Source organism: Mya arenaria, chromosome 5, assembly GCF_026914265.1.
Source record: "Mya arenaria isolate MELC-2E11 chromosome 5, ASM2691426v1".
In the NCBI taxonomy this organism is placed as follows: domain Eukaryota; kingdom Metazoa; phylum Mollusca; class Bivalvia; order Myida; family Myidae; genus Mya; species Mya arenaria.
Window position 1 is genome coordinate 35,823,183 of NC_069126.1, and position 132,930 is coordinate 35,956,112.

The 132,930-nt window shown below is 36.5% G+C and overlaps 5 protein-coding genes and 1 long non-coding RNA gene across 7 annotated transcripts; 3 read left to right on the forward strand and 3 right to left on the reverse strand.

The window, feature by feature from the left end:
* Positions 1–423: 423 nt before the first annotated feature.
* On the forward strand, positions 424–9,439 carry LOC128235649 (kelch-like protein 6). Its single transcript, XM_052950454.1, has 3 exons — positions 424–509; positions 3,651–3,906; positions 7,694–9,439. Exons 1-3 carry the CDS (start codon positions 424–426, stop codon positions 9,437–9,439), a joined length of 2,088 nt encoding a protein of 695 aa, XP_052806414.1.
* A 237-nt stretch (positions 9,440–9,676) lies between these two features.
* LOC128236058 (ankyrin repeat and MYND domain-containing protein 2-like) lies at positions 9,677–26,601 on the reverse strand. The gene is made up of 12 exons (XM_052950877.1): positions 26,377–26,601; positions 22,394–22,458; positions 20,472–20,610; positions 19,205–19,303; positions 18,892–18,966; positions 18,215–18,300; positions 17,173–17,366; positions 14,441–14,576; positions 13,807–13,938; positions 13,071–13,143; positions 11,361–11,456; positions 9,677–11,241 (listed from the first exon to the last, which is right to left on the reverse strand). Exons 1-12 carry the CDS (start codon positions 26,453–26,455, stop codon positions 11,063–11,065), a joined length of 1,353 nt encoding a protein of 450 aa, XP_052806837.1. The 5' UTR covers positions 26,456–26,601; the 3' UTR covers positions 9,677–11,062.
* A 236-nt stretch (positions 26,602–26,837) lies between these two features.
* Positions 26,838–79,922, forward strand: LOC128235155 (peptidyl-prolyl cis-trans isomerase 1-like). 2 transcript variants are annotated; one of them, XM_052949898.1, is made up of 25 exons: positions 26,838–27,006; positions 52,608–52,674; positions 55,107–55,181; positions 56,117–56,224; positions 56,552–56,596; positions 57,074–57,161; positions 58,600–58,629; positions 58,895–59,040; positions 59,807–59,987; positions 61,812–61,937; positions 62,620–62,710; positions 63,147–63,634; positions 64,805–64,855; positions 65,507–66,258; positions 66,605–66,737; positions 67,220–67,342; positions 69,048–69,143; positions 69,451–69,563; positions 71,753–72,015; positions 72,608–72,682; positions 73,461–73,558; positions 74,117–74,833; positions 75,563–75,727; positions 76,382–76,435; positions 77,159–79,922. In XM_052949898.1, the coding sequence occupies exons 2-25, from the start codon at positions 52,611–52,613 to the stop codon at positions 77,316–77,318; spliced, it is 4,242 nt and encodes a 1,413-aa protein (XP_052805858.1). In that variant the 5' UTR covers positions 26,838–27,006; positions 52,608–52,610; the 3' UTR covers positions 77,319–79,922. The 2 variants fall into 2 exon arrangements, with proteins under 2 accessions (XP_052805858.1, XP_052805857.1); XM_052949897.1 differs by having other exon boundaries at positions 26,839–27,006; positions 76,379–76,435.
* On the reverse strand, positions 34,161–48,846 carry LOC128235156 (uncharacterized). The gene is made up of 4 exons (XR_008261147.1): positions 48,591–48,846; positions 41,582–41,655; positions 36,224–36,345; positions 34,161–35,813 (listed from the first exon to the last, which is right to left on the reverse strand). It is a non-coding gene; the product is annotated as an uncharacterized LOC128235156 (long non-coding RNA).
* Positions 79,923–92,593: 12,671 nt separating the features above from the next.
* LOC128234719 (uncharacterized) lies at positions 92,594–99,498 on the forward strand. Its single transcript, XM_052949148.1, has 4 exons — positions 92,594–92,607; positions 95,508–95,719; positions 97,124–97,273; positions 98,764–99,498. The coding sequence occupies exons 3-4, from the start codon at positions 97,165–97,167 to the stop codon at positions 99,114–99,116; spliced, it is 462 nt and encodes a 153-aa protein (XP_052805108.1). The 5' UTR covers positions 92,594–92,607; positions 95,508–95,719; positions 97,124–97,164; the 3' UTR covers positions 99,117–99,498.
* Positions 99,499–99,770: 272 nt separating this feature from the next.
* Positions 99,771–131,760, reverse strand: LOC128234718 (uncharacterized). The gene is made up of 8 exons (XM_052949147.1): positions 131,339–131,760; positions 123,332–123,508; positions 118,570–118,650; positions 117,586–117,750; positions 116,773–116,871; positions 113,716–115,830; positions 112,799–112,886; positions 99,771–100,938 (listed from the first exon to the last, which is right to left on the reverse strand). Exons 1-8 carry the CDS (start codon positions 131,421–131,423, stop codon positions 100,743–100,745), a joined length of 3,006 nt encoding a protein of 1,001 aa, XP_052805107.1. The 5' UTR covers positions 131,424–131,760; the 3' UTR covers positions 99,771–100,742.
* Between the last annotated feature and the right edge of the window lie 1,170 nt (positions 131,761–132,930).

Below are 132,930 nucleotides of genomic sequence, written 5' to 3' on the forward strand. Positions count from 1 at the left end.
CTACGTGACAAAACTGGATACTTGCATCCTGAATTTTAAAAGAAATTGTGGTTTTTACTCACATATCTGTCGAGTCCCGTACTGAATATATAGTTTACATTTGAAAATGACAATAGAATGTTCCACTACCCGGAAGTCAAGTGAGTTAATAAATACTTTTACCAGTGAAAAAAAATCATGCAATTGTAAATTTCTTCCTTTTTATGGACGATATCCTGAAATTCTGTGATAAATATCGCACCGTCCGTGTACAAATGATAGAAAACTGCAGTTATCTAAAAACTCAAATTGAAAACAACGATGATGAAATAACAAAAGAATGTAACTTTGAACAGTTTCTTAATAAGTAACAAACAACGGGTATTTCTACTCACATATCTGTTGAAAATGTACTTGTACTTGTATCTCTTCGGCTTGGTTACCATGGTAATACGACGGTCGAACGTCCGCACAACGAGCCCGGGTTCGGACCTGGTGACCACTTGTGATATTGCCAAATGGCAGTCTCTGTATGGTTAAAACGAATGGAATTTTCCACCACTGGCCTTTTTTATTTGTCAAGTCCTTACACAATAAGTTACTGTGTGTTTCCCCTGTTTCTGTCACAAATGCACATAAACCCAAAGTCTTGCGAGTGAGTCTCTAATGGACATGGTATCCACTTTGGCATCGAGACCATGACAACACAATGTGCATACGTCCGTACAACGATCCCGGGTGCGAACCTGGTGCTGACTGGTTAAAGCAAATAAAATGTCCCACCACTTCAACATCGAAAACTAAAGTGAGTATATCACAGTACCTACACTAGTACAAAACACATACATATGTGAATATATGTCTTCCTGAAATGTGTATTATGTGTATTATTGAATAAATAGTCGTATTCGTCTTTCTGAAAAAAATCCTGCATTTCTCATATAAGATCAACATCCATGTAGAAATGATAAAACAAAACTGCAGGTACTTCAAAAACAAAATCGGCACAAGAAAATAAAATAAATATAAAAGTTGACTACAATTTCTGAATCGCAATCAATTACAATAGGCAGTTTTACTCGCATATCTGTTGAAAACTGTATATCTCACGCAAGAAAATTTCACTGGACGCCAGACTTCACTGTGTTTACACTGCTACCGTCAACGTGCCCCCCTTGCGCAGACTTCTGAAAAAGATAAAGAATGACAAAACGACTTAGTAATTTAAAACAGACATTCAACATTACAATATATCACATATTATACTCACGAACACGTATGGTTAATTGCTAGAAAAAAAAAATATATATATATATATATATTAACTTTATACAATGAATAAAAGGATAATTTACACACCAGTTTATAGAGCTATGTTGCTCCCTGCTCGAACATCTCTCGTCCTTTGCTTTCCCACTTGCGCCTTGCAGTACCTATGTTAGACAATAAAACCCAGTTATTGAAGAAAACACTGCTATTTCATCACCACAAATATGAAAAATACACTAAAATCCGCTAAATGCACATCAGATTCACATCAATGCGATTAGAAATAATGGCATAAATTATTAAAAAACAAACACTGACTTTCCGAAAATTGAATATTTAAGCAAGTAAGATATTCTTCAATCTGAACACTTGACTTTAAATTTCCCCTCTAAAAATGACCAAACACCTTCAAACACGTGACTGATTTAACGCTCGCGAAAGTAATTATTAGATTACCAGGTTAACTTTGCCAGAAGAAACCAATTAGACAGGAAAATTTAACTCCTCCTACACAAAAATATACACAAATCCCTCGCCAGCGTTTAAATGCAATGTATGACCATTTGATTGACCTAGTTTAATAGTGAATATAACACAATATAACGCGTTCCACATAAATAAATATAGAATTGCCGTTACAAAATTTCGAGTTTCCTCACATGACCTATTAATCGAAATAGGAAGACATCATAACATCACAAGAACAGATTGAATATGTACCTTTTGTTATATGAATGCCATCGAAAATGAATATCATTTCCTTTTAGTATGTCCAAAAATCATAATCTACGAAAACAATTCTTTAAACCATACTTTTGCCATTGGCCAACCAAACAAAATGTATAACCCTTTTGTCTTCAGATTGGGGAAAAACTATGCACACTGTTGTAAATATTTAAATCATGCATCTTTGTTACGATCGAGAACCTAATTATGTTAAGAATTTGATACTACAGTCGAACCCCGCTGGCTCGAATTCCTCGTTGGCTCGAACTAGATGTAAAGGACCGATTTCTTTATACTGATGGTCAACAATGCCGCTGATCGAACTTTTCGCGGCTCGAGGTAAGTTCGCCCGTCCCTGGGAGTTCGAGCCAACAGGGTTTGACTGCAATTGATATATAGTAAACTTTAGTGTTGGGAATCGGACAGAAAAAATACTATCAATAATCGGTTTATGAAACCGATCAATGATCGATTATTAATCGATTTAATAATTATTTAATTATCTTTGGTCATCTTTTATAAGGCATACAGATACAGGACGTGCACTAGTTTTACAATATTGTTTGTAATTTGTTTGTATAAATTACATAATTTATTCAGAACGCAACTATCCTTTAGTGTTTACAAGTTACTATTACAGAACATTGGACCACCAACTCTAAAGTTTGTCTTACATTTAGTAGTGTATACAAGTGTAAAATAAACACAAAGAAAGATATTAATTTATTTTTAGTAATCAGTCAGTGACAATCATAACTAGCAGTTGAATATGATATGTTTTACAAGAAAAATTTCTTTTAAAAAACTGAGAAAACTGAATTCTTACATGGTAAGAAGTAAACGGTAACATGTTTTAAAAATCACCTTTAAACCACAAACGTAAGTAGTAGTTGAGAACCAATCCTTTAGCATTTCAATTACAAAGGCAATTTGTAATAAGGTACTGTAGCGACTAACTGACTTGATAATAATATGACTAGATAACTTAACACAGTAACACCATAACATTTCAACATTAACTTGAAACAAAACATATTTTCATGACAAAATTTTACTGGTAATCGGTAGCGGTTACGTCCCTTGTTTGTATAATCGATTATTCGAATTTCACTATCGATTGTCGCCGACGTAGGCCTTTCCGATCAATTGCCGATTATAATCGATGATCGGCACAACTCTAGTATACTTCTCTATTGACTATGTCTTTTCTCTTCACGATGATTTGTTTCATATGATTTATTTCATACGTTTTGCATTTTGTTGTATCATATAATGCTGAATAAATGTTTTTTTATGTTATAACCCTTGATCAACTTTCAACGAGAGTCATTTTTTCACGCAACAAAGGGACATTGATTCACGTTAAATACTGATCCGTCAACACGTTGAACAGAAAAAATGACTTATGTCAATGTGTAGCCACATTTACATGCTGTTAGAAAACAGTTTTACACCTATATAGGAGAGCATGACGCGGCATATGAATGAGTATTCTTTATTAAAAAAAATGTTTTGTATTTAATAGTATAGTATCATTCTATAATTAAGCAATTATCTACCAGTCCGTGACAAGCTTAGCCGTTTTATTAAAGGTAACCAAAATATTGCAATTACAAGTATTTTAAATTCAAATACAAATAGATATACCTTTTAAAGGCATATATGTATTTATACAGGTGCACCACACATGCATCCGATAAGCAGTTTCTGGGCCCGAAATGCATGCAGGAGTTCACCACACAGACGGACCTGAACAGGCATTGGCGAGAAGAAGATGGCACGACACGTTACACGTGCGACATGTGTGGAATTTTAATAAAGGAGAAAATAGACCTGAAGGCTCATATGGACGGCCACACTGGCGAGAAATCATACCAGTGCGCTGAATGTGGAAACTGTTATCGGCATAGAAGTAGCTTGTGCAAGCACAAGGCATTAAACGCACCAAACAAAACATCGCATTTTAGATTATAAGTATCTTCCATGATCGAGAGTGAGAGGTTCATCCCAACCCGAGCGTAGGGTGTTTTGCGGAAACGAGGTTTACTGATCTTACACAAGCAGCTATGGTAGATGCTTTTTCTCCCACCTCAGTTAAACAAAAAAAAAATCGCAGGAACTCTTTTGTGCGTAGGGCAAATAATGTGCGTATGGATATGTAATAATTCGTGGTTGTCATGGATATGCGCGCAGTGATTCAGATTATTTAAATAATCGAATCGTTTTTTAAATAGTTCTGAAAAGAGGACATTTTTTAATGGAGCGCGAAAACTTTTCTATGGTGCCATTTGAAGCGAGAAATAATTAATTTTGATTTTTAAAAATGCCACGAGACAAGGTTTCCATGATGCTATCATATACGACAGTCGTCAACAAGGGACGTAATTGTGTGATGACAATAAAATGAATTCCATACGGTTCCTTGTTCTATCTTTGCCCGTGGGCAAGGGAAGAATTTTAGCACGGCAAAATTTTAAGGTCTACTTATCTGAGGTGGGAGAAAGTATTATCTCAGGCAGATCATTACAAAAGTATTGTTTAATAATTATTCGTTATGTTATTTGATTACTTATCTGTGATTTTATATGATTATCTGGGATCGTTTTTATTGTCAATCATTTTATTTAATGTCAGATGTATAGCTGCAACAAGCAGAAATATGACTTGTCTCCTAGTTATTATGACGTCACGACATATTTGTACAGTTCCTATTATTTGATGTTTCTTGAAACTTATTTGTATGCATGTATATGGCCTTTTGTGCACTTGCCTTTTTGTATAAAACTAATCTACAGTTATTGAAAAAATGAAGAACATTTCCACCACTTCTGTGGTCAATTTTCGACGGTGTCAAAAATGAATGCTACACCGGCGTTGATTGCGTAGTGTGGTTGGTGCTTCTCTTTCTGTTGACGTTTTGACAACATGATTTAATAAGAGTTGCACTAATCATAAATGAAAACTTTGAATCGTTTCAATAATCTCATATGTCATGGGTTGTTATAGTTCACACACACGCACACGCACACACACACGAACGTACGTTTACGCTCAAACATACGTTCGCATACACGCACCACACGCACGAACGTACGTTTACGCTCAAACATACGTTCGCACACACGCACCACACGCACGAACGTACGTTTACGCTCAAACATACGTTCGCATACACGCACCACACGCACACACACACGCACACACACACACGCACCACACGCACGAACGTACGTTTACGCTCAAACATGCGTTCGCATACACGCACCACACGCACGAACGTACGTTTACGCTCAAACATACGTTCGCATACACGCACCACACGCACGAACGTACGTTTACGCTCAAACATACGTTCGCATACACGCACCACACGCACGAACGTACGTTTACGCTCAAACATACGTACGCACACACGCACCACACGCACAAGCACGCATTCACATTAAGATAAATATATTTTTCAAATGGTTAAAATGATGATATAAAAGTTTATGTTATTAGTGCAGTAAAATGCTGTTTAATTTTGTTTATCAATGTATTGTTTGTTACCACTCTAACCTTGTTATTCGGTTTTCCAGACCTTACCATGTACTCAAAGTCTCTGCTGCGTGTAAATGTCGCACTTAACGTTATATGTCGCAATGCTTACGCTCAATGTCACAACCAACGCTAAATGTCGCAACCAACGCTAAATGTCGCAAAAATTATACATGTACTACCGCTTATGTGTATGTTGAGGGTATGATGATGTGTTTTGTTGAGGGTATGCTTATGTATAGTGTTGAGGGTATGCTTATGTGAATTGTTGAGGGTATGCTTATGTATAGTGTTGAGGGAATGCTTATGTGTATTGTTGAGGGTATGATGAAGTATATTGTTGAGGATATGCTTATGTATATTGTTGAGGGAATTCTTATGTATATTGTTGAGGGTATGCTTATGTATATTGTAGATGGAATGCTTATGTGTATTGTTGAGGTGTATTGTTGAAGGTATGATGATGTGTATTGAGTGACACGTCCGAGTATTCAGGCTCGGTGTACGTTGCTACACTTTCCAGCGCGAAATTTGGTTCGATTTACAGCCATTACAACAAAACGTCGGCCCGCATTATGCGCTGTGTACATATGCAGACGACATTTACGTTTACGATGGTCAGTATTGTAGAGAAACTTTCCACATGTTTCAAGCATCTTCTTGTGCCTGGGTAGCTCTTCCAAAACTACCGTCAGGAAGGTTTGACCACGATATGGCATCCATGACAGACGCCGTTTTCGTTGGGAGTCGTATTGTGACCTTGTGGAACGCGTTAACCACGCAAAAGCTGCGGTGTTAGGGAACAACATTTTAATCCTTGGCGGAAATAATAGTGGCAGTCTATTTTCCGACACAATTCAGCTGTTCAATCCTTTCAGAAAACAGGTCACAGTTATGACGTCAGATACACTTCCGGGGGTCAGTTCACAAATGAACATTATGTTTGACACTAGTGCATACACGGTTGAGCCCAGTGGGTCTGTTGAAGAGATAAATAGGGAGCTTGAAAGCAAACAAATAGGTAAAACATGTAACTTTAGCAGTGTTCAAGGTTCAGTGTCGTTTGTTTCGATTTTTGAGTAGTTCTTACTTTTTTTCTCCCCAAATTCCAAAGTTTTATTATTTCTTTTGAAATGGGGTATATTTCAATCAGTGAACAGAAATCTACTTAATCAATATCGGTTGTTAATTTTGTTCGGAGTTTCATTGAAAAGTTCTCTCTTTTCTCTTATCTGTCAACGTGTGTTAATGGCACTTGTTTATTGTTTACGACCTAATCAAGTCGGAATAAGTATAAACTGCTTTCAATAAAGATATTGAGTTGGCTTTTGTTTCTTCTACATGTATTTGAGATAGGATCAAAAGATTAGTGAAGCGGCTGTGAAAGTTGCTTGATATTTAATAACTTGTTGTAAGGAACCGCAACATGATCTGAGGCCAAGGGATGTTTTTATTAGTGTAAGCCTATCTGTGAAACAAAATATCACAGCGTTATATCAATCACTCTCGTTGGGGCGATGTTTCCTGTATTGTGGAGAAACCAAACCCACTTGGTGACAACATACCAAATTCTCATACGCCCAGATTGAGAACCTACCCGGAGACTCGCGGCCTTGGTGTGAAGCGAATGCGCGCTAACCACTAGCCGGACTGAACCCTGTACGTGTCTCTCCGTGTCCTTAATTGGTCGTGTGTAAGCCTTTATATTTCAAACCGAAACGATGTAAATGTTTGCTCCTTTACGAAGGAAAGTCAGAACTAACTCACTTTATAAAATGCTTTTGTTAAACGACATCATAAATATCAGGGCCGGACAGAAGTGCAGAAAACAATATTTAAATTCAGCTTTATATCATTGCATGAGAAAATCGTAGGGAAATTATTTATTATTTGGCCGAACACAGCCTAGAAGATCCAATCAATCTTGCAAAGATCATGTTCAAGGCGATCGAAAGTGAAAATCAGCTAAAAATATATTACTTCATATTGTCACATATTGGATTACATCTAAAGATGCCGGTAGGAGTCATCTTAAGACTTTGTCTTTTTATTCAAATTCTTAGCATTAGCATTTACTATTTGTTGCATTATTATTAAATGCATATTGCCTAGCTATTGCATACTTCGCTTTTAACGTTTCGGACACAGCATTCAAGTATGTTTTTTTTCTAATTGTTTACAGATTGAGCGTGGAGTGGAACGTTGGCGCGTGCGGTTCCTCTCAAGTCTCGCTTCCGGTCTCAGGTCTCAGCAGCGCAGTGGACAATACTGTGACGTCACAATAAAAGTGGAGGGCGTGGCTTTTAATTGTCACAAAGCGGTGCTATGCGCAGTGTCGCCATATTTTACGGCCATGTTTGCGCATGACATGAAAGAAGCACGTGACTCTGTTGTGGATCTCCACGAGACAAAACCGGAAATGTTCGATCTTCTGCTGAGCTGTATTTATGACGGCGAGGACATCATTACACCTGAAAATATTCAAGATGTACTGGAAATTGCTAGCTTGATGCAAATAGACATGTTACTGGAGCAAATTGAAAGCTACTTCCATGAAAGTATTTCCGTAGACAATTTCGTTGATATTTGGTACATGGCGAAGAAGTATCACTGTCAAAGACTGGAAAAGTTCATCTGGACATTCATGATGGACAACTTTGTGGCCTTGAACGACAGCGGTGACCTTTCTCTGCTGCCTATCGACACGTTTGAAGCATTCATGGGTGACGAAACGCTCTTTGCACAGAGTGAAGATTTGATTTGTGACGCAGCGCTGCAGTGGATCGCGGCAGACAAGGAATCAAGGCTAAGCTTAGCGCCAAGGCTGATATCCAAGATGCGTCTACCGCTGTGCTCCGCAGAATACATAATGCAGAAGTTTAACAATGAGCCGATTGTTCACGACCTTCCCGAGGCCAAGCTTGCTATCAATCAAGCATTACAGTTCAAAATGTACCCAGCAAGAAAACAAGATTACACTGCTAAGCAAACGACATACCGGAAGTCGAGTCGCATGGATGACGTCATGGTCGTTATCGGCGGAACCGACACGTCCGAGTATTCAGGCTCAGGTGTACGTTGCTACAGTTTCCAGCGCGAAATTTGGTTCGATTTACCGCCATTACCACAAAACGTCGGCCCGCATTATGCACTGTGTACATATGCAGACGACATTTACGTTTCCGGTGGTCAGTATTGCAGAGAAGCTTTCCACAAGTTTCAAGCATCTTCTTGTGCCTGGGTAGCTCTTCCAAAACTACCATCAGGAAGGTTTGACCACGCTATGGCATCCGTGACAGACGTCGTTTTCGTAATTGGCGGAGATGGAAGCGTTGCTACAACGACAATTTACGGTTTCCAAACACAAACTGGAAGTTGGGAGTCGTATTGTGACCTAGTGGAACGCGTTAACCACGCAAAAGCTGCCGTGCTAGGCAACAACATTTTAATCCTTGGCGGGAATAATAGTGGCAGTTTATTTTCCGACACAATTCAGCTGTTTGATCCTTTCAGAAAACAGGTCTCAGTTATGACGTCAGAAACACTTCCGGGGGTCAGTTCACAAGTCGTTATGTTTGACACCAGTGCATATACGGTTGAGCCCAGTGGGTCTGTTGTAGAGATAAATGAGGAGTTAAAAAGCAAACAAATCGGTAAAATATGTAATTTTTGCCCAAAACGCTTTAGCGCAGTACAATACAGAGGAGACTTATTTATAACAACTGGGTCACAGTCTACCGACAACACTTCACCAACCGAAGCGAAAGTCTTTCAGATAGACCCAGCTAATGATATGAAGCTATTGAAAACCATTCGCATTCCTAAATCCAAACCATCCAATGAGCCATGGTTGGCAACCGGCACTAGACTTCGCTGTGCAAAGATTTCTATAGGGAAGCTCTACCTTAAACATTTAGATGAAGGCTAATTTCTTTTCGAGTCTGCTTCTATGAAAATTACAAATTCGCAAATTTAAGTAAAAGACTATGGACCAATTATTACAGGGCACAGCACAATTTCTTTGAAATATGTCTCACCATAAGGCCAAGCTAAATTGATTATATGTTGGCCATGATATGGCTAGGTGATGTTGGGGCTTCAAAACCAAAATAAAAAAAGTTGGTTTGGCCTGATTTGATAAACAGATGACACAAATTATGCCAGATCAATGTAATGTGTAACATGTACACACAATTTATTTATATATATATATGTCACAAAACTATGAGCTACAACATGATTTAACAGTAACATTCCACATATATGTACTTTATAGACAATCAATATACCAAAAGAATGCAAACACTCCACTCTTAAAGCTGCACTCTCAGAGATTGACTGTTTTGACAGCTGTTTTATTTTTGTCTATGAATGAGCCAATCTGTGTGTAAATGTCTGGAAACAAGTGATATAAGAATGCTGATTAAAGATCAGATAACAGTTTTCATATTTACATTCGAAAATTAATCTTATGGCTACAAGCGTTACTAATGTTTAAAGAAAAATGAGACATTAAGAAACTTTAAAACAACAAAAATCATGCCCTCTTTAACATTAATTTATCTTAAAAGAACATAAATCACACATATGAAATCTTCATTGAAACAAAACAAACAGCACCATAAAAAATGAACACAACACTTTCTCTTTAAATTCTGAAACAAGTTTACCATAACACACATATATGCATTCCTCAATTTAAATATAAGTCAACAAAACGTAACAAACATAATGCATTTGTCCTAGACCATTCTGCATAATGTTGATTTATACCTTATGTAAATCCAGGACCTACCATATGAACATGTATGTCAAAAATTGGAAATAAAATGGTTAAACATGTTTCTTGAATTACTCATCACTCCCCCCCCCCCAAAAAAAAACCACGCACAAAATACCCACAACTGATCATGACCAGGTTCTCTTGGGTGAGAGTCAGACACCTATAACCCTCTCGGAGTTGAATTTGACAGCTTCTTGAAAATCTTAAAAGAACATGCACATGTATATCTTAAATACATCTTTAAAAAAACAAACTAGCGACTATAACTTTTACAAACTTCATTAACTAGGAATAACAACATCATAAAACATTGATGAACTACAAACATCTTTTATAAATTAACTTTTCTGTATTAGAAAAACAATAATGAAGGTACCAGAGTTCCAACATTTCTCTGTTAAAGTCGACTTCCATTTCTAGAGGCAATAATAATGCTGAGATAAATTTCCTCAACTGTCAAATATATCTTTAAAAACAAAAAAAACAAATAGCAACTATAACTTTTATAACCTTCATTAACTAGGAAAGAACAACATATTCAAACATCTATGAACTTTCTTTTTGCTTTTACAAATGCAAAAATAAAAGAAATGAAATTATGGCAACAAAATGACATTTGTATTTTCATGAGAACTCCATAACTTCAATACTGAGAGTGAGATACCGTACATTAAACTTTCAAAACTGAAAGTATGGAAAAATATTTGTTAAAAATTGAAATAATTGCTATAAAATTTCACTTAAATGTTCACAAGAAATGCATTAGTCCTATGATGCACTTGCTTTAACTGAGGAACTGGCATCTCCGCTGCTGTCTATAGTTTCAGAACTCCCATTAGAATCCTGTGACTTTACCAAAGTTTCAGGACTAGTTTCACTAATTTCAGGTTTACTTTCAACTTTTGTAGTTTCCTGGTTCCCTGTCTCCTCCTGTTGGTCTTTTATATCTTAAAATTAAAATGAAAGTACAATGTAAACTGTATAAATTCTCCATGTCAAGATATTAATTAAAAATACTGCATCTGAAAGTATTGCCTATTTTAACATAAATCATGAATTAGCCTACCAGTGTTGGCGGTATGTTCCTCGATTGCCTTCAGTTGCTCGGCAACCGCCTCCTGGGCAGCCTTCTCTTGGGCTGCACACATTATCTTAAACTCCTCTGAAATATAATAAGAAAGGACATTTATAATAGGCAGACTCAGTTAAGAAGGTTCTTAACTTTCAACTGATTACTTCTTCAGAGTTTCTATAGACACATTTGTGATCTGCAGAATTTCTAACAAGATTTGAGCCTACTGTTTCAGCTGTACTTATTTTGTTCAAATATATGAGCAAGTTATAAAATAGTTTCCATTTTTAAAATAATCAAGCAGTTAATCATGTTGTTAACTTGAACAAAGTTCAGTACATTGGCCCAATAATTGCATGTATTTTACAAGCACTACGAGATGTTTAAAAATTTAGCTTTGAAGTTAACATCAAACTTTTAACGGAATAAAATTTCCATGAAAAAATGGAACTACTGCTCATAACAGACTATGCACCTCAACTGTAAAAATTAGTACAAGAGCTTATAACAAGACAGTAGTTTCTCCACATATAACAGTATGAGTTAAGTCAGTCTTGTGCTAATCCCTTAAACATGATGGGCAAAATGTGTATACAAATTATAAGCCCTATCACCTCAAATAAGGCCATCATTAAAAAAATGTTGGTTTGTGGTGCTCCTACCCAATTTTTGGGGTGGGTAGGTAGGTAGGGTTTTTTTTTTTTTTTACAGACGACAAAGGCAAATCTATATAACCCTCAGTCTGATGTAAGGGGCATGCATATTTTAGATAACAGCACTGAGAATTCAACGACAGATCCATTTTATTATTTTTCAGATACATGGATACACTTTAATTCATTCTAGGAAGTCTTTTAATAATGGGTCTCCCAGAATCCTTGCAGGGTTTGCAGATTGACATTACAACATGGTTGGTCTGTAGAGCATCAAAGGACCAAACGCGAAATTGGCCCAAATAAACGAAATGGGACCCAAAACACAATAAAAAAAACAACGGCAGCGGTAGCGATTAAAAAGATTGGGTCGGGGCTAATTTCGGTGAGTCGGTCGGAGCATCGCAAACCAACATTTTTTTAATGATGGCCTAAGGCTAATTGCAAATTGAGATCATGGCACAAGATTGATGTAACTCCACATAAAGGAGACAGTGTAACATCGTCTGCTATGCAAAGTGGTATACATAATTATAAACCTTATTGCTCCATATTAGGCTGATTGTCAATTGCTTATGATTCATAAGAACATACACCATACCAGGGGTTCCATTAAGAATTTGAAACTGGAAGTATGAACTTCCTGACATTCAATTTTGGAAGTTTATCACTGAAATGTGGAAGTTTAAGTCTCCAGAATACAAAATCTTTTTCAACTATTTTTCAACTAGTATATTAAAAATTAAATAATTTGCAACTTTAACTTGCCAAATTCATAGACTTACTTATTATAAAAATTTGTTTTACTTAAAACATTTAAACTGATTGAAATTGTGACCACAAAAGTAATATTGACAAAAGGTTTTGATATTTTGAACTTCCAAGCTTTCAGCCTTGGAAGTTTTCTTCAAAATTATGGAAGTTTTTGTACTTCCAACGGTTCAATTTTGGAAGTTTTAACCTATTTCTAGGGAGTAATATACTTTCAAACTTCCTTTAACGGAAGCCCTGCACCATACATGTATGTCTGCTAAAACTTATAGAGCCTCACCTGCGAGTTGTTTACAAAACTTCTTGTGTGTAAACCAGTGGAGCTTTTGACACGTCTGGTTGCAGTAGTGCACCTGCAAACAGTTAAAATAATAAAGATTGAATGTCATCATCGCAGCATAGCTTATTTTGTATTAGGGGTTCTTACAGCTTATATTTGTCAGTCCTAAAAAATAGCGGGGGTTTGTTTGAGTATGAGGGATTCATGACCAAAGCAGGGTGAAGGGGCTTTGAGTGAAACTGACCCCTTTTGAAATTGTTTCCAAAGTAAGCTATATTAATTTCAAGATACTTCCTACTGTTTTTGAGGCAGATGTCCGAGGAAAACCTAGTCTTCACAGCTGTACAATAATCTCTCAATGCAAAATGTTTTGTTTTTTTAAAGAAGGGCCATTAATAAATTCAGAGATATGGGCGTTGCTATGTTTGTGCATATAATATGTGTCTGGCAACATTTATACCAAGTTTCATTTGAACATTTCTTGAGTTATGGCCAAGGTTTAGGTTTTAGCAGACGTTGACAACAACATCGGCCCTTAGTATCACAATACCTTGACTATTTCTTCCAGCTAAGTATAACAACTACCAGTTAATAGACAATTGTGCCAAGTTTAGCCAAATGACAACATGATGGAAATGAGTTCATCATTTTTATTTATTTTTTCACAGACAAACGGGCAAAAATAGGGAAACAGTGAGATTATAGTTTGATACAGCATGAAATACAATTTGCTCACCATTTTACAAGCTGAGCATTTCCTTTCAGCTCCAAAACTTCCACATGTATTACAGTCGTCAACTTTGTCAAAGCCAAACTTCTGGCCATTGATTCCCTGGTTCAAGATGTTGAGGGAGGTTGGGTCATCTCCCTTGGAATAAAAAACAATGTCTAATGAAACATTCCATCTCAAAAATAACTCTACATAATGCAATCAAAGTTAATTGATCCATGTTTGAGAGCGTAACCTTGTTTTCATCTCACCATTAACCCCCAAAATGGAACAGTAACAAGTAGGCGGAACTTAACCATTCAACTGCTATTCATTATACTGCACTCTAGTTATAGAACGTTGTCCTTGACAATGAAAGTTGTCCTTGACCTCATGGTAAAAAACACACGCAAAATACTACTAAGTAGTAAGTAATCATGAGCAGTGAGAACTTCTTTTTTCTTTTCTATGGGCACTTAACAAACATTGTCCCTAGCAACATGTATATCAAGTTTCATTTGAACAGTTTTGAAGTTATGGCCAAGGTAAAAGGATTTGCATAACAATGCAGCCAACCACAAAATTCAGAAAAAAGAATCTCCCATGATCACAATTTTTTTAAACATCACTTAAAGTTTGTTCAATTATAGCCTAGACTTACAATCTTGGTCTGTGAGAGCTGTCGGACCATGTTCTGCAGTAATATTGACTCAACAAATGGAAATTCCTTTAACGTTTGGCGTATCAATCGGTCTTGAAACTCTGGGTACCCGTCAATGTCACGACCTTTCAATAATCTGAAATGACAAATTCATGTTAGTACTAGACATTGATAAAAACAATTATCATGAAAGAATCGACACCATCAGGGCTTTAACATGGTGCTGAAATATGCAGGGTGTTAAGGGAGAAAAAAGCATGTTGTAACTGGCTGTGAAGAATTTAAAAATTATGGATTTGATAAAAAACAACACGAGCTGTCACAGTATGAGACGAATGCCCCTGAATGTGACATTGACCTTTGAACAAGGTCAGTACATGAAAAGTTAAAGATCAAACACTGACCTTTGATTGCATGTGGATCTTGCATACGACACACAATCTTTATCTGTCCATACAAGAAAAAGTTACAGCCCGGACAAGACAACCTATACTCTATGTCCTTATATGCAGCATTTCATTGTGAATAAACACTAAGTGTGACCTTGACCTTAGAGATAGGGAAACGGGTCTTGCATGTAACACGTCATCTTGGTATGTCGAACACATGTGGCAAGTCATTTTAAAATCTGTCCATACAAGGAAAAATTACAGCCTGGACACAACAGCCTATACTTTATGTCCTTAAATGCAGCATTCCATTGTGAATAAACACCTAAGTGTTACCTTGACCTTAGAGGTAGGGACACGGGTCTTGCACATGACACGTTGTCTTGGTATGTCAAACACATGTGGCAAGTTATTTAAAAATCTGTCCATACAAGAGAAAGTGACAGCCTGGACACAAGTTATTGAGCCAGACTCACAAACAGACAGGTGGACGGACAATGTGATTTTAATATGCCCACCTTTGGGGGCATAAAAATAGGCATTGTGATTAAGTGGAGTAATATTAGGCTTCAACTACCAAATTTGTAAAGATTGGATGCATTTATGATCATACTGTAAGTTTTAGTCATAACAAAACAAATATTTAACAGTCTAATGCATTTTATTCTATGAAGGCAACATGCACGTGACCATGCTTCTTGAGGGCAGACAAATGCCTGCCCCGAAACAACATGGTGAAGCACCCTTCTTTAACTCTTTAGGTAAAACCCTAGCTCCAAAAATCGAAATTCCTTCAAAGTTTGCCATTGATCCTGAAACTCTGTTAACCATATCAAGTTAATAATAAACTAGAGCTGTCACAGGAGTGACGAATACCCCCAAATGCCGCCTGGACAAGGAATGGCAAACCATTCCTTTGAAAAGAGGCCATAACTCCAAGGTTACTGCACACTGCATCTTCTTTTATCATGAAGACATGCATGTATTGTTTATCCGGAAACCGTTTTTCTATTTTCGTAACAGTGCACAAAAACCTTTACTCCACTGGCCCCATTTTCAATCACAAGCATTGTCTTCACAGAGGCTGCCTATACAGCAAGTTTCATCACAATATCTCATGCCCAATTAAAGTTATGAAGCAGAAACCATTTTTCTATTTTTAGTAACAGTGACCTTGACCTTGGCACCACCAGCCCCAATATCGAACTTGACCTGTATCTTCTGAAATGTACACCTGTGTACCAAAAAATGTTCAAATCTGTCAAGCCTTTCATGAGTTATCGTCCGGAAACCATTTTTCTATTTTTAGTAACAGTGACCTTGACCCCACCATCCCCAATATCGTACTTGATCTGTATCTTCTGATGTTACACCTGTGTACCAAAAATTGTTCAAATCCGTTTAGCCTTTCATGAGTTATCGTCCAGAAACCGTTTTTCTATTTTTAGTAACAGTGACCTTGACCTTGGCCCCACCAGCCCCAATATCGAACTTGACCTGTATCTTCTGATGTTACACCAGTGTACCAAAAATTGTTCAAATCTGTCAAGCCTTTCATGAGTTATCGTCCGGAAACCGTTTTTCTATTTTTAGTAACAGTGACCTTGACCTTGGCCCCACCAGCCCCAATATCGAACTTGACCTGTATCTTCTGATGTTACACCTGTGTACCCAAAATTTTTCAAATCTGTCAAGCCTTTCATGAGTTATCGTCCGTAAACCATTTTTCTATTTTTAGTAACAGTGACCTTGACCTTGGCCCCACCAGCCCCAATATCGAACTTGACCTGTATCTTCTGATGTTACACCTGTGTACCAAAAAAATTTCAAATCTGTCTAGCCTTTCATGAGTTATCGTCCGGAAACCATGAAAACCGACCGACCGACCGACAGACCGACCGACCGACAAGCTCACTCCTATATACCCCCTCAAACTTCGTTTGTGGGGGTATAAAAAAATCTGAGAAATGTCCAGTCTTGACCCTTTAACATTATCTAAAAATTAATTGAACCTGGAAGGACATGTACTTCCATGGGCATCAGAAAAGCACCTTCCTTAAAGGCCAGCTTGATTTACAACAGTAAAATGTTTGTGCAATTCATTTTTAGTTCTTTAAAAAAGGGTATCAGTTTTCTAAATATAACATCGACAAATAATATTAACATTTTAAGACACCATTTTAAAGCCTTGTAGCTGTTTGCGCAACTGATTATATCATAAGATAGTTCAAACAATGCCTAAGATTATGGGATTAAAACCTTTGAATATTTACTGATACCTATTCAAATTTGATCCTACATCAGCTGAGAATAGCTGTGCAGATTGCCATCAAGGTAACATACATTTTAATCCAAGTATCCAGGTCCTTGCAATCCTTGGCCTTCCTGATGATCGTGGCAAAGTAGTGAGCCTTCATCGCCATAACATCGTCAGGTTCCCGCGCCTTCATGGATTTCTCAACAATGAGGTCGAGCACTTTACACACCTTGTAGCTCTCGTTCATCATCTCAGGATAGGCTTGCAAGTGCAGTGAAATCTAAAATTTACACGCAACTTTTTGTTCATAAATGTACCATCATTCGATGATAGCGGGGAAAATGTTTCAAGTTCTAATTGGTTCAATGTTTTTATTCAGATAAGTAAACATGGAATAACTGTAAGCAAATTTAAACTTATAGGCTCACAGCTACTAACCTTTGGATTCATAATTATTGTAGTCACCTCATAGTCAGAAATGGCCAGGGAGAATTTGCAAACAAGAGTGGGGCACAGCTAAGGCTTACCACCTTGGTGTGTGTGTTTTTGCCTTCAAACAAGGTGAATAGTTGACCATTATAACATTTTTGAATTGGGACAAAGGTGTAAGATTTTGCAAAACAACAAGAACAGGACCAACGCCATTACGAAGCCTCGACTCTATTCTTGGAGAAAAAGAGCTAATTAAAATGAAAGATTGCCATACCTGCATGTTATATACATACAAAATCGAAAATGAAACAAGAGCTGTCTCAGGAATGTGATAAATGCCCCAGAAACCCTCACAGAACTGATAGGCATTAGTATTCTGCAGCCAATTCTATGAACATGGTTAAGTTGTCCACAGGTAATCTTTCAGTTAGGTTGCACATTTAAATGATCTGATTGGTAAATAGTAATGAATGGATGAATATAGACCAATCAATTAACTTCTCGGCTTACTTTGACCAAACCAAACACTTACCCACTAAATTAGCTGCTGGCCTTTACATACAGAAAGCCTTTTATTTATAACATTTTGTCATGACCAACCTGCCTACCAAGTTTGAGGTCCCTGAGATAAGCATTCAAAAGTTACCATCTACTTGTATAATACACATATCTAGCTAAAATATTACATAAGCTTACCTTGACAGGGTGCATGTTGGCTGTGTTTAACAAATGTAGGAGGGACGGCACGAGGACAGGGGGCAACTTGGGCTCCTTCTCCTGACCTGTAATGGAAACACATTCAATCTTAATCATGTGAGATGATTCAACTACCAGACATTAACAAAAGGGTGTCAATATGAGGAGTCATTATTTTGAGTCAGTCAGCATACATTGTATATCATTTTGCTGCAATTCTTATCAAACTTACAAACTTCTCATCTTGTTTCATGCCTACCTGTCAGAACTTCAATCAATTGTTCTGGTAGGCAGCTCTACATTGGTGTAAAGTTTAAGAACTAGGGCCCCATTTCAATAAAGATCATAAGGTTTCAGACCTCAACTTTCCAGGTGTAACTTCGTTTTGAGGGTAAGGTGCGTTTCAATAAAAATATTGTAAGGACATTTTTCGTAACATTCAACTGAATCCGAGCACTCTCCAGCAGCGTTAGGTTTACAACTAAAATATCTTATTGAAATGGGGCCCATAGTAGCTACAACCAGGGTAACATCCTGTCTGTGCACTATGGCCCACAACCTAACAAGTATAATACTCTCATTGGGTCTGATGCCAATGGGTGAACTTCCCACTGGCATCGTAAACTAAACATACATCTCTCAACATTCTAAGTAATGTAACAGGTGTTTATTATTACCTCTGGGCACTGTGTAGTATTCTAGGTCAGATTTGTCATAGTAGTTGTTGATGACCGCCACACACTGGTGTTGTCCTGAAACACATTTATTAAATTCATTTAGGCATACAGATTTACCTTCGGGTGCTCTGTAGTTTAAAATGGCGGACGTAGCCAGAAAATTGTGTCAGGAACTCAAGTTTTATGCGTCAGAGAATCCCTGTTAACAGCAGACATCTTAAACAAACAGTGTCTACAGATCATCATTTGTTATGTCACAGAATAATTACTGACAACACTACAATGAAATGGCAACATATTATTGTCCACCTACCGACAAATGCGGCCATCTGTGAAGCATTTCGTCCCACAGAGTTGATGACATCTTTCTTGGCTCCGTGCTCTAGCACAAGGCGGGTGACGTCAACATTGCCTATAAATACAAACAGGTTTGTGGGTATGCAGTGATCTAAATATTCACTAGTTCAAAGGATAAAACTTTCTAGAACTGTTTTCATGCTACAAGAATGTTTCAAACTTCCATTAATCTATAACACGACAGGCTTACATATTTCTGTTATTTTACAGGGCTGTCTTTCTTTGGGGAATGGGGCCGCCGTCCTAAGGAAGGGGAATTAAGCATTAATTTTGCCAAAAAGAGGGAATTTTGTAATCTCACCGAAACCAAATAAAGATTAATTTAAAGCTGAACTCCAACAGATTGACTGTTTTGGCTACTTTTCTTGTCTTGAGCCAATTTTAGGGTAAATGTCTTAAAGCAGTGATACAAGACTGCTGTCAAAATCCGACCGCAGTTTTTCATATTTATGTTTGAAAATTGATGTTTTACGGCGGCTTAAAGCTTTACTGACGGGGTTCTGTTGTGAGTATCTTATGACTGAATTGAAGGCATTGATACCAAGATCAGCTGATCCTCAGACAAACTGTAAAAACATAACTATCAATCTGTGAGAGTGGAGCTTTAATGCTTATTGATGTAATATACATGTATCAAAACACAACCATACAATGTGGTGTCAATAATAAGTACGCTTTTTTAATAACCATTATTTTGACCAGCAATCGTTTTTCAAATGTTCAATTCATTAAGAGGGGCATTTATTGAGAAGAGAATTTTAACCAAAATTGGGGTAAAAAGTATACTCCTTGGCTCAGGAATAGAACCTAATATTGGCCCCAAAATTTATCGAAAGATAGCCCGGTTTTACATAAGAGTATAGAAATGAGAGCTGTTTAAAATCTGAATTTTATCACTGAATAAGTATATGATAATTATGTAATTAAAAGACATGGAACTATGCTTCCCTTGAAATTAATTAAATATTGCAGCACTGCCGTAAAAACAATATCTTCTTTTATAATTTTCAGTAAAATATCATATATTTGACACAAGTCACCACATTGCTAACAAAATGCAGCATGGCATAAACTATGCCCGGTTGATTATTTTTAAATGAAGTCACACAAATTATATTTCTTAACCATTGTCCAACTAGGCCAGATGAATGATTAAATTTTGTTTTTACAATAATTTTAATAAATATCCTTTATATCTTCACGAAAAAAACATAGATATTTACCTGATAGGGACGCAAACATGAGTGTAGAGTAGCCGTTCTCATGGTTATTGGAGTTGACTTCGGCCCCGAACCTCAGCAGGTACTCTGCGATGTCCGTCTTTCCTCGGAATACTGCATGCTGCAGCGGGGTCATACCCGTCTACAATACATGGGATTGAGCAAAATTATACAGGTTTTATTTTCAGAAGGAAGAAAGAATAATAATTTAATACAAATGCAACATAAAAAATTTGTCTTTGAAGATTTGGAACTGACTAAAAATACAACTTGCTGTTGTTGTGAAAACCACTTTCCTATAATCTTCTTGTTAAATTACATCAGATAAATCAGAGATGTGATCGTCCTGGTAGCTGAAGGACTGAAACCATTTCAGCAATGGATTTGGGGGTCAAAGGGGGTGAAGCACCCTGCATAAGCAACTTTAAAGAAGCCCCTTTGACTTCAAATTTGAAGCCAAATGGAGATTTAATACTTACAACAAATAAAATAACAACTAAAAGCCACCAGATAACTATTTTTTAATTATTATTTCATTTTTTTGGTCCAATGCAATAATGTGATAATTCTGTCATATATTATTGAATATGCAAAATAAACTCTTGGTTACATATGGATGTTTACATGACAATTTTTACTCACGTAAAAGCAAAATAAATATAATACTAGTATTTCAAATGTTTAATTAGTTTCATGATTTGTACATTTTTTAAGAAGTGTGTTAAACAAAGTATAAATTGGTTTAAAACCAGGTGTTTTTAAGTATTTTAGAAAAAATAATTGCACTTTATTTAAGAACAATTTTTGCTAAAAACATTGAATTAGGAATAAATTTCCAGGAATATTTTTTTTAAATGGGGAATTCAGCATGATTTTCAAGAATATGTCATTGGGAATGGTAAAAATATCTGACATGTGAAATGCCAAATAAAAAGCCTGCCAATGATCAATAGGTGATCAATAGGAGCCTACTGGTAAATGCACATTATCACTTGCATCATCACCAAATATCTGGTGAGAAAACTGCTTATATCAATAATACCAGGTACATGTATCTAGCAATATAAAATAAGGCTATTTACCATTTATTGGGAAAAACAGCTTTTTTTCACAATACTATTTCAAACAATTTGGACCATTTAGTGGAGTAAAATATGAGTAAGGCCATGCCAAATTGATTTTATATTTAGCCTCAGGGTCATGATCTATAAAAGGAATTTTTGGGTAGAAAAAACACAGGCAGTAAATTGATTTTTCACTTTCCTTATTTTTTTTTCCAACTGAAAAACTTGTATGCAAATCAAAAAAAAAATTACGACACTTCAATATTTTCAACTTAAGCCTTAAATCATTAATGAAACAGGGCCCAACCTACTTACCTGCAGGGAAAAAAGTGCCATCAAAATGAAAACTTTATATAATTGTATAGGTACACAGGAACATACAAGAAATTGAACTTGAATACGTTTGTATACATGACACATGAATATTTCTTGGCTCCTATTATTTGTGTTTTATTTATTATGCTCTAAAAAAGCATTTGTCTGCGTTGAAAACCTTTCTATGATGTTAAACATAGAATCACCTTAGCATGGCCTTAAGCGATATTTTGGAAAATACAAAAATAGCTTATATAACAGCAAATATACATGTTTTAGTTTTTTATGCATATACTGTATTGTATAAGAGCTGGCCTTGTCAGGTTCTTTTTGTTTTTCAAGAAATACATTATTAAAGGTTTCTGTTTTCAATAATCGGAAAATATTATAATTTTGGGGGAAAATGGACACTTTTTTGCAAGGGGAAATAGCTTTTAGAAGGCAGTAAAATTGCACCTAGAAAAATCACTGCCTTAAGTAAGGTTTTGGTACCTTCCGATATCTACCACACAAAAAATGTTCCATTGCAATTTGTTGTATACTCACATCATCCAGACAATTAACTTTCACATCTTTCTCCTGAAGCAGAGTCTGCACTTCTGGCAAGTTCCCTGTACAGTGTAAAATATTAGCAATCAGGCAATCTGGCATTATAGCTCTAATAACAATACAGAAAAAGCTCTGATTTCAATACAAAACTTTGTATGTGTTGCCTTCTTTCTCATGCTTTGGAGCTCTAATAAAATAAAATTTACCTCCAAAATTTGCCTCAACATTGTCATGTGTTGAAGATAAAAAAATAGGCCAAAATAGGCCAAAATCGTTGCAAAAGTAAACAAATAGGTGTGTCTCAATATTCTTTAACTACAAAACAGAGTATAAATAAGTGAAATCAGCTGTTCAGCTGTATTTTTATGTCTTGACAACAATACATGTATACATGAACAAATCTTAGTGAATGTAGTTCAGTGTTCATTCAAAATCTTTTTTTCTGACAGTATTCTCCTATGGAAGGACCTGAATCCCCTCTAGCTGAGAGACAGCAATACAAATACAAGCTCTTCCAAAATCCTGTTTACAATGTGGTGGTGAGAAGCATATCCAGGATTTGACATGAGAGGGGAAACTGGTGCAATTTTTTTTAATGTGTGCCCTGTGCTAAGAATAAAAAATATAAGTTCTATTTTATGAGGGGAATATAGTTAAAATTTTGTAATCTGGCAACTTTAATGCATTTTTTTTTCGACAATGTGTCCTTGTGCAATAACCAATTCAATAATTGAAATAAACAAGGCAAAAGAAATGAAAAGAGAGAGAAAGAAACAGATAGTCTAAAAATGCAAGAGAAATACCTAGTAATAAAATAATGAAGCCAATAAGCATATTGGGCAAATTGAATATACATGAGGATAATTGTTTATTAATCGATCATCAATTCAATGTTATCAATCTCCAAAATTTGGTGATTAAAATTTGGTCTGATTCCAAACACTAGACAGTTCACACGAAATATAAATAGATCAGAACAGGGCTTCAAAAAGTTTGGAACCTAAATCAGTCCGAGTCTGGTAACAACCACCCCCCAACCCCATAAAAAAAGACCCCCCCCCCAAAAAAAAGTCTGATATTGACAACGATTTTTTCATTACATCTGCTAGAAGTCCGTCGTCGTCGTCCGTCGTCAACAATTCGACTGTTAACACTCTAGAGGTCACAATTTGGGCACTATCTTAATGAAACTTGGTCAGAATGTTACCCTCAATAAAATCTTGGGTGAGTTCGATATTGGGTCATCTGGGGTTAATACCTAGGTCACCAGGTCAAATTAAAGGAAAAGCTTGTTAACACTATAGAGGTCACATTTATGACTGTATCTTCGGAAACTTGGGTCAGAATGTTAATATTAATACTCTCTAAGTCAAGTTCGATTCTTGGTCATGTGCGGTTAAAAACTAGGTCACCTGGTCAAATTGAAGGAAAATCTTGTTAGGACTCTAGAGGTCTCATTTATGACTGTATCTTCATGAAAGTTGGTCAGAATGTTTATATTAATAATCTTTAAGTCAAGTTTAAATCTGGGTCATGTGTGGTCAAAAACTAGGTCACCAGGTCAAATCATAGAAAAAGCTTGTTAGTACTCTAGAGGTCACATTTTACATCTTATTAAAATGACGTAAGTGGCTTTCAGACTCTGAGGTTAATCAAGCATGTCGCTGTTGATATCCTATATATATTAGGGCAGGACTAGGTTAATTTATTCGGAATTTTAATGCTTTCTCAATGACAATTATATTTATCTTTACAAACCGTTTTAACCAGCAATGGTACTTAATTCCAATTCCAGTTTGGTAATCAGCAAATGGATATATCAGGTAATGATCGATGACATTAGCAGTTTGCTATGTGATCGATGACATTAGCAGTTTGCTATGTGAAAATATGGACCGATTTTGACACTTTAATGGATAGCTGCAAGCACATATTTAACACATAATCTGTTTAATTGTGTCTTCTGCGACCTACCACCACACATGATAGGGACGAATTGCAAGTGTCTGCTAATTAACCGATTTGAGTGATCAGCGTAGCGGAAAAAGCAGCTGGTCGCGTTGATCTGATGGTAACTAGGACACTTTTATTGGGGTAATTTTGAATGTGTGAATGACCCAAGAAGGTTTGTGTATTACAATTCTACAAATTTTACTGACTTAGTTGTTTTGGACCGAAATTATAAAAAAATGAAAAAAATTCGGACCAATTCTTTGAACACTTTTTGGAAATGAAATCGGTCTGGCTTGGTCAAAATCGGTCCAGACCTGCAAATTGCCGTTTTTAGAAGCCCTGGATCAGATATCATTTAACTTTCCATTACAAGATAAAGTCTCTTTTATCATTAAGTGCCATTTGTAACAGAACAGGGTTTGAATTTAACTTTGAAGAGGACTTGCAAAATTTTGCGAGTGCTTTATGAGGCAACTCGCAAATTGAATAATCAACTCGCAATTTTATCATTTGCTTTTTCCCCATATAACATTGTCTAATTAAAGTAGATATTGACACCTTGCACATATTATGAATATTAAAAAGTATCAATCTTGAGTGACTCAACTACTAGAACTTGTTGATGGCTTATTCGTTTTGGGGGGTCGGATGACTCATCGGATGCTGGCCACTTTTGATAACAAAGCTGTCCATTGACATTGTTCACTCTGACAGTTGGGCGTAAATAATAAGAGGTTCATAAGGTTTACATATACTGCCTGAAAGCACTAAATTTAGCCAATGATTGAGCTAGGCGATTACGTGTTTGTTCTATTTTTGAAATCATTATCAGAGCGTGACTCCGTACTGCCTACTCTATACTGGTAGTGTAAACATGCCATTTATAGGCTGTTTACACTCGACTACGTAGCGGAGTTAAGTTCATGTTTGTTCTACTTTCGTTAAAACATTTTGTTGTCTAGAAAAAGCCACTCGCAGAATTTTGCGAGCTTCAATAAAAGTCACTCGCAATTTGCAATTGTCGCTCGCATTTTGCGAGTATGCGAAAATCTAAATTCGAACCCTGCAGAAGCGCTTTTGGCGGAATAGAACCTACGACCTTATGCAATGACACTCTACCCTCTTACTAGCCACAATAATGTGCGTTTAGGGAACTTTTTTAACATTTGGATATTCATTTTGTTCCCTAAACGCCACAAGTCAACTGAGCCGTACCAATGTAAAATATATTCTTCAACTGTTACTCCACAATACTGAACACTTCACTGTTAAATTTAAACACAAAAGTTACACTTTTATTATTTTAGCCAATACCTTTTACTTAATACACTTAAGTGTGTTATGAAACACACATAATTAGTTTAATTTAGATCGACTTCTGTCAATAAAGCATCGCCATTTTGAAACCATCTAGCAGGTGCCCGTTATCTTTCCGCTCAATATACTTAGCGCTAGGATCTGTCATTCTTGGCTAGGAAAACAACAAGTACGGACGCGTAGAGTCGCCAAATTAAAAAAAATCATCAAAGACTCTGAAGCGGCTGTTTATATGGACTACCCTCTTACTGTACACTGTACCATGATATGCCCATACTGCAGTTCTTGTATTGCTAAATTGTTATCTAGCATTTGTTTCTTGGGTAGAAGGTTGCATTCAATGAATTTCAATCCCAAGTTGAGTCAAAAAGATGTTTAAAATAATAGTAACTTTCAGTTTTCATGACAATCATTTTTAATCATGTTGCCTGCTCAGATATGCTCATCATGGTAAAAAACGGGTGATGCTGTATCTGAAAGACATGCAACAATTGGTAGATCATTTGATAGCCATAGCAATAAATAAAACTTGAGACTATTTTCCTGCAAATAAGGAGTAAGTACACTAAAATCTGCAGCAACCCTTCGAGATTACGCTGTCAAGTACATGTACATAATACATTTATGTCAGCTCATACAAGCTTGATAATGTTATGAAGTAACAACAGAATATAACATTGCATTGGAAAGAATAAGATGCTATTGCTTACCTTTTGTGATTGCTTCCAGAAGTTTCTTTTCATTTTCACTAAGTTCTGGGAATGTAGATTTCTTCTTTTCGACACCCATATTTGAAAGACGATACGTTTTCAATGTATTCTATTGAAAAGAAGAGTTACCTTATGTCTAAATGGAAATTAAACCCTGAATAAATGAGGGAAGACTTTGTTTGTCACAAATAGTAAATAGGACTATTTGTAACAGAAACATTTGCACAAATCACCGGTTACTTAATCTCTATAAAAAAGGTCAAATTGAATATTAAAGAAAGCACAACTTCGGTCGTTGAAAAGTAAAACGAAATATAAAATATTTGATTTTTTTCTTGAGGTGTTGTATAATAATGCTTTTGATTTGATTGTCATATATGTGTGATCTGGTTAGAGATTTTATTGGGAAAGTCTAATCTAATAGGGGTGAATTTTTATGTTTTATTTAAATTTCCACCCTTTCTGAAAGGACTCAGTTAGTTATAAATTATATTATATGAAAACTATATTTCCTTAATTTAATGCATTGATACTCGGTTTTATCTGTTGGAAATACTGTATTTGGACAAATATATAATTCACTCACCCCTCCATAAAGGTGTTGGACCATCCTCGACCGGTAAACGTTTGGTAAATAGTTATTTCGATATATTTACGTTAATTGCAGTTAATATCGACTTTAATTGGTTTGTATCTTAAGCAGAACTATTTATCATTTTTTAAATTAGCAAACTGCTTCCGAAAAAGTATCATTATATTTTATTTTGCTCTGTATATCACATTTGTAATGTATTTTCGCGATGTGTTTGTATAACGCGTTATAGATAGATATAATTATTTCAGTAAGGAATGCACGTACATGGACATTTAAAATAACAACATGTATAAACAGCATCCGGATTAAGTTTGCAAATCCGGAATTTTTGCAAACTTATTTTTTTTATTTTTCACCCAATGTTTTTTATTTTTGTATTTTTAAAATGTGTTAGGTAATACTAATAAGAGATATTTTTTGTTTCCTGAAATTTAATTTAGAAATATGTTTTTTTGGCATTTAAAGTCAACTTTTCCAATGGGAGTCCCATTGGAAAATGGCCTTCCCATTGGAAAATGGCTTTTTCAAGCTTTTCCAATTGGAAAACTGGCTCTATTAAAATTGTGGGAGAATTTGGAACATAATTTTTAAAATTGAAATTGACTGTTTAATTAAGAATATTTTACACTCATTACATGAAAAATAATATATTCATTAAAAATGAAGAACCGATAGATTCATTTAAGGCATTTGTTTGCGAATCCTTCCCATGAGTGAATCTTTCCAATTGGAGGATTCCCACATTCAAAGTGGGAAAGTATGAACATTGGAAAATTCCAATTGGAATATTTGGTTAATGGGAAAATTCCAATTGGAGAATAAAGTTCAGTTTTAAAATGGGAAATTTCCAATTGGAAGGACAGGTAAGATTTTGTAATGGGAACATGTAGGAAATGGGAATAAAGAAAAATATTGCCATATTTAAAGCAAAAATTAGCAAAATGACACTTCTTACAATGTCCTTACCTGTCAACTGTCGACTTATCCATATTCCTCATCGCTGTTATACTATACAATGGTTAGCATGACGTCTAACCATCGTATTGCTTCATTAACCCTGTATCAGATACTAGTACAATTTTTTATCCGATTGAAAAAAAGACAAACAAAAAAATCCATCTTTCATCAATGTCACAAAAACGCTGTCGTTAAGCTTGATTACAAACATCTTGCCATTTAACCGATTATTTTCAAGGTTAAAGGCAACTAAAATTTGGTCAAGAATTAGCATTAATGAAGTTCTTTGAAGTCGAAGATATAAACTTTTTTACACTTCTATCTTTGTTAAAGACCACATGATTATGTTCATATATTTACACAAATTATAAAGGAGTCGGAGAGGTGATGGAGATCTATTGTATGAAAAGGCTTAATTTATGGTATTTATGGGTAAAAATAGTGAAGGAACGACTCGCCATACTGTCATTATTTCATGTACATTGTGCTATATGAAATTATTCTCGTTCACCAGAGTGATGGTGCCATGCGTTACACATTTGATTTATCACTATCAAACCTCTTGTAAATGAGAATGTGTGAATATGGTGTTGATAAATCAATGAATGGGTTAGAAAATAAACATTTTGAATTTTGAAAAAAAGAAGCCTGAACTTGAAGAATACTGCCATGACTAATGAGATGCAATGTGCCAGGCCGCAAAAGTTTTATCAGTGAACATATTAACAGACAATTAAGATATTACATTCAAACAGGGAAAAAGTAATATGAAAACCTATCGCTGTCGCTAAAGTAATGCACCAGTCAATGGTAAGCATCCCCCACCCCAGGTCCGGGGGGACAGTCGATGGTTTTGTGTTCGCGCCAAAATAGCGGGGAATTGGCCTTGGACCGACTGTGTAGCTCAAGGAATTTGGTCGAAGCGCTAGCGGTTTAAGCGCCCGGCGTGCGCCACCTCTAAAATAATCGAAGTTTACTGTTTTCATCAATATCGGAGAAACAAAGGTAATAAAATAAGCTCATAATGCACCATTTCCGACTACATACATGAGGGAGTAACCCCAAATTCCCGTAAAACAGTTTATGCCATATACTTTCGGTTCTGAGGGAGGAGCACATGTCAAAAGTTGCGCCCCTAAGTTACTACCCCTCTAACATCAATTCCTGGATCCGCACCTGCGATGTGCCATGTTTCCGCAACCTGGGAGATTTAACAAAAACGCTTCTGTTTCTGGGGCTGTGATTACGAAGTTCGTAATCACTGCTTCTGCTGTAATAAACCAAGATGATACTTGACTTCTACTACTACAAGTTACCTAGATTCACGTGCATTATTTAGCACGTTATTGCTATGTGTTTCACAAGATTTATACCATGTGTACTGCTAATATTTAGCATTCTCAAACATTTATTGTTGAATAAGATTTTAGCTGATAGCTATTTTCTATTTGTCTGAAGATGATGAAAAACATAATCTTATATATTCAACCTCAAGTCAGTTTCCTAGTCTGAATTTTGAGAGGATACAAAAAGTATTCCTGGTGGGTACAACCTTTAAGGTAAAAGACAGACACAAATACATGCTACCATACTTTTGAGAGGCTTTGCAGTGGATTTTAGTCTGAATTCCAGGGAATATTGGTCTAAAGTCCAGCGGATTTTGGTCTTAACAATATCAACATTTATTATTTAAGACTACATACAGAAATTTGAATGCATATTTACTTATATTTATTTAATGATCTAGAATACATACAATAAAAGAATAAATAATATATTATGATATTATAATCAATTGTCAATGCATATGATAAATAAATAATACATAAAACAAGAGGGCCATGATGGCCCTAAATCGCTCACCTGAGTAAAAGAGTTTAACCTTTGTTATTAATATAGCTTGTTTCTCAAAGAATATTGAACAAGAGCTGTCAAAGTATGTGACAAATGCCCCCCAATGTGACATTGATCTATGAACAACTACATAACAAAAGCACCGCGAAACGGAGCATTATACGCCCGAAGAAGATTCGGCTTGAGGTCCTTTTAATGTAGTGATGATTTGTATAAAGTTAATTGAAAATCGCTTTATTAGTTACCAAGTTATGGCCCGGACACGGAATTGCTAACGGACGAGTAACAAAGATGTGGCCCGGACACAGAATTGCTAATGCCCCCCATGGTGATTCTAGTCTTTGAGGTATGGACCTGGAAATTGCGCGCAACACATCCTTTTAATGTAGTGATGATTTGTATAAAGTTATTTGAAAATCGCTTTATTAGTTACCAAGTTATGGCCCGGACACGGAATTGCTAACGGACGAGTTACAAAGATGTGGCCCGGACACAGAATTGCTAACGCCCCCCCCCATGGTGATTCTAGTCTTTGAGTTATGGCCTGGACATGGAATTGCTAACGTCCCCCCATGGTGATTCTAGACTTTGAGGTATGGACCTGGAAATTGCATGTGACATCCTTTTAATGTAGTGATGATTTGTATAAAGTTATTTGAAAATCACTTTATTAGTAACAAAGATGTGGCCCAGACACAGAATTGCTAACGCCCCCCCCCCATGGTGATTCTAGTCTTTGAGGTATGGACCTGGAAATTGCGCGCGACACATCCTTTTAATGTAGTGATGATTTGTATAAAGCTATTTGAAAATCGCTTTATTAGTTACCAAGTTATGGCCCGGACACGGAATTGCTAACGGACGAGTAACAAAGATGTGGCCCGGAAACAGAATTGCTAACGCCCCCCCCCCATGGTGATTCTAGTCTTTGAGGTATGGACCTGGAAATTGCGCGTGACACATCCTTTTGGACACGGAATTGCTAACAGACGAGTAACAAAGATGTGGCCAGGACACAGAATTGCTAACGCCCCCCATTGGTGATTCTAGTCTTTGATTTATGGCCTGGACATGGAATTGCTAACGTCCCCCCCATTGCTAACGGACGAGTAACAAAGATGTGGCCAGGACACAGAATTGCTAACGCCCCCCATTGGTGATTCTAGTCTTTGAGTTATGGCCTGGACATGGAATTGCTAACGTCCCCCCATGGTGATTCTAGACTTTGAGGTATGGACCTGGAAATTGCATGTGACATCCTTTTAATGTAGTGATGATTTGTATAAAGTTATTTGAAAATCACTTTATTAGTAACAAAGATGTGGCCCAGACACAGAATTGCTAACGCCCCCCCCATGGTGATTCTAGTCTTTGAGGTATGGACCTGGAAATTGCGCGCGACACATCCTTTTAATGTAATGATGCTTTGTATAAAGTTATTTGAAAATGACTTTATTAGTGACCAAGTTGTGGCCCGGACACGGATTTGCTAACGCACCCCCATGGTGATTCTAGTCTTTGAGGTATGGACCTGGAAATTGCGCGCGACACATCCTTTTAATGTAGTGATGATTTGTATAAAGTTATTTGAAAATCGCTTTATTAGTAACCAAGTTATGGCCCGGAAACAGAATTGCTAATGCCCCCCCATGGTGATTCTAGTCTTTGAGGTATGGACCTGGAAATTGCGCGCGACACATCCTTTTAATGTAATGATGCTTTGTATAAAGTTATTTGAAAATGACTTTATTAGTGACAAAGTTGTAACCCCCCCCCCCATGGTGATTCTAGTCTTTGAGGTATGGACCTGGAAATTGCGCGCGACACATCCTTTTAATGTAATGATGCTTTGTATAAAGTTATTTGAAAATGACTTTATTAGAGACAAAGTTGTAACGCCCCCCCCCCCCCATGGTGATTCTAGTCTTTGAGGTGTGGACCTGGAAATTGCGCGCGACACATCCTTTTAAAGTAATGATGCTTTGAATAAAGTTATTTGAAAATGACTTTATTAGTTACAAAGTTGTGGCCCGGACACGGAATTGCTAACGCACCCCCATGGTGATTCTAGTCTTTAAGGTATGGACCTGGAAATTGCGCGCGACACATCCTTTTAATGTAGTGATGATTTGTATAAAGTTATTTGAAAATCGCTTTATTAGTTACCAAGTTATGGCCCGGACACGGAATTGCTAACGGACGGACAGACGGACAGACAGACGGACAGACGATGGAGGCCATAACATAATACGACCCTTCGGGCGTATAAAAAGTTTATCTTGCCTTTATGTGTCAAATACATATTGCAAGTTATATTAAATTGCCTCTGAGCAAAAAAAACAACAATCATACTAAATGACAGCCAACACTCTTTATGTCCTCATATTCAGCATTCCATTGTGAATAAACACTTTGTGTATCTTTCACCTTAGAGGTAGGGACATGGGTCTTGCACACGACACATTGTCTTGGTATGTTGAAAACATATGGCATTTTCATTTTAAAATCTGTCCATATAAGAGAAAGTCACAGCGCGGACACGACAGCCTATAATTTCCTTCAGGTTGCCATGGCAACCAGAGTTCTGCAAGGAATTAATTTTTTTTAACAATTTTGAAAAAGCACCAACCAAGGATCATTCTTGGTTTCATCAAAATTGCCCAAGCGGTTTAGGAGAAGATGATTGTAACCAATTGTTGACACTTTTCCTTTAGGTTGCCATGTCAACCAGAGTTCTAAATGGAATTAATTTCTTTGAACAATTTTGAAAAAGCACCAATCAAGGATCATTCCTATGAAGTTTCATCAAAATTGTCAAAGCGGTTTAGGAGAAGAAGATGATTATAACCAATTGTTGACATTTTCCTTTAGGTTGCCATGGCAACCGGGCCAAACAAAATTATGTGAACAAATTTAAGAGAGGTCCATGCAAGGACACTTCAAACCAAATTTGCTGAAGATCTATCAAGGGGTTCATGCGAAGAAAATGTTATGTTTTTTTACTAATTTTAGCTCTGGTGGCCCTTAAAAGGGGCCAAACAAAATTATTTGAAAAGACCTGACAGAGGCCCATGCTAGGATGCTTCAGACTTGAAGATCCATCAAGCAGTTAATAAGATCAAGTTGTTTAAAGGTTTTTCTATTTTTTGCTCTGGTGACCCCTAAAAGGGGCCAAACAAAACCATTTGAACAAAGTTGAGAAAGGACCATGTAAGGATGCTACATATCAAGTATGGAGTCATTCTGACCTTTACTTTCAGAGGAAAAGATGTTCAGTGACAAGACAATGTAAAAACAAATGACCCCTGAGCAAGGCCAATTTGACCCCGGGACAATAATTTGAATACCTTTGGTGTAGGTCCACTAGGTAACACTATATACCAAATATGAAAGCTCTAGGTCTTATATTTTGGAGAAGAGGATTTTTAAAGTTTTATTATATAAGACTATATAAAAACAAATAACTTTCAGGGCGGGGCCAATTTTGACCCTGTGGCAATAATTTGAACAACTTTGATAGAGGTCCACAAGATGATGTTGTATACCAAATATCTATTCTCCTGGCCTTACGGTTCTGGAGAAGAATATTTTTAAAGATTTACTATATAACACTACGTAAAAACAAGGACCCCCTAGGCGGGGTCAATTTTGACCCTGTGGCAATAATTTGAACAAATCTGGTAGAGGTCCACTAGATGATGCTGTATACCAAATATCTAAGCCCTGGGCCTTACAGTTTCGGAGAAGATTTTTAAAGATTTACTATATAACACTATGTAATGAAACTAGTGACCCCTGGGGCGGGGCCATTTTTGACCCCAGGAGAATTTTCAAGGTTCTAGGCCTTGTGGTTTTTGAGAAGAAGATTTTTAAAGTTTTCCCTATATAAGTCTATGTAAAACAAGTGACCCCCGGGGCAGGGCCATTTTTGACCCCAGGGGGATAGTTTTAACAATTTTGGTAGAGGACCACTAGATGATGCTATATACCAAATATTAAGGCTCTAGGCCTTGTGGTTTTGAAAAATAAGATTTTTAAAGTTTTTCCTTTCCGTTGCCATGGCAACCAGAGTTCTGCATGGAATTCCATTCTTTGAACAATTTTCAAAGGGGACCACCCAAGGAACATTCCTGTAAAGTTTGGAAGAAATTGGCTAAGCGGTTTATGAGGAGATGTCGTTTAAAGTAAAAGTTTACGGACGGACGGACGACAGACGGACGCCGGACAAATTGTGATCACAAAAACATTTACTTATTAATTATTATAGCACTGCGCATAGTAATATACTTTTCATTTTTTCATTCCCCCCCCCTTCCCCCCCCCCCCCTGGGAATATATGGCATACACAAACCAAACTTATACTCTCAATTGTTTCAAATGAACATTATTATTTATTAACTATTTTGATTCAATTAGCATTCACATTTAGTCAAGTCACCATGATTTGCATTTGAATTTTTGCTATTTGTAACATTAGACATACCTTATATACTTCATTTGTACCAAAATTAAACAAATAACGATCTGTATTATAAGATAGCACAATTTGAAAAAAAGAAAAAAAACAACTTTTATTACTTAATTAATTGCTTAAACAATAAACATACATTTTTCCATCCTTTTTTATGAAATTCAAAAGCCATTGCATTACTCTTCATATTGACAAACAAGAAATAAAAATAGTTCATGTATGTAATCATCTATTTTATTTAATTTAAACAATCATTTGATATCATTATAATTTAGTTCTTACAAATCATGTAAGTAATTTCACTTTCAATAAATTGAGAGTTAATAAACAGTCACATGACAAATTCCTTTTATTGGATCTTCAATGTCAGATGGAAAGCTATTATTAAGGACCCAAGTGATGTTTGTTCCTGCATCTGAACTGCCTAATTGCAGCCAATTTTGCATTGAATGTTACATATTTGGGTTAATTAAGGGCTATAATCCCTGTCCCGACAATTTTGAAGATAGAACTTAACAAAGTTATTGACTGGCTAAAAGAAAAATATAAATTGAGGAATATAGGCAATGTAATCTTTACAGATATACAAAAATGATTCGCAGATACATATTTAGACTTATCGACATTTTACTTAATATCAAAAGGTTCTTACAAATTATTTATAATATTATTCTTCATATACATACACATTATTTAGTAAACAGTACTGTTTCAACAATTCAAACAAATACATAGTTACAAATGAAATGTTGCTGTATTATGGCAAACACTTGGTGTTCTATCAGTACTTTAACTGAACTGGAACCTCAGATCAACCCATAAAGAAATGGAGTCTAGTAACTTCCCACTCGCCTGCCTCTTGGAACAACTGGGCCATGATTTTACCAGTTACCAGTAAGTGTTCTTTTAGACCATCATGTTGGTCAAAAATGTAATCAGACAAATCAAGACTGTCCGTAACTGGAAATCGGACCTGTTTCAATACATAGGCCACACTTTTTTTATCCAACTCCTTCCAAATGATGGGTAGTGACATGGACATTCCTCAATCTAACTTCTGCAGTGACTTCATTCATTCCTTTAGTCAAATACGGACAGTGTGAGCTGTTGAGATAGACAGCTCCTGTGACATTACATTTTATTGTGAAGAATGTCCAGCATAGATGGCTTGTCATCTAATGTAGCTAATATGTCCGCCCGGTCAGCTCAATCGGTAGAGCGTTGGACTCTGAATTGGACATCCCGGGTTCGATTCCCGGGCGGACCAGGTGACCTCTGTTGTGATTGGTTATGAAATCCTTTCTACGACCATTCGCACTGTACCACTGCACCTGGCATGTACAGAAGCTGTCAGTTCCTTGCAGAGGTGAAGGCACCTAGTACTGGTTCTGCCCAGGATAGGTGTGGGTGGTTGAACTGTCACTCTGGGACCCTTCAATGTGCTCACGCCGGGACCCGGAGTATAAACTACTAACACCACCACCTGGCAGCCTGCTCTGAAGCTTGTCCATAGCCCCATATGTGTGGCCAGTCATCCATTATCCCCATTTTAATGATAATCTGAAAATAATCCCAAGCACATTTATATGCATATTTATTATATCATATCCGCTTCTATACACTTATCTTCTCTAGGATGTTCAAACAGGCTTGATGTGACAATACAAAATGTGAAGACAAATCAACAGTGAGATACAACAAGTATATTGAATTTTCTGTCTGATTTAAAATGATTTGTAATATAAACAGGACAGGTGAAACTTCCTATTCGACAAATATCTTTTTTTTATTGTCATTTCCAAGCATTTTTTATGATAAGATTATTTAATATTTCACAACTTAAATACTATCAGGAAGTCATAAGATTAACCATCTATATATATATAATAAATCATATATATATATATATTTAATATATAAAAACAAGTCATTATACAATTGATATACACAAATTAAAAAGGTATTTATACTTCTGAAACACTGTTGCACAAGCCACTGGGCACAAAGAGGTTGATGAAGGTTTTCCTGATGCCCTTTGAGGTTTCCCACAATAATGAGAAAGATGACCTCTGAGAGAGATGGTGGTTATTTCCTGAAACATTAAATTTATACATGTTGTATATAATTTAAAAAAAGGACACTTGACAATATACAGAATGCTGTACATAAAATTCATAAGTCCTATAAATAAATGCTTTTGAAAAATTCCAGAACATATAAACAGCAAAACCCAAAACCTCTTGATTTTGTTCTCAATTGGCCAACAGAGGAAGTATTTTTTTTTTCAAGAATCCATGAAAACCAGTGATATAAAACTGCTGACAAAAAATTAGATCATGCATTTTTCTTTAACTGTTAGTAATAGTTTAACCCACAAAACATTGGCTTTCAAACGAAAATATGCAAATCTGCGATATGATCTATGTCAGCAGTCTTTTATCATTGGTTTGCAGATACTATTAAACCCAAAAATTTGCTCTTTCCAAGACAAAAAAAATAAAAAAGTTGTAAAAACGGTAAATTTGTGAGAGTGCATGCAGCTTTAATAATAATTAATATATTCTTGTAATGAAGCTGTTATGTGCTTAAAATAGAACCCAATGAAAAATAAGCATATCCTAATAAGCCTAGCTTTAATATTATGAAGTATTTACTGAATCAAATAGACATATATAGGCAAATGACTGAAAAGCTACCATAATTAAAGCTGCACTATCACAGATTAAACATTTCGACAACTTTTTAATTTTTGTCTTGGAACAAGCCAATTTTCGCTACAATCCATGGAAACCAGTTAATAAGACTGCTGACAAAAAATTAGATCGCGGATTTTTATATTTAAGTTCATAAATTGATGTTTTATGCATTTTTCTTAAACCGTTAGTAAGGTTTTAAGCTCTAAAACATTTTCGAAAATATGAAAATCTAAGATCTGTTTTTTTATCAACAATCTTACATCAATGGGTTGCAGATATTTACGCAAAAATTTGCTCTTTCCAAGACAAAAATAAAAAAGTTGTAAAAATGGTAAATCTGTGAGAATGCAGCGTTAAGAGTATTTTTTAAACTTATAATGAAAGTCATTTGCATTTATTTTACATAAGCACGAAAACTAATGTGTTATTTATTCTGAACTCCTTTATAAAAATGTAGGACAAAACATCCCATGTCATTTTTGACTAAGGGGACAAAACACGTCCAACCCATTTAGACAGGGTTGACAAAACAACCCAGATCATTTTGACATGGTGGACAAAATAACCAGGAAAATATTGGCAGTTCAAAAAGTTAAGACCCCCCTCCCATCCTACCAACACTTGAAAGATTAAAACTAATTGGCCATTATCAAGATGTGTTTTATTACCCCCAATAAACACCCTTTTTCACTTAATTTATTAGGTTTAGAAATGTTACTATGGAGATCTTTATCACAGCATAAGGAAGACACAGTGACTTTAATCATAAGGATTTGCTACAAAGCTACAGTACAATATTAAGTTCAGCATTATGATAATCCTTACTTCAAAACACTCTTCATAAAAAGGTGTTCAAGGCCAAAATCTAATATTCATATTCATTACAGGCTGCTTTGCATGACAATTATTAATTTCAGATATTTGCTTTAAGCAATTTATTTTTAATTATAAAAACACTTTCTCATAGTTTTCAGTTTTCATCTTCTTTTTGATATTGACATGTTAATATTAAAGCGGCCTCATGTGTTTTTAATATTTATGTTAGTCTTATATTAAAGCTGCAACCTCACAGATTGAACGTTTTGACAACTTTTTTTAAAAATTTTGTCTTCGAACAAGCGAATTTTTGCGTAAATATCTGCAAACCAGCGATAAAAGACTGCTGACAAAATATCAGATTGCAGCTTTTCATACTTCCATCCAAAATTGATGTTTTATGCATTTTTCTTAAACTGTTAGTAGCAGTTTAAGCTGTAAAACATTAAATTTGGAATGGAAATATCAAAATCTGAAATCTAATCTTTAGTCAGCAGTCTTTTATCACATAAGCAGGTATTTACGCAAAGAAATTCTAATACATAAAGTTTAAACAAAAAATAAAAAAGTTGGAAATCAATACATACACAAGTTGACTAACATATATTTTGAATAATAAACCTTAAATTACTTTCCAAAGAATGCATTTAAGGAAAAGTTACTTACTGAAAACAAGACTGTAACAATGCATGTATTTTAAAGTGAAAACGCATATATATTATGTATTTTAAAAATGTAATCCTTTATACTTTTTACTCTTTCTGTTTTTAAAAAGGATGTAACCCTAACCGAATCATTTTATTTTTGGCCCTACTATAACACAATCAAGAATTTAGCCCCACATTCCAGAATGCAGGGCTTAAATTGTGTTATCATTTTGATCACTGACATGACATCATTGACAAAATAAGGATTCAAAAATCTTTGTTTCCGCCCAACTGACCCTATTTTCATCCTTCTGATCCTTTTTTGTTTTTGGTGTTTTGATCAATATGTGCTTTTTTAGTAAAGACCTTAATAATTCCCTGATATAGGTCAGTTTGCCAAAGAAACATGGTCCTAAAAAAAACAACAGTTACCGTATGCCTACCTTTTTTGATATTTAAATGGAAACTATGAATACTTTTTTTTGGCCTAAGCAACAATTTTTGTTTGAAGCCAGATGTGCATACTGTGTATTTTTTTACTTAATTACATTGTATTGTCTGCGAATTACCAATATCAAATCCATTGTCCTATTTAACAGGATAATGGTTTTGATATTGGTCCCATGTATTATCATTATAAAAAGTGTAGGAATTTTATTCAAGACCATTTGCAAGATGTGTCATGTTTGGTGTCAATATTATGCTTGAATTATCATATTTTATATTTGTCATTGTTAGATATTTAATTTGTATAAAAAAATGAGCAATAATAAAACCTCTAAAGTTTTTTCCTCAGTTGGTAAAAATTACACCTGTTGTTGGGTTAATAAAAGTCTGCTTGCCTATGGCTCCATTATGGCTTGACCCTGTCACACCCCCTAGTGTGACTGATACATATTTGTGAGGCCAAAGGGGGATCTATCTTCATTGAATGTCAGTATTTATTTTAGCTCCACCCCTTTTACTTGACCTGGCATCGCCCCTTTCACTGAACCTGACATCTGATTGGCTGAATGAATATGCCTTTTAAAGGTTTCCTTATGACTGACAGCCCCCACCCCCCACAGAGAAAGACTGGTCATTTGAGACAATCACTATCATATTTTGAAAAGGCGGCTATATGCATGACTATGAATTGGCTTGTAATTGATTTAAGATAATGATCATTATCTGCAGTTATGCACTTAAATTCATAAAAAATTCATGTTCCTTATACTATGAAAATTTTGGAAGAAATACATGACTGTCAATTTAGAATTGAACTTAATTTCCATGTAAATATCCTTAAATTGTATAACATGTCGAAGGCAAAATGTAGATTTTCACAGACTGATACAAAAATTTTGCTAAAAGGCATGTTCATTTTTTCAAGATAATGACATTAATAGAAGGTTTCTACTTTGTGTAAGGTTTTCTGAATTTAAACATTTTTTTTTGTCTTCAAGTCTCTTAACATTACCAAATAAAAAGAACTGTCCTCCAGTTTGTATTATGTAGAATAAGATGTAATTTGGAAGTAACTGTAATTTGTTACAAAGATGGTTTAACCAAAACTTAATGAAAATCCCACATTGATTTCGTGCATTTATATATATATATATATATATATATATATATATATATATATATATATATATTAATACATATAGCCCGGAATAGTTGTAGCCCGGAATTATAGCTATTCTAGTTTTTCCGACCTAATCCTCCGGTACAAACAAAATTAAACCGTTGTAATATACACACATTACTTCGGAAACAATAGAGTCATTGGACTGTCAATAGCTCGAAATTCACCTTTTATTTGTTACTTCCGGGCTATATGTATTAACATAACAGGGTTTTCCCATGCTGGTACAAATAAAAGGCGAATTTCGAGCTATTGAAATTCGTGTAACAGTCCAATGACTCTATTGTTTCCTACGTATAATTCTGGGCTACAACTATTAAGAGCATATACTATCACACTCATCTGATATATTGGGGATTAAATTTATGTACCAGTACATTATCTTACAGAATGATAGTGATAGTCATTATCAAATTATTATCCTGATTAATAAGTAAGTTGTTGAGTGAAAACTATTTTTAAATTGAGACAATAAGGTGGATGACATGTTAAGTTATTGAAAGCTTTGAAGATTTTATACAAAAGTTATAAGTTGTCTCAATTTATGATTTCGAAAACCATTAAATTGGCAGGCCTAAGCATCATGAGCCACTCACAGACTTTGATGGAATTGGTAAAAGACAAAAAATAAATATTTACTTTCTTAGTGTTGCAATGCAAAAGATACTAGGCCTACTTTCTATCGAGTAAAACATTCTTAATATATAAAGCTTTTTTCCATTTGCCAAATAATGGAAAATTATTTGAACTTGATTTTGAAAAATAATTATTTTTTATCCTGACTATATAATCATTTAGTCTTTAAAACAGACTCTCTTCCTTTTAAACTCTAAAATATCTTTAAAAATAAAATAAAATACATTTAAACCCATTAAGATTTAATTAATTATTTAAACAGGCCAGTCTGCACTGCCTTTTCAGTAAGGATTTTAGTCAAAATCATATCTTCGTAAGAACAAGACAGTACACCATAGGTAATTATGACCCCCCCCCCCCCCAATAATTATGCATATTATGCATATTTGTATACATGTATTAGCTAGACATTATACAACGATAAGTGTATTGTATATATTAGTGAGCAAATAAATGCATTAATAAATAAATAAATACAGATTTATACTGGTAAATAGATTTATAAATATAAATATTTTAGGAAAGATAAACATTAGATAAAAAATATTATCAAAGCCTTTTTAGCCATATTGTATTGGCTGGTGGGGTTACTCAAAATTACCGTGCATGGTCCGCTTACAACCAATTAAATATTTTCAATAGCTCTGAGAATGATTCATACAATCTTTGATATGATGTCAGTTTTTTTTACATGGCATGGCTTGACTTGATCAATATAAATTTTATATTATATGACTTGCACAATTCACATGACTTTTCATATATATCCTTTAAGTTTTGTGTGATAATAGATCTTTGATCTAAATTTGTGATTCAAAACTTAAAGATACATATATATATATATATTTACTGCTTCGGAATCACACTTTACACACAAGACATGTTAAAATAGATTATTGTACTCACTGTTTTTTAATTTAAGTTTATTCATCAAACTCTGTCACTCTAGCTGTCTCTGTATTATCAGCATCACACATCAACTAAAAAATAATAATAATAAGAATTATAACAAGAAAGGTTCAAGTAGTTAAAAAATATATGGGCTGTCATTGGACATATAATATAACAATTTACCATGATTCCATGAAATATTTTTACAAACTAGCAAACCTGAACTCTTTAGTAATTTTTTACATCTTTGTGAGATTTTGCATAAAGCATCTATCTAATTCTTTGTTAATTTACCACATTAAAATTAAAATATATTGATTAACTGTACTTTTATTTATTTTATAAATATCTTATATGTTGTGCACCAGTCAATTGTAACCCTGGCGCCCCCAGGTCCAGGGAATAGCGGGGACTTTGACTTTCGGTCCAGCCAACCCTGGGTCTAATCCCCTCCCCTGCGGGAACGAACTGATGGTAAAACCCCGGCCAAATGCCCCTGCACACCAGAGACTCTATATAAGGCCCAATCTCGGCTAAATTTGGCTCAAAGACAAAACCACTGCGGTCACCCGGCCCTGCGTGGCCACATAGAAAGTAAAAACACGGCCAATTCCCGACTATTCCCAGTATACCCCCGGACCGGGGGGGGGGGGGGGCGTGGTTAGTAACCGTTACAATTGACTGGTGCATTGGTACAATTGACTGGTGCATTGGTTATAATAACTGAGAGGCCTCAAAGATGCTCACATGACTGTGACCTTTTAGCAGATTAGAACAAAGAAAGGATTTTTAAGAAATATACTCAATGAAACAGAGTAAAACTTTATTCAGGGGCTATACACCGTATGATGAAATAGCGAAAGAAGAGAAAATTGTCGAAAACTGACATGAATTTGGTATCAATGTGTACAATGCATTGAAACTAACTAACTGAAGTACCACATAGTTTACAATTAATTGATTTTTCACATTTTTTTTCCATAAAAAAGATTACTAGGTGGGTATACCTAGTATAATTAATTTTTATGTGTGATTGGCTAGTCGATGTTATCACTTAATGTTACCAAGCTAGGTATATATTAAATCAAATAAATAAATGTAAACTTTCATAGCAGTGGATACAACACTGGACTGCAATTTTGGCGACCACAGTTTGAACCCGGTCTCTGTTATTTTTTCTTTACATTTTGATATTTTTTTACCAATTATGATATCAAAAGGATAAACATTTTATTGAATAATTGTCCTGTATACTGGGACTGACCCTACTGTTTGTATAGTCCATTGGTTAAAGAAAATAGATTAAAAAAGAGAAAAAAATAATTGTAAAGTGTGTGTTTAAGGTAGCACTACCCTAATGAAAACCTCCACTTGAAATGCTTCATTTTAATGTTTTATCCTTTATTGTTAAGCACATACCTACACATCTTTTGTGGGTTCATGTGAGCAGTTCAACTTCAAAGCAACCCAGAAGCTGACATACATGCCATATCCCCCGGAGGGGGAAAAATCCCCCGGAATTTCGACCCATCCCCCGGTCTCCCGGAGGGGGATGAAAATCCCCCGAAATTAAAAAAAGTGTGTTTAAAATTACGCAAAATTATCACAGGGTTTAATTATATATGCCTGTTTGCAGTTATAATGCCCTTCTTGTCTTAATTGGATTATCAACTGATGGTGTGTTTTAACAACACCAATTGGGTGACACTTAATAAGTCAGCAGGGCACATTTCATGCATTGTTTTGATTGAAACTGTCAGAATTTGCATAAGAAATGTCAATTAGACTGGTCAGATAAAAGGACGATTTTCATTGGTTAAAACTATAGGTTTTATCCAATCAGAGAGGATGTAACAAATTAAAGTGTTTAAACATGTGTCATTGTCATCAAAATGATTTATGATTTAAAGGTGACAGTACATTATTTGGTAAAGAAAAGGATTAAAATAACTAATAGACAATGCTGTTCTTTGTTATGACCCACTAATATGTTTACATACATGACATGACCTTCATCTCAAATATCGGAAAATAACAGAACTTCCAGAAGAGAAACTGAAAGTAGACAATTCGGATGAAATGACTTTTATTTATTTTAATATTATGGTGGTGATGTTTTTTATTTTTTGATGAATGCCAAAAGATGATATGTTTATGAACTTAAACAATAAATTATGCATTTGCTTTTTATCAGAAGCAAACAAATCTGACTATTTGGGAATTGAAATGAAAAATATTGATAAATCATTCCATTCTCTCTATTAGTCTGAAAGTCATCATTTATGATCATAATGAGCAGATTTTGTATCCAATTTTAGAGGAAGGTAAGCCCATTAAATTGTCTCTGAAACATATTTTTCTGTGAAGTATTCTATTTTGCAAGTGAGTGCTTTTATTATGCAATATGGCTGTGTCTCATTAAAATATAGATGAAGTGCTGGAAAAAGGGGTAGACAAGGTAAATTGGCACGTGTGTCATGCCCGTAATGCTACATGGCGATGATGAAAATTCTCTGGTATGTGACCCAAATCCCCTTAAATTCTGGACATAATCCCCTCGGGAGTCTTTCAAAATTATGGCAATTTGTTTTTGTGTACTTGCGTCTTAAAATACTTTGAAATTTTGTCAAATTAGACCTGCTAAAAAAAAACCCTGAATACTACCAAAATCCCCCTGAATTTTCAGACTTTTGAACATTAATCCCCCTGAATGGTCTCAAGAAAATATGGCATGTTTGGAAGCATCTTTTTATTTTCCATTTCATTAGCTTACATTTTTCAACAGTAGTTTTATTAGAAAATAGTTATTTTCTTATACCGAAGGTAAAACATACTGTTGTTTTTTTTTTGCATAATGTTCCTAAAAGTTTAAAGATATTTCATATTGATAAGGAACAGGTCATGAGTATTTTTTTAACTTGTTGATTTCGCTGTAAAATGACATTCACAAGCTAAATCTTAGTAGACCAAAGCAGGGTTAGACACTAACATTTTTCACAAGGTAGTCCCTCGGACTACTGGATCCCAAATCTGGGTAGTCCAGCAAAAACTATGGTAGTCCATAAAAATGCAAGCCTGCAACGGATTCCTTCAGTGTTTTGTGAGACTTAGCCTTCTTAGAACATTGTCAGTATAACCCTTTGATTGGTCATGATTTTTATCTGTTTCAATCTTAAAATTTCCACATTCTTCAAAACAATTTTTGGCCATTAAATTTAATTTTAAAACCAAAAAAAATGCTAAAAACTATGCTAAAATACCTCAGATTAAAAATCTAAAAACCATGCTAAAATACCCCATAATCTGTCACTTTCAGGAAAATGTTGCAATAAATCACTTGACACTAAAACACCTCGACTGAGATCGTTGCTAAGTTATGGCACAAATGACAGACATCCTACTGATAAACAATATTTGATTATTGGCATCCTACTATTCAGTATTCTTTGTTAATCTAAACAACATATCATATAATACTTAAAAAAACATGATGAAATAAATTCCGAAAGTGTTATTAATTATTTTTTGTATGGGAGTAAGATAACAATTAACATGACGCTGCCTGTCACTCAAACTAGCGTCCAAATTAGGCAGGGCTTATCAGTTGCCGTTGCTATCCGCCATGACCTCCGACAATCCTCACATATCAACAGTAGTGTAATTACGCTGTTATATATATTTAACACAAATTATGTCTCATAATTGAGAGATAGTAAAGACAGTTTAAGAAATCCGAAATACTGACATTTTCCCTTTATGCCGCTAAAATTATAATTGATAACAAGGGACTGTTTAGTAGACTAATTCAATTCTCAAAATGTCTTAATGTAAACGTACATAATATACGTATATTTCCGTTTTAATAGCCTTAAAATAAGAAATATCATTATGAGAATTAGTGTACAATATTGATGATATATTGCGATTTAGTTTGATTTTGAAATTTGTCTCCTTATTGTGCGAAAAGTTTTAAAACCGAGGCATATACATTTGCATTTAAGTTTGTTTGACATATTAGTGAAAAAGACACCTCAATTTATGTGAGTTACATTTTTTTATTAAATTTAATTAAATATCTGATATATAGCTTAAGGTCACAAAAAGTATATACGTATAGATAAAACAAAATCATATTTTAAAATGACGCAAATCAAAGTAAAAACCTTTGCATGTATAATGACTATGGTCGTTTCAAAATTTCTATGCTTATTGTTAGAACAGTTTTGCATGTCATTTAAAACGGAAATTTATTCATTGAGAGAAACAATAAGGTAGTTATATAAATAATGATAATAATGCATTACACTTGTATAAAACAGGTGATTCTGAATCGAAAAAGGAAGAAAAACAGCGAAATCCATTGAGTTTTGACAATGGATCTATACAAACATCTTTTTTTGTTGATTTTCGGATAGGAAATTAATACATGTTTTGTTTCCCTTTATTTGAGTTTTAAAATAGAGACTGTTATTGTACTGTAACAAAATTCCGATGTTATTTAGAAATAAATTATTTTAAAGTCTAGACATTTTTCTACCTGAATTATACATTGCATACAATTAATAATAATGAACTTATTTAATGTTATACTTGGTTTTATTGCTACGTTTTACCATGTTCCATGCATTTTTTATCTGATTGTCATTTATAACTTTTGTATTATTATCGTCTGCTTCTGGGTATTTGTCGGAGGTCATGTGACACTGTAGGTGTAGCCTTATCGCTATCGGCGTGGTGTTAATTGTTATTGGCCCTAGCTTCAATGTATAAAATGTTACATTTTGGCGCGAAAATTAAAGCACACAACTCTGTCATCGTCTGCACTTACACTGCATTATACCTGTTTTGGCAGTATGATTAATTTATCAGCTGTTCTTCTAAAAGCCAGTTTAAAAGATTGCATAAGCCAGACATAATATTCCTTCTGTTTGCTTTAAATAAACACCGACATTTGACAATACCCTAAACCATAATAATCATGACGTATTTTCAGAAAATCTAAAAATAGTTACAACCGTCAAGTGTTTATCTGCATCGTATCTTTCATTGTTTTTGACTGAAAATGCAAGGGATTTAGAAAATCTGCCACTTGGACCCAAATCTACCTTGCTGACATTTAAGCAGAGGTGCACATGTCTGACGATTAAAACACACCATAGAGTGTGAAAATGTTTTTTTCCCTTTCTAAATAAAGACATTCTACTGACTGGTTTAAACATTAATCGAAAGGCTATACGAAATGCGCGCGAAATTCGGTTAACAGTCCATGTTGTCCGGAACTGCCCGGCCATCTTCGGCAAGCTTTACAATGAGTGTTTACCGGTGATAATCGGCTTCTTGACATCACGTTTTACGCAAGTTTAAGCGTAATAAAGATTTTATGCTCAATTAACTGATGTGATATTTACTTTCTTCTAGTAGTCCGACGGACTATTGACTTAAAATGTCTTGTAGTCCGACCATAAATCTGGTAGTCTCGGACTACCGGACTACTGTTAGTGTCGAACCCTGCCAAAGAATTGTACGTTTACGGATTTTTGTATCTTTTTTGATATGGCAAATCCTTCACATACAAATTGTTTAGTATCAAAAGTGGGTAGTTATTCCGATCGGGATTCTGGGTTAAAGCATTTAATATCTCAAAAATATCATAAAACAAGAAATATTACCAGATTATGTAATTTTATATCAGTTCCATACATAAAAATGTCATATCCTATGAATAATTATGAGTTTGACGTTTATTTTTCATTTCTTGCTGTCAAAACATAGCGATATATACATGAAGGGCACCTGCAAGGCTTCAGGGCACAATTTTTAAACAATTGGAACATTTCGGCCATGGCTGAGTTGTTACGATTGTATTTTCGAGGTCTATCTAGAAGCTTGTCAGTGGTGGCCGAGTTATTACGATTGGGTCGAGTTGTTCCGCTTGGCATAATTGTTGTCTGTGTCAGTCAACTTTTGTTTTATTGGAAAGGTAAATAATGTGTTTTAATGCAAAATAACTTTTCACTTACATGGTAAAGTATGAATATAAACCTTTATGATCAATTTAAACCATAAAATACTTCACTTAATACAATTTCAATATTTTTCAAAACACCCCCGGTTTTTGCACAAACCCGTTTAGACGTTACTGGCTAAGGTCACAAATCCGAACACTTTCTGATGTTTTTTACAATTATCTTGGAGAGTTTATGTTGTAGTAAGTTAAACTTTCGTATGAAACATCTTTGGTTCATGTGAAAACAGCTGTCAAAGTACAGATTCACGATCTCGTCAATATTATGTCGAAAATCGTTCAATTTTATGGATAGTAAATCACCCTTCAAAATACGCTATGGAGGGCACAAATACCGAACACTTGAAAAGCGAAAATACATGGTCATACAATTATAATTAAAAAGTATGCTATATTAAATAAATGGCATTTTTTAGAAAAATGCTTAACAAAACAAGATGAAACTTTGCAAGTGTGACCAAGGCAAGCCTCTGTATTTATCTAGATCATCGAATAATCGATCACGGTAAACAAACGCGTGTTTTAGCCGGTGTTCAGGATTTGTGCCCTGTTAGGAAATGTACCGTCAACCAGTAAGGATTGGAAGAATGTATTACACGTCTATAATTTTAGACTGGGGGGGGGGGGGGTAGCTACAATAATGAGCAATTAGGGATACTTTTTTTTATTATTTTGACATTTCATGTGTATCCCTGTAACTGCCATAGTCTTAAAATCGTCAAAAGACCCATTGACGGTCATTTAGGTGGACTATGGGGGGGGGGGGCATGGTAACAATTGACTGGTGCAACCACTGGGACACCATTTTTTATTATTTTGATATTTCTTAAAATACTCGTTGACGGCTATTTAGGCAGAGTAGCCCCACTCCTTGTCGAAGTGTGGATAAGAAGAGGACTGTTTCAAGTGAACGTTCTTAACGAGATGTCCTACTTATTGACTGTTTATATATTCAAAAATCAAGACAAAAAATTAAATGGAAAAAAATAAATGACTTACCAATGGGTGTTTGAGATATCCATTTGGCACCACTTTAGTGCCATTCATCGCTCTTCAAAGCTCCATAAAACAAAATCATTCGTCTAACACATTCCCGACATCTTAACACAGATGGTATTGATTACTGTGACATGTTGGTGTTAAACCGGTTTGAAGGTGCATTCACTCGAGTAATAAAGTCAAAGATGCACTCTTAAGTACTGCCAGATAAGGTTTACCACAATTAATAATGTTGTTTCAATATTCCTAAAAGAATGAATAAATGTCGAAAACAATGGTTCTTATGAAGGATATCGAGTTAAATTTGAAAGAAATGAGCATTACACACGGTATTTCTACCTTATGAGACTATAGTAGACCACAATAAATCTTTTAGCATTTACCAATCATTAAATATTTTTTGCGCTTTCTGCTATTAAAAACACGGTTACAATCTTGTTATCAGTAATAAATATTTTCAATAAATGCATTATTTAGTATGTAGTTAAAGGTTTATCAGTCACAATTGATGTTTGTTATATATGTGTATGTATTGATTTTGAATAACAGTGTCACTAAACAAAAAATAAACAAATTTACGCAATTTCACAACCTTTTTTCCAGTTCTTCTGGATTACCCTGTATCCCCTGCCTCGAAACGAAAAGTTAACTTGGACGACATCGGTACGTTGTGGTTGTGGGGGGGGGGGTCACCCCCCCCCCCTTCTGGCCACTAGTGCAATTGCAAAATTAATTTTGATGCGTGAGGGATATACTTAAGCGACGATGTTAACCATTGCTTCAATATTTATGCATGCATATATGTACTTGTTGGCAGTTTGGGTGCCTCATTTCTACATCAAAAATGCTCAACCAGGTATGAGTTTATTGTATAAGTTATAGCTCGTAGTTTGTAAAATGTGGTTCTTTAGCAAATTTGTTTTAAATACGAAATAAAAGGTGTTGCTTCCAAGGTATGCATGATCAAAATATCCATAAATTATGTATGAGTCCCTTTTGCTGAGTGGTTATGCTATTTATTTGTCCATGACGTAAAAAGCGTAGGTTCACCCCTGATTAAAACAAGACTTTATTTTCATACTTTCATTGTATTTTGTTCTGCAATTTCAGTATCAAAGAGTTAACTAATTATTTCAGACACATTACCTGGAAAATGATTATTTGGTGCCAATGAGGTACGAGTCCCTTTAAGAATGACAAAGTGTTTTTACAATCAGCTAGATAACAAGTTCATTTTTTCCACATATACAAGATGATCTACAAGTAATCATCATATGTGTATTTTTGCTTCACTACTATCTTGTAGGATGACTGGCTTATATACTACTACCGGGTATGTAGTAAAGTGACAACATGGCATTAATTACCAATTAATAGCGTTTATTTTGTAATGCAAAATTCACCAGCCTTACATGTTTGTACAGTTCGATATTTTTTTCTAAAACATATACTAGTAATACTGTTTGAGGAAGGCATTGGCACATGATGCATGTTAACATTCTAAAATGCCTTGCAGCATTTTTAATGGTGTTTAGCTTGGACCAGCTCAAAACCAAATAATAGGGGTTGGAAAGTCTTTGGTTTAGGAGTTAAAAAGTCTTTAATATGGTTATTAAAATAATTCAACTAGGGGTTGAAAAGTCTTTGTTATAGGAGTTAAAAAGTCCAAACAGGTAGGGGTTGAAAAGTCTTTGAAATAGGGGTTTAAAAGTCTAAGGGTTGAAAACTGAAAAGTGTTCTTTTTTAGAAGGGTTAAAAAGCCTCTTGGGGTTGAAAGGTCCTGCTCCCCTGCAGAACAGTGTGTATGAAATAAACTATTATCTTAGGTAAAACATTTCATATGGATTTCCATCAATTAATTACATCTTCATTAAAAATCAAGAAAATGGTACATTTTCTGTGTAAAGGTACTGACAACCGAAATAACATTTTCAAGCGTAAAAGTGAGTATAGCTTTGAAAAAATGAATAAGTTCTTAGTCGTTTGTAACCACAACTTAATCGATTAAAAATGGCGTCTGAGGAGATGAACTAGTGTAAAGATATTTAAAAAATGGAATTTGTGTCACTGGTTGAGTAAGAATACTTCAGGTAATTTTTGATATGATTTATTGCATTCAAATTCATTAAAAGATGCTTAAATCTTATCGCTAAGATATCAGCACAGAAGTATTAGCTTGGAATTGGATGGATACAATGTCAGGACACAGGTAAACAATAAAACAAAACTTCAAATATATTCCTAAATAAATAAATAGGTGTTCTTTTAAGAGATTTAGGAAAGTTGAAATATTTTCCCATTAAAATTTATTGCCAGAACCTCCAATTGGATTAAGCCCATTGCCAATGTTACCAATTGGAAGATTCCAATGGGACAATGTTCCAATTGGAGTTTTCCAATTTCCTGACTTTTCCCATATTGAATTGTGGGAAATATCCAATTGGAAAAAATGGTCGACGGGATTTTTTTTTACAAAAAATGATAAAAAGTACTATAAACGCACTTTTTCTAGATAACATTATAACCATTAATGATAATGATTGTTATTAATCACTAATTCCTTTTTTGAAAATGTGGGAGAATTTTCCAACAAAAAATGTTGGGCTGATTTTCCAATTGGAAAAACCATTTTTCCAATGGGAAGGCCATTTTCCAATGGGACTCCCATTGGAAAAGTTGACTTTAAATGCCAAAAAAACATATTTCTAAATTAAATTTCAGGAAACAAAAAATATCTCTTATTAGTATTACCTAACACATTTTAAAAATACAAAAATAAAAAACATTGGGTGAAAAATAAAAAAAATAAGTTTGCAAAAATTCCGGATTTGCAAACTTAATCCGGATGCTGTTTATAGTAAATAACATTGTACATACATGATATTATCAATAGCCATGACAGGCACATCGAACCAAGGATGACACAAAAAAGAGAAATCTCTTATTTCCATTGTGGTCTTTGAAACCACAGGTGCAGGTTGCGTTGTTTTGACACAACACGCCCCTGTCCGTTTTTTTTTATCAAATTTTTTTTTTATCAATTTTCAGTAAGAATATGATGTGGTAACTGTAACTTGTGATAATTGGCAATACACATTTTTTATTTTATTTTTTTATTTTATTATCTTTGTAAAGGGTGATGACTTGACCCTGAATTTCCATATATTTGCCGACCCTGTGTAAGAAGCCATAACTTTATCAAATCTTAACCAAACTCTACACTTTTGGACTTTCCTTGTAGAGTTAGTGTCAATCTTTAAGAAAAGGTACACTTTTAACGAAAACAAATGCAATTTTAAACCCGAATTTCCTTAAACATGTTACTTGACGAACCAACTACCGGCTAATTTCACCGAAATTTTCCAGACTAAAAAGCATTATCCTGTATTGCATTATCAATTCAACACGTGTGCAACGGACAAGGGCGTGGTGTGTCAAAACAACGCAACCTGCCCCTGTGCTCGAAACAGTAAAATGTCTCTGAATAATTTATGTTCACTGTTTGAACAAGCACATTTTATCAGATCAATGATCTTTTAATTATATATTCTGTGTAATTATTGAATAATCAGTAATATTTCTGATCATTTATCGAATAGTGCAGAAATTGCTATTGATCGTGTTGCAAATTTAAACATCACAGGTAGAGAATATCATTTTCTTCATCATATGACATATCTAAACAACTGTTTACAAATATGAAAGAGCAAAAAAAAAAATTCAATTAGATTTAGTATCAATAGAATTACCAATGCATTGATTAGTAAATTTGCTGTTAAACTGAGAGTAGATTTACTGATTATCAGTAAAACTAACACTTTCCCGTACCTGTTTATGCTAATGCAAAAATGTTGAAGACCCAGATATCAGTTGTTGCTCATGTAAGCTTTTTGCCAGTTTTGAACAAATGAACAACCTTCAAAATTCAACCATTAACTTGAAATCAGTTGATCAGCTCGAACTATTACACACCACATTGTACCAAAAATTTATTGTTATACATCTGGGTTTTTTCAGAGAATGGAAGAACCACCAAAGCATAGACCACGATGCTTCTTCGATGTTGATATTGATGGAGAAAAAGGTTTAAGTGATTTTTATTCTGAAGTTGTTGTTTTTAGCTCTACTTGCCAAAGGCCAGAAGAGCTTATGCGATGGTAATGTGTACGTAGTATGTGCGACTGTGCGTCTGTAAACAATTGCTTGTGAACACGATACAGTCTTCAGTTTTGATTGTATCTCAATGAAACTTGTACAGTATCCTGATATCCATTAGAGCTCGGTTCTTTTCGAAAACCAGCCAGATCCGCCCATGCATGCCTAGATTATGGCCTTTGATAGTATAAAAAAATGCTATTGTGTAAACAATTGGTTGTGAACACGATACAGTCTTCATTTTTGATTGTATCTCGATGAAACTTGTACAGTATCTAGATATTCATTAGAGCTCGGTTCCTTTCGAAAACCAGCCATATCTGCCCATGCATGCCTAGATTATGGCCCTTGTTATATAAAAAAATGCTATCGTTTAAACACTAGCTTGTGAACACGATACAGTCTTCAGTTTTGATTGTATCTCGATGAAACTTGTACAGTATTTAGATATCCATTAGAGCTTGGTTCCTTTCGAAAACCAGCCAGATCCATGCAGGGACGGACCCCCCCCCCCCCCCCCCCCCCCTTAAATTGGGAAATGTTAAAAACCGTTTTTTCTGAAACCACTATACAAATCCTTGCTATTTTGAACAAGGCTTTATTTAGTGGTCCACTACCATGGTTGTTCAAATTATGCCCCTTGGGTCAAAACCTTGGTGTCACAATTTTCCTAGACTTATTTAAGAAATATTTTCAAAATATTCTTGTTTCAAACCACAAGGCCCATACCTTTGATATTTGTTGTGGAGCATCATATGATGCAATTGAAAACATTTGAAATAATGCCCCTTGGACAAAAGCTGGCCCCACCCCTTTTGACTTACTTATTAATTAATTTTTAAAGCTACTGTAATGAAATTTTGACCATGTGAACAGTTTTGCAAACAAGCATTAATGTTGTCCTCGGATATCCTTGACTTTGACCGACTTTTTAACAAGGTTTTCACATAGTGAAACCTGGTTATTAGAATGGCGAAAGTCGTTGTTCGGGCGGGCGGGCGGGCGGGCGGCCAGGCAGCGTCAAACTCACCTATGAAACTGAATAACTTCAGTAAGGGTTGACATATCTTAACCAAACTTGGTCTATAGAAAGAGTTTATGGATACTTTTCATGGGATTGCATTTGGGGTCCCTAGGGTCAAGGTCACTGTTACTAAAAATAGAAAAACGGTTGAAACTGAATAACTTTAGTTAGGGTTGACATATCTTAACCAAACTTGGTCTAAAGAAAGAGTTTATGGATACTTTCATGGGATTGCGATTGGGGTCCCTAGGTTCAAGGTCAAGGTCACTGTTACTTAAAATAGAAAAACGGTTGAAACTGAATAATTTTAGTCTTGGTCTACATATCTTGACCAAACCAGGTATAAAGGAAGAGTTTATGGATACCTTTCATGGGATTGTGTTTGGGCTCCTTAGATTCAAGGTCAAGGTCACTGTTACTAAAAAAAAAAAAGGTTGAAACTGAATTACTTAAGTAAGGGTTGACTTATCCTGACACAACTTGGTATAAAGGAATAGTTTATGGATACCTTTCAATGGATATCATTTGGGGTCCCTAGGTTCAAGGTCACTGTTACTAAAAATAGAAAAACAGACACAGGCTGAAGTTCTTCTGTCAATCATTAAAAACCTGGTTTCATCGCATTGCGGCGTTTCTTGTTATTTTTAAAGCTACAGAAATGAAATTTTGACGATGAGTACATTTTGAAAGCAAATATTTTTTACCCTCAGATTACCTTTACTTGGCACATATTAAAATAGTTCATGCAACTAATCTGCTTACAACATTTCCTGTACTCAGATGTTGAACGTGCAGTGTTTTCAGCTAACCCAAACACTAAAAGTGAACTATATATTTGTTGCCTATTTATTACTCAAACATACATGCTCTGGATTGAAAATGACCACAAGAGCCATGCCAGTAGAGCATAGGCCCTTTTGGTCCTCTTGTTTAAGGAAATAATTTGCACTGGTCACAGTACATTATAGACTACATAATAGAAAGGTTCTTGATGAGAAGTATTGCTACAGAGTTCGACATTACACCGGACTGAACGAAATACATTTATACACTGTGACACAGCTAGACTGACTGGTTGTGTTCTGAATCGGTCAAAGTTTGCCAAAATAATGTCTTCGAAGAATCATAAGCATAGAATAAAGGTAAAAATATTGACGCTTCTTCGAAAAGTTGATGTTGGGATCCAAAGTAATATGACAACAGACCATTTTCCCACTGTTTACATTGCAACAACAGCAAAATTTTGAACAATGTATTAATAAGCTATTTGTTTACATGCTTTTTAAATGCAGTGCCATGATGTTATATTTTTATTGTTTTTTAACTTTTTATTTCAGTTGGCCGCATAGTTTTTGAACTGTACTCTGATATCACTCCCAAAACATGTGAAAACTTTCGAGCACTTTGTACAGGTGAGTTTTTTAGTTACATAAATTAAAGACATGTCTATTAAAACTGATGAATGTTTGGTGTAGTGTAATATATTAGTAGAATGCCAATTAACAAAGAATGCTGATTAGTGGTATTTTGTACCATACTGGTAACTTAGCAACGATCTCATCCCAAGAGTGATTTGACAAGTTGTTTATTGCACCATGTTCTTTAAATTGACAGATTAATAGGGTATTTAGCATGGTTGATAGAAAAAAAAAAGAAAATTTAAGGCCAATTTGATATAATTTTTATATTTTTTAAAAGAGCTTTCAATAGGGGTAGATTTCGACGGGAAAGCGGTATGGCTGTAGAGGGGTCTCAAAAGCAGTATATTTTACCTACCGCTGGTAGAGTTTACATGTATGAAACAGATATAAATATATATCATAAAATTCTCTGAAATGTTTTCCAATAACTTCTAAAAATCTTCTTCATTTTGGAAGATATGAACTTCCCTCTTAGGCCAGAAATGTGTCTGTCAGAAAAGGAGTTTTGCTGTTGCTTTATAGTTTGAATTTACCACCAGGTTGCCGATGATTGGCCGGCACTGGATTGGCTGAAATCTAATAAACAGTGTAGCTTCTGTATGTGCTTTGAAAACAACAGCTGCTGGATCTATTTCAAAACAAGTTGTGTTTACATATGATCATGTTTCAATGATGCCTAGTCTCGTTGAGCTACATACATTCTTTAAAGTGCCAAGCTCAATATATTGAGGACGAAGAAGATCTATAAACTCTCTTGCAACCAGTTTAACTCCTCCGTACTATTTTGTTTGCCAACCAGTTATGTACTGAAACAATCCACAGCTGTTAAGTCAAAGTTAAAGCAAAACAAATTATGAGAGCTCGATGATATTTATGTGACATTAATTCAGTACAATGTACCGGTGTTTTTAATGATGCTATATCAGGAGAAAGTGGAGTGAGTGAGAAGAGTGACCTGCCCCTCCACTTCAATGGCGCCCCCTTCCACCGTATTGTCAAGGACTTTATGATCCAGGGTGGGGACTTCACCAAAGGTAAGGCACATTGCTTTGTTTTGTTTATTTAGTGGTACAACATTGTTGTCCGTTTTCAAGCTTTATCTGTTTACAAATGTGCAGGTTTTTATATGTGACTTCATATATTATTAGTTTGTTTTGTTACAGTCTTCTAGTTTTTATTGTTTCAATTTCAATGCATTAGCATGCTTGTATACTGGTATCTTACAAAATGCTGATTATGATGTTCAAATTTGACTGGGACATTGAATTTAAAAGATCCAAAACACAAAGAAAATGATTCATTTATTTTATTTAGGGCATCACACTTGCCATGATTGTTCATTTTCCCTGTTTGATTTACAGGTGATGGAACTGGCGGTGAATCCATTTATGGAGGCCAGTTTGCTGGTAAGATTCAGTTGCAATTAAATTACATGAAGTAAAGGTGTGTTAAGATTAAACAGTTTTGTCCCTTTTCTCAAAAATGTACATGATTGTAGTTTCGCAAAATCAATCTTGGTACGCTTGTTGCCAGAGATGGTTCACACATGTATGGACCATTTCTCTGGCTTAAATAATTGTCTAGAACTGTTTTACTGAAAAACAACAACAGCATTGATGCCACAGCAATTTTGTTAAGTTTAAACATTTATTTTTGCAACAATTGTGAAGAAAGTTACAATTACCTATACTTAGTCTCTCTTGTTGGCGCAATGTGGTTTTCTGTTGTGGGGGAAACAGGAGAACCCGGGGGAAATTGGAGAACCCAGACAAAACCCACTTGTCCGACTGGGTGACCACCAACCAAACTCACATGCACCATCTTGTTTTATAATGCTTTACAACATTTTACAATGTGATTATAATGATCGTAAATGGTTTCAGATGAGAACTTCATTGAAAAGCATACTAAGGATTTTCTGTTGTCTATGGCCAACAGGGGTAAAGATACAAATGGTTCACAGTTCTTTATGTAAGTACTCCATTCATTGTCATTTATTTTTGGTACTGTAGTGGTGCATTAAATAGGTTTAGACTAATGAAATGTGGTATTGCAGATTGCTTTAATATCCCAAGGATTTTGTTTACACGAATATCCTTGATTTGATCACTTAGCAAATTCCAAACTTTGCTGAATGACTTATTAAAAATATTATATTTATACAGCAATGGGTTGATTGTCTAGAACTTTGTTAAAGTTAGCGATATTTTTAATGTCATTGTTGCAAATCTTTACTGCTCCCAATGTTTAATGGATACACTTGTGATCTGCAGTATTTCTAACAAAAGGTTGTTACTCAATTTTAAAGTTACATCTGCCTGGCAATTAGCCCTCAAAATGGTCTCGTTCACAAACAGCAACAAAAATAGCATGAATATCACAAATTTAAGGCAAAAAATTACGAATTTAAGGCAAGTGATCATATATTTAAGGCAATCTCTAGTATGTTACTTCAGACGCTGGTGATACAGGTAAGGAATGGTTTTATGCTAGCCAAAAGCATTCCAAAAGCATTCAAAAAGCAGATGGTTTGCTAATGGGTGATCAAAGCAATGTCATACTCATTTTGACAAAACATTCTGCAGATGAAAAGGTATTATAAAGCAAAAATGTTATAATTCTTTTTCTTGCTTCTTGTAGCCTAAATAGTTCTTTGCACAATCTATTTCAAATGTCATTTTTGACAGCAATGGAGCTATAAACATGTTTTAAAGAAAACAATATTGTGGAAAAATGAGTTTTATTTTGTGAAGAATATTGTATTTAGAAATAAAATGTTACTGATTTGGCATTTTTCACTTACATTTGCCTAATATTATACAGATTTCATCTCCTGGAGTAGCAGCGGAGGTAACATTTTCAGGGAAAAAATATATATGTAGAATAGAAACATGCAACAAAATGTCTATGAAATAGTGATCTAGTACAACTGTACTTTTATCAAATGTTCATATTCTTTGATTACACCTGTATTTTGTTAACAGTCCGAATATGTTGCAATGTGAAAGGTTCTTCTTTACATGTCGCTATACGTAGCTTGAAAAAGTGTAAAGCCAGCACGGGAATTGAACCGTTGTCCTACTATGTTTCAAGTCTAACCACTTAGCTTACCTGTGTCTAGATAAATCGCAGACTCATTGTGTCCATCTTGTCAACAAGTTTATGAAAACAAAACAAAAAAAGATCACAAATTTCAATTGAAAAGGCGATTGTACGATGAGTGTATTGAAAATTTGATAAGATGTCCCTTTTGACATGATTACGGGTATGTTCATTTCAAATCAATCACGTCTGCATTTAGCAGGACTAATTGAGTTCTCTTATATTTGTGATTATTGTGCAAGTAAATGTTTGCTTCAAGTAATTAACGCAGGACTTCTGTTTTCTTTTTTCATGTTGCCGTTATTAGAACCACAAAGCCGGCTCCACACTTAGATGGGTAAGTGTCCAACCATTTTTCTTTTGTGACAGCCATGTGGTTAAGGCAATATACAATAAAAATAAGAACAATTTTGGAAACACAGTTGTAAAATGCTTGCAGTTTTATTCTAAAGCCAAATGACAATTTGGTCTTCTTGTTCAGTATTCAAATTTCTAATGGATTGGGTACCGTAAGTGCATTTGTTTATTTATATTTATTTATTTTGTTTATAACACAGATGCATTGGGTGTTGGTTTGACATGTACTTTTCTCTGTTTTGCAGGAAACATGTGGTGTTTGGCCAAGTGGTCAGTGGACAGGAACACGTCAAACGGATTGAGAACCTGGAGACAGACAAGAAAAACCGCCCCACCGTCCCCGTGACCATCGCAAACTGTGGGGAGCTCGTGCTGCAGATGAAAGCTAAAGGTATGGGAATGTGTTACTGCTCGATTATCCTCATGTACTCAGTATATATGATAAATATACTCCCAAGAAAAGCTTCCCTATTTTGATATGGACTAAGAAAAGATGTGCCTCCATCTCTGTCACTATAACAAACTGTGGGAAATTAGGACTGCAGATGAAGGCTGAAGTCCAGATGATGTGTTCTGTACATGCATTTCTGTAACGGGCCGATTGTTCAGAACTTTGTTAATGTTAACAACCTTAACAACATCATTCCTTTAAAAGTGGAAAAAACCCACTTGTTATTTTTCTACAAATATTTAAGAGCCCATGAAACAAATTTGGGCCTGGGAATTTAGTAAGGTTATAGGCCCGAATGCAGACTGATAGCCTATTAAGCTGCAAATATTTATATGAAATGTTCAGAAGGGAAGCTTTTAACAGACACTGTTGTAATGAATAAAGAAACGGTATACAGGTATACAGATATTGATATTTAACCTGGTCTGGACCGGCCGTCTGACCGTCCTAGGACATACAGACAAGTCTACTTTTCTCCATTAACTCCATATGTTTATGAGGTATTAACTTCATACACTTATTGACTTTTTTGAGAAGTGTTGTGCAAAAGAAACATTATTTTGTGTTTGGTATTTTTAGAGTTATTGCCCTTTCATTACTTAAATATTTATTTTTTTGCTTCTCGTTTTTTTCCGTATGTTTTTGAGGATTTCAGACTTCATTGGTTCTTGATTACATATATTCACAAAAATAGCCCATTTTACAGCAAAAAAGAAGAGGAAAGCTGAGGAATCCGAGGATGAATCATCCGAGAGCGCAAGTGACGCAAGCTCTGAGTCTAGTGACTCCGATGACGAAAAGAAGAAAAAGAAAAAGAAGAAAAAAGATAAAAAGAAGAGCAAAAAGAAAAAGAAGGACAAGAAAAAGAAGAAAAAGAAGGAATCAAGGTTAGAAATGTGATTGTAAAGCATTATTTTGCAAATTGAGGGGAATTTCACGGTGATTTCCACAAGGAATATTAGACTAAATTCACAATACCCCAATTATTTATTATGCCCCCTTTGAAGAAGAGGGGTATATTGCTTTGCACATATCGGTCAGTCAGTCGGAAGGTCTGTCAGTAGACCAAAGGTTGTCCGAGTGATAACTCAACAATTCCTGGATTTATGGTCAACAAACTTGACATGAAGGTTGGGCCTGACCAGTGGATGACCCCTATTGATTTAAGGGCTTAGGGTCAAAGGTCAAGGTCAAAAAAATATTGGTAAAAGAATTTTAAAGCTTGTCCGAGTGATAACTCAACAATGCCTAGACCTGTGGTCATCAAACTTGATATGGAAGTTGGCCCTGACCAGTAAATGGCCACTATTGTTTTTTGGGGCCAAAGGTCAAGGTCACAGTGATCTTGAATTCAAAAAAGTTATCCAAGTGATAACTCGACAATGCCTGCACGCATGGCCCTAGTACTTTACTTGGAGGTTGGGCCTGACCAATAGATGGCCCCTATTGGTTTTAGGGGTCATTGGGCCTTAGGTTAAGGTCACAGTGACCTTGAATGATAAAAGGTTGTCCGAGTGATAACTCAACAATGCCTGCACCCATGGCCCTCAAACTTGACTTGGAGGATGGGCTTGACCAGTCAATGACCCCTATTGATTTTAGGGGTCAAAGGTCAAGGTCACAGTGACCTTGAAAGCACACTTGACAAATTCTGGACGTATGGTCATCAAACTTGACATTAAGGTTGGGCCTGACCAGTAGATGACCCCTCTTGACTTTGGGGTCATCGGGCCAAGGTCAAGGTCACAAATCTTCTCCCAGTGATATCTCAACAATGCCTGAACCAATGATCATCAAACTTGACATGGAAGTTGGGCCTGACCAGTAAATGACCCTTATTGATTTTAGGAGTCACAGTGACCTTGAATGCGAAAATGTTTCGAGTGATAACTCGACAATGCTTCCACCCATGGCCCTCAAGACTTGACTTAGAGTTGCGTCTGACCTGTAGATGACCCCTTATGATTTTAGGGGTCATCGGGTCAAGGTCACAGTGACCTTGAACGAAAAAAGCTTGTCTGTGTGATAACTAGTCAAAGCCTGCACCCATGGCCCTCAAACTTGACATTTAGGTTTTTGGTGACCAGCTGATGACTCCTATGGATTTTGAGGTCAAAGGTCTTGATCATAACACTCTCTATCCTCACACTTTGAATGGTCATAATCTTAAAACTGCCTCAACGGCATCCTATGTCAGTGACAAATCAGCTATCATTTTGGTCCATGCATATTTCATTCAATTGTCCATCCATATAATCCTGACAACATGGTGCTCAGGGTGCGGCATTATGTTTGACAAACATCTCTTGTTTTTTTCAAATGTTGATAAAAAATTCTAATCACAAAATTAAAAAAAGAAGGTTGAAGAGTATAGTATAGTATTTTACCTCAGATTTTATGATTAAAATGACAACAATGCTTGTATTTAAGAATCAATTGCTTTCATAGGCATGTTTACCAGCAAAGAAATTACAATGAAGGCCATTATAAATGAAATGAAGTGATTATTAAAAAACTGTTTCCAAAAATTTCCAAACCTTACAACTTAAAAAAAGAACAATTTTCGGACCAATTTTTTGTCATTTTCTGCAACTGTAATCGGTCTGGCAAAGTCAAAATCGGTCCAGACCGTCAAACCTTTAATGCGCTTGTGGCCCTTTAAAGTTGCTTTTCATTACGAAGCAATCTTTAAAAAATTTATTATTTACTAGTTCGGAGGACGAGGGAGAGGTGAAGGATGAAGCTGAGCCGGCAACAGTGTTTGGTAACATCAGGCCTGAAGAGATTCCGGATGTCCCGCAGAACAAGTTCCTCTCTAGGGACAGGAAAGAGGAAGAGTGAGTCGCAAGATAGAATACATCTTTATAATAAGCTTTCCGGTGATTTACAGATTTATCAGTGTAATAAAATTCATATTTCACTGTTTCAAACATAACTGTCATTTTATATCATTTTCAGGCATATAATAAATACAATAAATGGAAAAATTGTTTATTTCAGTGTAAGATAGCAATATATTTCACCTCATAAACATCAAAGTAAATATTTCACTCTTGGCTATGGCACTCGTGAAATATAGCTTTTTGTGCTCACTCGACGAAATGTATTGCGATCATGCACTGAAATATATATACGATTATCCTGTATTTTTTCAAATTGTGAGCTTAGCGCAACACAGATCTTATTTTTATTTTTACACAGAGTTTTGAGCTCCTTGTTGTAAGCTTGGAATTGCATTGCCTTATTTAAAAAAAAACAAGATGTTGCTAGACAAATGATTAGATTCTTGGCTCTTGAGTAGGCCTTAATGATTTCATTCAGTGTTTTGGTTCATTGATTCTGTAAAGCAGTTAAAACACTGGCATTAACTCAACTTTAGGTTTTTAAAAATCTTTTAAAGCTCTGATTTTAGGGTTTAGGGATGGAATTAACCATGTTATGTAGTTGTTAAGGTTCACTAAATACGCAATGTTCTATAAATGTTTTAAGGCAACAATTTACATGATATTTATATTTCAGAGCCCAAAAGGAAGAAGCAAGGAAAGAAAAGCCAAGGACCAGGATCCGATATACGGCAGACGGGCAGAAAATAAAGGGACGGGGCTCTGTGGTAAGACACATGAATATGCTTTTGGTCTCGATTACTTAGTTTATCATGACTATCTTTGAAATAATTTCCTTAAATAGTCTGAAGACCTTTTGGAAGGAGAAATAAACACAATTTATACTAAATGAAAAGACAGTGAGTTAGCTTGATCCTGTTATGAGGGACTATAGATTGCTGGAGAAATTAGAGTCAGAGATTTTGACTAAAAGTATAGATAACTGGTAGTGATGATTTTATATTGCCAATAATCAATTATAAATAAATAATCCATTTTCATCAAACCCAGGTGTTTAACTTATGCACCATAGAATACATGTGTATAATATTATTAATATTATTTTTTCATCACAAATCAAAACTGGTGCTACTAATTAAAAATAACTTCAAATGACCATTACTGCTTTTAAGGTTGATATCTTTTTAAATATTTGATTTTCAGCGTTACAGGAGAAGTCAGACCCCGCCACATTGGCGTCAGGAGGAAAGTAGAGTTACACACAGCCAAAACACTGGCCAGAATGAGCCCCAGTGGGCGCATGACAGGAGTGGGGGCAAAGACCAAGAAGATCAAGGTGGGAGGGAACAGAGAGAGGGAGGTGGAAGAGAGGCAGAACGAGGGGGAAGGGGCCGAAGGGATGATGAGCCCAGAGGGGGTAGGGCGCACATGGATGATGAGCCCAGAGGGGGCCGGGCGCACATGGATGATGAGCCAAAAAGGGGCCGGGCGCGTATGGACGATGAACCTAGAGGTGGGCGTGGCCAGAGAGATGAAGAGAGAAGTGGGCGTGGCAGCAGGGATGGTGGGAGAATGGACAGGGAGGAGGGTCGTGCCGAGAGGGAAGAGTTGAGGCGGGAAAGACGGGGTCGTGAGGACAAGGAGTTGGAGACGAGAAGGGATAGGAGGAGGATGAAGGATGAAGATGACAGGTGTGTAGATTTTAATTCTTCTTAAATCTATTGTGTACCATTGCAGTGAAAGTCTTCATTGTTACTATCATAAAGCTATACTCAGGATTAAGAGTATCCCATGAATATTTGGGGATTTTTTTCGTGTTCTTTGAAATTAATATAAATCCGGGTATAATGTTTAAGGCAGGGAGTTGCGTGTGGTGTTAAGCACCATAGTGCTTTCAGACTTATAAATCCCCAACAATGACTGACAATTTCGGGTTCCTACATGTGTTCTATAAATAGAACACTTCTTTTAATATGTTTCCTAACATTATTATATCCTTATTAACATCTACAAACTTAACGTATCTGGTAGTTTATTCCTAATACCACTTCAGTTAAAAACATTTGTAACATATTTTGTAAAATATATAAAATTTATGTTTTTCACAGCCCGATACGATTTACCCTTTTCACACCTTTTCTGCAATACCCTGCCCTTTGTTCAATGAGGTTTCAACCCTAAGAAAGGTTTAAATGCAATATTTGGCTCTTAAAACGCTTCAATTACTGGAGCTTAAGGGGGCATAAAGCCCTTCATAAAACATTTTAAGTCATTTCTTAACTTTATTCAATACCTTAAATTTTCATAGTGAAATTTGAAGAAGATAATATAAGTAATATAACATAAAATTGATAAATATGAAGTATTTCAGATATAATTAAGTTATTTTATAATATAGAGACCAGTGAAACACTTATCTTTAAGAGAAAATGACTTAAGAATAGAGATAAGATGTTTTTATGAATACTGACCCATTCTCAACCCTGTTTACTTTAAATGTCTGCGAGCAGGAAGTGCTAATTTTGCTCAGTTTACTTTTCAAATCATGGGCGGTATTCATAAAGCATCTTAAGTCATTTCCTAACTAATGTCATTTTCTTAAAATGTTCATAGTCAATTGAAAAGAAATGTACAAATGTTTTTAACATTAAAGTATGTTCTTTAAGGTCAATAAAATAATGTATTTCAGAAATTATTACGTTTTATATCCTATGACCATTGAGATACTTGAATTAGGAAAGTGATTTAAGTTTAGAAATGACTTAAGATATTTCATTTGCCCAGATTGATGCAATTTTCTGTGATGGTGCTCACTTATCTTTCAAGCACATATTGCAGAATTTATAATTAATTCTTTTCAGTGAAGAGGAAGTGAAAAAGGTCTCCAAAAAATCAAGGAGTGATAGCAAAGGGTATGTTAAAAAAAGTTATCTTTTGTACTTGGGTGGATGGCAAATGTGTAACGATTGGGTATTAAAGTCACACTTGTAATAGAAAGCATACACATGTATAAGAAAACATAAATTTTGAGTGATTAACCTTTCACTGCTTACTAAATAATGCATTTATGGAATATATTAATTATTGATAACAAGATTGTAACCGTGTATTTAATAGCTGAAAACACACGCATATTAAATGACTGGTGGGCCCTAAGATTTACAGTGATCAACTGTTGTCTTATAAGGCAGAAAACTATGTTTTCTGCACCTTTCTTTCAAATTAAACACGGTAGGTGGCCATATTAAAATAACACCGTTAGTCCGTTTGTGTGTCCGGACGCTTCTCGTGTCTGGGATGTACCTTTTTAGCTCACCTTAGCCATAGGCTGAGGGTGAGCTATTAGGAATCGATGAATGTCCGTTGTCTGTCTTCCGTCCACACTTTGTTTGTTAACACTCCAGTGGTCACATTTTTGCCGCAATCAAAAGTACAAAACTTGGTCAAGATGTTTGTCCCAGTAATTACTCGGACAAGTTTGAATATGGAAAAAAAATCTTATGTAAGAATACCATATGTTCTTTCATTTATGGTAAATAATGGAATATCTGTTTTACTTCAAGGGCCCACATGGATAGACCTGATGAAGGCAGTGACAAGGAGGTCACAGATTTACGTAACAAGATCCGGAAGCAGAGACGGTCGTCCGGACAACAGTCGCCCCCAGCAAGGAGGCGGAGACAACCATCCACCTCAGAGGAGGGAGAGGTGTCGGACAAGGCACGTAAATCTGAAGATTCCGATGAATCTGATTCTGAAACAGAAAAATTACGAAGAGCTGCACTAGCATCTAGAGCTAAGCATCTGAGAGAAGAGATTGCCAAAGAAGAAAGAAGGGCTAAAGCTAAGAAGGGCAGAGGTGACTCAAGTGACGATGAGTCATCAAAGTCTTCGGAAGAGGAGCAGCGGACAGTTATGGTAAAGAGAAAGAAGAAACCAACTAAAAGTGAAAGCTCCTCAGAAGATGATGTACCAGTTAGGAGAGTGTCTGTTACTGTCACAGAAACAAGCAAAAAGAGCAAGAAAAAAGATTCACCGCCTCCGAAGGCGAAAAAGAGGGATTCCTTGTCAGAATCACCCAAGAGAAGGAGGCCGTCCCTGGAAAAGAGTAAGCGCAATAAAGAAAAGTCCCCTGTAAGGAAAAGGTCACCCTCCCGGTCCCCTGTAAGATCTAGGAGACAAAGATCAAGGTCACCGGTAAGGAGACGAAGGTCAAGGTCAGATTCTCCCAAAAGAAAGTCAAGGTCACCAAGAAAAAAATCTAGGTCACCAAGGAGGTCGCCGAGGAGGTCACCTAGGAGATCACCAAAAAGATCTAGGTATGTAATGTTTTGAGGGTATTTAATTTGTTTAACTACATCTAGGAACAGAAAATAGGCGTTCCTTTAAAATATAGTAACAGTGATATAATCAGTCTATTTCTAGGTATTGTAAATGCTGTTCTTTTCTATTTTCTATTGGAAATACAATAAAAATCAAATCAAATCACGCTGATAAGCTAGTTATTACATCGATATCAATCCAAGACATTTATTGAATATGGCCCAGGAAACTTATGATATAATTTTCACTTTTCAGTGAAATAACTTTCTAAAATTAGTGCTCCAAAATGCTATGACTGAGTACCTAATCTTGAAGTTCATCAATTCCAAATCAAATACCTAGATCCCCAAGACGATCAAGGTCACGGAACCACAGGCGAAGGTCAAGGTCAGTTTCCCGAGACAGAAGGAGGAAAGGAAAGTCATCAAGTTCATCTAGCAGTAGATCGGGATCAAGGTCACGCAGAAGAAAGTATGTGAATTGATGAGGTTTCAGATTGGGGAACGGGTGGGGGGATTTAAACATTTTTGTAGATAGAAATCTTCATGTTGTGTATATTGCACTGTGTCTTAATAGTAGAATGATTATAAATGTCATTGTCTTCCATTTTTTAGCCCGTCTGTTTATTGGGGGTATTGAGCTATTATGATAGACTAGACTAGGTGTTGCAGGCATTGTTGTACAAAAGCTAAAGTCTTTATATATTCACGTGAACTTTGGTACACATTTTGTACACAATATGCACATGTATAAATGTGCCACTACTCTGCCTTTAAGAAGTAATAGGTAGCCACTCTCTTATTGGCACCACTCATTGGCATCTGTTTAAAATGTGTTACAGGGGTTAATCACAAAGGAGAAATACACAATAAGATAGTATTGATACCATCTGTATTGCAGATCTGTATAACAAGGGTCAATCACAGCTTAGAAATACACAATCTGTATTACAGGGGACCTTCAGACAAGTATGGGTTCCGGCGTCGATCGTCCAGTAATTCATCTGGGTCGAGGTCAAGAGATAGACGTCGCAGGGACCGTGGCATTGATAAGAAAAAAATGGAGGAGGCTGCGAGGTTAGTGTTGAGTTGATCTAAATTGTCACTATACCTATTGAGAGTGTCATATTTAGCTGGTCCGTTTTTAGCTCCACTGGCCGAAGGCCATGGAGCTTATGTCGTCACAGATTGTCCGTCGTGAGTTCGTGCGTGCGTGCGTAAACTTTTACTTTAAACGACATCTCCTCTGAAACTGATAAGCGGATTTTGACAAAACTTCACAGGAATGTTCCTTTGGTGGTCCTTTACCAAAATTGCTCAAATGGTTCCGGTCCATTGCACAATATGGCTGCCAGAGCTAAAAATAGCAAAATCTTTAAACGACATCTCCTCTGAAACGGTTCGGCAGATTTTGATGAAACTTGACAGTAATGTTCCTTGGGTGGTCCTTTATTAAAATTGCTCAAATGGTTCTGGTCCATTGCACAATATGGCCGCCACAGCTAAAAATAGCAAAATCTTTAAACGACATCTCCTCTGAAACGGATAGGCAGATTTTGATGAAACTTGACAGAATTGTTCCTTGGGTGGTCCTTAACCAAAATTGCTCAAATGGTTCCGGTCCGCTGCACAACATGGCTGCCAGGGCAAAAAAATAGAAAAACCTTTAAAGAACATCTTCTCAGAAACCGATGATCAGATTTTGATGAAACTTGACAGAAATGTTCCTTGGGTGGTCATTAACCAAAATTTGTTAAATGGTTCCAGTCCACTGCACACCATGGCTGCCAGAGCTAAAAAATAAAAAAAACTTTATACGACTTGTCGTCGAAACCGATGACCTTTTTTCGATAAAACTTGACAGAAATGTTTGTTTGGTGCTCCTTTACTCAAATTGCCCAAATCATTTCGGTCCACTGCACAACATGGCAGCCAGAGCTATTAAAGTAAAAAAATTTTTTAAATAACTTCTCAAAAATTGATGATTGTATTTCTATGAAACTTGACGAAAATGTTCGTTAGGTGGTCTTTGCTTGAACCTTTTGGCCAGTGGAGCACAGGCACTGATGTGCCTCTTGTTTTGTAAAAGTTAGACAAAGTATTGTAATAGCCCAGGTGGCATCGGCAAGCAAAAGCTTGTTACCTTGGCCATTACTGAAAATAAAATTATCAAGAAATTCAAATGAAACTTGGTACACCTGTTGCCAGACACAATACGCATATTAACATGTGAAGCAAGGACCATAACTCTTCATTATTTATTGAGGTGCACCCATTACCAACTGAAAATAACAAAAACAATAACAATTAGATGAGTGTAGGCATATGTTTGTGGTGCTCTTGTTTTCATAATCATATAAGGTCTTTAGTATTGAGTAAATTAACTATCCAGGCATGTTTTGTCATTAAGTCAAGTTAAGCGCTGACTATCATATCAAGTGCCAACAGGATTTTAATAACCAGTCTTGTTGGTTGATGTACATCATAAATATATAGGCTGGTTTCATAACGAAATCAGACGTTGTGATTTTCCCTATTTTAAATTCTTTGCTATTAAATTCTGATTGGACAGCATAAATTGCGATGCTGGACAAGTTGAAATCATTAAAATGCTCGTAACAGACCTCTCAAGTATGTGTGATTAGTGGTTAGCTTGATTGGTTTATTCATGTAATCCTAGTCACAAAAACTCTCAATCATGATTTATTAAACGTTAACCACTCAAGATATAATATTATGCCTGTATTATATCATTGGCTGAATTGAACATTTCCAATTTCAGGATTGCTCGTCTGCAGTCGGAGAGTCCCCCACCCACTCACTGGAGGCCGGGAATGAAGCCACTTAAGAAATCAGGGGACGGGGACCAGGATAAAAGGTGCGGAAAGGAAGATTGTGGGATTGTTATAATGTTATTGGGATTTTCATAATGTTATTATTGTTTGAGGGGTTCTCTGAAGACGGTTGTTTATAAGACTTTCATGGTTCTGTACCCCTCAAATCACAGTGTTATCCAATATTTCATGAGAATAGTTCAATTTGTCCAGACCTAATTGAAAGGATTTCAATTTAACCTAGAATTTTTCCATTCCGAGATGAATATCTCATCTCTATAGTCATGGGCTGTAAATACCTCTGTTGTAAAGCGTGTGAGGATGATGTTATAACACTAGTTTCTGTTTCAGCGAGAAGGCAGTTATCCCCCCTGTTGCCCCGTACCTAGGTGGCGCCACTGTTGGGGCCGGGGACGCTGACATGTACCCAGTGCTTACCGAGTCACCAGAGATGGACATCTCCGGTAGGTTGAATATTTTTAAGGAAATAAGACTTTTTGCCCATTTTAGTATAATTATGCAACTTCTGTTCCATATTTATGCCCCCACAAAGTGGCGACATATAGGGTTGCCCTTGTCCGTACGTACGTCCCAAAGATTGTTTCCGATCTAATTCTTGAAAACCGTTTGTCCAATCCTCACCAAACTTTAAACACATGTTTGTGACCATAATATCTTGATCAAGTTCGATAGTCATGGAAATCGCTTTAGTCATTTAGGAGTTACGGCCCTTTTTTGCCAAAAATTCCCGAAGATTGTTTCCGATCTATTTCTTGAAAACCGTTTGTCCAATCCTCACCAAACTTTAAACACATGTTTGTGACCATAATATCTTGATCAAGTTCGATAGTCATGGAAATCGCTTTAGTCATTTAGGAGTTACGGCCCTTTTTTGCCAAAAATACTTCAAAAATATATGTTTCCAATCTAATTCTTGAAAAGTATGTGTCCAATCCTCACCAAACTTTACATACATGATTGTGACCATAATATCTTGATCAAGTTCGATAGCCATGGAAATCGCTTTTGTCATTTAGGAGTTACGGCCCTTTATTTGCAAAAAAAGACTTGAAAAATACGTCCCGAAGATTGTTTCCGATCTAATTCTTGAAAACTGTTTGTCCAATCCTCACCAAACTTTTAACACATGTTTGTGACCATAATATCTTGATCAAGTTCGATAGCCATGGAAATCGCTTTAATCATTTAGGAGTTAGGGCCCTCAGATTATCCTGAATAATCATTATGGCTTATTTTCTGTGACAAAAAATCGAAGTGGGGGCATCCGTGTCCTATGGACACATTTCTAGTTTCTTTTACACTTGACATTGTCCTAAATAAGGCAATGCCAAAGTGATTTTACGTTTAGCATCATCTGGTTGGTAAGTTTTGGGTCCTCGAAACAAAAAGATAACAGTTTTAAAAGATCAAAATATAGCAAAAATAAATGCATTGATGAAGCTAATATAATCTTGGAACAAACTGAAACAAAGAGGTGGAAAGTGTGTAGAGTGACTTGTAAACAAACTCAGCAGCTACGCGTTTTGATCACAAAATGATTTCAACACCAAAAAATTTCATACCGTGTGCTTGATTTGCGTATCCTGAATTCTGTCCATTCTCTCAAAGATTGGCTGAAATGTAATTTTACATCTTAGCAAACATTTGTTAGCATAGCTAATATCATGTTAATCATGCATGACTTCAAAATGTAAATACACAGCTTTAAGACTTTAGAGGTTTGATCAAAATCCAATGTTGAACCCTTAAAAAATTTGCCTTTTGTAATGGATAGATGTACAAGTTTATATGTTTTGTCTTTGAAGTATTTTAATTTTCATTGCCGGATAACTTTTTAAGTGCCAGCTGTACATGTCTCAAATATCTTGAATTAAGGATAAGGTGCCCATTTTTAAGGTCCTACAAAAAATTGATTGGGGTGGGGGGCATGTAGCCTTGTTTGTCCGTGTGTCTGTCCGTAAGAATTATGTGAACTTGTGTCTCTGAAAACTCAAGACTATTTCAAAGAAAACCTTGGTAGAATGTTATTTAGGTGATTAAGTTTTGCACCTTGGGTTTCATTTTCTGCTGCATGTTATGGCCCTATTGGCATTTCAAAACTCTAAAACTATATCACATGGAGTCAAGAAACCTGGCTGAATGTTATTTAGGTGATGAAGTTGTGCACCTTGGGTTTCATTGTCTGCTGCATGTTATGGCCCTATTGGCATTTCAAAACTCTAAAACTATATCACATGGAGTCAAGAAACCTGGCTGAATGTTATTTAGGTGATGAAGTTGTGCACATGGGAATTTTTTGCCTTAAAGAAGCCAAAATTGGCATTATGGGACTTGTGTTCATTCGTAATCATTCTAATCTTTCTACTCTCTCTTTAAAATAATCACACAAACAATTATTTTTTATCTAAACGTTTAGGCGTTATGGTTTCATTAGTTATTAAAAAACAATCATAGAAAGGAAGTGATGTCATCGTCATACACTGTTTAATGGGAGCACATCATTTAGCAGCAAAAAAATAATTTTGATAGAAACAGAATTATGAATTAACACATTCATGTGAAAATGAAAATATTTCGGAACACATGTGATACATTTATAGCCTATAAGAATTTGTGTTATGCTCTTTCTTAGACATTGCCATGCCTGGTGCTCAAACCGAACTGAAATCCGATGTCCTCCCTTCGAAAATCCAGTACCACTTGGACGACCCTAATGTCACAGCCAGGCCCATTAAGGCTGCGGAGAAGAGCAAGAGCAAGCCTAAGAGGTCACGGTCATTGAGTAGTGACAGTTCAAGGTCATCAAGCTCGTCGAGTTCAAGATCAAGGTCACAAGATAAGAGTGAAGGGGAAAATGAGGAGGAAAAGAAGGAAAAGGAGAAAAAGAAAATTGAGGTTTATTTTAGAGCTAATGATAAAATATTAGGTTTTCTTTTGGAGTTTTAATGCGGATTATAGCAATAAAGGCCTGTAAATGCAATTTGGTCTGCAACCTTTAAACACATGTATAATGTATATAATAAGATGGTGCTTTCTGGCTTTTCCTTAACAAAATGTGGTGTTTTGATTACTGTATATCACTGTGTATAGGAGGACACTAGCATAAATAGGACACAATAAAAAATAGGAAAAATAAAAGTGAATTGTAAACAAACAACAAACAACTTTCTTCCATTATTCTCTATTTAAGTAATTTTGGGCTGAAATGGACTTTGGAAATGTTAAAAGTATAATAGATAAGGCACAGGCATTTGTTTATGGGAATTCTTCTGTGTGTGAGGTGGTAATTGTGTCCTTTATACAGTGATTTACGGTAATGTTAGGAAAATTGAATCTGTTTCAAAGGCTGTATTAAAAGTTGTTTAGAAATTGATCATAATTTTGTACACAAGTTAATATACTAGTATGACTCGAGCCTGCTTTAATAAATAACATGTTTTACTACAAAAATGTTGCAATTACTCGTAATAGTTTTATTTAATTTCAGGAGCGCATCAAGTGGCAGCCCCCTCCAGAGCCAGAGGTCCAAAGCCCAGACTCTCCCAGGGTTAATATACCACTTGTAAGCTTGCTTTTGATTATTCTAAGTCCTGTATTGACATGCCTTTGTCCCGTCTAAATGATGTGTGCATACAGGGCTATATTCCCAAATTTTGAACATAAATCCCAAACAGACATTATATTTGAAAAAAAAAAGGTTTTGTTTGAAATACTGTAGTTTAATGTTATTAAAGTTATAAAAGCACACAGATAAATGGCTAAAAAGAGTTTTTGAGTTTATTTAACCAACATATTTTAAGAATTTATAAAAAAAAAAACGACTCAAAAATTCCTAATTTCAGGATGTACTGGTAGGTCATTTATTCGATGTAACTGCGGGGGAAACCCTGCATTTCTGTTCACATTTTGTTGATTCTACGTTGGACCTATTTCTCCTCTAGATTCTTATAGGGCTTTTTGCACATGCTAATTTCTCTTTTACTTGATATTACTCCATATCTTTGTTAAATTATTTACCACATCTTTGTTAACTTTCAAACTTGACTGCTCTAAAAGTTTCATGTGGACTCTTTGTGATCTGAAGAATGTCTTACAAGATATGAGACATCTGTTCCAGCTGTCCTTGTTTTGTTTGAATATTTTAGCACTTCATATTTCACCTTTAGAAGTTAATAACCATGCTGTTAACAACTTAAACAAAGTTGTAAACATTCGGCACATTGTATAATAAATATTGACAGAAATCTACTCCCACTATTACAAAAAATGTACTCCCTCTATAACAACTTTGTCTCAAAGATAAATATTTTCTCATGAATAACAAATACCTGTATTTCCAGCCCTCAACTGATGTAGATGAGACCAGCAGGTCGTCCCTGAAGACTCCCCCACTGCCCAAAACTAGTGAAGTGGTGGAGGCAGTGTCAGAATTAGCCAGGTAGGGTGGATAGAAGGCTATTTTGGCCTTGAATGGTCATTTTGTTTTAGGCTCAAGATTAAAGAACTAGGCCATGTTCTTATGCTGTTTTAGTTCAGTACAGATCACATTCTTACCATGTTCTTTTATGCAGCAAATTCTGCACAAAAAAGACATTTATTTTTAACTTCACACAGTCCAGGGGTCATGATTAAGAATAGTCTGATGTCCAAGTTTATACTCAGACTCATAAAGGTACTTTCATTAAAAAAGTACAAAGCATCTTCTTTATTTTATTTGTTTTGCAAAAATATATGTGAATAATTGTACAATTCGAAATAGGGATAAATTTTATCATCAACTAGAAAGAAATGAAATGAAGATTTTAAGTTTTGCCACTTGAGTCTGACCTCAGACTTGAGATCTTATTTTCTGCCTTAATTAAAAAAACACTGTGTTCATGATGTTCTTTTGAATTTATAATATATTGATCCAGAAAATCTAGAATGGAATATGCATAATATGTAAATTTCCAGTGAATGTGATTGGAAGTATTTTTTTAATTTTGCATACTCACAGGAAAAAGAGACGTTGGGACAGTTCCGAGCCAGTGAAGAAAGTTGAGTCTGCACCAGTGGCTCTAGTGGACAGTTACAATCCTGATTCTCCTACACGGGATGATTCACCACCCCCTCCACCACCACCACCACCGCCTGCTGACAATCAAGCCCCACCCCTCCCTGTGGGCGATCTTCCTCCCCTGCCTGGGAATAGTGAGCACCCCGCTGTACCCGTAAAGAAGGATAGTTCTATTCATATAAAGAAGGAAATATCCAGTGATGTTTCTGATATAAAGCCAGTTATCTCACCGGAGAAAAAGGTGTCATCAGTGTTTGAAACCAGCCCAGTGGGCTCCAAAGGTCAAATAGGGGTCGTCAAGCCAATGTCTATTCTTCCAAAGGTGATTAGTGCTGAAATTCCTGCAGTGGAGATAAAAAAAGAAGCTGAGTCATCTCCAGAAAAAGCTGCAGAGAAGAGCAAACAGGAACCGCTGCCATCGTCATCAAAGTCAGCTGATAAGCCTAAGTCAAAAAGGGCAAGGTCAAGGTCGGGGTCAAAGTCGAGGGATAAAAATTCATCAACCTCCAGAAGGAAATCGCCAGAGGCTAAATCAAGGAGGAAAGCCTCTCCTTCTCCTAGAAGAGGTAGGAGGAAGTCTGGTTCAAGGTCACCTAGAAGACGGTCAAGGTCGATTCGAAGATGGCGGTCACGATCTTCAAGGTCAAGATCAGCCAGGTGTGATATTTTTGCCTTGATATTGTTTTAAACTAAAACGTTTATAGATAAATATCATTGAGTGTTCATCGTAGCGAAACAAATCAGCTGGTCACGTTAATCTGATGGTTATCTAGTCACTTTTATTGGGTGTTAGGGGGAAATGTGTGAATGTCAAACCAGGGTTGTGTATTACAATTTATACTGACATAGCCGTTTTGGACCATAAATATAAAAAAATAACAGATTTTAGACCAATTTTTTAACAATTTTCTGTTACTGAAATGGGTCTGGCTTGGTCAAAATCAAATCAGACTGGCAAATTGTCAGGTTTTAGAAGCCCTGATTTTAACCCTCAAGAGTATATTTCCAGTTCCTGTATTCAATTTAATACCCTATTACAACTCTACACAGCTTAAACTTATCAATACGATGTAGTATTAAAATTAGCACCAGGAATGTTTAATTTTTGTTTCAAGTTTGATGTAACATTTTTAACATTGAAATAATCTGTAATAATATTGGCATACATTCTCATATGATGTCATTTGCAACTTTTTGTAAGTAGTAAACCTATGTAACGTTTGACTACTACAGTAGAAAACTTATGCCAATTGTAAGTATGGTCAATTCACAACAAAATACAATTTTGAAACGTTTAAATTTTAAGCAGCCTTTAAAACAAACTTGCAACTTGAACATTTTTTTCTGTTCACAAATTCAATCAAGGATGTTAACCTTATCTTGAAGGTCACCCCGAAGACGACGAAGGTCTTCAACAAGGTCAAGGTCAACTAGGCGACCTTCCCCTGTGCCTCCCCGACGCAGGTCACGGTCACCACGGAGACGAAGGACACGCTCGCCCAGGAGGTCAAGATCTAGGTCAAGGTCACGAAGATCACTTAGGAGATCCAGGTCAGTTATGATGTACACTGTGTTGTGGTTTTGATCTTGTAAGATAAGTACCTTTATATTGTAGTCAATAGGGATCTTTATGTTATGTTGGGCCTAATTAAAAGAAAATAGTTTGTTTCAGGTAAGTTAACCCGACCTTACCTTATAAAAGCTGCAGACCCTAGTGATTTAAAAAAACAACAAAAACAAACTGTGTTCCCACCATCAACACATTTTTAAAAAAAAACAACAACATAAATTGTCATTATTTTTTGACAGAATAAAGCTCCATAACAATAGCAATATATGTAAGTGACATTTGCAATAAATAGGGCTATTTGCAAGAAAATTATCTTGACATCAGGTATATTTGAAAAAAAAAACTCCTTTATATCCCTACCTAGTAATTTTGGGGATGTTACCCTTAACAAACAATTTTATTTCTCTAGGCCTTGGAAACTGTAACATTAAACATGAACATGAATTTAATAGTGAATAATTTTAGTGGGAATTTGGCCTATTGGACTGGTATAACATATTCAATAAAACTCAATAAAAAATAAACAAAATGGTGCAATTCGCATTAGTATTACTTGAAGTATTATGTCCCTGTAGTACTTGTAAACATATTGCAGTGATAAGTCAAACTCCATTTGCATATTCTATATTCAGCAGCAGAACACGACGAGGAAAGCGAAGGTCAAGGTCACCCGTTAGGAAACGTAGGAGGTCAGTGTCTACTGCTTTTTGCTTCAAATTTTTTTAGTAAATGGATGAAATATAGCATCCAAAGGGGATCAGTTGTGTTCTATTTCATAAGTGACTTATTAATGTTGCTCTTGGCTTATCAGCAACTCGGCCTCATTGGTACATTTGCTAATTTCAAAAACTAAAAATATTCAGATTATATATGCATTATACCTCCACTCCCTCCTGGGAGGTCGTAGATTCCTATTAGGGCACATATTCTCTAAAGTCTGATTTGTCAACTCAGACTTAAAAAGTTACAAAGAATCTTTAATATAAATATTTTTCACAAATTTGTTTTAACATACGCAGCAATTTTTGCAACTATTGCCACTATTTCTTGTCTAAATCCTTACTTAATTATTTTTCCTCCTGGTACAACAGTTACAGTCAAAATCCCAACTGCCAGGAATCGTCTGCTCTCTCAAGTCTCTAGTTTGAGCCCAATGCCCCCACTTGAGGGCAAAACATTGATGAAGCACATAAATAATTGACATGACTGAAAACCATCCCCATACAATTACTTATTGATGTCAAACCAATGGAGAGTTTTTTTTTGTCTCATGATAACACTGAACAAACAAATGCATGTGGTCTTTTAATCAGTATATTATTTTGTTAAACAAAGAAGTAATTATCATGGGCAATTGTAATCCAACGCAGCGTCATATTAATTAATAAATCTTGTGATGCATCGTTTTTCAGGCGCAGCAGCAGCTCATCTTCGAGCAGTTCTCGGTCTCGCTCCCCCTCAAAACGCAGACGTCGAGGGAAATCTAGCTCCAGTAGCGACTCGAGTCCATCTCCACGCCGACGACGGAACAGACAACGCAGCTCTAGCAGTCGCAGCAGGAGTCGGTCCTAGATAGGAGATGTTACGGAAGGGATTTATTGATTTGATGATTTTATGCCATGGGCATAAATTATGTATAAAATTTTAGATATGGATTTTAAAAGAACCTTTTGATGCATCCAAGGACAATTCTATAAATGAATATGTATTAAGCATATATTGTATTAGTTCTACTGAAAGAAGTAGTGTGGTAATTTTTACACAAGCCATATATGAGTAGTGAATTTAACTCACCTTTAGAAGATGCAATCTTGAATTGTGATTTTCAAATATTTGAGTTGTTTTATTTGCTACATGTATATCAAACTGTTGTTATAAAGGGACTCGCTCTTGTTTTTGGACCATTTTTTTTTTACCGTAATGCATCTGAGAACACTTATATCAGAATTATTTGACTTGTTGATACCGAAATAGCAGATTATTAGACAATTAACGTATTAAATAAGTCTGGTTGTAGTAAGGAGCAAACCCAGGCCAGTAGTCAAGATTATTTTTTTTAATAACACACCAAAACCACTTGGGAGCAAACAAAAGCTGGTACTGTCAAGAAAAAGAAGGGGAAAAAAGTGACACCAAAACCACTCACCCACATGGACTCCTACAATAGCGAAGGGTTAATTTAACCTTTAACCCTTTTGTTCAATCACATTCAAAATCATTGACTTCAAAGACAATATTTGCGCATAGAAATACATTTGTTGAAGGGTTCCAACCTTCAGTATCTTAGTTTTAACACATTTAATCATTTGCCACACTTTATTTTGTCATAGAAAAAAGTGCATTTAACAAAACATGAGCGAGTCCCTTTAAGCCAATGTTAATTATTCTATCGTTAACTGTGAATGCATTGATTTGATTTGAAATGCCAGCGTCTCTGAACATTTTCATCAATAATGATTTCATTGGCCACACATCAAGTTCTGTTGGGAAAATTAAAATACCCGGTTATAATCTAGATTGCTAACATTTTGTGATCATACATTCCTGGCCATCATGAGTTTTGTATGTCGTGAATTCACATTGTCAATCATATTTAGATGTATTTGTTTTTATCAGTTTACATGTACACATTTAAACTTTGTGGACATGTATATATAGTGTGAACTATTAATTATTGTATTGGTAGCTCCAATGAAAATGTGCTGTAATACATTTTAGTTTATGCAGTTAATCTGAGTATGTGAGATTTAAATGACTTGAGGTTGTTGATTTACAAATCCAGATCGAAGTCTTCTACACTAGGGTTTATGCTAGAGTTTTAGAAGGGTCCTGAACCCACCCTACCCTCATGGAGACCACTCTTCTGCCTTCTTTGAATTAAGTGCTTAAGACAGTTAAATATTGTTTTTGTTTTAATTAAAACTGACAATAAGATTATAAGAACTACATACAAACCACATATTTTGCCGTTGAACCTTATATTACTTCAATTAAACAAAATTCCTGACATCTTCTGTCTAATTTGTAATGTTAAGTTCTGCTCAGCCATACAAATGTGTCCTTTTCACCCTTAGCACCCTGTCCACCCCCTGCAGCACCCTGTCCCCCTCCTGCAGCACCCTGTCCCCCCCTGCAGCACCCTGTCCACCCCCTGCAGCACCCTGTCCCCCCCTGCAGCACCCTGTCCCCCCCTGCAGCACCCTGTCCACCCCCTGCAGCACCCTGTCCACCCCCTGCAGCACCCTGTCCCCCCCTGCAGCACCCTGTCCCCCCCTGCAGCACCCTGTCCACCCCCTGCAGCACCCTGTCCCCCCCTGCAGCACCCTGTCCACCCCCTGCAGCACCCTGTCCCCCCCTGCAGCACCCTGTCCACCCCATGCAGAAACCTGTCCCCCTCCTGCAGCACCTTGTCCACCCCCTGCAGCACCCTGTCCACCCCCTGCAGCACCCTGTCCACCCCCTGCAGCACCCTGTCCACCCCCTGCAGCACCCTGTCCAGCCCCTGCAGCACCCTGTCCACCCCCTGCAGCACCCTGTCCACCCCCTGCAGCAACCTGTCCACCCCCTGCAGCACCCTGTCCACCCCCTGCAGCACCCTGTCCACCCCCTGCAGCACCCTGTCCACCCCCTGCAGCACCCTGTCCACCCCCTGCAGCACCCTGTCCTTAAAACAATAAACACATCGTCTATAATTATTATTCTTTGTATTAAACTTATCTGGCATACTGTTTTTAATTCCTTTAACTTAATATAATAAGTAGAATCATTTAAGAATCGAAAATGGAAAGTACTCCATTAATCAAATAAAATATTAACCTTTGTTGGCTTTTTTATTGCCTTTACAGTATTTAATAATGAACGAAATGTTTTAAGCCTAATCCATTTTATTTTATCATCACATCAAACTGTATGAAAATGATTTTGTTAAATTTTGTAAAACAGTTACACACTTGTCTTCATTTTGTTGAGATCTGTATAAATAGAACTTGGTTCTTATAACAGTTGAATGCATTTAACTGATAAGCCCAAGGGATAATTTCAATGAATACATGTTAACTGCTTCCAATTTCTTGACCAAAATATATAACTTGTTCATACCTGGGAGTAAGTCCCTACTAATGTGAGTGTATGGTCGAATGAAATAGAATGTTTAGTGGAATAAATGGGAAAACATTCTGACTGGCCTTGACTCCATTTATGACATCAGAGATTCTTTGACATATACCAAGAATGCCCATTCTCCCACCTCAGATAAGTAGATCCCATAATTTAACAATGCTAGAAATTCTTATCTTGCCCACGGGCGAAGATAAAATGCCCGTATGGAACTCCTTTTTTTATGGTCGCCGCATAGTAATTACCTCCCTTGTTGAAAACTGTCGTCTGTAGCATCATGGAAACCGTGTCTTATGGCAGTATTTAGAACGCTAATTAATTACTTTTCGCTTCAAAATGTTACCATAAAACAGTTTTCACGCACCTTTCAAGAAATAATGCTTCACTCTCCTTAGAACTATTTGCCTATTAACATAATGCGTATCCATGACAACTACGAATTATCGCATATCCATACGCAATTACTTTCACTAAGCACAAAAGAGTTCCAGCGAAAAAAATACATTTTTACTTTATTTTGTTTAACTGAGGTGGGAGAAAAAGCATCTGCCATAGCCGCTCGTGTAAGATAGGTTCATTCCGACCCTTGCGCAGAGTTTTCGGTAAACCTCGTTTCCGAAAAACACCCTACGATCGGGTCGGAATGAACTTATCTTACACGAGCGGCCATGGAAGATACTCATATTCTTAACTTTACTCAAGGGAGGTAAGTATTTAAAAATAACAACACAATCATGCAATTTTAGCTTGATTGTTTTTCGGGAAAAAAGTTTGATGTATTTTAATAGCCTTGATGTTTTTTGCGAAGTTTTAAAATTGGCCATGACTCAAGAAATGTTGCTATATGTTGAACACAAGTAGAACTTGGAACAAATGTTGCTAGATACAGTATTCCCGTACTTAGCAAGGCCTGTAAGCCTGTAGTTAACATTATCGAGTTATGCCACTTGTTTATCCGTGAAGAAAACAAATGAGTGTTTGCATTGCCCTCTTGTTAACTAGTATTTTTATTATTAAACTAGCACTCATATTGGTTCTTTAACGGGCCTCGCTAAACATGTGGATATTGTTTTTGCACCATGAGTTGCAAGTTCCATTTGAAAATGGGTGGATTTGAAAGTCTTTCAAAGACCGTGCTATTTTTTCACCAAGGGCATATCAATACTAGAGACGAATGTTTTTCCCATTATCCTGTAGTTTGGTTTGTTTATGAATATTATTTAGTAGCCATATCTGATTTACAAAACTTATAAATACGTAGCAGGGGCGGTTCCTGGAATGGACATTAGAGGGGGCGGTATTTACGAGCGTAAGTTTTTGACTTGCGCCCCTCCCTCAGACCCGATATTTATTTAGTTAGTTTAGTTTTAGTTCGAAATGGTGCATTTTGGGCGTATTTTATTACTTGTTTTCCTATATTGAAACAAAAAGTAAACTTGGACGATTTAAGTGCGGTGCCCCCTCCCCCCTCACCCTGGATCCACTAGTGCGTAAGAAGTAATGGGGAAACTCAATTTTAGCTCGTATATTATTCCAAGAAAAATAATCGAGGCCTATTATTGTGGTGACCTTGGTGTCGTTATTAAAGTCGTGCAAACTTGAGCCTTGGAAAAGATTCAAAAACTGTTCAAGATATTAAAATGGAACTAGATACATACATTGGAGCCATAGACAATATGCGCATGTATATCAAGGCCCATAACTCTGGATTTAATATTTGTCAAGGTAGGCCCCTTCACAAACAGACAAGCGTTTGGGGTGTGCTCAGCGGCGCTCTTGTTCGTAAATATTTCCACAGTCGCCTATCGGCCAGAATATATGCGACCCTTTAGCAGTTTTAGAGGGTTAAAAAGTACGAAGTTTATATATCTTTTCAACTCGAAGGTAATGGAATTGAATAATAGTAACTCTCGTCCATAATATGACTATGTATATGAAATATGGCTTAGACAAAGCTAACTGATTCAATGACCAGATTAAAGGTTAATCCGTTGGTCTTTGGTAACAAGCTGCTAATCCTTTCTATGCATTAATAAACTGTGCATTACAAATACAAACTTTACATTGTTTAATGAATATTGAATTAAATCATAATTTTGTGAATACAGTCAACAGCAAAATTCATTTGAAAACAAAAACGAAGGAAATTTTGTCGCTCTACCTTTTTCTGGGGAATTACGTTATAAATGGACATAATAATATGCGTTAACATTAAAACAGAAGCTCATATCTGACGATGTGGTTTCCGACGGACCACCGGCCACCTAGCTCCCAGCTGACTCCCCGGAAGGATCGGCGGCTCCCGAAACTTGAACGTCCGGGTGGCGTTTCCGGTTGGAGCTCGGACATAAGTAAGCCGAGCAAAGTCAGCAAGGGCAGCCGCGGAAGCAGGGAGAGCAGTAAGGTTCAGTATATACCCAACATGGGCATGGCAGCGAAATCGCAGGCCTCGCCACGGGTGGATAACTCTAATCCCGCCAAAAATCCTGCCAATCAGCCGCCTAATGGGGAAAGACCTTTTTTCGTCGAGGATGAACGGCGCTCGAAAATCACCGTCGTATCGCTGAAATCTAACCGGACATCGCGCACCGTGCAGACGACTCAGTCCGCCCTTACCCCGCGCATACCGGAAGAAGGTCCTACGGGCGCAAGGGGTGTAATCCACAACGCCAAGAATAAAGTTAAAGCTGGTTTTAGGTATGTACGTTAATTACAAAGAGCACGGTGAATGTTTGCATAAATATTTCTGATAGTTAAACCAATTGTCTCATTTTATCTCGTCTGTTTTGCGATGAACTGTTGTTCCAAAGAAAAAAAAAATGGTCGAGGTATTGTCACAGGCGTCGTGTCGGCGTTGTGGTCGTTGGTGTCGTGCGAAAACGTTCATGACGGCCTTAACTTGGTACCGTTAAGCAAATAGTAAATACATACACGAAACTTGGTACACTTGTTCACAAAGATAATACGTGTGCACTATATTAATTTGTAAGCCCCATAAGTCTTCCTAATCTATTGTTGAGTTGTGTCCCTTGAGCGACGGAGAAAACCCCCATCTCCTGAGGTTTGGTGGCCGCTTGCCGTTCTTGTTCAGAAAGGAAACCATTTTGTCATGAGCGTTAGATACTATAGGGTTATATCTACTGCGTTTTCATCCAAGAGGTTGTTTTCGAATCGAGTGGATTTTTGCAAATTAGGATATAACGAGGCGCTAAATCTGCGTCATTTAAAAAAAACGCATGTTAACTGTAACGTGCGACGCCAAACAAACACCAACAGATCCCATCAGAGAAAAGGATGCTCGACCATGAAGGGGTCCACTGGTCTTTATATACAGTAAATTCTCCATCCACACAGAGACCAGGCTTTGCTTATTTGCATATTACCAACCAAGTAAACATACGTACTATGAACGTACTTCCGTCTATAACGGAATGTTATATTATGAACGCACATCCTCCGCCTACAGCGGACCGTTACTGCGAAAATCCACGGGAGTCGAAAACGACATTCCGGAACAAAAACACAGTTCTTATAACAATTTTATTATATACATTACTGGTTAAATCACTTAAAAGGCACATGTTTTCATAACATATATCATTTTAATGACGCACTATCATTGTTTTATGACGTCATTTTAAAAACGCATGTTAACCTTGTTGTGACGTGACGTCAGCGGAGTGGAATACGACCGTATTGTATTGGAGTGGAATACGGACGGCCATATTTTGCGACATGTATTCCATGTAGGTTTATGATGGGTATATTAGATGCAAATGTTAAAACGAGGCTGTTCAATCCGCTTCTTGGTGTGATGTGACTTAAAGCCCGAAAGTTGTGCTCACCTCTCGCAAGAGATGGATTCTTCGTGTGAATTATGCCACATTTCCAAGTATAGAAATGACTTCCACAGTTACCTGATATGTGGACTGCATTTTTGTGTGTTCTTGTACTCTATGGTACACATAATAAACAAATAATCCACCTTTGATCGTATATTTTTGCATGTTTAATATGTAAAAATATACGACCAAAAGTAGATTATATCGATAAATCGACTGGCCAAAAATGCAGTCCAAATAGCAGGTAACTGTGATGACTACCACAGACTAAAACATAATATGCTACACATATTGTTCGCAGACAAATGGTGAAAACATATATCATGCTGCACACATTCTGCACAGACGAGTCTTGAAAACATATTATCATACTGCACATGATATTCGCAGATAAATGCTGAAAACATATCATACTGCACATATTGTGCGCAGACGTATCATGATAAGCCCAGGCTGTTTCCACGTGTAGTCTGTGATTACAGAGCTCCGCTATAAAGCTTAATGACCAGCGAGCTATTAAAGTCGTATGCAATTATTTTTGTATCCCATGATTGAGAAAATATAAAGAGCATAGAACATTCTAATATTCATCTCTTTGCTTAATGTAAACTATTCTCCCATTTTGAACAAAAACATGGAAGTGCGGGTCACCGAAACAGTCTTTCATCAAGAGGTCTGGTGTTCGTAAATTGAGTGACACACCCTTCACAAGACATAACCCACTGCAGTATTCCAACATCTGTTAAATTTTAGGGAACATTTGAATTGCATATGTTTCTTGTATTATTTCTTGTACATGTTTTTGATGCCTAGACAGAGTATGGAACTTAAAAGAACATCTCGTCGTGTAATGGTTAAAGGTTATAACTATGCATTTATCATTTCGGAATGGCTCTGAGCGTAACAGACTTATTTTGTAGTCATCCACATTAAATTGTGTTACTTCACTTATCCACTTATTTTGTTAATGCATATTTATAACCCTTTATCAGCAAAATAAGTAGTCGACGTTACCATTGAGAAGATTTTCCATTAATTCTATTTCAGTAAATCAGCAGTCAGTCGTTATTGACTTTAATCAGGTGAAGCGGCAGATATAACCAGTGGATGTCCCAATTAGTTACGGAACGATTTAAGATTGTTAGTATATGTTTTAACAAAAATAAATGATTTAATGTAGCGCAGTCGCTTAACCATTTATTTTGTGTAAGTACATTTGGTGGTCTACATTATACTTTGTAAAAAAATCAAATCAAACTCGGTGCTTATGATTGAATCGGAGACATTATATTTTGACCATTGAGCCGGTTTTCCAATACATTTATATCAGTAAATCAGCGATCAACCCTTTTTGATTTGTATCGGGTGAATCCGTAGATATAAACAGTGGCTGGCCCAGTTCGGTACGTAATGGTTAAATATTGTCAGTATGTACATACAAAATAAGAGCTGGACTTTTCCCTCCGATAATGTCACAATTCCAAAAGCGACACAGGCTAAAACATATCTTACTGCACATATACATTTGTTTTCGTAATTCAGCATTCCGATGTTGTTCATTTTAATCAGGTGAAACAGTAGATATAAAACAATGGCTGGCCCAGTTAGTGTGTAGTTTACACAATATAATGTAGACCACTTAAAAACTTAAAGATTGTTAGTATGTTCTTTCACAAAATAAATGGTTTTGCGCCAAATTTTAAATTGTGTTAGCCATAACGTAACTAACGGGGCCAGCCACTGTTCATCATTACCGATTCACATGATTAAAAGTAATAACAATGGACTGCTGAATTACGGAAATAAATGTATGGGAGATCTTGAGAAATACTGCCTTCTGATTGGAAAAAATATAATGTTGACCACTAATTAGTGTTTGAGATGATAGTTTATCTACTGGCCCAGCTTTTGTTTAAATCTACCGATTCAACTGATTTAAATCAATTACGGCTGATTTGCCAAAAACTAAATGTACGGCAGACTTTTAAATTCTGCCATCCGGGCCACTGGACAAGATTTAAATACTTAAAGTATATATAGACTCACTATTCGTTGGTGTTTGTCTATATTATGCCATTTTTCCATCACAAAAGTTCCCTGGGTATGTTTAGATTTGTCGGTTATCACTTTTTCAATCCAATACAAATGTATATTATTTACTGATATGCTCTATCATTGGAACATTCGTTGGCACCATAGTTTGTGCACGCTTGCAGATGCCTAATGTATGTTTTCCTATCTTTTTGATGTGCGTAAAATATATTATGCCTTGTCAAAAAAAATCAAAAACAAACCCCGTGCATTATAATTGATTATAATTGAAATGGAGACTACATTATTGCAAACAGTGTCTGAGAAAACATATCAGGGCGGCCGCTCACTTTCGTGCTGGAATTATAATGATAGTTTGATAAGCCTTGGGCTTATTCATTTGAAAATTGACTATTCTCACTGTCTTCATACACTGTGATGAGAAGGGTTATTCATTTAGTGAAAATATTTCTAATAATAAAAGTCGGTTCAAGTAGTTTTAAAATCTTGTAGTCGGTTGTGGTGTTGTTTGCTGATGCCATCGAGCGGAAACTGTTGAATATGATGTCCTAAATATGGGACCGTTTAAGCGAATATTCACATCAGAATCGGTAATATCTGAACACGTTATTTGTAATTATTTGTTATCCCAGTCTTAAATATTTATCGAGTTATGCCCCTTGATACACTGAAAAATTAATGGACTCTTGAATTGCGTTGCTTTTGATAAGAAAAGTAATGTTATCTTGTCATGATCATTCCATACAAACTTACACTAACTGTGTTATATTTAATTCCCATTATTTTCATATTACCAATAAAAATACATTAAGATCAGATATAACACAGCTATATACCTATGGAGATAAGAGCAAAAAAATGTTACATCTTCTATATGTAATGTAACTTGGGACCATTTTGAGAACATCCTTCGTAATGTACATCAGAAAAAGCTGCATTCTTCTTGCCAAAAGTATGACAGGCTAAAACACATCTTACTGCACATATTCACTTGTGTACATCTGGATGAAAATCTAGTTTAATGACGTCAGCGGTCCATATTTTATTTATGGCCGATCCGGACCTCGCCAAAAATGTAATATGGACCGCTGACGTCATACAATTGGTAAGTGCGGCTTGCTATTTTCACAACGGCGAAAACTTATCGTAAGTAAACATTATTAGCTTTGTTCAATTAAATTCATTTAAATCGATTTTTCAAATATTGGATTGTAATAAAAAATGTTCGGTATAATATAAGAAATATAACACACGACTTCGGGCCATATGGCATTATAAGGACCGGTCAGTCAGCCCCCGAAGGTGAATGGACCTCGGCTAACGCCTCGGTTCATATACACATTCGTTGGGTGACTGGCCGGTCCTTATAATGTCATATAACCCTCAGTGGTGTGTAATATTTCTTAAATAATACTGCACACATTGATCGCAGATAAAAAAATTAAAAGTATGCAAAATTGATCACATTGTGCGCAGACGAGTCTTCAATATATATAATACTGCACATATTGTGCGCAGACATATCCTGAAAGCATATCATACTGCACAGCGAAGACAAATCCCAGAAACCTATCATACTGCACAGCGAAGACAAATCCAACAAACATAGCTACTGCACAGCGCAGACAAATCTCAGAAATATATCATACTGCATAGCGCAGACAAATCCCAGAAACCTATCATACTGCACAGCGCAGACAATTCCCAGAAACATAGCATACTGCACAGCGCAGACAAATGCCAGAAATGTATCATACTGCACAGCGCAGACAAATCCCAGAAACATATCATACTGCACAGCGCAGACAAATCCCAGAAACCTATCATACTGCACAGCGCAGACAAATCCCAGAAACCTATCATACTGCACAGCGCAGACAAATCCCAGAAACATATCATACTGCACAGCGCAGACAAATCCCAGAAACATATCATACTGCACAGCGCAGACAAACCCCAGAAACCTATCATACTGCACAGCGCAGACAAATCTCAGAAACATAGCATACTGCACAGCGCAGACAAATTTCAGAAATATACCATACTGCATAGCCTAGACAAATCCCAGAAACATAGCATACTGCACAGCGCAGACAAATCCCAGAAACCTATCATACTGCACAGCGCAGACAAATCTCAGAAACCTATCATACTGCACAGCGCAGACAAATCTCAGAAACATAGCATACTGCACAGCGCAGACAAATCTCAGAAACATAGCATACTGCACAGCGCAGACAAATCTCAGAAACCTATCATACTGCACAGCGCAGACAAATCCCAGAAACCTATCATACTGCACAGCGCAGACAAATCTCAGAAACCTATCATACTGCACAGCGCAGACAAATCCCAGAAACCTATCATACTGCACAGCGCAGACAAATCTCAGAAACATAGCATACTGCACAGCGCAGACAAATCCCAGAAACCTATCATACTGCACAGCGCAGACAATTCCCAGAAACCTATCATACTGCACAGCGCAGACAATTCCCAGAAACCTATCATACTGCACAGCGCAGACAAACCCCAGAAACCTATCATACTGCACAGCGCAGACAAATCCCAGAAACATAGCATACTGCACAGCGCAGACAAATCTCAGAAATATACCATACTGCATAGCCTAGACAAATCCCAGAAACATAGAATACTGCACAGCGCAGACAAATCTCAGAAATATATCATACTGCATAGCGCAGACAAATCCCAGAAATATATCATACTGCACAGCGAAGACAAATCCCAGAAACCTATCATACTGCACAGCGCAGACAATTCCCAGAAATGTATCATACTGCACAGCGCAGACAAATCTCAGAAACATAGCATACTGCATAGCCTAGACAAATCCCAGAAACATAGAATACTGCACAGCGCAGACAAATCTCAGAAATATATCATACTGCACAGCGCAGACAAATCCCAGAAATATATCATACTGCACAGCGAAGACAAATCCCAGAAACCTATCATACTGCACAGCGCAGACAAATCCCAGAAACCTATCATACTGCACAGCGCAGACAAATCCCACAAACATAGCATACTGCACAGCGCAGACAAATCCCAGAAACATAGCATACTGCACAGCGCAGACAAATCTCAGAAACATAGCATACTGCACAGCGCAGACAAATCCCAGAAACCTATCATACTGCACAGCGCAGACAATTCCTTGAAACATAGCATACTGCACAGCGCAGACAAATCTCAGAAATATATCATACTGCATAGCGCAGACAAATCCCAGAAACATAGCATACTGCACAGCGCAGACAAATCTCAGAAACCTATCATACTGCACAGCGCAGACAATTCCCAGAAACCTATCATACTGCACAGCGCAGACAATTCCCAGAAACCTATCATACTGCACAGCGCAGACAAATCCCACAAACATAGCATACTGCACAGCGCAGACAAATCTCAGAAACCTATCATACTGCACAGCGCAGACAAATCCCAGAAACCTATCATACTGCACAGCGCAGACAATTCCCAGAAACATAGCATACTGCACAGCGCAGACAAATCCCAGAAACATAGCATACTGCACAGCGCAGACAATTCCCAGAAACATAGCATACTGCACAGCGCAGACAAATCTCAGAAATATATCATACTGCATAGCGCAGACAAATCCCAGAAACATAGCATACTGCACAGCGCAGACAAATCCCAGAAACATAGCATACTGCACAGCGCAGACAAATCCCAGAAACATATCATACTGCACAGCGCAGACAAATCCCAGAAATATATCATACTGCACAGCGCAGACAAATCCCAGAAACATATCATACTGCCCTCGCAGACAAATCCCAGAAATATATCATACTGCACAGCGCAGACAAATCCCAGAAATATATCATACTGCCCCCGCAGACAAATCCCAGAAATATATCATACTGCCCACGCAGACAAATCCCAGAAATATATCATACTGCACAGCGCAGACAAATCTCAGAAACCTATCATACTGCACAGCGCAGACAAATCCCAGAAACCTATCATACTGCACAGCGCAGACAAATCCCAGAAACCTATCATACTGCACAGCGCAGACAAATCCCAGAAACCTATCATACTGCACAGCGCAGACAAATCCCAGAAACCTATCATACTGCACAGCGCAGACAAATCCCAGAAACCTATCATACTGCACAGCGCAGACAAATCCCAGAAACCTATCATACTGCACAGCGCAGACAAATCTCAGAAACATAGCATACTGCACAGCGCAGACAAATTCTCCAAAAACATATCATACTGCACAGCCCAGACAATTCCAAGAAAAATATCATACTGCACAGCGCAGACAATTCCCAGAAACATAGCATACTGCATAGCGCAGACAAATCCCAGAAATATATAATACTGCACAGCGCAGACAAATCCAGAAAACATCATATCATACTGCACATATTGTTTGCAGACAAATCTGAACATTTTCTTTACAAATAACAAACACCTTTGCCGGGGCAGGACATCCGATTTATTGCTTGAAACTATGTGCAACGACACCATGAGTTTGATTATCTCTCTTTTTTAAACTTCGCCTCAACAATAGAGTGCAAACTACTCTGGAAATCTGTTCCCATAATATCTCAGTGTGTGTATACCACGTGATAAATTACGTCATATATGTTGCGTCGGAAGGTAACATTTTGCATAAAATGAAGTCTTAAATCAAAGATAACTTTTCTTTTACAACACCATTTTAAGTGAAACAAAGGGCAGTCTATGCCGCTTAAAGAGCCCCGCATTTGTTTTATTTCCGAAATTTGATAATGTTATTTGTTTCATCAAACACTTCGATAAACCTGTTTCCAACATAATCTTATGACAGTGCTCCGTCAGACGGCCGTATTGCGAAAAGGTTTGTCGAAGTGTTTAAAGAAACTAAACTCTTAATCAAAATCTGGTAAGACCGAAGGCAGGGCTCCGTAAGCTGCGTAGACTGCGCTATGTTTCATTTAAAATGGTAAAGAAATAGTGAAGATATCTTTGTTTAAAGCCCTTTTTCAAATCAAAATATTGCCTTCCGACGTAGCATTTATGACGCAATTTATCACTGTATCTTAAGGCACGCCAAATAATTATACTTTTCTGACAAACCATATACAATATGCGAATATAATTTTGTCATTCTTTAAGACAATATTTTATTTTATCAGTATATTTCTTTTACAAAATCAAATCTACTTTCGTTAAACAACAAAATTTGATTGCCTGGACATTTGAGACGACGCCTGGACGAGCATTATCTCGCCGAACGGTCATCTGACTGTTACACCCGATTTCACCACGCACTAATATTTGAGCGCTAATTGTTAATACAAAAGTTCTTCGCTCTACTACGTAAAGCGCAGAACAAGTAGTTCCTAAAAACATATCATACTGCACTGCGCAGAATTTTTATATATATAGTTATAAATAATTATAATTACACATATTATCATTTTGCACCTATTTTTTGCAGAAACATGCTGAAAATCTATCATACTGCGCAGACCATTGCTAGACAATTCCTTAATAAACCATATCTTACTGCATAAACTGCGCGCAGAAAAATTCTGATAAGCCCAGGCTGTTTCGATGTAGTCGGTGATATAATCCTTAATAAACAGCGGGGTACAGTTATTTTCGTTTCCCAGGATTAAGAAAATAATAAGAGCATAGAACATTCTAATATTCATCTCCTTGCTTAATGTAAACTATTCTCAACTTTTGAACAAAGAGCCAGTTTTCATAAAAATAACATGGACGTGCGAGTCACCGAAACAGTCTTTCATCAGGAGGTCTGGTGTTCGTAAATTGAGTGACACACCCTCCACAAGACATGATCTACTGCAGTATTTCAACATCTGTTAAATTTTAGGGAACTTTGGAATTGCATATGTTTCTTGTATTATTCTTTGTACATGTTTTTTGATGCCAAGACAGAGTACGGAACTTAAAAGAACATCTCGTCGTGTAATGGTTAAAGGTTATAAATATGCATTTATTATTTTGGAACATTATATTTTGTCCATTGAGAAGGCAATATTTCTAATGTTTTCCAATATATGTATTTCGGAAAATCAGCAGTCAATCGCTATTAAATTATAACCAGGTGAATCGGTATACATAAACAGTGGCTGGTCCAGTTAGTTACGTAACGGTTAAAAAATGTAAGTGTACAAACTAACACTAAATGAATGGTGTGATGCATCCCAGTCGCTTAACCATTTAGTCTGTGTAAGCAAAAAATCTGTAGTATTTTAGCGGCCTTCATTATATTGTGTAAACTACCCACTAACTTCGCCATCCACTGGTTATATCTGCCGCTTCACCTGATTAAAATAAAAAACGGCTGACTGCTGATTTACGGAAATAAATGTATGTGAACTCTTGAGAAAAACTGCCTTCTCATTGGCCAAAATAGTATGTTGACCACTAATTAGTGTTTGAGATAATATTTTGCCTCCTGGCACAGCCTCTGTTTAAATCTACTGCTTCACCTGATTGAAAGCAATAACGACTGACTGCTGATTTACAAAAAAAATGATATACGGCAGATTTTAAAAATACTGTCATCCCATTGGACAACATTTTATATCGCTAAGTATATATATATATATATATATATATATATATATATATATATATATATATATATATATATATACTCACAGAGCCTTAGTATTTGTCCATATTATGGCATTCTTCCATAAAAAGGTTCACAGGCTTTATTTCAATTTTATCGGTTATCATTTTTTTCAATCCAATATTATTTACTGATATGCTCTATCATTGGAACATTCGTTGGCACTGCAGTTTGTGCACGCTTGCAGATGCCTAATGTATGTATTCCTATCTTTTTGATGTGCGTAGAACTTATTATGCCTTGTCAAAAAGTCAAAGCAAATTTCGTGCATTGTAATTGAATCGGAGACTGCATTATTACAAACAGTGTCTGAGAAAATTCATATCAGGGCGGCCGCCCACTTCATGCAAAGTTCATATTGATTGTATGATAAGCCTTGTGTTTTATTCATTTGAATTTTGTAAATGATCTGTGATGAGTAATGTATTTTATGTATTGACTAAATTTCTCATACTTTTATACTGGTGTAGCGTTTGAGTAATAATGAAGAACATATGTATTTCTTAGTTAGTTTGTATTATAAATATGTTCTTTGTAGTTGGGGGGTTTTCTGGCTGAATTGCAAAAATAAAAGACTGGTTTCCATGATTTTTTTCTTTGAAGGAGAAGGCAACACAATATTTGATAGGGTCTTATTATAAATTATAGTCAAATTAATCCGAGTCGAAGAAGGAAAATTTTATAAAAAAAAATGTATACTTGACGTAAGGGCAAATTACACCAAAACGGAAGTGACTACTCATTGTTTCATTTTCATATCTCTCTTTTCTTCAACACGTGACAGTGAATCAAAGAATACACTTTACCATCTAAGACCATTCAACACGTGACAGTGAATCAAAGCATACACTTTACCATCTAAGACCATTCAACATGTGACAGTGAATCAAAGCATACACTTTACCATCTAAGACCATTCAACACGTGCATACACTTTACCATCTAAGACCATTCAACACATGACAGTGAATCAAAGCATACACTTTACCATCTAAGACCATTCAACACATGACAGTGAATCAAAGCATACACTTTACCATCTAAGACCATTCAACACATGACAGTGAATCAAAGCATACACTGTACCATCTAAGACCATTCAACACATGACAGTGAATCAAAGCATACACTGTACCATCTAAGACCATTCAACACATGACAGTGAATCAAAGCATACACTTTACCATCTAAGACCATTCAACACATGACAGTGAATCAAAGCATACACTTTACCATCTAAGACCATTCAACACGTGACAGTGAATCAAAGCATACACTTTACCATCTAAGACCATTCAACACGTGCATACACTTTACCATCTAAGACCATTCAACACATGACAGTGAATCAAAGCATACACTTTACCATCTAAGACCATTCAACACGTGCATACACTTTACCATCTAAGACCATTCAACACATGACAGTGAATCAAAGCATACACTATACCATCTAAGACCATTCAACACGTGCATACACTTTACCATCTAAGACCATTCAACACATGACAGTGAATCAAAGCATACACTTTACCATCTAAGACCATTCAACACATGACAGTGAATCAAAGCATACACTTTACCATCTAAGACCATTCAACACATGACAGTGAATCAAAGCATACACTTTACCATCTAAGACCATTCAACACGTGCATACACTTTACCATCTAAGACCATTCAACACATGACAGTGAATCAAAGCATACACTATACCATCTAAGACCATTCAACACGTGCATACACTTTACCATCTAAGACCATTCAACACATGACAGTGAATCAAAGCATACACTTTACCATCTAAGACCATTCAACACATGACAGTGAATCAAAGCATACACTTTACCATCTAAGACCATTCAACACGTGACAGTGAATCAAAGCATACACTTTACCATCTAAGACCATTCAACACGTGACAGTGAATCAAAGCATACACTTTACCATCTAAGACCATTCAACACATGACAGTGAATCAAAGCATACACTTTACCATCTAAGACCATTTGGCTCCTTTTCATCTCGACGGGTTTTGCAGCTGAATGGTTTGTGGTCTAAAAAAACTTGCTGATCATGCTGGATCTACTTGACCTACGTTTTGTTTACATGTTCAACGCGTGTATGTATTTTTATTTTTTAGGAGACCACATGAAAAATATGATGTTTTTAGATATTCAACTCTGCAAATATGTCATAAAATATGTAACCTTCATAAATCAATTATTTATAAATATACAACCCATTTCAGTTCTCTTATAAGGGGCGTTGTTTAATATCAATTAAGTGCCAAAGAGGAACTTTCTTCCTTATGTTTTGATTTACATGTTAACCGCATTGTTTGTACTCATACACTGGATGTGGCCACTTTAATACACAGTTGTAACATCCAACCAATAGAGGACGTTGTTTAATGTTAAGTACACAAGTGGAACTTTCTTCCCATATAAGGTGTTGGAGGTCGTTCGTCATTGCCTTATTTTTTATCGCCTCTGAATTGCGCTACGAACAGTTTGCAAAAACAAAGGGAGAATACCGCTTTTTTAACTTAAGTTCGAATTTAAGAATTGAACGAGATGAACTTTGCATAATAAGACATTGCAACTTAGATAAGCGGACACTTTTTTAAGATAAGATGACAGTCTATATATTAGAATAATAATATTTTGACAACAACAGGGAAAGCCCAACAGTAATAAAAACAAAATCAGTAAACATTGTTAAAATGACCTAAATGTGCTATTTCGGACAAGAAATTGAAGTTTTTGTTTGTTTGTTTCGTTGTTGTTTTTGTTTGTTTGTTTGTGTGTGTGTGTGTGTTTGTTGTTTTTTTTGTTGTTTTTTTGTTTTTTTAAGTTTGTTTGTTTGTTTTTTGTTTGTTTTTTTTTGGGGGGGGGGGGGGGGGGTACCCCAAACTATTAAACTAAATGAATTTCGGTTCTGATGGAGGGGTGCAAGTCAAAAGCTTACGCCCCTAAGTTACGCCACCTGCAACGTCAAATCCTGGATCCGCCCCTGATTGGTATTGAGGAACTGCTGTTGTTACCATTGCTTATAATTCATATTTGACCGCAAGCATATCTTCTCTTTTTCCAGAGAATCGTCAATCAAAAGAATCATAGCCAGTGGCCTGTGTTTGGCGACCACGCTGCTGTATCTGTTCGGCGTGTTTTTGCCCTTCTGGAGTGTGTACACGTATGTCGAGAATGGCGTTCAAATCGGCCACTACGGCGGTCTGTGGAACTATTGTTTAAGAGACTCTGACCTCGGAACTCGCTGTACAACATTCTCGGAATCCAGTCTGGAACGTAGGTTCTTTTTGGAACTTTTTTAATCATCGAGCTTGAAAGTTAAGGCTTACAATTCCAATTACCAAGAAGCTATTAAATGAAGTTTGTATACTGTACAGAAACCAACCATTGTTTGGGTAAAAGTTAGATGACACGAAATTAATTTGTTTTAGAAATAATAATAATAATATCGGATGAGTGGCAGTAGACGGACCTTGACACACCCGCGGAAATTGAAAATTCTTAATGATTAAGCATGTTAAGTCTAGTACTTAACAATTGCCTATCTGTTATTTCATTGGCTACAAATGTATGTTGTTTTCAAGCCCCTCTTAAATGTTTTCGAAATCATCTGCTACTTTTTGTTCTTCCTGGACCGTATTTAAGTTGAAAACAATTCAAATCCTCTTAATTCATAGGAATCACTAAGTAAGTGGTTTACAAGTTAATATGCAACTCTTCTGATCTCGCAGAAATCACACTTCCCGAGAAACTTTATTGCGAAAATACTTGACTTTTTTCAGAATTGCGCTGTCGACGTGTGTATGTCACTACATTAATAATGAACAATTTATTGTGAGAAAATCCACTTGTATCAGCATGAACGAAGTCTAATTATAAACGTTAAAATTAAATAATAATAGAATGCAGCCTTAATTTTCAGTCAATGAAATTGCAGATAAGCAATCATTACGTTATAGGCTTAATTAGTAAGAATTTAAACGTTCGCGCGTGTTTAAAGGTCCGCGCACTGCCACTCATCCGATACACATGATACACGATGCATTGTCCTAATAACGTTTATGATAGAACAAATGTTGATCCCTCTTGTAGACCGTACATATAGGTCGGCACTTAAGTCATTTCCTTACTTCAGTCATTTTCTTAAATCAAGTTTCTCACTTATCATATGATATAATCTCTTGATAATATCTGAACTACTTCCGTTCTTTCCCGCATGCTACGTACCGGACTTCGCGGGAAATGGAGTGTTAGTGCGTAAGCTTATTTATACCCGCACTCGGGCCTTGCCCATTCGGCGAGTGCTTCTATAAGAGTGTTAGTCATTTTAGGTTAGGACCATAGGGCACTGACATAATGTAACCCTGGAAAGAGCTACCCTGGTTCTTTAACGTGCACCAGTATATAGCACTTTCACACGGGACCCCATTTAACGTCCCTCCCAGAAGACGATTATTATTTTTAGTGATGGGTCGGGGAATCGAACCTGTGACCCCTGGATTGACAGATAAGTGTGTAACCACTAGACCACGGATCCGACGCTAGCTCGGGGCATGGAACAGTTAGCTGCATGATGCTTATGGGAACCCTGGCCATGGTAGTACCTTGCACCAGGACTAAATTTGAGCCAGTTGATATCTGTGTTACACCATACTATTACACATTTACTCTTTTTCTAAGCCTGGTTCCGGACGGCCCGGGGACTGGAGCTACTTGCGTTTATGGGCGCCCTGGCCCTGTTAGGGCTCGTGATCGCCTATATGTTCTTTCTGCGGGAGCTCAAATACGGCTTCATACAGTGGATCGTCATCGGGCTCTGCTTTGGAATAGGTAATATAGTATAGTTTATATGCTTTGTTGTTGATCACACCCATAATGTAAGACAATTATTCACATAAGCCAAGTTTATAAGCAAATGCTTTACTCCTTGGGTGAATATGCCTTAGGGGAAATTCTCGTCAGATAAACGTAGCATTAGACACGTGCTGTTGTATGTGTTGTTGTTTTTCTTAAAAAGAAACGGAAAGAACGATAAATACTGTTTCTTTTGCCGTAGTTGCATATATGCCTCATATAGCTCATTTACAAACTGTGACCGTGAAATTTAAAGCGACTCGCTCGTGGCCTGTGAAATTCACTTTTTTAGTACGAAATAAAGAGTGGCAAATCATAAGGAATGTTCAAACTAAGCTACCGACAGCTGGAACCCTTCAGGAAATGTGGATATTTGCTCAGATATCGTCTTTGAAGACCAACATTTTCAATAGCGTTACTAACGCCATTCAGCGATTTCGTTCTTGGGCGATTGGTTCATTGATATTTTCACGTGATGTTATCAATGTATTATCAAAAGGTCAAAATATCCATATCTGTTGTATAAGTCCCTGTGGCCTCGTGATTAAATTAGTGTGTGTTTTTTTAAATTTTAAATGTTGTTGATTTTATGAAATTTCGATATCATAGAGTAAATTAATGATAAAATAAGTGTTTTCAGATGCATTATCGGGTTACATGTATCTAATGTTTCGTCCAAAAACATGAGCGAATCCCTTCAAAGGCAGATCTTCTCACTTTTGGGGAAAATATGCTTATTAATATCAAGATCAAGAAAATGTTTGTATTTCTATCATGATGTATATTAATTCTCTGAGCTTAGATTACAATTCCTTTCATCCGGCTAAGTACGACTATGCTTTTTGACAAATCTCCTTCAATTCGTAGTATGTTTTTACCATACAACTCGTGTCAAAATCGACGCGCAGGCGTTAACATACAACATTTACATGGTTCAGATCACTTCAAAGATAAACGCAGCTAGATGTGAGTTTTCTTGTATTTTATTGAGGCTTATCGTGCTTTGTGCTGAGTCATGCGGCTCGCCCCGTAGGAAATAGCTTTTACTGAAATTAAAGTTGTTTTATAGAAGCGCAAACTGTTTTTATTGCGAAATATTCTGCAATAAGTATTTCCGCGTAACTTATTTTGTCATAATGTTTCCTCAAAACGCGGCTTTGCACACTATTTACGATTGTTTTGAGAACCATTTTCCGGCCAGAAGCGCATAATTATATTAAAACCATGTCAAGTTATAGTTTTCTTCAATTTCCTTATACAACCTGTATCCTGCATACAGACAATAGGAATCGCGTCTAATAAGAGATCTCAAAAAGTTCTGAAATTAACAAAAAAGTATCCTCATTGTAACAGTTTATCAGAATTTAATGTTGTTATTGCGCGTTCTTGGTAAAAATACGATCAAGATTTAATATGTATATGATAATGCATGTATATTTGGAATAACAAAAAAATCCACATTTCAGCCCTGTTTTCCCTTATTGGAATGATAGTATATGGCGCCTGTGAAACTGACTCCAGCCGCCTTAGCAGCTCATATGGACTGACATTTTGTGCCTTTCTTGGCGCGTCCATAGCGGGCGCCGTGTTTTTGTGGGATAAAATCGACCAAATGAAGGGAACGGACGCCTCCAAAATGAGTTTTCGCGGAGTTTCCTCCATTCCTGGTTCCCGCGGTTACAACGGGCGCATGCTCAGTTCGAGATCTCGACCGGGTTCGAGAAGCGGGATAAGTCAAGTGACCGGAAGTACGCGCATTGGGGCAACGGCCAATCAACTTCAGCCTACCCAAGAACAGGAAGTGGAAGTGAATAACTGATTTTTTTTAACAATTTCCGGCCATTCTTGTTGACAAACTGCATGTGAGAATGATTTAATAAGTTATTTATTGTTAATTTGTTTGTGTAAGGCAACTTGATGTTCTTTTGTGTGTTTTTTTCTACATTTCGTTTTGTTCTGTTGTTATTTTCTTCCGGAGTAAAACCGAACACGATTTCGCTGCCTACCTGAGCTGAATTCAGGTTAATTCCTGTTCCATGGTAAATAATGATAATTCATTGTTTCTGTTGAGCAACGCTGACGCTAAAAACTTACAATGATATGTGCCTCAACGTATCATGGAATATCGTCAGCATTGCGCACTGAAACAATACGTTGAAATGGGCCGACGCACAGTTCTAAGCTTGCACATGGCATTTAATTTTTATATCGTTTATCATCTGCGTAATAATTTCTACAAAATGATGAATACAAAAATGGCACATTATGGAACTTGTTTGTACATGCATATACAAATATACCTTCATTTAAAATTATAGAATTGTATGTAACATTACAATAAACATCCAATGCAAAATCATATACTGTATTTTCCATTGCATGGTTACAATAAAATATTCGTTCATTTTTTTTTTACAAAACACTTTTCTATTTCTGCAGATGTACACACTTATGTTATAAGAAAGAAGCAAGCTCTCAAGCACTCGATTTATCAGAAAAGGTACACAAGGACATACACTTATCATTTATAAATAACATTAAGTCAAAAGCAAACAAAAATGACGGCAAATTACATTCATGGAAGACAAATATGTACACAGGTATGTACTTGATGACTCTTCTTGTTTAGAAAACAACCTACATTTACAGCCAATGAAATTGCAGACAGGCAATCATTAAGTACTAGGCTTAATCATTAAGAATTTGAACTTTCGCGAGTGTTTTAAGGTCCGCCCACTGCCACTCATTCGATACACAATTACTGCGTCAGATTTTGCGTTGACAATGTGTCAGGCAATGAGGTTGTATTCTAAGTCAGTAAGATGACCTGAATGACATTTTAATGATTAAGGAGGGCTCGTCCGCTACGCTCACTCCGCCTTTCCTTAATCATTAGGATTTTAAATCATGTCATCTAACTATTACTTCAGCACAGTGCTCCCGATGATTCCTCTTGCACCAAGAAGACGTATTTCATGCGAATATAACTATGAAAATTGCTCCCCAATCCCTGCATGATACTTTAATACTAGTACAACTAGTGCATACTGAACATTATGTCAGCATTACACAATGCATAAATATATCTAATCCCGGTACAGTATTAACTATGAGAAATGTATTGTTTAGATAAATGTTTAAGATCCATGAAATAGTATCTTACTATTATGGCACGCTTCAATTGCAGGCCTTATTATGAGCCATCAGAGTCAACTTAATTAAATTAATTAAACAATTTTACAAGGACTTACATATAAATCACATAAATACTGAAATTGCATTGACGGATTTCTTAATCTATGAAGCACTCTTACAACACGGTATCGGAATATTTCACCCCACATTTCTGATCCATGCCTTCTTTTGTAGTGTAAGATCCATGTCAAAAGACGTTCTATATGTTAAAGTCTAACAAGTCCTGAAAATCCTAATTAATATCAGTAAGCTAAAGATCATATGCTGTGTCTCTAAATGTGGCAGACTCCCTAGGCTTGCCGTTCCGCGGCGGGCTCTCCCGCAGCTCTACTATCGCCTCACCCGAAGTGGCACCAGCAGTGGCACCAGCAGGGGCACCAGCAGGGGCCGCCGCCGCTCCGTTTTCTGCTGTGGCTGGAAGGTCCTTGGATTTTTGTTTCTTCCGCCTGAAAATTTTTATTTCATCTGAATATCAGCTGTCAGAGTCTGAACGTTAGATATCGCTAAATGCAACCATAAAGTTTGGAGTTAAGATTGTGTTACTCGATCGATTGATTAAGTATCTATTTATTTGTTTGTTTGTTTGTTCGTTCGTTTATTCGATCGTTCCTGCCTGCCTCCCTCCCATTAATTCGTTCTGTCGTTCGTTCGTTTATTCGTTCGTTCGTTCGTTCGTTCGTTCGTTAGTTCATTCATTCATTAATTCATTCATTAACAAACGTGATCGACTGAACTGAAAATAAGGTAACCTACAACGAGATTGTTCTAATTACCGTGTACTCTCATAAAAAGTATTGTCATGAAACGTCATGATTATGGCAGGCATTCTTTATTTATTTGCACTAGGTTACGGAGAATGATAATTGAACAAGCCATTAGCATTGTTCTTACGGAAAAGTTGTATACCATCCAAGTTGTAATTCTCCAATCTGTTTTCACAGATTGTAGACAGAAAAATGGTATTCTTTTGTTTTCTCAGATATTTTTTCTCGGGATTTCTGCTGTTAACGTACCTGTTCATTAATAAACGTTACCTGGCAATAAATCTTACAGAAAAAAACGCAAATAACGCTTTCCAAATAAACAAAACCTTGGAAGATAATACGAACTCAACTTGTAATGAAACCTTTTATTAGTCTAATGAATTGTGCTCCAACTTATGACAGTTTAATGAAAACCCTACAGTCAAAAACTTACTGGAAAAGGGGTCAATGTCGATATTGTTGAATGGAAAAAGAGCCGAAAGCAGAAAAGAACTGTACATGATATCTTGTTTAATGGAAAAGGGGATCAAATGTAGATCTTGTTAAATAAAAAGGGACCAAAGGCAGAAAAGGGATCAACGGCATATCTTATTTAAGGGGAAAGGGGCTCAAAGGTAGATATTGTTGATGGGAAAAGGGATCAATGGCAGAAATGGGATAAAAAGAAGATCTTGAATGATGGAAAATTGAACAAACTCAACTGAAAGCCAAACAGCAAGAGACGGATCAGAGGCCACTGAAAGCCAAACAGCAAGAGACGGATCAGAGGCCACTGAAAGCCAAACAGCAAGAGACGGATCAGAGGCCACTGAAAGCCAAACAGCAAGAGACGGATCAGAGGCCACTGAAAGCCAAACAGCAAGAGACGGATCAGAGGCCACTGAAAGCCAAACAGCAAGAGACGGATCAGAGGCCACTGAAAGCCAAACAGCAAGAGACGGATCAGAGGCCACTGAAAGCCAAACAGCAAGAGACGGATCAGAGGCCACTGAAAGCCAAACAGCAAGAGACGGATCAGAGGCCAAACGTCAAACAGCAATGACACAAAATTCAACAGCACGTCGATTAGGTTATCGAACAGAATATTATCATTATATGTTTGGGTTACCGCATTAGAGACGGTCAGTGAGAATAAAGAAAATGCTAGGGATAACGACTTGAAAACCGATTTTTGAGCGCTCAACATCACGCTCGTCCAATCAGAGGACCGAAACCATGGTAATTCTCTTAAAACAAAAAGACCGAATTTTTAAGAAATTTACTACATAATTCACAACGTACTATTATCTTTAGAATGCAGTATACTTTGGACTTAAATTTTTAATAGGACGAGCAAAAAAAAGGCCACACAAATGTTTCCATTTAACGTCTTCAGGCGGAAATGTTCTTTATTTTTAGCTGATGTTAAGACACTGCCTCCCTATACATCCAGTATGATAGTCGCATTCTTGATCAGTTTTACGACGAGAGATGCACATTTTAACTCTGGCTATCTCTTATGTATACCCATTTGTCTTCTTTATCTGTGAATCTATGCTCAACAGCACAACTTTAAAATTATAAATGGCTTGATTCGATAAGTCTGAGACGATTTCCACACGGTAAGTTAAAACAGCAGTGCGTTCTGAGAGACTATGTGTGCATTTTGTTTAGTAGTTACGGTATGTTTTACATTCTTTTCATTTTGTTTCAAGAAAATTAAAGCCATGCTCCTAGTTGTTGTCTGTTATCGCATTTGCAATAATACTCCAAATATTCTGAATATCCTTTTGGAGCAATATTATTAAAGTATTATCGTCATAGATATCATCAACTAATCCCAACTGAATTGACATTAATGCGTAAAATCATCCGATACGATAATCAATGGAATAAACAATATTGATAACTTAGAAACGGAGAAATATCTACTATAGGTAGCTTCTATTTTAACGTATCAAGCAAACTTTAGGTCAATTGCTCAGAAGTTCGTTAATTTAACAACGTTGTTAACAACAGCATTGTAAACTTCTAAAAGTGAACTTTTTATGATGAGCTGTAAGATTTGAGTAAAACAAGCACAGGTAAAACAGTTGTCTTAATATGTGTAAGTAGTACTGCAGATCACAACTTCCAACGTAGTTTACATGAAAAAAAAAACGATGATGATGTAAACAACGTTGTTAACTTAAGAATCTGATCAATCGGCCAAAACTGCAAGAAACGGATGAAAGGCTAAAAGCCAAACAGCAAGAGACAGACCAGAGGCTAAAAGCCAAACAGCAAGAGACGGGTCAGAGGCTAAAAGCCAAACAGCAAGAGACGGGTCAGAGGCTAAAAGCCAAACAGCAAGAGTCCGAACAAAGCCCAAAAAACAAACAGCAAGAGACGGATGACAGGCCAAAAGCCAAAAGCCAAACAGCAAAAGTCCGAACACAGCCAAAACACCAACATCAAGAGACGGATGACAGGCCAAAAGCCAAACAGCAAGAGACCGATCAGAGGCCAAAAACCAAACAGCAAGAGACGGATGACAGCCCAAAAAACAAACAGCAAGAGACAGATGACAGGCCAAAAGCCAAACAGCAAGGGACCGATCAGAGGCCAAAAGCCAAACAGCAAGGGACAGATTAGAAGCCAAAAGCAAAACAGTAGGGGACAGATCAGAGGCAAAAAACCAAACAGCAAGAGACGGATGACAGCCCAAAAAACAAACAGCAAGGGACCGATCAGAGGCCAAAAGCCAAACAGCAAGGGACAGATTAGAAGCCAAAAGCAAAACAGTAGGGGACAGATCAGAGGCAAAAAACCAAACAGCAAGAGACGGATGACAGGCCAAAAGCCAAACAGAAAGGGACCGATCAGAGGCCAAAAACCAAACAGCAAGAGACCGATCAGAGGCCAAAAACCAAACAGCAAGAGACGGATGACAGGCCAAAAGCCAAACAGCAAGGGACTGATCAGAGCCCAAAAACCAAACAGCAAGAGACCGATCAGAGCCCAAAAACCAAACAGCAAGAGACGGATGACAGGCCAAAAGCCAAACAGCAAGGGACTGATCAGAGCCCAAAAACCAAACAGCAAGAGACCGATCAGAGGCCCAAAACCAAACAGCAAGAGACGGATGACAGGCCAAAAGCCAAACAGAAAGGGACTGATCAGAGCCCAAAAACCAAACAGCAAGAGACCGATCATAGCCCAAAAACCAAACAGCAAGAGACGGATGACAGCCCAAAAAAACAAACAGCAAGAGACAGATGACAGGCCAAAAGCCAAACAGCAAGGGACCGATCAGAGGCCAAAAGCCAAACAGCAAGGGACAGATTAGAAGCCAAAAGCAAAACAGTAGGGGACAGATCAGAGGCCAAAAGCCAAACAGCAAGAGACATAAAAGACTTTAAACAGAAATCCACGAAGATGATTAATCTATCAGATTATTACAATTATGATATGTTCCGGTTACATCATTAGAGATGGTCAGTGAGAATAAAGGAAATGCTAAGGATAACGAATAAACTGTTTTTTGAGCGCTCAACATCACACTCATCCAAACAGAGGACCGAAACCATGTTATTTTCAGCACAAAAAGACCGATTTTGGGCGATCAACATCACGCTTCTCCCAACACAGGACCGAAGTCACGGTAATTCTCATTATTAGAAGTAAAAACATTATTCATAACGTATTGTTATCTTTAGATTTCAGTATATTTTGGCCTGAACTTTTTCATAAGACGATCAAAAAATGGCCAAAACTTAAGAAAATAAAAATGTTTCCATTGATCGTCTTCAGGTGGAAATGTATTTAATTTTTAGCTGATGATAAGACACTGCCTCTCGATATATCCAGCATGATAGTCGCATTCTTGATCAGTTTTACGACAAGAGATGCACAATTAAGCGCTGGCTATCTCTTATTTATACCCATTTGTCTTCTTTATCTGTGAAACTGTGCTCAACAGCACAACTTTAAAATTATAAACGACTTGATTCGATAAGTCTGAGACGATTTCCACACGGTAAGTTAAAACAGCAGTGCGTTCTAAGAGACTATGTGTGCATTTTGTTTAGTAGTTACGGTATGTTTTACATTCTTTTCATTTTGTTTCAAGAAAATTAAAGCCATGCTCCTAGTTGTTGTCTGTTATCGCATTTGCAATAATACTCCAAATATTCTGAATATCCTTTTGGAGCAATATTATTAAAGTATTATCGTCATAGATATCATCAACTAATCCCAACTGAATTGACATTAATGCGTAAAATCATCCGATACGATAATCAATGGAATAAACAATATTGATAACTTAGAAACGGAGAAATATCTACTATAGGTAGCTTCTATTTTAACGTATCAAGCAAACTTTAGGTCAATTGCTCAGAAGTTCGTTAATTTAACAACGTTGTTAACAACAGCATTGTAAACTTCTAAAAGTGAACTTTTTATGATGAGCTGTAAGATTTGAGTAAAACAAGCACAGGTAAAACAGTTGTCTTAATATGTGTAAGTAGTACTGCAGATCACAACTTCCAACGTAGTTTACATGAAAAAAAAAACGATGATGATGTAAACAACGTTGTTAACTTAAGAATCTGATCAATCGGCCAAAACTGCAAGAAACGGATGAAAGGCTAAAAGCCAAACAGCAAGAGACAGACCAGAGGCTAAAAGCCAAACAGCAAGAGACGGGTCAGAGGCTAAAAGCCAAACAGCAAGAGACGGGTCAGAGGCTAAAAGCCAAACAGCAAGAGTCCGAACAAAGCCCAAAAAACAAACAGCAAGAGACGGATGACAGGCCAAAAGCCAAAAGCCAAACAGCAAAAGTCCGAACACAGCCAAAACACCAACATCAAGAGACGGATGACAGGCCAAAAGCCAAACAGCAAGAGACCGATCAGAGGCCAAAAACCAAACAGCAAGAGACGGATGACAGCCCAAAAAACAAACAGCAAGAGACAGATGACAGGCCAAAAGCCAAACAGCAAGGGACCGATCAGAGGCCAAAAGCCAAACAGCAAGGGACAGATTAGAAGCCAAAAGCAAAACAGTAGGGGACAGATCAGAGGCAAAAAACCAAACAGCAAGAGACGGATGACAGGCCAAAAGCCAAACAGAAAGGGACCGATCAGAGGCCAAAAACCAAACAGCAAGAGACCGATCAGAGGCCAAAAACCAAACAGCAAGAGACGGATGACAGGCCAAAAGCCAAACAGCAAGGGACTGATCAGAGCCCAAAAACCAAACAGCAAGAGACCGATCAGAGCCCAAAAACCAAACAGCAAGAGACGGATGACAGGCCAAAAGCCAAACAGCAAGGGACTGATCAGAGCCCAAAAACCAAACAGCAAGAGACCGATCAGAGGCCCAAAACCAAACAGCAAGAGACGGATGACAGGCCAAAAGCCAAACAGAAAGGGACTGATCAGAGCCCAAAAACCAAACAGCAAGAGACCGATCATAGCCCAAAAACCAAACAGCAAGAGACGGATGACAGCCCAAAAAAACAAACAGCAAGAGACAGATGACAGGCCAAAAGCCAAACAGCAAGGGACCGATCAGAGGCCAAAAGCCAAACAGCAAGGGACAGATTAGAAGCCAAAAGCAAAACAGTAGGGGACAGATCAGAGGCCAAAAGCCAAACAGCAAGAGACATAAAAGACTTCAAACAGAAATCCACGAAGATGATTTATCTATCAGATTATTACAATTATGATATGTTCCGGTTACATCATTAGAGATGGTCAGTGAGAATAAAGGAAATGCTAAGGATAACGAATAAACTGTTTTTTGAGCGCTCAACATCACACTCATCCAAACAGAGGACCGAAACCATGTTATTTTCAGCACAAAAAGACCGATTTTGGGCGATCAACATCACGCTTCTCCCAACACAGGACCGAAGTCACGGTAATTCTCATTATTAGAAGTAAAAACATTATTCATAACGTATTGTTATCTTTAGATTTCAGTATATTTTGGCCTGAACTTTTTCATAAGACGATCAAAAAATGGCCAAAACTTAAGAAAATAAAAATGTTTCCATTGATCGTCTTCAGGTGGAAATGTATTTAATTTTTAGCTGATGATAAGACACTGCCTCTCGATATATCCAGCATGATAGTCGCATTCTTGATCAGTTTTACGACAAGAGATGCACAATTAAGCGCTGGCTATCTCTTATTTATACCCATTTGTCTTCTTTATCTGTGAAACTGTGCTCAACAGCACAACTTTAAAATTATAAACGACTTGATTCGATAAGTCTGAGACGATTTCCACACGGTAAGTTAAAACAGCAGTGCGTTCTGTGAGACTATGTGTGCATTTTGTTTAGGCAAAAATGGTTTGTTTAGGGTTACATCCTTTTCAAAAACAGGTAAGGAAGGTAAGCCATTTATCTTATTATTTATTTTTTTATTATATTTTTTTACCAACTGGCAATTAAAACGGTAGGGTCGGCGCCAATTGTTGTCTTTCATCGCATTTTCAAAAATACTTCAAATGTTTTTATAAATCCTCTTAAAGTGATATTTCTAAAGTTTTATCGTTGTCTCAATATGTGTAAGTTGTACTGCAAGTTAACAAGTGTCGCCATGAAACTTCCAAAGTAGTGAACACTTAAAAATTAACAATGATGACGTTAACAACGTTGTTAACTTGAAAACAACGTTCTGAACAATCGGCCCATTTTGTATAAGTAAACAGTGACAATTATAACTAGATAATAATGGGTGAACACGTCAAAACTTAAAAAGTAACGTAAAACAAAAAAGTATGATGTTTAAGGCTGTAAGTGATGCTATACAACTTGCTTATTACTGTTCGAGTACCTTAAGAGATTGTAGTTAAGTATAACACGAACCTTCTGTGTAAGCTGCATAATGGTTATATAACTAGCTTATTACTTGTCGAGAACCTTAAGAATATGTAGTAACGTAAATCACGAACCTTCTGTTTTGTAAATAAGGCTATATAACTAGCTTACTACTGGTCGAGTATCTTAAAATTATGGTATACCATAAAACATGATCCCTCTGTATAAGCTACAGTTTACAGCTACAGTTATGCCTATATAACTAGCTTATTACTGGAGGAATAACTTAAGATTATGTAGTAACGTAAAACACGAACTCTCTGTATAAGTTACAATTAACAGCTACAATTATGGCTATATAACTTGCTTATTACTGGGTAGATTATGTAGTAACGTAAAACACGAACTCTCTGTATAAGTTACAATTCACAGCTACAATTATGGCTATATAACTAGCTTATTACTGGTCGAGTACCTTAAGATTATGTAGTAACGTAAAACACGAACTCTCTGTATAAGTTACAATTCACAGCTACAATTATGGCTATAAAACTAGCTTATTACTGGTCGAGTACCTAAATATTATGTAGTAACGTAAAACACGAACTCTCTGTATAAGCTACAATTTATATAACTAGCTTTTTACTGTTCGAGTTCCTTAAGATTAGCTGGTAGCGTGAAACACGAACCTTCTGTATAAGCTACAGTTTACAGCTACAATCATGGCTTTTTAATTAGCTTATAATGGGCAAATACTTTAAGACTTAAGAAGTAACGTATCACACGCAATCTTTATAAGTTTACGGCTACACTTATAGCTATATCACTAGCTTATTAAGGGCAAACCGTCTGTGTTATTTTAAGTCTATAAGTTAGGATAGATAACTAGCATATTATTGGTTGCCTTCGATAAAACGCCAGTAGTATCATAAAACACAAACGTTCCGTTATAGTACGAAGACTTTGTTATAGGTCAAAAATGTTAGGTAGTTATTCAAAACATGAACCTTCAGAATATCTACATTATTTGTATACAGCTACAGCTATGGCTATATAACTAAATTATTATCGGTCGAATACCTTAATACTGAAGTAGTAACGTACAACACAAACCTTTTTTAAAGACTACAGCAACAGGTATGGTTATATACCCTAATTTTTAATAATTGAATATCTTAAAACGTCAAAAGCAACGTAAATCACAACCTTCTGTATAAGTACACGGTTACAACTATTGCTATATAACTTTTGCATTAATGGTTTAATACATTAAACACAAAGTAGTAACGTAAAACATAAACCTTTTTTATTAGTATATTGCAAAACTCTGCCTATATAACCTAGTAGTCATTGTTGGTTGAATATCTTAAGACGTGAGTAGTAATGTAAAACATAAACCTTTTGTATAAGTATACTACTACAATTCTGCCTATATAACCTAGTCGTTGTTGGTTGAATACCTTATGACCCAAGTAGCAACGTAAAACATAAACACTTTGTATAAGTATACTGCTACACTTCTGCCTATATAACCTAGTAGTCGTTGTTGGTTGAATATCTTAAGACCCAAGTAGCAACGTAAAACATAAACACTTTGTATAAGTATACTGCTACACTTCTGCCTATATAACCTAGTAGTCGTTGTTGGTTGAATATCTTAAGACCCAAGTAGCAACGGAACACATAAACACTTTGTATAAGTATACTGCTACACTTCTGTCTATATAGCCTAGTAGTCATTGATGGTTGAATACCTTATGACCCAAGTAGCAACGTAAAACATAAACACTTTGTATAAGTATACTGCTACACTTCTGCCTATATAACCTAGTAGTCGTTGTTGGTTGAATATCTTAAGACCCAAGTAGCAACGGAACACATAAACACTTTGTATAAGTATACTGCTACACTTCTGCCTATATAACCTAGTAGTCGTTGTTGGTTGAATATCTTAAGACCCAAGTAGCAACGCAACACATAAACACTTTGTATAAGTATACTGCTACACTTCTGCCTATATAACCTAGTAGTCGTTGTTGGTTGAATATCTTAAGACCCAAGTAGCAACGTAAAACATAAACACTATGTATAAGTATACTGCTACACTTCTGCCTATATAACCTAGAAGTCGTTGTTGGTTGAATATCTTAAGACCCAAGTAGCAACGTAAAACATAAACACTTTGTATAAGTATACTGCTACACTTCTGCCTATATAGCCTAGTAGTCGTTGTTGGTTGAATACCTTAAGACCCAAGTAGCAACGGAAAACATAAACACTTTGTATAAGTATACTGCTACACTTCTGCCTATATAGCCTAGTAGTCGTTGTTGGTTGAATATCTTAAGACCCAAGTAGCAACGGAAAACATAAACACTTTGTATAAGTATACTGCTACACTTCTGCCTATATAGCCTAGTAGTCATTGATGGTTGAATACCTTATGACCCAAGTAGCAACGTAAAACATAAACACTTTGTATAAGTATACTGCTACACTTCTGCCTATATAGCCTAGTCGTCATTGTTGGTTGAATATCTTATGACCCAAGTAGCAACGTAAAACATAAACACTTTGTATAAGTATACTGCTACACTTCTGCCTATATAGCCTAGTAGTCGTTGTTGGTTGAATACCTTATGACCCAAGTAGCAACGTAAAACATAAACACTTTGTATAAGTATACTGCTACACTTCTGCCTATATAGCCTAGTCGTCATTGTTGGTTGAATACCTTAAGACCCAAGTAGCAACGCAACACATAAACACTTTGTATAAGTATACTGCTACACTTCTGCCTATATAGCCTAGTAGTCATTGTTGGTTGAATATCTTAAGACCCAAGTAGCAACGGAAAACATAAACACTTTGTATAAGTATACTGCTACACTTCTGCCTATATAGCCTAGTAGTCATTGATGGTTGAATACCTTATGACCCAAGTAGCAACGTAAAACATAAACACTTTGTATAAGTATACTGCTACACTTCTGCCTATATAGCCTAGTCGTCATTGTTGGTTGAATATCTTATGACCCAAGTAGCAACGTAAAACATAAACACTTTGTATAAGTATACTGCTACACTTCTGCCTATATAGCCTAGTAGTCGTTGTTGGTTGAATATCTTAAGACCCAAGTAGCAACGTAAAACATAAACACTTTGTATAAGTATACTGCTACACTTCTGCCTATATAGCCTAGTAGTCGTTGTTGGTTGAATATCTTAAGACCCAAGTAGCAACGTAAAACATAAACACTTTGTATAAGTATACTGCTACACTTCTGCCTATATAGCCTAGTCGTCATTGTTGGTTGAATATCTTATGACCCAAGTAGCAACGTAAAACATAAACACTTTGTATAAGTATACTGCTACACTTCTGCCTATATAGCCTAGTAGTCATTGTTGGTTGAATACCTTAAGACCCAAGTAGCAACGTAAAACACAAACCTTTTGTATAAGTATACTGCTACACTTCTGCCTATATAGCCTAGTAGTCATTGATGGTTGAATACCTTATGACCCAAGTAGCAACGTAAAACATAAACACTTTGTATAAGTATACTGCTACACTTCTGCCTATATAGCCTAGTCGTCATTGTTGGTTGAATACCTTAAGACGCAAGTAGTAACGTAAAACATAAACACTTTGTATAAGTATACTGCTACACTTCTGCCTATATAACCTAGTAGTCGTTGTTGGTTGAATACCTTATGACCCAAGTAGCAACGTAAAACATAAACACTTTGTATAAGTATACTGCTACACTTCTGCCTATATAGCCTAGTAGTCGTTGTTGGTTGAATACCTTATGACCCAAGTAGCAACGTAAAACATAAACACTTTGTATAAGTATACTGCTACACTTCTGCCTATATAGCCTAGTCGTCATTGTTGGTTGAATATCTTAAGACGCAAGTAGTAACGCAAAACATAAACACTTTGTATAAGTATACTGCTACACTTCTGCCTATATAGCCTAGTAGTCATTGTTGGTTGAATATCTTATGACCCAAGTAGCAACGTAAAACACAAACCTCTTGTATAAGTATACTGCTACACTTCTGCCTATATAGCCTAGTAGTCATTGTTGGTTGAATATCTTAAGACGCAAGTAGTAACGCAAAACATAAACACTTTGTATAAGTATACTGCTACACTTCTGCCTATATAGCCTAGTAGTCATTGTTGGTTGAATACCTTAAGACCCAAGTAGCAACGTAAAACACAAACCTCTTGTATAAGTATACTGCTACACTTCTGCCTATATAACCTAGTAGTCATTGATGGTTGAATACCTTAAGACCCAAGTAGCAACGTAAAACACAAACCTCTTGTATAAGTATACTGCTACACTTCTGCCTATATAGCCTAGTCGTCATTGTTGGTTGAATATCTTAAGACCCAAGTAGCAACGTAAAACACAAACCTCTTGTATAAGTATACTGCTACACTTCTGCCTATATAACCTAGTCGTTGTTGGTTGAATACCTTAAGACCCAAGTAGCAACGCAACACATAAACACTTTGTATAAGTATACTACTACACTTCTGCCTATATAACCTAGTAGTCGTTGTTGGTTGAATACCTTAAGACCCAAGTAGCAACGCAACACATAAACACTTTGTATAAGTATACTACTACACTTCTGCCTATATAACTTATTCATTGTCAGCCTATATAACTTATTCATTGTTGGATGAATACCTTAAGACCCAAGTAATAAATAAGGGAAAGCACAAACCTGTTGTATAAGTAAACGGCAACAACTATGGCCAGTATGACAGCTAACGCCAGGATACAAAATGCTACCCACAATGATGTCTCAATACCTGGAAGAAAAATATAAATTGAAAGCCTAATGTCTAAAACTATGCAAAGAATATACACCGGAACGAAGCTTTTATGCAAAAAAAAGAGAGGAAAACATCTTATTAGAAATGTATACGCCTAAAAGTCATAGAATGAATAATATTTTGTTATTGTATAGCATGCAAATCATAGTATTTAAAGCATTAGCAACGCGAAACCTGAGATACAACTATTTTGACACTCAGACAATCATTTTTGCTTCTTATCTCATAAAAGTAATATAAAAAATACACCATTACAAATAAGCGTGCTTCATGGTCACACCAGGTTACAATAACAAACCTTGCAGGCGACGGGACACTTGCGGATGGTAATAATTTCTGAAGTTTCTTGGGCTAAACTCAGAGTGAATATCATTATGTTACCTTCCTACCAGAGCTTTAATTATTTTGACCCACATTAATCTGATAAATATAGCGATCTAAAAACAGTTATATTCTGCTAAAAATAAAACGCCGGGATACAGAAATACAGCGCGGAAATAGCCGAACAAGTAAGAACTCATACTCGGACCGCACTTCAACTTCAATTTTAATGGTTTCGACGTCATTCGTATAAACATAAGAGCGCATTGACTCAAAATAAGGGTGAAAACGACATGATTTTGCGGTCTAAAGACTACCTGCGCGCATGCGTAAATAAAGTAGACATAAAGGGTCAAATTAATTTTCATCAAATGAACACTAAAAAATAACACCTATGCATTGAATGATCCATTATTTAGATTATGTTAAATCATGTACGACAATTTTATAAAAAGAACAAAAAATTCTATCAAATGAAGTCTACCTGAGTTATTTTTGTCAGTTGCTGTTGATTCTACGGCATCATTTGTTTCGTTTGTTTCCGTGACCTCTTCGTCATCTCTGTCTTCTTTATCAAGAACATGATCTTGATCATCGTCTTCACTCGACTCATCTATCGGTTCAGAGGTTGCATTTGCTATAGAAATAAGCGGTGTTTCGGTGGTACTTGTGCCCATGTCTATTACATCTATATCATAAGTTACCGCATCATCCGTATAAGTAGTTATCGGTTCTGTTTGTGTTTTGGGTTCTTCTGGTGGGTAGTAACTAGATGTCTCTGTTAAAGCAGTGCTTGATACTGACCATATTGGATACAGTGATTCAGTTGGCTCTATATCAACAATATAAGTATCTTGTATTGATGCTGATGCTACTTCAGAAGATGATTTTACATAGGTAGCTGTTGTTTTTTCATCTGGCATTTGTGGCGCAGACGTCTGACTTTCAACAGAATATTCTTGGCTTGATGATAAAGCATTTTCATAAGAGGGAAGAACAGAGAAATTATAATCAGTGGCCGATGGTACAAAATATATTGTTCTCGACGGAGCTAATTGTTCTGATGAAGTAACTTTTACCGTTGAATGTGGGATAGCATCATGACTAGAACTTATTTCCATAGAGACATCAACAGGACTGGAACTACTTGTTTCCATGGGGCTATCAACAGGACTTGAACTTGTTTCCATAGCGATGAACACATGACTGGAACTTGTTCCCATAGGGTTGGCAACAGGACTAGAACTCGTTTCCATAGGTATGTCAACAGAACTGGAACTCATTTCCATGGCGTTGTAAACAGAACTGGAACTTGTTTCCAAAGGGGTGTAAACTGAACTGGAACTTGTTCCCATAGGGACGTCAACGTCAATATCGTCTGTATAAGGTTCAGAGGTTGCATTTGCTATAGAAATAAGCGGTGTTTCGGTGGTACTTGTGCCCATGTCTATTACATCTATATCATAAGTTACCGCATCATCCGTATAAGTAGTTATCAGTTCTGTTTGTGTTGTGGGTTCTTCTGTTGGGTAGTAACTAGATGTCTCTGTTAAATCAGTGCTTGGATACAATGATTCAGTTGGCTCTATATCAACAATATAAGTATCTTGAATTGATGCTGATGCTACTTCAGAAGGTGTGGGTAGTAAAACGCTGCTTAATACTGTCTGAGAACCAGATTCATATGACGGTGTTGAAGCCAACATTAACGATGATGTTAATGAAGAGGTAGTTGTTTCACTTGATGATTCGATTAAAATGTAAATTGATGATGGTCCCTCTGAAGCAGGAGTGGACGTAGCTTGGTCAAAAGTATCATGTGAATACATGGACGGCGATGGTTCTGCAAATGAAGATATCATTTGCTCTGAAACTTTAACACTAGAAGATGATTTTACATCTTCCATCCAATAGGTAGCTGTTGTTTTTTCGTCTGGCATTTGTGGCGCAGACGTCTGACTTTCAACGGAAACTGACCCTGTAGAAAGTTCTAGGCTTGATGATAAAGCGGAAGGTAAGACAGCAAATTCTTCTGTTGAACTTGAAACAGGCGATGAAACTAATGCGACTGTAGGGGCTACAGTCGGTACAGCAGATGGTTGGAGATCAGATATTTGTTGTGACGAATCCTTTACCGAAGGCACTGAGGTGACTGCAGGTTCAAATTGGGTTGAGTCAACGGTTTTTACACTTGATGGTGACACTAAAAGAGGGGACGGTTTCATGCCTATGGTTGTGGTTGTTTCCTTCGCCGAAGGAGTAGCCATTACTTCCGTGTCCACATCTGCTATTGCACTCGCAGAATGAACATCAGGAACGGATGAAGTTGATTGTGACATAGTAGATGTTTCATCCATTGATGGTGACGAAAAATTTTCATTCAAAGCTAATTCAGACGAGGAAATCATTTTTGTAGAGCTTGGAAATATTCCTATAGAGCTTGAAGCTGGTGTAACTGTTGATGTTATTGCTGTTGCTGCTGCAGCTGATGATGATGCAGTAATCTTAGCTTGATGCTCCTGAACAATCTGCTCAACCTCATCGTTATTAGTCATCTTCACAGCAAACAGAGGAGAGAACATCGAGACGAGGTCGGCATCTGAAAATGGAAGATTTTGATTTATATTTTTATATATTTTTTCCATGGATCAAAGATATTCATAATATTCTATATAACTTTAGGCAATGCGTCATTAGGCTATCATAAGAAAGGACGGGAAGGTTTATTGCTATAGGGCAAACACATTTTTGAGGGGCCACAATCATGTACTGTATGGTCGTTTTAAAGAAAGTCCTAACAGCATAAAGACATAACAGCAAAAACATTTTTTTCCTCGAAGTAAGTCATAACATTAAACGTTCTGATATTATACAAATTCATATTTATAAACTAAAATCGTTAGTTTGAACTTATTTGAATAAAGGCTAAAATATGTTTGCTATATGGTCAGCAATGGTGATAATAACACGATACGTTTCTATATGGTCAGCAATGGTGATAATAACACGATATGTTTTCTATATGGTCAGCAATGGTGATAATAACACGATATGTTTTCTATATGGTCAGCAATGGTGATAATAACACGATATGTTTTCTATATGGTTAGCAATGGTGATAATAACACGATATGTTTTCTGTATGGTTAGCAATGGTGATAATAACACGATATGTTTTCTGTATGGTTAGCAATGGTGATAATAACACGATATGTTTTCTGTATGGTTAGCAATGGTGATAATAACACGATATGTTTTCTGTATGGTTAGCAATGGTGATAATAACACGATGATAGCCTTACAAACAATTTGTCTAGAAGTAGTTTGTGTATTTGTATAAATTGTTAGAAAGGGGGTTGTCTCGGTGTCCGCATCTCACTCATAAAGATGTGGTGGGGTATTTGGGTATGGGCTCTCAATGGACACCAGCACTGGTTTATATATGAGGACTCTAGAGTGATTCAAATCAGAATCAATCAAGCTAAACAAATTAGTATAAACCGGACTAAGATATGTATCTTATATGTTCAATACAATATACCTCTTAAACAAATGAATCTGAGGTCCTTGTCACAATCTTCGTACAAATACTCGATGTCGCCTCCCACCTTTTTAGCACTGAGACAATGCATTGCAGCTCCTGAAAAGGCATTAAACATCACTTCTTTGAAAACAAATTTGACATTGCTTCATCAAAATTAAATTTGACATTAAAGGCAATTGACATCAAAAGAAGTTTACATTGAAATGCATTTTACATCACTTTATTAAAAATAGATTTGACAATACATTGAAAAGGGATTTGACATCACTGCATCAGAAATAAATTTGACACTGAAAGGGCATTTGACATCACTACATCAGAAATAAATTTGACACTGAAAGGGCATTTGCCATCACTGCATCAGAAATAAATTTGTCACTGAAAAGGCATTTGGCATCACTATAATAATAAATTTGATATAAAAAAGGCATTTGACATTATTTAATTGAAAAGAAATCACCCCATTCAAAAGGGATTGGACATCAATTCATTGGAAAGGAATTTGACATCACTTTATTTAACAGGAAGATGAGATCACTTCTTTGAATTGCTATGTATAGCACAAGGAAACTTTATCTATATCTAAGTAGTTTAATGAAATAAACTTGTGGTCAGTTAACAAATAAAAAGCCTAATGGCATAAATTGATTCATCTATACAATTATAGTATACACATAACAAAAATATGAATTGCTCAATGCATTTTTAAACAGATTAACTAAATGTAAGTAACTGTAAATAAACATTAAACAATTACTTTTCGCTTTAATTATCGATATGTAAATATCTTAAGTTCTATTTTTTCGTCACCTGATGGGGCCATGGAACCGCTCCATGTCGGTGCGTCGGGTTTAAGATTTGTATTTAACAAGACGCGGTAATCCTCCGCTGTCTGTACGTCCGCCATCTTGGCTCCTGCACGGGTACACGTTCGGTCGTCACCACTGGCAACATCGTCCAGATAAAACTGTCCGCCTAAAAAAGAAGCAACTCAACAATCATACACTTAACAAAATTCACAAATGAAAACTTAAGTAGGATACTATTAATTGTTTGTTTCAGAGTAATTTCGTATTATATTTCACCGAGCGAGCAGCAATAACTATATTTCACCAGTGGCATAGCCAATTTTTGGTTTCACGAGGTGAAGTATGTTGCGATCTTACACTGAAAAAAACATATTTTTTTCTTTTCATTATATGCCTAAAAATATACACATGACATTTAATTATAGTTTTTTTTTTGCAGAAAAACGCTCCGAATTGTTTGCAATATGATCGTTGAAATTGTGGCCCAGCCCTGTAAGCACTGACGTTTGATTTGGAATTGAGAGTGGACAAACAATCAAAACAGTGAACACGATCAAAATGTAATGTCACTGTCTGAAAAAGTGAAATATCAGTTTTATTTCACTTATAAATCTTTATAAAGCAGTGGTAACCATTTTAGAAAATGTTTTTTCCCTTTTGTAGACTTTGCAAAAGCCTTCGATACACTTTACTTTAAACTTATGACTTATATCTGATCTCAAGTGTTGACTCTTCTAGTTATTTACAAAGAATATATATATATATATATATATATATATATATATATATATATATATATATATATATATATATATATATATATATATAACAATGGGAAAATGAGGCTTAACGTTTATTGTGTGGTCTTGTTTATGTTAAGCAAATCGGGTTCTGTTAATGCAATAACACACTATTTGTTTACATGTCAGGCATAAAACACAGCAAATGAAGAAAGCTGTGAATGCGTGTGTTTTAATATACTTACCATCGTCACAGAGAATGGGCAAGGGCTTCTTCAGCGGTTTGCTGTAGTCGATCTTCATGGTAGCCACTCGGCCATGCTCGTCTTTAAAAATATATTAAATTGTTAATTAAAACATAAATTGATATGCATTTAAAATTAGTTCGTTGGTTGGGCATTTTCAAAATCATTGCAGCCATCGGACGCGATCTTCAGAATTGGCATGGATATTTACAAGAACTACAGGTAATTAAATACGGAATGACATTAAGGCCAAGTACGATGATGATAACGCGACCGTACAAGGATGATAACGCGATAGTACGATGATAAAAACGCGACAGTACAATACGAAAGTACGGTAACAAAAACGAAATATAACGATATTACGATGGTGAAAACGCGACAGTACGCTGGTGAAAAGACGATAGTACGATGATGAAAACACGACAGTACGATGGTGAAAACATGATAGTACGATGATGAAAACACGACAGTACGATGGTGAAAACGCGACAGTACGATGGTTAACACGCGATAGTATATCGCATTATCATCATCGTACTGTCGAATCATCGCGTTTTCGTTATCGTACTGTCGAGATTTCGTTATCGTAGTTTCGTGATTTCGCGTTTTCATCATCGTACTATCGAGTATCGCATTTCAGATCAACACATTCACAGGCGATGGCTCTATCGGAATTCCGGACTAAAAAAGTACGAGTTGGTATTCATTTTTGTTCTTTTCAATTGTTAAAATCCTGTAAAAATATGAGGTTTTGCAAAGTATGAATTTTATCTAACATTTAATCGGAGCAAAAATCTCAGACTGCGTCGAAAACAGAAGCCGCAAATTTTGTGGAAAAGAGAATCCCTTTCTACATCGAACAAGTTCACATAATTGTCTTATTTTCTCGCAGAAATCGTGTTAAACTGTAAACAATATGCGGCCAGATATGTTCTTATCTCCTTATTCCACTGGAAATCTTGACTTGAAAACCCCACAAACGAACAAACGACATGAATGGGATGTTTGTTATGTCTGATATTTCAGTATGAAGGTAAAAACAGACACAATGAGTCGACTGTAACTGTCGTCATCCCTCTCGGTACGGTGAGTACAAGGGATCAACAAATATCACACCTGGGCCATTTCCAAACGAAAACAACCTCGTCTGAACGGTTTATAATGTCAGATTTATTTTGCATTTAACTACGCTGCAAGTAGATCGCGTAGTAATTTCAATTTCGCAAAGGACTATTCTCTTAGGAATCTTAATTATTTATGCGATAATACACTTCAAAGGGAATCAATTTGAGCGTAGTAATACAAACTTACGTTAAAACACATCACTTAATTAATAGTATTATAAATAATTTTACGAACTACTTGTATACATGTACTTATGCACTGATGTTTTCGATTGAAAATGGCCGAGGTGTTCCGATTGATCAATTACACATGTACTTTATACGAGCCCTTGCAAGGGTAGGAATGATGTTATTTTATTTCTTATCTTCAATCGGTTATACAGTTTTCCAATTATCTGACGTCAACTCTAGAGACGTCGTTTTACGGTGTGATGTCGTTGTTCTTTTCAAGTAAAAAATGTTTAAGGTTTGGCAAAACACGCATATGAAATTTCGAACAACAATTTAATTTCATATATTTATATATTGCATATTCTCTTTATGATGTATGTATATATTTATATGTATATATATAATCAAATTGGACAGTTTAAAAATCCAGAGCTATTAAGGGCAAAAAAGGGGGCTAGTTTGTTCATAATATTGGAATTAAAGGCCCCGTACAATCAAAGTGACAGCAACTTGAACGGCATTCCTGCCACGTGAAGTGTTCATGAACCTTACTTAAAAGGGCCATTTTCGAAAACATAATTATCTCCCCGTTTCCTATAATAGAGCATTTAAAACAGAAAAAGCGGACCACTGTCCCCTGTTGAAACTCCCAACCCCTCAATCATATAACTGAGCGAAACAAAGTGTAATAATAAACCCTTTTTGGGTTAGAGTAGCCTTAGTCGATGAAGCCGCACTCTTGGACGAGATTGTTCAATTTCGCAGATCTTGGGAAGAATGTATTACACAGCATTTAGTTTCACAATTATTGCGATTCCATACCCATGAATCCCGGAGCAGCTAGCAAGCATTAAGGGCGTTCCACGATGCAAAATTCGTTTGAATGACCAAACAATGAACATTTTTTTTCTTTACTTCTAAACTTTTGTTGTCGACTCCACAAAAACATACCGCAAAGGATGTAAATTTTACTCCTGAAAATTCCTTAAAAACTAAACAACGCATAAATTGTTGAGTCATTTTAATTGTTGGTTTTCCCCATCAATTTTTGCACTGTGGAAGGCCCTTAAAGCTGCACTCTCACAGATTTACCATTTTACAACTTTTTTTTAATTTTTGTCTTGGAAAGAGCAAATTTTTGCGTAAATATCTGCAAACCAATGATATATGATTTCTGACAAAAATCAGATTGTAGATTTTCATATTTCCATTCGAAAATTAATGTTTTATGGCTTAAATCGTTACTACGGTTTTAAAAAAAAATGCATAAAACATCACTTCTTGAACTTAAATATAAAAATCTGCGATCTAATTGTTTGTCAGCAATCTCATATAACTGGTTTCCATGGATTTTCGCTAAAATTGGCTCGTTCCAAGACAAAATCTAAAAAAGCTGTCAAAACGTTTAATCTGTGAGAGTGAAGCTTTAACTAACGTTGAGCTCAATGGCAGTTTTTTGGTCGGTAACAAAATGTCAAAAGTACTCAAAACATGCGTGCCTCATGTCAAAAAGGCGCTGTTGAAACAAGCAGATGCTATTAGAGACGCTGACGTCTCATTAAAATGTTTAAAGCATAAGTTTTGGATAAGAGACAACGTTGTATTACATTGTATATTTATAGAGTCTTTTTTATGTTTCCTTCTGCTGCCCTGGCGCAGAATTTTAAGATCCCAGAATGAGTCAGTTATTTGTGCAAGCTATATGCATGCGATTCATATCATTTGTTATGTAAGAAATTGTTTATGCACATTTTGAGTCATACTCGAAAGTGTTTTCTATGTTTTCGTCTATAGATACATTAACCCCAATAGCATAACTGTAACCAAGTAGGCGGAGCTTATCTGTTCAATAAGTATCGTTGTGATAAATTCAACGATATTCACCTATACACACTCCTTTTTTCGAACGCTGTCTTTGAGGACATTGTACAAAACAGCTACTACACACACAGACATCGTGGTTGAAATTCATTCGGAGCTCCTCGGCCGTTTTTATCGAAAACGACCTCGGATGTATGCCGGTACATGTGTAGAAGTAGTTCGTTAATTTTTTAATTATATCATTAATTAAATGTAGTGTTTTAGCTTGTATATATTGATCTAAGTTTAAATTGACTGCCAGTGAAGTGCATTATTGCAAACATAATTAAAATTCCCAAGAGTTAAGTCATTAAATTTAACTGCTAAATTAAATTACTACGCGATATACTTGCAGCGGACTTAAACATACCGATTTCTGAGTATGTAAACCGTCCATATACATCCGCGAGGTTGTTTTCGAAAAAAAATGGCCGAGGAGTTCCGAATGGGTTGAAATTATGCAAATCGTCAATGCTATTTCAAAAGAGTTTGGTGCAATATTTGTGTATGAATTCAACTAGTAGATATACGCGTGTTTCATATCGTAGCATGACATTGAACTTGACATTACATGGCATTTAATATACTACACATTTTTGTTTCATAAACATATTAGGCCAATCGGGGTTGCAAACAAATGGCAACATTGATATTCGAATGTTGGGTGTGTGTTTTTTCGATTATCATATTTAAATATTCGATTACCAAAATGAATTTTAGACGTTGTAGTAAACTATTCGCGTTAGTAATAGCCAGTGCCTTTAAACGCTTATTTGTCGTAAACCGGTAGCTTCAATGGACCCTGATTTCCCCCCAAAGTAGACTCTGATATTCCCCATTTTCCAGAGAAAAGCAAACAAATATCAACCTAAATTCCATATTGAGTAACGTAAAACACCAACGGCGGGTCGTTAATACACCAGTTAATTGTAACCACGGGCCCCCCTGGTCCGGGGAATAGCGGGGACTTTGACTTTCGGTCCAGCCAACCTCGGGTAAAATCCCCGCCATATGGGCCACCTGAAAGGTAAAAACACGGCCCATTTCCCCCGCTATCCACGGTAAACCCCTGGGCCTTTGGTGGGGGGGGGGGGGGAGGGCGTGGTTGCAGTTGACTGGTGCATACTACCCGTAGGACCACACTCGCCGAGAGGGGTACTTACATGTATATGAATTTCGATAATCAACGCGGGAAATAGTACTATTTAACGAAAACAAGCGTGGATTTCGACTCATCAATTGTACAGCAATACAGGAAATCCTAAAACGCTATACAATACAGTTAATTTTAAAGCACGCACGTTACATCAAAACATTCAAAACTGTGTATAGCTGATAATAAGCCTCTTATCATTCATATCATCACGGCGATTGGGGGCAATATGCACAGGTAGTTAAGACAACTTTTTGGTTTATAAAATTTACACATATGTCTGACTATGGAAATTATATACGATGCGATATAAGGGGGAGGGCTTTCATAGTTGCAGATATCGTTGATCTTGACCTTTACAAATTGTTACTGCAAAAATAGACGAAGCAACCGTTATTCTTGCAGTTACCATACGATGATAAAAAGACAAAAAAATGAAAATATGATCTACCTTGATCGGTGTCCATGACAGTCCGCCATCCGTACAGCCAGGCGCTTTCCCCCTCCTTGAGAACGTTTAAGAGTCCCTTCTTCCGGTAGCTCCGGCCGGGGAACAGAATGTGACCGGTTGACCGACAAACGCCGTAAGCGTTGTACCAAGTCGCAGCGACAGGCTCAGGTTTGATCGCTGTAACACAAAAGTGAGGTCAGTTAACAAACCGGTTTGATTAATATTGACATTAATGACTTTTATTGTTTTGCCAAAAAACACTTGCCAACGACTTACTAGCTGAGTTGTACAATTGAAGCAATAATTATGCCGTCCTTTTCAGTAAGGACAACATTGTTTTATCTGTTCATGCAAATGTCAATGCTAACCTTACCTTTATATTCTATTACATTAAACGTAAAAATATATTATGGTCTCAACTCAACTTGTCTTTAAAAATAAATAAATGCATGTTTCACAGCCTGTAAATTCTTTGGTTATGCTAGCTTTCCATTTATCAAACACATTTCGTTTTGCTAGAAAACAAGTTTTCCTGGCGAATAAGCACATTAATGAGCGGCTCAACTGCTGGCAACTACGCACATTAATGAGCGACTTAGCTGCTGTCAACTACGCACATTTATGAGCGATTCAACTCAACATCTAATTGTCCAGGCGAATACGCACATTAATAAGCTACTAAACTGCAAGCAACTACGCACGTAAATAAGGGAATCTAATCAACAGCTAGCCGTGAAGGCGAGTACGCACATTAATAAGCGACTGAACTGCAATCAACTACGCACGTAAATAAGGGAATCTAATCAACAGCTAGCCGTGAAGGCGAGTACGCACTTTATAAGCGTCTGAACTGCAACCAACTACGCACGTAAATAAGGGAATCTAATCAACAGCTAGCGGTGACGGCGAGTTCGCACATTATAAGCGTCTGAACTGCAACCAACCACGCACGTAAATAAGGGAATCTAATCAACAGCTAGCCGTGAAGGCGAGTACGCACTTTATAAGCGTCTGAACTGCAACCAACTACGCACGTAAATAAGGGAATCTAATCAACAGCTAGCGGTGACGGCGAGTTCGCACATTAATAAGCGACTGAACTGCAATCCACTACGCACGTAAATAAGGGAATCTAATCAACAGCTAGCCGTGAAGGCGAATACGCACATTAATAAGCGACTGAACTGCAATCAACTACGCACGTAAATAAGGGAATCTAATCAACAGCTAGCCGTGAAGGCGAGTACGCACATTAATAAGCGACTGAACTGCAACCAACTACGCACGTAAATAAGGGAATCAAATCAACAGCTAGCCGTGAAGGCGAGTACGCACATTAATAAGCGACTGAACTGCAACCAACTACGCACGTAAATAAGGGAATCTAATCAACAGCTAGCCGTGAAGGCGAGTACGCACATTAATAAGCGACTGAACTGCAATCAACTACGCACGTAAATAAGGGAATCTAATCAACAGCTGGCCGTGAAGGCGAGTACGCACATTAATAAGCGACTGAACTGCAATCAACTACGCACTTAAATAAAAGAACCTAATCAACAGCTAGCTGTGCAGGCGAATACGCACATTAATTAGCGACTTAACTCAACATCTAGTTATCCGAGCGAAAATGCACATTAATTAACGCCTCAAATCAACAGCTACCCGTGAAGGCGAATACGTACATTAATAAGCGACTGTTATTAAAAATAGCGAATTACTCGAGTAAAGTCATTCTTTGAAAAATGTGTTTATCATCTACTCCTTTGAAGGTCCAATGTAATAGAATAATCTTCTAACTCGTTTTATGATAACATTAACATTTCTAGACTTCAGATTAAATCACGTAACTTTTTCTCTCAGCATAAAAACAACACATGGAACACATTGATATAATAATTAGTGCGCCCATAACACCGCAATTCCTTGCTTTATAATAGACTTCAGGGTCATCAATTACAGCTCAGACTTGAATATTGGAGTTGAGTAACTTGAGGGGGTTGTTAGTTATTAAGAAATGTAAAAATCATTTTATTAGCAATAAAAAGCCAAGTCGGTTTTTTAATACCCCCGGAAAACACCCGGAGAAATTAAAGAAGAAGAATGAAGTTAAAATATGGGCAAATCGTGTTAGGATGTTGTAAGTCATTGTTATAAATTATAATGCAATATAATAATAAACATAAAACTGTATATTCAAGGGGGACAATACAGGCTATACTTGATAGACGAATTTTTTTTAAATTTTAATACATTAATTATGTTTACGCGGCTTGTTTGACTTTAATGATAAAAAACCGTATCATTTGTGTTCAGTCCAAACAAATATTTGCGATATTTTGGCGCTTTTTGACTGGGGAATTTGTGGCCACGTATCTATTAATTTAGAACCCCAGGCTCATACTTTGCACACAAGTGTATGCACTTGTCCTATCATTTTGTTTAAACAAAACATATGCTGTTTTTGGTTTTGATCATTAATGTAAAATGAGTTTAACATACTAATGCATTAAAAATCATAATTTTTTGCATCACTTATATTGTGTGTTTTTTTTTTTCAAATAATGTGATACATGCACTTCTCATTGCAACTCTATATCGACAGTTTGTATGGTTATCCACCAGTCAATTGTAACCACGGTCCCCCAGGTCCAGGGGTATACCGGGGTTAGCCGTTTTTATCTTAAAGGTGGCCCCGCAGTGCCGGGTGCATGCGTTGTTGTTTTTCCTCGCGCCAAAATTAGCAGGGAATGGGCCTTACCTAGGTTCCCTCGAGTTCGGGGTCATTTGGCGGGGATTTTACAAGCAGTTCGTCCCCGCAGGACGGGGATTTTACCCGGGCTTGGCTGGACCTAAAGCCAAAGTCCCCGCTATTCCCCGGACCTTGGGGACCGTGGTTACAATTGACTGGTACATTGGGAACAGAATTGGCTTGCAACTGAAGCCAGACAATAAATCCTTGTTGTAGGTAAGAAATGGACGCAATTAATATACTTTTGACAGAAATGCAGGCTTATCTTTATGTTCGTGCTGAAAGCCGTTCTACCCAGAATACACACAACATCTGCACCCACGTCATTTTGATACGATGCAGATGCTGAGATATGCTTTCAGTGACATTTAATATTAGACGTTTTTCATGAAATTCTCCGATGATTAATGTGTGGTGATATTTAGAGATATATTTTTTATGATAGGAACATTGTGTAAAAAGAAGAAAAAAAAACACGACCCCCCAAAAAACAAAAACAAAAAAAAACAACAATAAATAACAGCAGCAACAAAACAAAACAAAACGATAAACAAACAAACAACAACCAAACAACAACAACACAAAACAAAAACAACAATGGCACTAAACAAAATGGATAAAAAACCTATGGCACGTCTGTAAAAGTTGTTACATGTTGAAAGATAAAAGTCGTCAAGTCAGGGACAATGGAGGGGGCGGGTATGTGTATGAGTCATAATTGAACTATATGTAAGTGAAGAATCAGTAGAAGTAGCAGTTGCAGTAGCGGTAGCGGTAGCGGTAGCAGTAGTAGCAGCAGCAGCGGCAGCGGTAGCGGTAGCGGTAGCGGTAGCGGTAGTGGTAGTGGTAGTAGTAGTAGTAGTAGTAGTAGTAGTAGTAGTAGTAGTAGTAGTAGTAATGGTAGCAGTAGTAGTAGTAGTAGTAGTAGTAGTAGTAGTAGTAGTAGTAGTAGTAGTAGTAGTAGTAGTAGTAGTAGTAGTAATGGTAGTAGTAGTAGTAGTAGTAGTAGTAGTAGTAGTAGTAGTAGTAGTAGTAGTAGTAGTAGTAGTAGTAGTAGTAGTAGAAGTAGTAGTAGTAGTAGTAGTAGTAGTAGTAGTAGTAGTAGTAGTAGTAGTAGTAGTAGTAGTAGTAGTAGTAGTAGTAGTAATGGTAGTAGTAGTAGTAGTAGTAGTAGTAGTAGTAGCAGTAGCAGTAGCAGGAGCAGCAGCAGTAGCAGTAGCAGCAGCAGCAGCAGCAGCAGCAGCAGCAGCAGTAGCAGTAGTAGTAGTAGTAGTAGTAGTAGTAGTAGTAGTAGCAGTAGCAGTAGCAGTAGTAGTATAAGCAACAGTAATTTTGGTACTTGTTGCTGTCCTGTAGAAAGGAGCAGACCTTACTATATGCTAAAGTGTAACAGGATCAGAGTCAACAACAGCAGCAGCAGCAGAAGTAGCAGCGGCAGCAACAGTTATTGAAGTAGTGATAGTGGTTGTTGATTATGACAATGATACTGAGGATGATCTCAACGACGTGGCTGCTGATGAAAACGATGACCATAACGACGTGGCTGCTGATGAAAACGATGACCAAAACGACGTGGCTGATGATGAAAATGATGACCACAACGACGTTGCTGCTGATGAAAACGATGACCACAACGACGTTGCTGCTGATAAAAACGATGACCACAGCGACGTTGCTGCTGATGAAAACGATGACCAGAACGACGTTGCTGCTGATAAAAACGATGACCACAACGACGTTGCTGCTGATGAAAACGATGACCATAACGACGTTGCTGCTGATGATAATGTCGAGACTGGTGCAGATGAATGTTGTTGCATTTTTCCCGGTAAGAAGAAATAAACATCGCTGGTTAAAAGGAAAAACGCAGTGGCCGTAGTTGTTGCTTAAATGTTGTTCCTTTTCTGCTGGCGCTGGTACCAGCACTTCAAACAGCAAAAGCAGTAAAAGTGGAGTTCGAACATATGTGGCAGTTGTGTTGCCTCGGGTCAGTTTCAAATCGGTCGGCAACCCACCCGACTCGCCATGAAACAAGCACCAATGCCTTCAGCATGTGCGCGCGAGTCATGGGTTGTTTCTTGTTGGTGGTCATTCTCATCTGGTATCGCTCAGACCGGAATTTTCTCATGCAGAAAGGTTACATTTATCACCGCACGTTCACGCTTGTCATAAATCAGCCCGGAATGGTCCAGCCCGCTCCCCGGGTAGCGAGAGAGAATGGTAACAATATATCATTGGTGATTGAATAACTCTCAGTAAACTTCTCTCATCAGTGTCTGATTCTATCTTTGGGTGAGAAATTCGAAATTGATCTTCCCCCGGAGCGTAATACAGTATTACCGACATTACGTGAATGGTGGAGATCAAAAAATCAAAAAAAAAATATTAAAGTCAGAATGTGCACCAACCGAGCATGTTATGAAAGTAAAATTAAAGGCCTTACGAAATTGAAGCCGTACTGTCAGATTAAATAAATGTTATGTTAAAACTAACTCGAATCATCGGATAAACCGAAGTTTTAGGTCGAGCCACGGCGTTCTCGAGTAATCGCAGTTTTACTGTAGTTGATTCTGGACTTTTCTTTAAAATTGACATTTTGTTTTGTAAAAGTTTTAAAGAAGAGTTTGCACGTTTCCATCTTATAATCTTAGGCTATAACATACTATGCCTGCTTGCATATTTAAAGACATCAAGTGTAGCTCGCATGTAAATATTTTCCGAGTATTTCCCAGAGGTCGACTGGAATCATTGGTTAGCTTCTCAGCTTGACAATTTGACAGTTTAACTGTGCAACGGTAGTAGAAGAAGGTAATGATAGTTTAATGAAAGCGTCTGCTTCGTGCGTGTGAAGCGCTGAAGAGGTATGTCTTGTAATGCAATTATAATCTGATACTGATCATGAGCGGATTAGACAAAGCAATTTATGGAATTTATTCCCTGAATATCAATGAATATCTGCCTTTAATTTACATCATCATCATCATCATCATCATCATCATCATCATCATTGTCATCGTCGTCTTCGTCGTCGTCATCATCATCATCATCATCATCATCATCATCATCATCATCGTCGTCGTCGTCGTCGTCGTCGTCGTCGTCGTCATTGTCGTCGTCGTCGTCGTCATCGTCATCATCATCATCATCATCATCATCATCATCATCATCATCATCATCGAAAACAACAAAAGCAGCAGCAACAACAATAACACTGAAATATATATCATGCTCAACAGCAGCAACATCATTGTCACCATCATCATCAGCAGCAGCAGTAGCAGCAGCAGAAGCATCAACAACAACAGCGGCAATAATATCACCGTCGTTATCATGTACAAAATCTCATTAGCATCAACAACACCAACCCGTGGCCATCTCCAACAACCAACATTAACATAAATCGCAGCCCAGTGTCCTGGCGGTTGTTGTCAATACTATTTGTTACAACGTCAAAAAGAATGCGATCTTAACATTTTAAACATGAACAGCAACTCTTAAGAAAATAGCATTGATCAATAAATATATTGTATAAAATGAAAAATTAGCGTTGTGAACTTCGGCATTCAATAGAGCTATTCACGTAGGATAAATCAGTAATCCAACTCAGTATATTCTGCCTTTTTTGTTCTTTTTGACTTAAAAAGGTTAAACTACAGTGCGACAAATAGATTTCTGTAATTAAAAGATTTACCAGATCGACAGTTATAGGATTAATGCTGTCAAATTTATGCACGATCAAAACCTCATTTCCCGCCAATATTTGCACAACCATTTGCTTAAAAAACGGCCCGAGAAAGAGCGTCCTGGAAACGTGATTGCTTTGATAATATGTTCTCCGCAGTCTCTTGAAATTCCATCAAAAATCTTGAAATCTTATGTTTCTTCAAGTGTTTCTTTCGGTTGATGTGACCTGTACTCGTAAGTAGTTACTCCCTGTTGCTTTCAGAAATGCATGTACACCAGAAGTTAGGTTCCCGAACAGGTCCCGCCATCTATCTCGAGCGGTTTAGCATGATTGCAGAAAATACAATTAAAACTACAGGGACAAGCCCAGTTTTAAATACAATTAGATACAACCCTGTTTAGCGCCACAAAGTATGGGAACAAATGACCCTTCCAACGAAAAAACCGCTCTTTTGTTTTATATTACCAAGCCGGGATTATTGCCCCACCCCCCTCCACAGCCACACCCACACACCGCCTGCGTAACGAAAACTCATATAGTTTTCACACTTATATATGCGCAGAGTCAATGTTAACGGTTACATGGGTTATAACCTCGAATTTTTCGCTAAAACAGCCCAGCTAAAATGCGCTAACATTTGTTGGTTTAACAATTCGTCAGTTCACTGAACTTGATTTATCATAAATCGACTCATCTTCAGTTAAATGTCTATTTGGTTATCATAAAACCCCAAGAGAATGGTCAACGTCTTGTATTAGTATAAATATCGAATGGAAGCTGATTCGGTCATAATGTCGTGTAAGTGTGTTAGTACAGGATGCGGTCACTTGTCAATACAAACGAGGACGTACACTGCCCACTGTCCAGTACTTAAAGATGTCCGGTACGCAGTTCTAAGTGGTTTAGTACAGGAGTATGTCGTCCATCATAACAAGGCGAAAAATACTGACGCATACAATATAATACTTTCCAATATCAGTTGTTATGAAAAAGGTTTCAGGAAGTTAGGATTGACTTGTTTCGCATACATGTATATTTTTATCGCTCATACTGCTCTGCTTTAAAAAAAGACCACACGAAAATCATAGATACAGAGACGGGCGGTGTATCAATCACTATTGATCTTACACGCTTACCCATCGCAATGTCTTTTTTGAAAATTATTTAATTATAAATCATGTTTTTGAAAATAACAGAGTATACTGTTAATGTGTATTTTTCCAAGGTCTTTAGTAAATCAAATTACATAAAATCTTTAGAGCATTTGTTCAATGAAAAAAAATAATATATAGTTAAAGGGAACAAACAACTCAAGATCAAAATGGCCGAAAACTGCCCCAGGACATAGAGATGTTTGTATAGTGATCCCTTAACCCCTTCTCCGACCCCTTGCCCCCAGCGCCGACTCCAGTATCCCCCATGGGGAAGAAACAGTTTCGTTTGGTTTTCTGTGTAGCAATAATTAGTATCGTTTCATGACGAGATATGCATTGAAAATGATGAATGGAAAGGGATTTGATCTTTATTAAGGAGCAAAATCGAAAAAATGAAAACATAAATATGTTCTTACCTGCACAGTAGCCGTAATCCACCATAGCCAAAATAAGTATCCAACAATACCACATTTTGTCAAAAAGATTAAAAGTTACATTCATTCCACTATTTTGTATCTATTACAATTTATATTTCTCACGTTTTATTTTATTTTTATTCCATCGCACTCTGATGAAAATTAAGCAAAAATCCTGTAAAATTCGGCGCTCTATTTCAAATGAAATTGAAACTTAATCCGACTCAACTGAAAGTTTTCATTAATATACAGCTAGTTTTCCACAAAAGTTTCTTCTACGCGGGGAATGGTGTAATTATTCCAAGTCACATCGACGCATGGATATCACAGAGACGCTTGAAGCTTGAAAGATCAGGGATTCTGCGATCATGTAATCTCTGTCAGAATAAACAGCGGTGTTAGTGTTGACAGACAGTAAAAACTTCCCTAACTGATGATGAGTGTGCTAGTATACATTATCAGTGCTTTAAACTTGGGACAGTCAATTGGTTCGGTTATCATGCTCAACATAGGTACTTAACAATTCAATTAAGGCCGAAATGAGTGTTTCGGACACAAACTGACTTTATTCAATGAACCCCGAACGCAAGTAAGGTCAAAATGAGTGTATCGGGCACATACTGGCTATATTCAATGAACCCCGCACGCGATTAAAGCCAAAATGAGTGTTTCGGGCACATACTGGCTATATTCAATGAACCCCGCACGCGATTAAAGCCAAAATGAGTGTTTCGGGCACAGACTGACTACATTCAATGAAGCCCGAACGCGATTAAGGCCAAAATGAGTGTATCGGGCACAGACTGACTATATTCAATAAAGCCCGAACGCGATTAAGGCCAAAATGAGTGTTTCGGGCACAGACTGACTATATTCAACGAACCCCAAAAGACTAGTTAAAAATCAGTAACTGTTTCATCCAACGACTTAAGGAATATAGGAAATGATCTATATAAAGATGTCAAGCAAATCCAAAGAGGTGTATTTCTTGGCATTTATGGTTTATTCATGAAATACGGCGAGCCTGAACAATTAGCATTAGGTAAATAAAAAGAAACGTAAATATGCCAACATATGCATACTTTTTAATTCCCGTTCTAATGGCTTAAGTTTTTGTCGTAAAAAATCCAAGGACAACATCTGAGACCTGTTGTTAAAACTTTGACAAGTTTGTGCACAATAAAAAACTCGGGAAAAAAATCAATAAGAACGCCGTGGGGTGTCTGTTGTTTGTCGGTCCAGAAGAAAGGGCATACCTTAAAGCTGCACTCTCACAGATTTACCGTTTTTACAACTTTTTATAATTTTTGTCTTGGAAAGAGCAAATTTTCCGTAAATATCTGCAAACCAATGATAAAAGATTGCTGACATAAGATCAGATCGCAGATTTTCATATTTCCGTTCGAAAATTAATGTTTTATGTCTTAAACCGTAACGAACGGTTTAAGAAAAATGCATAAAACTTTTTTTCAACTTAGATATAAAAAATCTTCGATCTATTTTTTGTCAGCAATCTTATATAACTGGTTTCCATGCATTTTTGCAAAAATTGGCTCGTTCCAAGACAAAAAATAAAAGAAGTTGTTTAAACG

What these genes read in the sequence shown, in the direction of transcription:
- LOC128235155 (XM_052949897.1), top strand. Translation starts at nt 52,611, where the DNA reads ATGGAAGAACCACCAAAGCATAGACCACGATGCTTCTTCGATGTTGAT. An exon ending in ACCAGAGATGGACATCTCCG is followed by an intron (nt 69,564 to 71,752) that starts GTAGGTTGAATA and finishes GCTCTTTCTTAG; the next exon opens with ACATTGCCATGCCTGGTGCT. An exon ending in AGATCACTTAGGAGATCCAG is followed by an intron (nt 75,728 to 76,378) that starts GTCAGTTATGAT and finishes TTCTATATTCAG; the next exon opens with CAGCAGAACACGACGAGGAA.
- LOC128235649 (XM_052950454.1), top strand. Translation starts at nt 424, where the DNA reads ATGGTAATACGACGGTCGAACGTCCGCACAACGAGCCCGGGTTCGGAC. An exon ending in ATTGCCAAATGGCAGTCTCT is followed by an intron (nt 510 to 3,650) that starts GTATGGTTAAAA and finishes GTATTTATACAG; the next exon opens with GTGCACCACACATGCATCCG. An exon ending in GTAGCTTGTGCAAGCACAAG is followed by an intron (nt 3,907 to 7,693) that starts GCATTAAACGCA and finishes AATTGTTTACAG; the next exon opens with ATTGAGCGTGGAGTGGAACG.
- LOC128234718 (XM_052949147.1), bottom strand. Translation starts at nt 131,423, where the DNA reads ATGAATGTAACTTTTAATCTTTTTGACAAAATGTGGTATTGTTGGATA. An exon ending in TGTCATGGACACCGATCAAG is followed by an intron (nt 118,651 to 123,331) that starts GTAGATCATATT and finishes ATATTTTTAAAG; the next exon opens with ACGAGCATGGCCGAGTGGCT. An exon ending in CAGATTCATTTGTTTAAGAG is followed by an intron (nt 115,831 to 116,772) that starts GTATATTGTATT and finishes TTCCATTTTCAG; the next exon opens with ATGCCGACCTCGTCTCGATG.
- LOC128236058 (XM_052950877.1), bottom strand. Translation starts at nt 26,455, where the DNA reads ATGGGTGTCGAAAAGAAGAAATCTACATTCCCAGAACTTAGTGAAAAT. An exon ending in ATACTACACAGTGCCCAGAG is followed by an intron (nt 18,301 to 18,891) that starts GTAATAATAAAC and finishes TTTCCATTACAG; the next exon opens with GTCAGGAGAAGGAGCCCAAG. An exon ending in GTTTTGTAAACAACTCGCAG is followed by an intron (nt 11,457 to 13,070) that starts GTGAGGCTCTAT and finishes ATTATATTTCAG; the next exon opens with AGGAGTTTAAGATAATGTGT.
- LOC128234719 (XM_052949148.1), top strand. Translation starts at nt 97,165, where the DNA reads ATGGGCGCCCTGGCCCTGTTAGGGCTCGTGATCGCCTATATGTTCTTT. An exon ending in CGGGCTCTGCTTTGGAATAG is followed by an intron (nt 97,274 to 98,763) that starts GTAATATAGTAT and finishes TCCACATTTCAG; the next exon opens with CCCTGTTTTCCCTTATTGGA.